This window comes from Lates calcarifer, linkage group LG10 (genome assembly GCF_001640805.2).
Source record: "Lates calcarifer isolate ASB-BC8 linkage group LG10, TLL_Latcal_v3, whole genome shotgun sequence".
In the NCBI taxonomy this organism is placed as follows: domain Eukaryota; kingdom Metazoa; phylum Chordata; class Actinopteri; family Centropomidae; genus Lates; species Lates calcarifer.
Window position 1 is genome coordinate 3036600 of NC_066842.1, and position 128712 is coordinate 3165311.

General features: G+C 44.2%; 5 protein-coding genes and 1 long non-coding RNA gene across 11 annotated transcripts in view; 1 reads left to right on the top strand and 5 right to left on the bottom strand.

Annotated features, from left to right (window-relative positions):
• The window catches only part of LOC108893935 (suppressor of tumorigenicity 7 protein homolog), a 48035-nt gene extending 32504 nt beyond the window's left edge, over positions 1–15531 (bottom strand). For 4 of the 6 annotated variants that reach the window (XM_018692433.2, XM_018692416.2, XM_051073160.1 and 1 more), the window contains exons 1-2: positions 15360–15528; positions 4111–4146 (exon numbers count right to left, since the gene is read on the bottom strand). In XM_018692433.2, the coding sequence (XP_018547949.1) occupies positions 4111–4132 (22 nt within the window). In that variant the 5' untranslated portion in view covers positions 4133–4146; positions 15360–15528. Of the gene's footprint in view, positions 1–4110; positions 4147–15359 lie in introns of all 6 variants that reach the window. The other 2 variants (XM_051073163.1, XM_051073161.1) reach the window with 2 other exon arrangements.
• A 957-nt stretch (positions 15532–16488) lies between these two features.
• LOC108893974 (capping actin protein of muscle Z-line subunit alpha 2) lies at positions 16489–36642 on the bottom strand. Its single transcript, XM_018692490.2, has 10 exons — positions 36489–36642; positions 25545–25608; positions 23786–23837; positions 22798–22861; positions 21660–21866; positions 20275–20354; positions 18910–18988; positions 18562–18633; positions 18329–18391; positions 16489–17698 (listed from the first exon to the last, which is right to left on the bottom strand). Exons 1-10 carry the CDS (start codon positions 36570–36572, stop codon positions 17558–17560), a joined length of 906 nt encoding a protein of 301 aa, XP_018548006.1. The 5' UTR covers positions 36573–36642; the 3' UTR covers positions 16489–17557.
• Positions 36643–47156: 10514 nt separating this feature from the next.
• Positions 47157–102478, bottom strand: met (MET proto-oncogene, receptor tyrosine kinase). The gene is made up of 21 exons (XM_018692503.2): positions 102192–102478; positions 99485–100685; positions 81022–81225; positions 76077–76205; positions 75540–75713; positions 74314–74471; positions 73642–73756; positions 73419–73555; positions 72919–73083; positions 72494–72593; positions 64677–64886; positions 61732–61881; positions 58445–58598; positions 57831–57965; positions 56511–56777; positions 54055–54135; positions 52605–52786; positions 52415–52524; positions 52055–52220; positions 51829–51965; positions 47157–49960 (listed from the first exon to the last, which is right to left on the bottom strand). The coding sequence occupies exons 2-21, from the start codon at positions 100682–100684 to the stop codon at positions 49660–49662; spliced, it is 4275 nt and encodes a 1424-aa protein (XP_018548019.1). The 5' UTR covers position 100685; positions 102192–102478; the 3' UTR covers positions 47157–49659.
• An 8022-nt stretch (positions 102479–110500) lies between these two features.
• cav1 (caveolin 1) lies at positions 110501–120515 on the bottom strand. Its single transcript, XM_018692515.2, has 3 exons — positions 120105–120515; positions 119038–119205; positions 110501–112631 (listed from the first exon to the last, which is right to left on the bottom strand). Exons 1-3 carry the CDS (start codon positions 120138–120140, stop codon positions 112290–112292), a joined length of 546 nt encoding a protein of 181 aa, XP_018548031.1. The 5' UTR covers positions 120141–120515; the 3' UTR covers positions 110501–112289.
• Positions 120516–122858: 2343 nt separating this feature from the next.
• On the bottom strand, positions 122859–126960 carry cav2 (caveolin 2). The gene is made up of 3 exons (XM_018692529.2): positions 126811–126960; positions 126333–126520; positions 122859–124790 (listed from the first exon to the last, which is right to left on the bottom strand). The coding sequence occupies exons 1-3, from the start codon at positions 126958–126960 to the stop codon at positions 124640–124642; spliced, it is 489 nt and encodes a 162-aa protein (XP_018548045.1). The 3' UTR covers positions 122859–124639.
• Positions 126516–127269, top strand: LOC108894005 (uncharacterized). Its single transcript, XR_001962744.2, has 2 exons — positions 126516–126657; positions 126955–127269. It is a non-coding gene; the product is annotated as an uncharacterized LOC108894005 (long non-coding RNA).
• The last annotated feature ends 1443 nt before the right edge of the window (positions 127270–128712 follow it).

Here is a 128712-nt window from a genome sequence, read left to right on the forward strand (position 1 = left end):
TTTGTTGTGGACTAATGATAAAGTTTAAATGACTTTAAAAGAAAAAAAAAAAAATCAATACTCGCTTCAGGCAAAATAAAATCTCGTACTACAGAGGAAACGGGAAGTACTGACCTCCATTTTGATGAAGTGTAGACCTATTGTGCGGCTACTGAATCATCAGTTTCTGCCTCAGAACATCCTACAACACAAAGGCCAAAAGCAGGGAGAGAGGAAGAGCCATTTACCCCAAACCTGTGCTGGACTGATGGGCTGAAATGAGAGCTGGGGATTGGAGGGTGACAGCTGACAACCTGTCTTCCCTGTGTATGTCTGTGTGTGTGAAGGTAACTGTGTGAAGTGGATGATGTTTCTGTTCATGCTGGGGTCAGTAAGGTGTGTTTAAAGTGCTGCTGCCTGTTGAAAACAGAGGAAAAAGAGCTAACGAAGGGTTGCTCTTTAAAGTGTAGCACTCAATAAAACTGAGGAAAGACGTCACCGCCGAAAGGCCTCATGAAAAATAAAAGCTTGATTCACCTCTTTATACAGTCAGACGCCTCTAAAGCACAAAAGTTACAGTCTGTGCTACTCTGGCATCTATCGGTAAGATGAAACGTACCACATCTACTGTTTTAAAGCAACAAAATGTAACTTCTGCTGAGCAACAGCGCCCTCTGCAGCCCTGACACACCCCAAACTCCACTGAAAATTCTTGACATTTTCAAAGTTTCCTGGCTGGATATCAGAGATGAACGCTGGTTTTTAATGACATTAAAGTGTCTTGAATTGATCTACAGTTCGGCATTTCTCTCGATCGAACCTGCTCAAGTCAGTGTACCATCAAAATTATTCCGAAACGGTAACTGTAAGGTAAAATTACCTGCAAAATGTCGCTTTAAATCACCAATACATTTTGAAATAACAAGCATGGACATGTAGAGTCCTTCCAAATGTGTTGGAAGTGATTTTCCTGGCTTTTCACTCCCTCCACCATCTGCCATTATGAGAAAAAGGGGGGAACAGAGTCCTCCCTGTTTGATGCCAGAAAGCAATTCGGCACATTTCCCACCAAACCTGAACACTGACCCACAATGTCAAATGCAGCACAGAGGTTGATAGAGGCTGCCTATTTTTTCCAGTGACAGCCTGGCAACAGACTGCTCACAGTAATTATGCTACTGTCTCAAATCTAATGTAGTTATGGCTTATTTTAAGACACTATGATATAAGCAAGTATGAGAAATTTTAAGCTGCTGAGACAATTCACTTATCTCTCGGAGCTGAGGGGCAGAGGGGTTGGGAACTCCAGCCTCGTATGTGAGCACTTGATAGGTTTTTGTTCCTCTTGATCTGGATCTACCTGAGACCAGATTTGGCCTCATTAAATACACCAAGCCGCCACCCCTGAGGTACAGGTTCAGTGTCTTCCTCAGTGGCACAGCCTGCCAGAACTGTAACGCCAAGGCTCGGCCATAAAAGGATAAGATATATAAGAAAGACTGCAGCAGCTCACACATCATCTTTAACATGGACTCCTCCTCCAGTGACAATTTCACAAAAACTTTCTAAATGTGCCCAAGTTCATTTCCCGTCGCAGTGTCTGCTGATGCAGTGTTTGCTGCTCGGAAATAAACATGGACCCAAGCTGTTTCCTAGCAAAGCAATTCCAATGAAACAGCTCATAAAAGAGGCTCCACTTACCTCTGAGTGTTTCAACAAATGCTGGTGGGTTTATTACCTAAACTGACAGAGTTGAATGGACATTATGTTTTTTGCCTCATTCTGTCTGCTGTGTCTGTTGCCAGAAAGCTATGAATGAATTTGCAAGGAGAAGCACGGACGGATGAAACTGCTTATTTGCCACAATCCTGTGCTGAACTCTGTGACTTGAACTTTATATAAGAGGCATATAAAAAGGCACTATGAGCACCGCATTTGTGCACACTTCCTTCCTAGAAATCTAACTACATGTCACGACAACACAGACTTTAACAGCTGGGATTGGTCCGTCTGGTCGGCTCGTATACGTCGTATTAAACGGCCGGACAAACAGAAACTCACCCTCTTATCTGCCTGGATTAGCTCAACAAACATACACACTCCGTCCTCCGATAGCGTCTCTCTAACTATTGTTCAACATCTTTTAGCTCCAGCTCCACTCTCATTTTAAGTCGCCACAGTTCAAAGTATGCAAATAAACTCAACACATCGGCACAGAAACCCCCTGCCGCCAGCTAGCGTTTTGGCGATGTAAATTGCTCACAACAGTACAGGCTCCACGTCAAGCCTACGCAGAAGTATAAACCAAGTTTGAGTTATATCCTGTGAAGTGTTACTCACTGGCCCGCACTCATTAATCTTCTCTGCGGTCTGAGGCCCCGGTGCAGCACCGGTACCCTCTGGTTTTCTATTAAAATACTGCACAGTTATGCTTTTCTGGCATATCTGTATCAAAGTGCACACATGCACAAAATTGGAGAAACTTTACAGCCCCATGTCAGCACAGGACAGCAGGTTCACGGCAGCAGGTTGGGGTATCGGCTGCAGACTGCCAGATAATCAGAAAGGTCACAGGCTTCGTCTCTGCTACAGCTGATACGTCTGTAAACAACTGTACATCCATCGAATATAAAAACATCACATCACTCACAAAATGCAAACAAGTGCAAATTACTACCTGAGCTGTATTTAAAACACTTCTAATCTCTATATTCTATATTATATTCCATTCAAAGGCTTTAAAATATAAGCAGAGCTCACCCACACACACATTAATTCATCATTAATTACTACAGAAAGAAAACTAGTAAAGATCTCTATAAAATCTCATCAAAAATAAGGATCTTTCCAAATATTTTCATTAATATTTTATGTAGCGCTTGATAAATATTCCCCAAACCTTTCAAAAGCTAAAAGCAGACCCAGCAGGTCAAAGCACCGAGGACAAGCTGCTGTCAAACTGAGTTAGTGAAAGCATCAAGTTTGACCCTCAAACGACCTCAGATTTTTTGGCAAGAATTCAGAATCTTCAAACCACAAGGACACACGACCTCAGCCAGGGTTTTGGTGAAATGCAGGATGTGATCTGGCATCGTTGGCGGGGAAGGGGGGGGGGGGCGTCACTTCCAGAATACTCCGCGGTGTCAGTCCGCTCAGCTGCACAGTTTCGTTTTAACGAAACTGTGCAGCAGAGTGGTGCGTGACAGCTCTCCCACACTGTAACAGCCAGGATGCTAACACACCACAGACGGTGTTTGTGCTGCTGCTGCCGGTGCGCATGCTAGCTCTGATCTGACGTCAAAAAAATAAGTTAGTTTTGGCTGCAACTGTGCAGCCGTGACAGAATCATTAGGATCAGCTCAGACTTCCTTGAAGCATCGAGCAGGTGGTGGAGTGAGGCATCATGTTATTGATCAAAGTGAATGGTTTTCCTGCGAGGAGGGAAGGGGGGGGCTCACCTACAGATCAACACTACATCTCTTCTGAGGGGAGGTTAGGGAGCTGCAGAGCACACGTGCATGCATACGTACACAACACCAGCGTGCTATGTTAGCATCGGCAGCATCTGTGGGAATACTACACTGAGACCTTACAGCAACGTGACTGAGCCGAGAGAGAAGAAGACAGGGGGAGGCTGATGCTTCTGGAAACGATGCAACTCCGGCGAAAGCATCCATCTTCTGACACGCTCGCTCACACACACAAACATGCACCAAAGACACACTTTAAACAGCACTCAGCCGGCACACCATTACACTCAGAGAGGACTGAAAATACATACAGACAGGAGATGGTCGCGTATATAAACACAGACACACAGTCGAGGCTGAGAGTGAGAGAATGCGAGGCAGGCGGTAAGCTCAGGCGTGACCAGCTAGCTTGTAGTGCCGACCCTCCGTGCTAAAATGGTAGATCCCAGATTTCTCCCCATGCAATCTGCCACCAGCAACCATGGAGGCAAAACAGGAAGAAGAGAAGAGAGGAGAGAGAAAGAGAGGGATGCAGGGACAGAGGAAACCTGAGCCATTTCCTTTTCCTCCCCTTCCTCAGATAAAGCACACACATAAACATAAAAACATACATAAACAAAGACAAACACAGAGGAGGCGGGAGGATGGTGGTGGTACTTACATGAGGACTCTGTGCCGAACATGGCTGGGCCGGGAGCTGTGATGGAGAGAGAGAGGAGGAGGAGGAGAAGGAGGAAAGAGAGGAGAGAGAAAGGGGAGGGTGAGAGAGAGAGAGAGAGAGAGGGGAGGGGGGGGAGGTTGATGAGCAGGCAGCTACACAGCGGGGGTCATCAAAGCAACACAATGCAGCCAGCCGGCCGTCGCTGCCTCCCAGACGGCCAGATGCCCCAGCTCCGCTATCCGTCGCTGCTTTAAAAGCCCTCCTCCAAACACACACACAGTTAGTCCGCTCGCAAAGAAGAAAAAAAAAAAAAACAAGAGGCCTTGTGGAGGATTAAATCAATGAGCAAATATAAAATAAAATCAGGCAGAAATCCTTCACAGCCGAGGCAAAGTGTGGTCAAATCCAGACACGGAGATGTGGCTGTGGCCAGTTATCGCCTCTCTCCTCTTTCTGCAGTCTATATCCTCCTCCTCATCCTCTCCTCTCCGTCACTCTCTCGCTTCTCATTCCACTGTAGGATTTGCTAATGAAGAGAGAGACTGACTGAGAGAGAGAGAGAGAGGCTTTCCCAGGGAGAGGAGGGAGAACGGGGGAGTGAAGAACTAAAAAATCTGGTGAGGAGCTGCTGCCGCTGCTGCTGCTGCAGCCGCTATAAGACAATAGCTATGCAAACAGAGAGTGACGTCAGGATGGGGGGGGGGGCTGTAAAAAGACTGACTGCTGCTAGACAGAGAGAGAGAGTGGGGGGAGAGGGAGGGAGGTGAGGAGGGAGAAGGAGAACAAGGAGGGTGCGAGAAAGGAGAGGGAGAAGCAAAAAGGTGATGGAGAGAGGAGGATGAACCGGGGGGGGACGAGGAAGAGGGAGGGCAAGATGGAGAAGGGGGAGGAGGGGGGGGCAGATAAAGAGATACAGAGGGGGAGGAGGGAGGCAGCTGGAGCTGAGGGGGCACAGGAGAAAAAGAGTGGGAAGCAGGCCAATCAAAATGGTTTGTCTACTTTGGAGCTTAAAAAAAAGATGTACAACAACATACACTGGAAGAAATAGAGGCGGGGGGGGGCACAAGAGGCAGGACGGGGGGGGGCGGGGGGGCTGCAGTCTGACAGTTGGACAAATTGAAACGAGCATGAAGCAAAGCACAGGAGACTGCTGTGTGTTTACCTGCTGTTAACAAAACACACACACACCTGGCCATCAGGGAGCCAGGAAACCAATTTTCACCTCATCAATAAAACCTGCATTTAATGTAAAAATGAAAACACTCTTATCAATAATATGAAATCACTGTTACAGCTGACATTTATAGATTAAACAGCAAGTGGAAAAAATAGAAAAAAATCAAGAGCGCGTGAGCTGTCATAGCTTTAAAATGACTAAACCTTCAAATCCTTTTATACCTCATGCATAAGAAAAACACATCAAATGCACTACGTATATATATATATATATATATATGTATATATATCTCCAGCCATGCAGTGCACAGGATGAAAGACTTATGAGACCATTTCTTCAGCTGTTTCTGTATTTGCAGGTATCTAAGGCTTGTTTGTGTGATTTAATTGGACCCACAGTGAAATGCAGACCAGATTAACGGCAAAACAACAATAATTAAACCATGTCTGAAGAAACAGAAGCAAAAAAAGGCACCAACATGTAAAATTACAACTCAACATAAAGGTTTAACTGAAACTGGATGTGAAAATGATGTAAGAAAGGAATGTAAACCACTACATATATCACAGTATTTTGGCTTATTGTTTTGCTAGCTGTTAGCAGATACTCACTCAGTTAATAAGAAATCACATAACCTGTGTTACAAAGCCAAAAACATGTGAATCCTTTTCAGAGCTCTAAGTCTGAATGATTCAAGTTTCTCTGCCTCTTTGAGGACACACAGATACACTGATGTGCTCGTACTGAACCTGCTGCAAGTGATAAGTCTCATTATTGATGCATATTGTAAAACTTTAATGAGGACCGGAATATGGAGCCTTCAAATGTAGTAAAGTGCACACATATCCTAGTAACTGTGGTGCACGGAGGGGCTGCTCTGAGCCCGGTGAATGGGTACAGTCAGTGGTGAGTCTGCACGACAGCCTGGTAACCTAAATAGACGGGAGGTCAGCCGGACGTCCTCGTGGGGCCCTGCTGTGAATGGGGTGAAGCTAGCTAGCATGTGGATTAGCTCAGCCGCTGAATAGGGGAGCGTGTACTGATGGAGGCCTCTGTTCTTTTGTGTCTCATACCCAGTCACCCTCCTCCACCTCCACCACCTCCTCCACCTCCTCCTCCTCGTCGTCTTTGTGCTTCAGGCACAAGCAAAGGACCCCTCCTCTACTCCTGCTACACTGCAAAAAATATCTCATGGAGCACCAAGTCAAACTTTGCTGTTGAGTTGCGTTAATTAAACGGCACACTTTCTCCACTCAAACTCCTGGACATATGATTCAGAAACGAGGAAACAGACATGAAGTCCAGTTAGCATTTACAAGCGTTTAGGATACTTAATCTGCTATCTGTATGAATGAGATTCAAGATCTCAAGACTGCAGCAGACCTGCAAACACGAATGGTCTTTGAAAAGCGCCGCCAGTCCCTGAAGCTCTACTAAAGACATCTCCTGGGGTCATGTTAATTACACCAGGGGACTCTCTCTGGAAAGCTCCGCTGAGAGGAGAGGAGGAAGTGAGCTGGGATCTGTGCGACTCGCTGCCATCTGTTATCACATTCGCCCCTTTCCCTACTTCTGCCCGTTGATCTGCACTGGTATGATCTGAATGGGGATCGACAGCTCAGACAGGGCGCTGTGGTGTCGCTGTGATAATCAGAGGGGCTGAGCGAGGCAGGAGTAAACTCGGCATGTTAACGTCCCCGACAACCTCTGTAGGCTCATTTAGACACTCGTTAGCAACCGCCTTTTTTAAGACACGTAAAAGCTTCAAACATCAGGAGTGGGGGATTTACTGACCCATTTTATGTCCGAGAAGAAAACCTGAAAATGTCTTGAGCTTGTGTTGAAAACCACAGACCTTATTTCAGACATTTAACCAGAAACACACTGACTTTGGGACGAGGGAACAGGAAGTGCTAACATGCTAACTTACTTCCTGGTTTTAGGACTCATTCCTGCACTACTCTGTAGAAATATAAAAACAATGGTTGATTGAGGTTTAGATATCAAACAGATGAATCACAAACTTCAAATCACATCGGAGGAATAGAGACATGCATTGAGCAATAAAACTATTTTATCATCATAAATGTTTTTCTTCGTCAGGTCTGTGATCTGTTTGTTATGTTCTGACCATAAAGACAAGATTAAAACCACAACTGACCGTTTCAGTTTCTGAACGAAGAAAAAAATCAGCTTTTAAACTTGATTAAAGAAATAATGATTCGAACACTCTGTGTGCTACACTACCTGCCCATGCAGCTTCTGCCAAAACATCACATGCTCCACTGAGGAAACACATGTAGAACCAAATCACTTAATTCAATTCATAAACTTGAGGCCAGGACAAGCACTAAACTTCAACTGAGGTTTGCATCTGATTTACAACTAATTTAGTAACTGAATAAACTAATTGGACATCTGGCAGTACAGATTGTGTCCCCACTCTAGAGCACTTGGACCAGTGTTTCCCTTTTTTTCTGCATCTCTGTCACCACAAATTCTCTGTAAGTTTACTGTATCTGTTGCATAATAATGTGACTGTGAGATCTTCAGTTAAAGTGTGGTTGAGTCACACACACACAGCCTGGCTCTGGGCACTGCTCTCTCTCTCTCTCTCTGATAATTAGGATGCAAAGCCATCGCCATAACAGCGGTGAAGCCCAGGTGAACGAGGGGTGCTAATTGAGTCAGACACTGAGTAATGGAACAACAGCGCTGTTGCTCAATGAGCTCCTTTGCGCTCTTCCTCGCCGCCGCCGCCTCTCTTCGGCCTGAAGCTGCATTCACGAGCCGTTTATTCCTGAACGATGCACACCTCACCCCGCCCCCGCTCCCATCGCAAAGTACCACCCTGAAAAAAGCATCTCCTCCTGGTTGCTAGGTAACTGAAAGTAAGCGTGAGAGGAGTGTGGCCATCCTTCGGCGCGAGAGGAAAAAAAAAAAAAAAACGAGGAGAGGGATAAAAGAGGAGGAGGAGGAGGGAGGACAGTCGTATTAGAAGAAGGGCCAAAAGTGTGTTGATGATAAGGAGGAGGAGGCGCGAGGCATGACGGCAGAAAAATCACAAAATGTTCAGTATTTAAAATCTACTATCTGGCTCGAGCGCCGTAAGCGACATGTCATCCCATCCTTGACTTGTGCTACAAAGACTGAGCGATACTCCACCGAGAAGATAACAACTGGGTACATGCACCAATGAGGAAAAACTGGAGCAGAAAAGCACTTTTGCCCCCAGGCTACAGTGTCTAGCACCTCCTAAAACTCACAAAATCATAGTGATGCTTCCAAACCGGGGGGGGTGTATTTGCTGGTGGTCAGATTTAGCATATAACTGGTGGTCATTTCCTGACCTGATGAGAATGAATTTACAGCACTCAAAAGCCAGCTGGTGTGAAAAATGGATTGTGCCCACCACCACCACGCAAACAACAGCAGGGATTGGCAGTCTTTTGATAACCAGACAATCATCACCCCCACCTCCTTTTCCCCCTTTCAGAGGAACCAGACTGAACGACAAAAGGAAGGTCGGCGACGCTTTGATTACCTCCGCTGGGTCACAATTCAAACGCAGCGGCATCATTCAACTAACTGGGTCAGGAACGCTGTGACTGTCGCTGCTGACACCAGCTGGTCAAAACAGGGAACTATGCTTCCTCCTCTGCCTTCCAGAGCTGCTTTTACTGGACCCCTGACGCACAGGCGACCAGTGAAATCAACCGAATTACAGTCCAGCGGTCTGATGGCGAGACATTTAAAGTATGAATGTCAAAACAATAAATCAAAAGCTGGATTAAACCTATTCTATTACAGCTAAAAGTGCAGAGTAAATTTCCTTACACTGGCGCTCCACAGCGTTCCCCTGCACCATTAATAAATAACCTCAAAGACAGAAACCCAATGAAGTGAATGCAAAAAGGAAAAAAAGGCTTGATAAGAGGCAAGGGGGAGTCGTCACTTCCTCTGTCACTTCTTCTACAGCAGCTCCTTTGAGGACTAATCTGAATGGGTCCAGACAAGCTAAGCTCAGGGTGGATGATGCAGTAAGCATGAATTTATTTCAGAGGAAAATCTGTCTCTGGGATACATTTGTTGAGTACATCTTCTCTTCTTCTGCTTCATTCTCACACAGTTAAAGGAGGACTCTGGGCCTTATCTTCTGTTAAAGGACTGATAAAGACACAAATGTTTTCAAGGGTAAGATCCGCTAAACAGCCGCTGCAATGTAATCAAATGGTGCAAGTGTCCACTGAAGTGACAGGCAGATTGTTCTTATAGGTGTCTGACATCAGACACAGAGCTTTTTATTAAAGAGTAAGATCATTTTTATTTAAGAAGAAACATCACTAAATATCACTACCAGACTCCATTGACAAAAACGGTAATTTTACCGAGCAGAACACTGGAGCTGCTGGGATACTGGTGCTTCAAACTCTTATTTAATTTGTGTTATTCAGCAGTGGAGGAAGTATTTAGATCCCTTACATAAGTAAAAGTACCACACAATAACACAAACAAACAGACTGATGGAGGCAGCGGTGTTCCAGCAACTCCCGTGTTCTGCTTGGTAAAATTACCGTTTTTGCCAATGGAGTCTGGAATGGAATTTTACCTCTTGTTTAGTTAGTTTGTGTTATTGTGTGACTTTCAGTGGTGGAAGAGGGCTGTGGCTCAGGAGGCAGAGCAGGAGGTGAGGGGTTCGATCCCCAGCTCCTCCTGTCCTGGAGTTATCCTCTAAGGTGGTAGCATGCTTAAAAAGTCAAACGGACTCTTAATCATACATTCATGTGTTTAGTTTGAGGAAGCAAAACCCTTGAATGACTTGCCCATGTCGCCTGTTCTGCAGTTATGTTGTATTTTCAGCCTTTAAAGAGCTGAATTTCCCTTTTTCCCTTCCCATTTTACCTCTGTATATCTCTCTGTCTGGCCCTCAATGAACAACATAACAACTCGTACTACAGGTCTAATTTCCAGGCAGGATTGAAACAACAGAGCACCAACAGCACAAAAACTACAGCTACAACTATGTAAAAGAACATACCTGATGAGTGCACGAGACAGTCTGAAGTTACGTAGATTCTTGCTAAATTTAATCATGTAGTTTGCATGGATTCAAATTTGTGCAGGCAGTCAAATCTGGAGTATCCTAACTGCATGTAAATACAGGCCGATGGACATGTCATTCATCAAACTGTCTCTGCATGCAAAGCAGGAAGCCGGGGTGAGGAACCAGAGGGAGGGGAATTCACCACCTGCTTCATGTTAGCAACCTGCTGCGCCGTTAGCCTTGTCTGATGAACTCATCTCTTTGGCTTGTAATCAGGCATAATACAGTTTGTTTCCTGTTTAGTAACGAAGGCCAGCACCTGAGGTCAGCGCTCTGCTGTGGTGGAACTGCTCAGGTTCTGCAGAATGCATCCCTCATTAGGTTCAGTAAGTAACTTTTAAATTGTGAAAGAAAACTGCCACAACCACAAACGTTTCCACACTGTGTGAGGACGTACACCGGTGGCCAAGTACGTCTGCATCTTCTGGAAGTCTCATCTGCTCTCCGGCGAGCACTGAAGTGGTTTTATCATGCCACTGTGTCCAGTAAACAAGGAGGCCAGTTTTCTTGCACTGCTGCTGAGACCAAAATCTACTGCACACGCAAACATTTGCTGACTGCAACGTGGCCGTGAGTGGCTGATGAGTTGGCATTCAGTTTCAATCAAAACAAAATCTACTGGGCTGGTCTGTTTCCATGCAACTAAGAAACAACAACACATTCAGATTGTACAAAATATTAAAAATCTTCCTCCTACTGAGCTTCAGCCCCCAAGCCTTATCTCTCAGTTCCTCCACCACCTCTCAGTGGCTGTTACCTGGCTTCACCTCATCCTTTAGCTTCAGGAGCAGAGTGTCTCTGACATTTTGTACAGTCAGGGTGCCTACGCAGCAGCCGTGACCTTTCCCTCACTTGGCCGGAGCCCTCGCTGGCATGGTGGGCCAAATATAACAGAGCCAGATGTGAGGGGCTTTGGGAGTGTTTTGCCTTGAATTACCAACTCTGGGAACTTCAAGGTGCAAAAGTCTAAAGGGGCAATCCAGGGTGTCAACGGGTGCAGCTCGGTGGATGCACGGAGACAAAAAACAGACTTCTGATTGTGGAGTTTTTTTCCCCAGCGAGGGCAGGACACGCCTGTCAGAGGTAGGGCAAACATTTCTGGCTGGGATCGTGTTACCAAAAGCAGCGTACAGGTTCTAAATAAAGGTTCCTGACCAGTCTGATCTGGCTTTGTGGTGAATGTGTGCCGTGTCTGTGTGTGCCACATCATTCAGCCATCTCAGAGGGTTTCTATCGGTGCTCCGATTCTTTTAAAAAACCCAAACGTTTGTCCTGCAGGTCAGTGTGCTGTATGGAAATGTTTACCGTCTTCACAGTGGTGTAACACGTCAAATAAATCTGGCTACACTTTTCCAGGCTCATTTGTTTATTTTCAAAGACCAGACCTTGTTCTCCACATAGAGGCTTCACTGTCCCAATCCTGGGCCGACAATGCTGGAATCTTTTTGCAATAAGCGGAGGAAAAAAAAAAGAGTCAGCAGGAAAAAAATCTCACATCTTCAAAGAGATTTCATTTCTATTTCTGATGCATAAATTAATACTCTGGGGGATATGAAGCCTGGGAAAAATGCCCTGCAGAATGTGTCTGAACCCAGATAGTTATCAAGTTATCAGCACGCCAAGATTCACCAGAAAACCACGAGGACACATCACATTTCTTCAACTGCAGCGCTGCTCAGAAACGGTCACAGAGGGCCACTAGCAGTTGATATGTTCCAACAAAACGGTCCATAACTCCTCCGTTACTCTCTGACCTTTAGAGTCAAATTTATGATTCCTCCAGAGCCCAGCTCCAGTCGGCCCCCAATTTGTCAATTCAACACGACTGAAAGGAGACGTAAATGCCGGTCTGAGAATTTGTTAGTGCACAACACAAACTCTGCACTGTAAGCACACAGGATGTTCAAGTTTAGTTGGAGCCGATTCCTCGATTAATACCTCGACTGGCGGGTCAGGAGGTCGATGATAGTGGATGATGGTGCAGTTTCTAACTTTAAGGATGTGTCTCATTTTCACACATTTATCAAAAGTTTTTTTTTCTTTTTCTGGTTTCCTTTTGCACTGTTCATCAGTTAGTCATGAGACTTGTATCTCACCAAAGATGCGAGGCGTGTTGTATCTATAAACCACATCAATGGCTTTTAATGAAGGGAGCAACACCATCAAACACCACCCTGATAAAGGCAAGATGGACAAAAATGTGTAATGAATAAAGAGATAGGCACTGTGCACTGTGTTCAAAGATGCTTTGCTAAGATAAATGATGTGCTGTATATCAAAAAATATAAGAGAATATACATTTAACGTCGTATTTTATGAGTAACAGGCGATGAACAACACATTAAACCTCACATATTGTTAGGATTGTTACCAGCCAGTTTTGTAATGGTATAATTCATCTGAAGTGGCAAAATTGAGAATCACTCTGAGGTAAAGTCAGGTTTCAGTTTTAGTTTATCGGAATCAACCAGAGCCGACACGCCGGAAGAAACCCATCATAAAATCTGCACAGATATCAGTTTAGCCACTAAGAGCAGAGTGAATACACCACTGAGCATAGACAGTGATCGTCATCCCTCTCGGTCTGACTGCGTTACTTCCATTTTCATGCTCTTTAACTGATCGCTGCGACATTTAAACTGGAAATTTAACACGACAGAGAAAGCAAAGTCCTGTACTTTTATATGCTTCCTTTGTTCCTCTGGATACCTGGCTGAATCAAACTCAGGCTGGGTCAGCAGATCCAGCTCCGATAATGCCTGTTGACCCGTTCAGACCGACAACAAACACAGGTTTATCTCAGGCCAAAACTTCAGTCTGAACGGGTGACGTCTGTGAAACTGTTCGTCTTTTAACTCAGCTGCTGATGGCAAACCAAAACAAGTCACAAACTCATAAATGGATCATTTACACACGAGTTTATATTTAGTTTTGTTCATCTAAAAACTACAATTTCCTGTGTTCCAGCTGGCTACACCTGACTCTGCCTTTTTAGCAGTGAGTTTGACTGAGATCCCAAGTGAAGCATCAGTGAAATATGTCAAGGTTTGTTGTCTTTCAGAGCTTTAAATGCTCCAAACAGGTGTTCAGCAACCACACATGAAGGTATTAGTTCAAAGAGGATGCCAGAAAATAGTGGATATTTAATAAGAAGCAACACAACATGTCGTTTATTAAAGCTTCTGCTTTTGCTAAAGGGGGATTCGGCAGCACCAGGGAAGTTCTCTGGGGGGGATGCAAGAAACCACCAACTGAATTAAAATTAGAGGAAGCAAGCTGAGAGAAAGTGGTTGATAGTTTTGAGGTGGATTCCCGCAGCTCAAATATCAACATTTTCACAGTAAAAGCAGGGAAAGGGGAACTAAGAAGAGTCATCAGTTGTGTTCAGTATACTGTAATGCTAATGAGGAAGGGGAAGCGAAAGTGCGTTAACAATTTAAGTCATATTCTCAGTTTGTCTGTAACATTAGGTTAGTCCATCATGTTCATACTACTGCCTTAAAAACTTTCTAGTGCATGCAGGTTACACAAGCACATTAAATGTAAATAACTAGTGATAATTATATGTTTATATATATTTATATTTATCGTTACAATACCAAATCTTCTTCTATGCTTTTCCAGGCGTATACAGGATATCTGGGGTTTGTCAGGTCGGCTGCATGCACACTGTACATTAACACCTCTCTGTGCAAGAAGTGACAAGGTGAGAGTCCACAGCTGCCGCAGCGATGCCACGTTAAACCTGTTTCTGAGTGTTATATAAAGGCAGCTGGATTTGCTTGAGGCTTTGGGAGATGAGGAGAACTAAAAGAAGCCTCTCAGACCTAGACCTGGACCTGGAGGACTGAGTGTCTGCAGAGAAACCTCAAAGCAACACGAATGAATTCTAATTTGGCCCAGTGATTCCCCCTGATCCACGGCTCCTGGAGCTACACCAAACTCCATTTAAAATTCTTGATATTTTCAGTGTTTCCTGGCTGAATATCGGAGATGAACGCTGGTTTTTAAAGACCTCTACGTCTTTTTAATTTATCTACAGATGGGCATTACTCTTGAGCTGTGCTGGGCCTGATTCTGTCAGTTTAAGCCACTGACTATCTCTCAGTTAACTTGCGTTACATCGTGCAACCAGGAGTTCAGAGCCTTGTTCTCCTTGATCATGATTTTAAAGCTGATTTTTCAAGATAAAAGTTGCATAAACCTGACGGATAAACCTCCAACACCCTGTGCTTTTTGGTCACGACTGCTCAGCTCCAGCCACATGCACATGCAAACACACTCAAACCAGCCTATGTGAGCATAAAGGCTCTCCTTCCATCTCTAGTTCCAGCCAGCTGGCTTGCTGAAAGAGCACATTCTTCCATATGCTGCTCAGCACACAGTCACAGGAGACTCATCACTGGCTGCTGGTGAGACCAAGGAGACACATAATGCCAACTAATGCCCAGCAGAGGTAAACACTTGAGGTCCACAAGGCTAACAAGCAGCTGGAAAACTTTGGGATCAAAGTTAGGCAACAGGGCATCCCTAACAGAGGTGTTTTCCCTCAGCTGGGGAAAAAAGAAAACTTGGCAAAGAGGCAGCATGAGGTAATAACAGCGAGACGTTGTAAACTATGCAGCACCAGATAAGAGATATTGCATTGACTCATCATGGACGTGGGGAGAATTCAAAACAATACAACGCTCTGCTCTCTTGAGTTGACTCGAGGAAAAGTAACTAAAGGGTAGCTGGGAATATCCCCCTGATGCTATAATAAGCAGTTAACCTAACGTTTCCACGCACGAGGATTTCCATTTAAACTTGGGGAGGGCTACAAGCGTTAGCAGCTCCTCCTGCTAGCTAAGCGCTAACAGGAGCAGGCTAACGTTCGAAAAGCGTTAGAAGTTAATGTAAAGAAATAACAATAAAAGTGGATTGACGGTGAATGGCGGCGTTAAAAGCGACACGTCTGAGAGAGCTTACCTCAATTTGTGAATGTGTGAAAGCCAGTTAAAGCCTCACTCGTCGCTAGCATTTCTTCCCCGCACCAGCCAGTTCAACATGTGTTTAGTATCCAGCAGCGGCGGCGGCGGCGGACTGGCTCGGTCTGACTCTGCCTGTGTGTGCGTGGACGTGTCGGCTAACGTTAGCTTACAGTTACCAGTTAGCCACCGGCTCGCTAACCTGGACAGTTAGCTCCGTCCACCGCTAGATGTCACTGTCGCTGATTTACCTGTCATCTCAAGGCAGGTTCAAACGCTCAAAATGGATCTTTTAACACAATATATATATTTTTAACGATGTAAAACATGAAATAAATACATAAATAACAACTCCTTGTCAAATATCAATTATTATTGTTATTATTATGGCTTCTTTTTTCCATCCACCATTAGGTCACAGCTTTAGCTTTATTTATAATTTTATTATAAATATAAAAGCTATTTTCTAGGTTTTAGATAGATAGTAGACTGTACAATGATAATAATACTGTATTATAAATAAATAAAATTAATAAATAAAATTCTCCTCACATATCAATAAAATGTGATCTATTGGTGATCTGTCTGTTTTTATTCTATTTTATAATTTATCTGTTTTTCTTTTTTCATTGGTATAATGACAGTGATAACAAGATGACAACATGTATTACCTGTTCTTCAAATAAAAATCTTCTCACTGACTTTAACCTCACACTATTTTAGCAATTTATTACTACTAGTGAGTGGGAGTACTGTCTGTACTGTACTGTAATTTCATTAATACTTATGTGCATAAGACAATCAGTTAGATTCACTTGTTTTAGAAGCAATGCCAATATACCTGACAAACCAGTGATTTGTGCAGCTGTGTTAAATTACAATAATAAAGTCAAAATATAAAATATGATCATCCCAATTAGTTGTCAAAGTCTTATTTATGACCTTTCAGTCTAAACTGTCATATTTTCATTTCATCATTGATGTTTAATGTGCCGAGGCTCATCTTGTAGTGTAGTGCAGGTGTGAGACTTTAAAAGTTAAAGTTTATATCACAACTTGAGTTTGATTCATGTTTTTTAATTTCTGTATCAACAATAACGAGTATCAGAAATTATGAGTGAGTCAGTAAATAGAAAATTTGTCATTTAATCCAACATAATTGTGACTGAATTACAATTACTCTCATGGAAATAAATCACCAAACCAACAGACAGGATGTTTCATACAGGTATATATTACAATGTGCCTTGTTATATAATACAGTCAGGTTCTGTTTTTTTTTTAATAAAAATAAGCACTGAAGGAGAAAGTGATACTTTTTTGATTTTATTGTAAATTGGACATTATGCACATTACTTAGCGATCGATGACTTTGTTAATTAAGCTTGTTAAGTGGTCACAGAACTCCCTGCGCTGGGTGAGAGTTCAGAGGGTGTCAAGTCAAGAAGGCAATTTTAGCCAGGAGCACTGCGAGTTTGAGATCTCACATACAGGACGAACGGTGAGGGAAGTACCAAAATGAAGGAACAAGAACATTGAGTGGCTGACAGCGGTGACTTGCTTGTGCCAAAGATACCAGTCAATGAACACAAAGAGCTTCGTTTTTGTTTTGTTTTTTTGTCTTTTTTCTTCTCTATCGTTGACCGTATGGGACATTAACCGTGAAGTGAAGAGAGTCGTTCATTTTCAGCCATGAAATCTGAGCTGTTTAGTAAATGCAGACAAAATTCTCCCAAAGATTTTAGTTTTACCATCATCGCAAATTTAAACCGTTTTTTCTTTTTTAAACGCAGGTCAAATAAAAGGCATGGTCTCACTGACACAATAAATATTGCACACGTGATATTGTATTTTATAAGGGTGTTTTTGCATACAGGTGTTTGCCCCCCCATTTCCTATGTCTTGTAATATTTCCTCAAGTTATATTTTCCCCAAATACGATTATCATCATAGATTCAATATACAGTGGAGTTAACAGTGTCTGTATAAAAACAAAAGAACATCCATAAAAGTAGACATCCAATGTGTAAGGTGACATCTGACTATGAGACCAAACCTTTCTTTGTCCCCGTTTCTCTAATTTTTGTACAAAGACAATACAACTATCCAGTCATGCAACGTTGTTTAGGAGGGGGTGGATGGGGTGGGTGGGGGGGGGGGAGTTGTCTGTTATCTTCTCCGTTGACTTATTTTTTTTTTTTAAGCATTCTGCATCTCCTTGCCGATCTTGTAGCTCAGGATCTTGTTCCAGTCGATCTTGGTGCGTGTCACAGGAAGCTGGCGGCGTAAGGCTTTGAAGGTAGTGTCCGACATGGTCTGGTAATTCTCGTTGATGGCCGTCTGGAGCGAGTAACAGAGAGATGAGAGGGAGGGAGGGAGGGGGAGATAAGAGTAATATTAAAAATTCATTCAAATAAATTAAAGTTTTTTCCAGCTTTTTAAAAAAGTCTGTGTGTCGTGTGATAAGTGTGTTTTTGCTCCCGGAGGCTGAATGTGTGGGATGACGGACTAAAAAAGAAACTTTTTTTCGTTTGTTTCAAGAATGTTTACCTGACTTGTTTTTATAATTATCCAAGATTTTATTTTATTTTTAAAAAAAGAGAGATTACGATTCATAAATGACAACGTTTTCTGCAAGATTTGGAAAGTCAAATCAGGTCTTTAGTGTCTTTTAATGAATGGGCAGCTGTGGAAGAGCAGACTCGATTAAAATGCATCAAAATTCATCAGGATGACTCAGCTTTCTCTCCGTCACAGCCTTAAGGAAAATCCTCTGCTGTAGGTTTGCAGCATGAAAATGAAGGATTTCATGATTTATTTCCAGCAGGAGTAAAATATGATGTCTCATCTTAGCCAGCTACCTAAAAAATTCAATTAATGAATCAGTAACAGAAAGTGTGGGTATCCTCTTTCCATACACACCAGTAAAAACCACAACTGAACACAGAATATCCCTCTCAGATCACACACCTGATAGTCGTTCTCTGCAGCCTCCATGATCTTAACAAACTCCTTTGCAGTTGAAGCCTCGTTCTGAAAGGTGACAGAACTAATTTTAGATTTTAAATGTGGAGGAGGAGAAAAGAAACTGGGTGAAGGTGCACTTGGAACTAACACCTCCACACCGCAAATAATCAGACAACACATCGAGCTGTAATCACTTATATAGGAGATGACTGAGTGCACGTAAACGTTATACTCACAGAAATTGACATGGACTCCTGGACCTCTTTGTGGCTCACCAGCTGGACATTTCCATCCTCATAGTAATGAACCTGGAAAGATGAAAGTTTAGCTTCAGATCATTTTGGAACCTAAATTTATTCTCTATCTCCACCTGTAGAAATTGTAGCAGTGACATAAATATAACAGACACAGAGGTCTGAAGGAAATAATCACAACCAGACTAAAGGAACCAGAAAACAAAGAGAGTGGCAGAAAAATTTACCAGAAAATCTATCTAATTGTGTAAAAGTCTGCACACAAACAAGCACAAACAGTGCACATGCTCACACACCACAACAAACTTGCTCATTATTTTAACTACATACCTGGATTTTCATGATTCCTGCCACTTGAGTGGTGGAGGGGGAGATGGTAAATTTCCATTCTGACCTCCAGCGTCCATTCCTGCGCAAAGAGAAAGAGGAAAAGCAGACGTTTAGATCACTTACATCTCTTAATGCCATGCTTCGTGACTATATCGCACAAAAATGAAGGCAGTTGGCAGTAAACTGCAGTAATGCTCTCTGCTTTCCAGGACTGTCCAAAGTGAATCTGCAGCTGTGCTGTGTGCCTTGCTAAAAAGCCCCATGTCTGCCTCAGGAAACAGAGATATGTGCCACACTTTGTCAGATCTAGAAGCTAAATGTTATCTTCAGTTCTGTAAAATATCTCGAGAGATAAGAAGCACTGCAGGCTGCAGTTATGGTACTGATGAAAATAAATAAACTGGCACAAGATAAGATTTTTACACAGATCTATTCTAACACACTCTGTTGTCATTGAATGGGTTAATAAGCTACATCTTAGCATCATGGGGGATTCTGAACCACGTCTATAATCAAACCACAGTATGATATGCTGTTTCATCCCTCCAGTGGAGTTCAGAGGAAACCTCTGCCCAACACCTTCGTCACTCATCTGTATTCATCATTACATAACACTAAAGTAGTGTTGCTATGAATTCTGACTCTAACACTGCCAACTGCACCGATAGCAAAGGTTTTTGTCCCTATTGATCATTTACACCCAAAAACGTGGGAAAATAAAGTTTAAAAATCCTTTAAGATAGTCTAAGAAATCTCCAGCCAGATACATTAGCATCCAGACTATTAAATGGCTGCTTGCAGCTGGCATTGTCTGATAAAAACCTTTTCATTAGTCCAATTTCCAAAAACACCTGAGCTCTTTTAAAGCAATAAGATGTTCAGGTTGTTTCAGGAAAAGCAGTTTTCCAAATCTAATCACATAAAATCAATGAATCCAAGTACCACACGATGTGCGCATGGTAGTAAATATATTTCTTTGTCTCATCCCAAATCTGCTCTGCAGGTTCTTCGTTACTGGAACATGGCAGACAATGGTGGCAGTCGCATACAGAAGTTGAGGGATCATTACACACAACAACCCATAAGCCCAGTAAAACCCAGCAGCAAAGAGGATTGGTGCTGTTCTTATCCAATTAGATTAACCTGATCAGAAACAGCTCAGCGACGCTTATGAGGGCCGACAGTCGAGTGCTGCGGAGCTGAGTGCCAATTAAAGTAATGCCTTTGAAGCGTCTTGTACGTATCAAACAACATTTGAGGTTTTTTGGAGCTTTCATCGTTACAATTTTTTTGGGGGGGGGGTGAAGTTTGATTTAAAAAAACAGAGCAAAATGGAAGAAGTTTTATTAAGTGACTGAAACATACCAGAAGTTTTTTGGTTGAAACTGATGGCACTCGATGCACACGATGATGGTTTGATGTCCATCGATGGTTTTCCCGTAAATCTAAAGAGGGAAAAGCAACGAGACGGTCAGACAGGACTTCACATGCAAAGAGTTTCTCACATTTCCCTGCTGCTTGATGGCCCCTAGTTCACTTCTGTGCATGTGCATGAGTTGAGTGACACTGTGGTTCCTCTGTGGTTAACAGCTACAAAATTAATGTCATATTTACCTGCAACTTAGAGACTGTAATATATGCAGCATGATGATGGGAACTTTGTCAAACCACACAACAAGTTCACAGTAAAACTTTCCTGTGTGCCCACCATGACTTCCTGCACTGTATCGACTGGGTTATTCTTGTTGTCTTAGCTCAGTCTTTACAAGCACATTAGATAAATACACGGAGATAATAAAGACAGAAATGTTGAGGGAAAGAAACTAAATGTCAAACAGACGCAGATCGCTAAATTCTCTTTTCCCTAACGGAACAAAAGACGTCAGGATGAGCTACAGAACAACATGCAGGAGCAGCGAGGACTCATCTCCTGCTTGACTCTGCACAGACACTGGTGGCTGCTCGACTTCAGTCCCATTCAGACCACACAAATTCAGCCTGACTGTGTCAGGATGTCGTCACAGCCGACACACTTCCAGTGTCACGCCTGATTAAAAACACTGGGAATGATGAACCGGCCTTGAAGTGTGACGTAATCGAAGAACAAAAAGTGAGGCATGTCAGAGTTTAAAAAAAAAAATCTCCTATAACGTGTATACCCTATATACACGCCCCCTTCTGTGTTACCTAATGAAGTGGCCAGGGACTGTATATTGTTATATCACCGCCTGCTGCTCTTGACAGAGCTTCACAAGGTGTTTACTGTTTCTTAACCCTCCTCCCCAGTCACACACAAGGACCTGAACGACGCCTGTTCAGGGTCAAACCTGCAGCGTTGCCAGTTTCCCACTGCAGCATCTTATGGCAGTATAAGTGTCTAATCTGACATGGTGTCCATCGTGAGAGACAAAGAAAGTGGATAATCTGATCCTGGCTTTGGTAAACAAGGGTCTGTTAAATGTTTTCAAGACATCTTGTGACTTGATCCTGTTAGAAACCAGTGTTGAACGTGTGGGGTGTCATTTATAAAAAATGTATTTTCTGGCCGGTAACTCAGAAAAGCTGAGACCTTTGCAATAAACCACAAACCAGCAAAGTGCTACAGAACTACACCTGCTGTGGTTTTATATTTGATATATGTGAAAGCACAGTGCAGTTCATAAAAGTTTTGACTTCATTTTTTGAGGTGAACAGTTTCTGTTAGTGTCCTAAAGTACAGCAAAGTGCTTATGAAGCAGGCAGGGACGTACGGTGCAGACTCCGCTGGGATAGTGCTCCTTGACGTAGGCCCTGACGGCCGAGTCCACGGCGCTCCTCCACCCCTCCAGGGAGCCGTCGACGTCATGGGGCCGCGGGTCGCTGGCCTCCTTCCTCAGGTGGTCGAACTTGAAGGAGATCTTGTTCTTGGGGTCCAGGACCCGGCCGTTCCCAAGGTCACCATGCTCTGTGATTAAGACCTGGAAAGGAGCAAAGAGAGGAGAGAGAAGAATTAGAGGGAGGATAAGACGTGGAAAAAGCAATAAGGCAAGAAAAGTAGGAAACAGTGGAGCGGGGATTTTCTGAAAATGGAGAAAATAACAACGATGTAAATCAAAATGATGCAATGAGTGAAAGAAAAAACAAAAAAAGGACAAAGACAAACAGATCTAAGATGGCAAAGAAAGACAGGAACACAGACACCAGCCTCAACTTTCCATCTAGTGTCTTCCACCTCAACACTTAGCTCAGCCTGCTGGGTATAAGACGGGGGAATTTCAACCCGTGATGTGGAAACAGAGGGACATGATGACATCTTTACATAAGACGCTGCAATCATTACTGAGACTAACACACAGTCACATTCATTCACTGCCATGTTCAACCGTCACAGAAACTCACAGGCGCAATGACATTAAAATAAAGACGTGTTTGTGATCTTGTTTCCAGGCGAAGCAAAGAAGAATCAGCACTGGGACTGGGTTGATCCTCTCATCCACTCCCCCCTTTTTCTGCTTTAATCCCCATAAGACCATGATATTAGTGCAATAATAATAAAAACTGAATAAGCTTGTTGTCTCCTGCCTGTCGTGTCTCTTTATATTGATGGTTATCACGCTTCTGTTGCTGTCTCTTCTTCCTAGAATAAACCTCTGTTGCTGTCTATAAAACTGGTTTTTCACTGCTGGCATGTGCAGCAACATGTGACCCTTCTAGTATGCTGAAAATTCTTACAATATAAAATACAGCAGCAACATATTCTCATGTGAAATTAACAACATATACGAGACACAAGTGCTGAACAAGCGTGGAGCGTGAAGAGTGAAAGGAAAGATGGCTGAGATGAACCCACTTATTTAGCATCTTAGCTGCTGCCATCATCTTTAATCCAACACTGGAGCGTGAACTCACCTGTTCTTCATAGCCCTCGATTTTCACCGGGGTAAACTGGTCCAAGTTGTACTGTGCAAATGCACTGCAAAGACAAGCAATAAAAAAAGTTAGTGCCGTTTAAACTCAGTACGTTGTATTTAAAGATTTTTGTCTATATGATATATTGCTGACAGTGTTTGGCCAATATAGATGTAAACTGAAGTCCTAGTAAGTTTACAGTTTCATTTCCATTAAATGATAAGTCTGGGATTTTTTGAACCTGGGCCAGAAACATCGCTGTATATCACTACCAGACTCCACTGACAAAATCTGTAATTTTACCGAGCAGAACACAGGAGCTGCTAATCTATTGCTGCCTCTATCTGTTAGTTTGTTTATGTTATTGTGTGACTTTCAGTAGCAGATGATGAATTCAGATCCACACAATAACACAAACTACCTGACTGTTTGAGGCAGCAGCAGATTAGCAGTCCCCGTGTCCTGCTCGGTAAAATTCCTGTTTTTGTCAATGGAGTCTGGTAGTGATATATATATAGTGATGTTTCCGGTTAAACAAAACTGTTGTGACTCCTTAATAAAGAGCTCTGTCTCTGTAGGAATCCTATCCATAATGCTGTCAGACACTTATAACAACAATCTGAGCCTGTTGGTTAAAAACAAGCACTTTAGTGGCTGTACTGTGACATGGAAAACTGCACCGTTTGACTGCACTGCAGCAGCTGTTCAGTGGTTCCAGATACACTGTTCTTGCTCAGTACTGGACTGACTGCAAAGATTTTTGTTCCTATCAATCATTTACACCCAAAAACTGTGGGAAAACAAGGCCCAGGCTGAAAAATCCAAGTTATCCTTTAACTGCAGGATCATATTTAAGAAAGTAAACAAAGCTGGCACAAACATTACATCCAGCTGTGTTTAGAGATACAATAGCTCTGTTTGTTGAACTTCAAGTGTAAATACATTTTTCAAGGCCTGGAAATAGGGCACTAACAGGGTGAAGACTTACTGCGCTGCACCTTCCCTGAGAAGATTGTCATTGTTGAGCAGCAATCGCACATCTGAGGAGAAAAATGTCGAGATTATGAGAGAGGAAGAGAAGAAGAGGAAGAAGAAGAGGAGAAGGCAAGTAGAGCGGATTAGCACCATGACACACACACGCACACAAAAGACAAAGCTGCCTGCAGTCAGTCATTGCAGCATTTATGTCAGGGGAGTGAAGCAGACATGGTAAATTAGCTCAGTGGAAACGGCTGTAAAATCACACAGAGATGAAAGGGGGGCAAAGTGGCAGTAGGGGCCTGTGTTTTAGTGTGTGTGTGGCTGTCAGGCTGTGATAAGAAGCAGACAGACAGCCCCCCGGCGCTTCTCTGAGGTGACGACATTTATCGAGGCAGGACGAAGCTTTAACAACGCCAAAACACACACACACACTTGCTCTCTCTCAAGGGATGCTACTTTGTCAGTGTGGCGTCAACTTTCGTTGCTGCTGCAGGGTGAGCTACGATTCAGCCGAAACATCACAGTCACGCTTTGCTCTCCGAGTCGGCTGCGGCGGTATGATATCTAACACATGAGCTGGAAGTTTCAGTTTCAGCTCCGGTTTAGCGACCGCACACTTTGACAGACGTCTCTGTGAAAACTGCTCGGTTTATAAACTCATTCCAGACCAATACTTGTTCCTCAAAGCCACTCTGAACATCTTTGACTTTGGCTCCATCCATTGGCAGAATCAAATATAGAGATGCATGCTGTAATACTGCAGCATGATGTTTAATTTCATTACTTTTCAACGCCTTCCTGACATTTTAATTATAATAATTCTTCCTTGCTCATTTTATTTCATCTCAGAAGAAAGAGATGAAGCTTTTGTTTCCATGCTGAATCACCCGCCAACATCTTCATCTCAAACGCCTACAGTGACAAAAATAAACTTATTGTTCAACAGCCAGGAGTCACTGAACTTGAAAAGGCAATTTTCTTGACACAAAAAAAAACCTTCCCAGTTCACCTGATGCTTCATGAGGATTTAGTTTGTAAATTATTATTCGGTACAAGTATGAACTGTAGCTGAAGCTGAATGCTGCTTTTATCAATGTCATCAGCTACATCTGCGTTTGACAAGAGAGCCGTCTATTCCTCTGATTATCTGTGCTGCACTGCTGTCAGACTGTTAAGTATTCTCTATGAATTATCTCTGAAAACACTGAACCTCTAAACAGGTCTGACAGAAGGGAAATTCAGTATTCAGTACTTCAGCTGATACTAGATTATCACAAATGTACTGGTATTGGCGTTTATCTTTGTAGAGAGAAATCAGAAAAACTAATTTAAACCAACGTATCTTTGTCCAAAATGTTCACATTATCCAGAATGAGTCTGGGTATAACTTTAACTCCTGCACATTATAGATACTGCTCTTCACACTTCACAGTATCTTCTAGGGATTTGAAAACTGCGTATGTGAACATGACCACAACGTGTCATGTTCACATACATGCAAATAATCCTGCAACCCTCTCGGAAGAAATGAAACAGTCACCTAAGGGCCATTAATGAAAATCTGCTGCAGACAAAGGGCTTTGAGGATTGCAGTCACACGACTGCAACAGGAGCCACATATGAGCCAAGTAGGACAGGCGATGAAAACGCATCACCTTGAAGATTTGAAAATGTTTTACTATTAGTCCAAGCAAGCAACCTGCTAGGAATTCTTAATATGTTTAAAATGCACATTAAGTAGAGGCAAAAAGAAAGAGAGCACTCACCATTGAAAACTTCGTTGAACTCTCCTGGTGGGGCGTGGATGACGAAGTTAGCTGCTATGCGTACCTGCAAACACACACACAAAGTACAGGTTAAGACTGGAAGTCGCCCAGGACACGATGAAATCTACTCCAGCTCCAAAGACTCCAACGTTTCATCGTCACTGGGATTAATTTTTAATATTGATAGATTAACATTACATTGGGATGAGGTTACAGGTTTGTTGAGTCACACAGAAAACTAATGAGTGATATGTGAAATCCTCTCCCCCACATCACTCTCTCCAAACTGGATTAAAAAGTACATTCAACAATATCTCTGAAACTTCACTCAGACCATATTAAAAAAAACATAAAACGGCTCAATATCACGTTTAAAATGCTGACATTTATTTTACTTTTTTCTTGAATATTTGCCAGACAAGTCCAGCTACTTCTCTTTGTACTTGAGTATTTCCATTTCCTACTTTATACTTGTAGTGTACAACATTTCAGAGGGAGCTATCTCACTTTTTATTGCACTATATATCTAACTGCTCAAGCTGCTATGTAGATTAACATTTTGCATAGTGCAAGCACAGTTACTGAGTCTTAAAAGTCTTATTTTCTTATGACAAGTGGTTTATAATTAATGGTTTTATGAATTTTCTACAATAAGGTGACATTTTTCTTTATTGCAAATCAGAAATCCTTGTGTTGTGGCTTCTCTGAAGATTCTCTGTTGATTTCTGACAGAAACTAGTGACTTATTTTAATTGAGAAAACATAATATGTTATGTATACATACGTGTTAATGACTAGGTGACAACTGAGCATTTTAAAACACTCAGAAAAGGTGAGAGATTTTCATTTTAATACTTTAATCATATTTAGCTGATGCTACTTCTTCTTGAGTTAAACTTAAATGCAGAGCTTCTACTTGTAACTGAGTATTTTTAATTTTACTTCCTCCACCACTCCTCTTTAACTGTGCTGAAGTTTTGTGCTGCGCTCATTGTAAATGCACCAAGTTAGTGCCTAATCTTCACAATGTAAACAGTGAACATGTATGTACTGTGGCCAACAGGGGGTGTAATGTTACTGTGTCACTGGTTCGGAGGGTGGAGACAGGCGGTTCAGTGTCTCTCTCTCTCTCTCGGTCTGAGCAGTCACTTTTCCTCTTCCTCACTTCTCCTCTGCACCACAACACTTCCTGTTTCCAGGTCACATGTCAAACTGACAGCGAGAGACGACGCCACCTCCCTCCCCCCGCGTGGTTTACAACCATATAAGGACATAAAAATGTGCTGAGGACTCTAATACACACTCTCCCGCTCGCCCTACCTCTGTATCTCGCTATCACTCGTAGGGTAATGTGGCTCAAGCTGGTCTATCTGGGGGGTGTTCATATGCATGTGTGTGAGTGTGTGTGAGTGTGTGTGTGTTTGTTTGTGTGTGTGTCTGTCCCCCGGGCCCCTATTAGCAGTGTGTGTATACAAGAGCTCTGGCACTCACGCAGAGCTGCAGATTGATTCTTGCTAATGAGCGATGCTGAGAGAAAGGAAGGCACTCGGGGAGGAACGAGTGTGTGTGTGTGTGTGTGTGTGTGCAGTGTTGAGATCAAAGTTTATCTGCATTACTCTAATCTTTTGTCATGAGATCGTCCATGACCCAGTTATGCTGAACGTGTGTGTTTGTGCCTTGAAATCCCAGTGGGAAGAGTCATTTGCGTTGGGTGTCCCTCATTACACACACCTTCCACATGCAAGACAGTATCTCCCAGAGGCAGGTCTACATCGAAGTGAACCCAAGTCATCCAGATCAGTTGATAAAGTAAAACCCAAACTCTGTGCTCCGTTGGCTGCAGCTCTGAGGCTGTAACTCAGAAACACTGTCTGTCTGTAGCTCATGTGAAGTTATGGAAATATTTTTTAAGCCCCGAGGAGCAGTGAGCCCTTGTCATTTTTAATCCAGAAAATACATTTCAAAACCATCATCTGGCTGTGTTTTCAACGCTGGAACTTCCTCATGATCTGAGGTAAATACGTCTCAATAGCAATAAACCTGTCTGTGTATGTATATAGTCCATCTTGGGGCCATGTAAACTCTGCAGATACTGTATATTTAAAGGATAACTTGGGGATTTTTTTGGCTACAAATGATAGGAACAAAAATATTTGGAATTGGTGCAGTATTGAGCAAGACTGGTGTATCACTAAAAGTACACTCAGATTGTTATTATAAATGTCTGAAGACAATATGGATATAATTCCTACAGAGATAGACCTTTTTATTCAAGCGTAAGATCCTTTTTGTTTAACCAGATTTATTGCCATAAATCACTACCAAAGTCCATTGACAAAATCAGTCATTTTACCGAGGAGCTGCTGGGATACCGCTGTTAGCTTGTTTGTGTTATTTTGTGGCACTTCTACTTGTATAAAGGTTTTTAATACTTCCTCTATCACTGAAAGTCACATGATAACACAAACTAACTAACAGATAGAGGCAGCGGTATTCCTGCAGCTGCTGTGCTCCTGCAAGGTAAAATTACTGTTTTTGTGAATGGAGTCTGGTAGTGATATACACCAATGTTTCTGGTTAAACAAAAAGGATCTTTTTTTGTTTAATTGTTAGTTTGATCTTGCCACATGTAGAAATGACAAGATAAACTTACCTCACTCAACCTCACTAAACTCACTACAAATAGTTCAACCATCCAACACCAAACTGAACTCTCTCTATGCCCGGATCTGGTTTCAATAAAGTCTATTAATAGAGTTTAAGTTCAGCAGAACCACTATAATTACTGTTGGGACAGTGGATGCACAGTCTCATAATCAGCAATAACAACATTACACTATGCTCTTCAATGTTTTTTTTCTGTGTCTTGTCTTGCTGGTTCATTGTAATGTAATAGTGTAATTATATCCATAAATCCATTTTCTGAAGCTCTTATCCTATTCAGGGTCATAGGGGTGGGGGGTGGGGGGTGTTGGAGCTTTACCCAGAATGCCTTTGGCCAGTGCCAGTCTATTACAGGGCTAACACACACAGAAAGACCACCCTGACAGGAATAAAAGTCTAGATAAAACCCTGAATGACCACAAATAGTTGGTGCATTTAGCGTGAAAGCAGATTTCAAGACGCTGAACACCACTTAAAACACTGGCTTAAATAATGCTGACGACAAATCCTTTCTAATTCCTCTGTGTACCGCTGTGTGCACTTGCAAAAATGAATTGTGTAACGCCTACAGCTAGGGAGGGAGAGGCCGGTAAGGGCTGCAAAGGAACGGACAGGGACGGGTTTTTACAATCACATCTGGCAGAAGTGTTTTCAAGGTGCACGGAGAATAGAGGAGAAGAAGCCGAGGGAGAGTGGTGTGGGTTAAAACAAATCACTGACAGAGAGGAGAGGAGAGATACTCCATTAGGAGATTATAAGTGAAGCATTGACTATTAAAAGCTAGTTAAAATACTTCCTCTTCCCCTACGTGCGGGAAACCAGTTCTACTAATGCAGTGAGACGAGAGCCTACATCCTGCTTTGACAATACAGGAATAAAACACTGCATTTAAATATTCTCTTTTGGTTATTTCCATGTTAAAAATTCTCCCTCTATGTTTTGGTTTTGGTCTGTTTGTCTATACCGTTATGAAGCAAGGATGCTGTTGGGCAGAGAGATGGCAAAGCAACTGGCGAGATTGCAAACCTACTGTGCAGACAGGAGGAAGTCGTCTGCTCCACGCACTATTTTTACCAACTTTCTACCATTAGGGAATCTAAGTAGATCCTTCAGAGACACAGTCTGAAAAAAATCCAACTAAAAACAAACTTTAAACCATAGAGAACTTAAAAATATCTAATAAGGCTGCATGATTGATGATGACCAAAATGTTAATCAATGTTAATCAATGCATTCCTGCAAAGATGTTCACAGTGCATCTCCTCGAGGCAAAATATAAATAAAATTGCACCAAAAGTTTTTTCAGGTGGTGGATTTGTTCTTGCCTAACATCACTCACCCTCAATCCAAATTACTTCCAGACAACGAATGACTCTCTCTTCACCTCCTGCTCCAGATATTTGATTTTCGTTTTGACTGTCTGCTCTCTTGCTGTTAACCATCTTCTCTGAACTGCTGCTGCAGGGTTCATTACAGCTCGCTAAAAGTGAAGCCAAAAAGTCTTATTCGAGTTTAGCGTTTTGATTGAATGTCACTGTCACAGCCGATTGTGTTCAGTTGATTGTGGGAAGCTGAAATCCTGATCACGACTAATATTTGATAACTGTGCGGCCCTGATGTCTTGTTAACTTGCAGACAAACCATAACCTCCTTAGCAGAGGTAATTACTGCAGAGCAGCACTTTGAATGTTGAGCTCCAAGGTTAAGTGTTCCTTCTAATGGCAGTCTGTTACACTGGGACACAGGCTGCTGGGACACTTTGGAGCTCAGAGACCCAGTTTTAGCCTCGAGTACCGACTGCCATCATGCAACGTGAAGGGCCGAGCTCGAGTAAAAGAGTCTCTGCAGGGCGTTGTAGTAACTAACTCACAGACTGTGGGGATTGAACCCTGCCAGACAAACGGAGTTAATGCTGATATCACTGTGATCTTGGACAAAGTCTTTCTTCAGTGTGAAATACAGGCTTTTTATCACCAACAGCAAGTTCCCTTCTGGAGTCCAACCAAGGAGCTGGAATGATAATACTGGAGCAAACACACACAGACACACATATACACAAAGACCGTGGGACATAAGCACCCCCTGTGGTGTGGGCTCCTCGTGTCTTTGTGCTCTCTTTGGCCTGGACACCAGCTGGTCTCTTTTCTTTCAACTTGCTCACTGTACATTCATCCTCATATTACCCAACAACCCCTCCTTCCCTTGCAACAGACACTCCCCACTGCACTATCCCAACGACACCCTTTCTTAATCCCAAACGACACCCACTGACACTGAAAACACACTTTATGCTAATCCCAGCATCAGAAATCGCCTTATCATGCCAATCCAGATCCATGGAAATAAAGATAATAGCACAAAAAAACCCAGCAGGAATAAACTGAGGCAATATTTTGGCCCGCGGGCATTTTGAGCTGCATCATCTCCCTGACTTTGATCCCCTTCTCTGGCACGCCGCCATTTCAATATCCTAGATAGAGAGGGAAAAGGCAGCCCGGCTTCGAAATGCTACAGCGGAGACAGGGCCGAGTTTAGTGGGAGACCGGCCTGACGTGGGTGAGTACTGGGGGGTTGGGTGATGGGGCTGGGACGTGGGTGCAATAACTTATGGATAATAAGTCCACAGCGGGATGTCAGGCAGCTGTAGGGCAACTAAAAATCATCCTCCACTGATGAAAATGAGGAGGTGGCTGGTGGTCGACTCAAGATTAAACTGGAGAGACTTTCAATAGAAGCAGAAACCTGACGCTTTATTTAGGAGGGTTTCCCTGACAGTTAAAATCATGACTTTTTAAAATATACCTTCCACAGATAAATGACTTTCTGGGGCGCTGTGCTTCGCGATTCACTCGAGTTGACACAATGCCACCTGCCTTCGCTGGAGAATCACATCTCACACAAGTGACTGTACAAGTTTCAGCCCATTAAAAACAAATCACAATCATAGAGGGCATTTCCCTCCGTCTCTTGAGGAGGCCTCACACTTGCTTCAGAGTTGCTTGGTAATTCTTCACCTTCGTTTTCCTGTCAAACGTATGCGACACTTTTCAGATAATGCAGCTTTTTCTGCCTGTGCTTTCATTCATCAGCCTTAAATGGTTCATACCACAATCGATTGTTCAGCACAAAATGAAACACACATGCTTCTCTATAAATATATATACTTTGTGACCTTGCAGTTGCTGGACAGACTCTCACTCTGCCGCATTAATCCTCAACCTGAATAATGCTGCTTGTCTGCTTCCAATGTGCTCATTTATCACCTTCAGCCAGACTTATCCTTAAACTGTGACGGTAAAAGTAGTGTCACTTTACCCCCAAGCAGCCAGCTATGCGATATATGGAATATTACTGGCTTGCATTACAGCCTCCAGTATGCAGACACACCACGGTGTAAAGCCACTGGTCTTTACTAATCAACATTTATCATCTTAAAGGAAACTCCTGGGTCAAATACACTGTGTTTTAAGTTTAAAGCAACATTTCTAAAACTTGCCCGCTGGTCTGAACTGAAAGTTTCTCACACTCCTGATAAAACCCACCGAGAGGTAAGGCAAATAAGGTAAGGGGTAAATTCTCTGCCCTGAGATCAATTACACAGGCTCCAGGTTGTTCTAACCCTTTAAACAGGGTGCCAATTTGGGCCCAGCAAGGCATGTTACTGAAGGGCTGAGACAAATAAGCACACATAGTTCCTTTCTCATCTCCAGATCTCTAACAGTGCTGCAGGCACGTACAGACAGCGCTCCTCTGTCTTTGCATTCTTTGGTTAAAGGAAGATGCCACTAAGTTTCAGCATTAACCCACTGCGCTCTTGCTATGGTCTAAGACAAGCTGAGCTCAGGGACAGAGTTTCCACTGGCTCACCAGTAAAACGTAGGCTGGTTTCATTTCAGTCTTATTTAATTTGGTGGCCATTGTTAAAGGGGATTATACTGTAACTGAGGTTTCTTTATGTCCCCTTTTAGCCAGACGGTGATTAAACAGCTTTCAAACTGGAAATTTTGAGAAATAAAACCTTAATCAAATGAGGTGCTGTGGTCTCAAATATAAGAGACCATATATGCTCTCATTTCCAATCACAGCAAGAATGCATTTTATCTGCACTAAAGGTATTATGTGACTAAGGTTTTTTGCCATCCTGATCTTATCATATAGATTGTGTCAGATGCACAGGCTAAATATCTGTACAGGCTTTATTCTATAGACGGGATTTAGTGGATTGTTTCATCTATAATGCTTTAATGTGGTGTGTTTACTTGTACTGTTTACATTGGTGCCCCCAGTAGGAATCAAGCCATTATCCCTGGTATTGTCAGCAGCACTGTGCTCTGTGTTCAGTCGCTTTATCTTCTCTGACAGTTACATAAGTAAGTTAACTGCCTTGTTACAGTGAAAAAAGAACCAACTCTGCTCTTACATTTACATCGAAAAGATTCAAATACTTTGCCGATCGCTCTTTAGAAACTGCCTTGTCACAGGTATTGTGACATCGCTGTCAACGCAACAACCTCCACTGTTGTTTTTCCTGTACACTGAATACCACATGTAATCAACAGCCTGCATCACAGAAACATGATGCACACAAAGAGAAGGAGCTAGCTCTGGTAAACAAGTGAGAAAGGTGTGACGACAATGAACCTTCTATTCAATCAATCGTCAAACACATTTTTAGAAAGGGTGTATTTCTGGTCCTAGTTGTATATTTTAATTTACAAACAGGCTAAAAATGGATCCAAATGACGTGCACACTCTACAACTTGTATCTCAAATAAACAGAGGTTTCGACTGTACGTCACATCTACGCACACATCTCACTTATCTCAGCGCTGATCACATTCATCACAAAACTTAAAAGGAGCGCTGGCTTAAAGAGGAACTGTAACATTTGTTTAGCTCGCTCATTTACTGTATTTCTGCTTACCTCTGCATGTGGCTTAAGTATCTCATGTGTACTAGATTCTTCTGACAGCTGATACACTATGTGCTGCCAGTGCTAAATCATTATGTGCAGTGCATTTGGTCTTAACATACTTGTGAAAGCAGGGTGCACTTTTTAAAAAAACTCCCAACAAACACCCTCTGACTGCGTCGAGCTGTTTCTTGCCAACAAACCACAGGTTCAACTGATTGGTAAAATTAAAAAACGCTGATGCCACTATTGTGAAATTACAGCTAACTAGCTGATCTGCCATGATAACATCAGCTTGAATGTGAATGTATATCATTCATAGCACCTAAGTATCACACTAATAAAAGCTGTAGAGAACTAAGACTAAAAATACATCATCTTACTTCCTGTCTCAAATATAAACTTCTTCACGAGATTATGTGTTCTCACCAAACCATGTTTTGCTGACTGAAAGATATGCCGCTCTCTGAAACAGGAACCACAGCACACACATCCTGCTCCCTTACACACTTTTTTTTGGCTACCAGATCATTATTTTCACTTCTTTTCTTTTAAAAAAACAAACAAGTTGACAGGTAAAATGGCCAAAGAGCTTTGAAAAGACCTTTGCTTCTTGTACCTGCCCAGGCACTTAAGTACAGAGGAAAAACCTGAAAGCAAACACACTGAGCAACGAGAGTTTCCTGTAATGCTTGTGTGGTTTCTGTGCTGTAATCAGGAAGCTGGCAGGCCAGTGCCCAAATGACTCAAGAAGACTGTAAGCAGTACTTGGTATCTGTGGCTGAGATGAGACTCGTCTCGCTGTTTAATCATTTACAAATGGAGGAGACTTCACCGATTCCCGATCGGGGAGCTTTTCGGCCCTTTTTTTAGAGACGCAAAGTGGCGCTGACAGCAGCAACAACAGCAACAGGACAGAAATTCCCCTCCGTCTCTTGGGACACATTTAGGAAGCATTTCACAGAGACAAACCCAAAACTATTCATTGTATTTTAAACAGATGCAGTGCTTCCTATCAAAAAAACAGAAATGGCCTGGGTTAACTATCAAAGTGTCTCCCAGCTACTTCCTCCAAAATAGCTTAAACAATCATCACAGTAATGTCAGATCATAGCCAGCGAGGATTCCCATGAAAAGCACATTTGCAGATTTGTAGCTCAGTGTGGGAAAGTAGCAGCAGTCGTGTGCTTGGTTTGTGTACTCTACCTGTCTTTGGCAGGTCACCAAACATCATTTGGAGTTCTCTTTGTTATTCTACAAATCAGTGAAAGAGTTATTCAAACCAACTAGTTAATTTAGGAAACTATTACCCCACTGTCACTTTGTTTAGGCAGATGACGACGCTCATTTCCTTCCTTTGCAGTTTTTCTCTGAGCTGCACAAAACAAGCTGAGGGGCTGGAGCAGATGGCTGATTGCTCTGAGCAAACGCACCGGGGAGACGGCCTTCAAAGTACAAACTGCAACTGCAGTGTTTGCATACAAGTGCTGTGCTTTTAAACAGCACAACATACAGTACAGCGGATGGATGCATAATGCAACCACTTAATCCCACACCGATCATACTCAAGAGAAGGGAACGAAAAGCTTCCACCGGCTAAATACTGCGTAATACTGTCAGTCTGCCTGGCAGGTTGCCAGCAAGCATTTTTTCAGCACTACGAAATCAAACTGTCTGGTCAAACAGTGAAAGTGGCTTGACAATTGTGGAAACCAGTGTGGTTAAAAGATGAGAAGAGTTCCCATCCTCTTCACAGCAGCAACAACTAAAGTTGTTAACCGTTTAACCACAGCTTCAGGTCGTGAGCGCACACCTGAAAACATTATTGATGGTAAAGTTAGTAATACATTACAAAATCACACGTCACCCACACCTCCTCCACCCTGTAATGAAATACTTAGCTAACAGCTGATGCCTGTGTGTTGATGAGCATGATGCAGTCACACCCACAGGTCAATGAGCTGCCTACTCTCTCAAAAAAAAAAAAAAAACTTGTGACTCAAGCTGATGTGGAGGTGAACAAAATAAAGCCAGGCGTTGTTCTGACCCTGAATGGTGTATTATATAACCAAACGGAAGAGTTCACTTAGCATTTAGGCAGAAGAATAATGGTTTAGTGTGATTTTACTTGATAGGAATTTTGACTAGACAAAACACAGGGTATCAGGTACACATGTATACACATACCTCCACGCACGTACTGTATGGAAGGGCAGTAAGGCTGCAACTTTGGCTTGTTTTTGCCATTTATTCATCAACCAAACTGTCAATTTATTGATAAATAGTTCCAACTGTAGCACATGATATGCCTCTCTCAAAAGCTCAGTTTCTAATTTGCCTGACCAAAGGGCAAACAAAGCTTAACAGAGACTAAAATGTGCAATAAATCTGAAGTTGGCAAATGAAAACATTTAAACAGAACGTTAAGGGCGAGTAGGATTCCTGCAGACAGCTCTGACACATGCAGGTGAAAGCTCATGTGGTCTCGGGGCACTGGCTGTTTTTATGCTCTTTTAAGGAAATGTAAGAGGAAAGTGAGCAGTGCTACTACCGCTAGCAGGGGTGTAATAGGGTGTGAACCCTGCTGATAGAATGAGCCTGACAACAGTTTCCTGTTACACCATAATTAACAGATTAAATATTGGTGCAAGATCTTTACGTCTGCAGATATCGACTTTTAAATACACCTGAGTTCATTTTCTAAACTATAATTGTTTGGTGTTATGTTGCATTTTAGGTCATTTAAGTTCACATATTTTTACTGACTGTGAAACGTTACTTATTACAGGTACAGCAGTTAGTTAGCAAGCTAGCTTGTAGAATACGTGTGGTTGCGGTCATACGGTTAATTAAAAAATAATAATAATAATCACCACTAACAATATTTATATGTGTAATGATAGAAAAACGGTGTGTAAGAGCGAAAAAGGGCGTGTTAGCAAATCTGGCTATGTGATAGCAGGCTGCGGCTATGCTAAACAAACTAGCTACCGATCTTTGGTGTATGAAAACTTCCATAACACAAGCGACCGGGGACACGGGGGTAAACCGACATGTCCACAGGACGAAAAGGGCGTGGGGGGCAAGCCTAGGTGAGTTTATGATATGTACACGGTTCCTATTTTGAGTCAGGACCGTACAAGGAGCCTCCGTTTGAGATTCGCAAATGAGCGGAAGTTGAGCTAAAAATAATAAGAGCAGCAGCAGCAGCGGTTGTGCCGAGGCCTGGGGGTTTTCTACAAATTTCATAACGGCGCCGGGATGCACGGAGAGACGGACTCGAATGCGACCCAGAATTCGAGCGCTAACGTGTCCCGTCGGGTGAGCGGGCATCGGGGGTTAAACCTGCGATTAAATCGGCATCTTACCTTTTCCTCGTCGGATAGCTGCTCCTCATGATCCGCCATCTTTTCTTCCGGCACCACCAGCTTGTCAGAGCCCCGTGACGTCATCGCATGGGTGGATTCCCAGTTTGGTTCAGATCAGTTTGCGTTAGTTTTGACTGATGCTCTGTCTCTTTTATTGACTGAAGGAGGGACACACCAGTAAACAAACAAACAAACAAACAAATAAAAATGTTGAATTTATACATACAAATACATACATTTGAGCAGCTGATACAGAATTCTTGTTATTTATGCAAAACATAATAAGTTTGATGAAAGAAACACAAGTAGTTTAAGAGGCAGTGACACTACAAATATGCATACATATATCCATACATAAAAACACTGAAATACAATTACAACACCAAGACTTTAGACAGAACGCAGAGTATAGATACTGTATAAGTTCATTTGTAGGCGTCAGGTGGATGTGGGTGGGAAAAAAGAAAAAAACAAAACTGTATGGTTTGGTTTTGACTAATAAATCAACAAATTTTCTCTCAAACAATTGATCAATTAATTTGGCCACAACTGTCACATGGCCACATGAGGCTTGGGTATTTGCATAATTCAATAAAATGTATAGCCCCACCTGGTAAGTTCAAAACTAAGGAACCCCTCTTGAGAAGCTATATATGCATGGCTGTAACCTTACAAAGCTTCTTCCTTAATACTTTCACTTAATAAACAGTGAAACTAAACATATTCCTTTCTTTAGGATAAGCCACCTTATGTGCATTCTCCTCCATTTCCATTATTGACACCTGTAAGATGTGCCTGTTATCACATGTCTGCACAAGTACACCGAGTATAGTATTAAATATATCCATTAGGAGCTTCTATTATATAACCTGAATGAGCATGCATGACTCTTTCATGGCAAAATATCTTTTTATGTTAAAGTTATCTCTCACATTTACACTTGAGCTGAAGTACCTTCCTCAGAATGTAATATTTTAAGTGTATGTCTTCTTTATCATCACAGAAGATCTGGGGAAAGCCCTGTGATCACAGAGATGCTATCACATTGTGTATGCCATGTTTTTCACCACTAGATGGCGAGCTAAGACTGTTTTCTAAGACCAACAGGGTCGTCAAAGTCTGCACCTTAAGAAGAATGAGATCAGTTTCACTGTCTGTCTGACTTATTCCTTTTGACAGTACCAGCAAAAAATTTAACATGCAACTTAATACTTGATGCTAAAACCCCACAACCACACAGAGACTGAAGAGGAGTGAGACACAGAGAAACAGAGAGGTTTGTTAAATATTATCACAGATGGTGGAATAATTGTTGGGTTTAGGTTCAAAGGATTCAGTCTGAGCACTGAGTTAGAGGGAAGTTTAGTTAATTATATTCCCTTAGTCACAGAGGTGTTGCTCAATGCATCATATGACACACAAAAACCTATCTATACCTACCTACAATGTCATTTACATTTATAACTTTAAATATATCTGTCAATAATAACAGAATTTGACATTAACATGTAGTTTTTGTTGCGAAGAACGTATTACTTTTGCATTTTAATGCTGTAGCTGGTGAAGGTTGAGCTAATTAAGATTATTTTTCATACCTGAGTAGTTTAATCACATTATGCATTGTATTTAATACACTGATAGTAGGTTTGTAAGTTAAATATTCATCTGTAAGTTACTAACTCACGGTCAAAACAAATACTGGAGACTGACCTCTGAAATGTAGGCTGGTAAATTTGACTACAAAGTAGCATAAAGTTTAAATATTCAGGTGAAGTACAAGTGTGTAATTGTACATGCTGTACTTTACTTAATTTCTCTAGTTAACTGGTTCACTAACTGGATTAGTTAGTTAGTGTTTAACTTACAATTCAGCTAAAGAATAACAACTTTTACCAGGTATCTCCTTTTTCTTCTAGCAAGCTTCCTATTCACAGGTAGAATTGTGAGGTAACTGTTAAATGAGCTACATAATGAACACCTGGCTGCTATGTTCTTCCCCGTTGCCTTGCCCTTTCCCTCTCCCTCCAACACTATAATTTCTCCCTCCTTTGAAAAGACTCAGTTTTCATGCGATGCCAGCACTGTAGCTTTGTGTTTGTTTTGGTGGGGTCACTTCAGTGCTCGTGTTGCCACTGTATTATAATGCACCTCTACTGCAGGGTAAAGGCAGTGAGAGTAGCGATGCTAGTAATCCATGTCTTATGATCAAAGGCTGCATAAAAATACGTTGCTGAGAGCGCTCGGTGCAGCTCGGAGCAGCAGCCTGAACACACTGAGGGAGCATAGTTCAACAGCAGGTTGGCTGTATTGGAGATGATCAACCGTTATTGATCAGGAGTCTTTGTGTGTGACACAGTTTATATGTATACAGGTTCACAGCTTAGAGAAGTCTGTTCATGTTAACGGGTTATTGGTTTACTCAGGTCACCATGAAAGGGGCAAAAAGGCAACCTGACAGGTTATTTTAATGTAAACTTGTCCCAGTGACAACATCGCTCTAAATAAGTAACACATCATAGAGATGATGTGGTAGAGACAGAACACAAGCAGTGCTCAGACTGCAGAGATCCTACCAGCACATCCAGAGGAAGAAGGACGAAGACCAGTCCAGGACAGATGAGAAGAAGGCAGGGCAGGTGGATGAAACTGGTTCGGTGGCCACTGGCGAAAGGAAATGCCATTTTGCACCAGTCCTTTGTTGAATCCTGAGCAGACGATCTGACAAAGGACTGGTGTAAAATGGCCTTTTCCTTCCCCAACAGCCACCAAACCAGTTTCATCTCCAAAAGAAGTTGGAGACAGGGGCCGAGGGGGAATGAGGAAGAAGATGGTGACAGTCGAGGTTCACTTGGCCCAGCAGACCTCTGACACAGCAGGAGTCATGTGCTCTGGGTCATTACTCATTTTAAATTAAACCATCATTAAAATCTTTTTGTGTCTCAGCAGCACTGTGTCATGTCATCCTCCAGTAGACAAAGGTCAGAGACATCACTGCTGGAGGACAAAAAGCATGCACTGATGTGCCACTGGTTCAAAGTCATGTTCACACAAGTTTCCCAGTCTGCCCTGAGAGAGATTCATAATCTACATAATCTTGTTGTAAAAACTTTTATGAGAAAAAAAACTTTAACATACAGTCTATGCTTACAACAAGCCTGACCCTGTCCATCGTTCACCTTCTCTTTCATCCATGACTCTGGACGAACAATAGTCCTCTAATATATCATTACTGTGTCTGTCAGTATAGTTATAGTATTTTCACTTCATTTCAGACAAGCTTTTTTAATGTTTGGTTGCGCTTGAATACTTATCATTAAGTCTTTAATCTTCCTCCTTAGTGAGACTCCATCAGCACAAGTGGCTGAATAATTGTGCAGCTTCAGATTTGGGATGATGAAGCATGCTGGAGGATCAAACCAGGGGATTATAAAGGCCCTGTAATCTGCCCTAGAACTTGAATGGCCTGCAGTGCCGCCATTGTGCCGACACTGGAGCTACTCATCACCTCTGGGGACCAAAGGGAGCATTGAGAGCTCTGCATGTGAAAAGGAGGCCACTCTGTGACTCACCCCCAGCCACTGGTTAGTCACCTCGGATACTCATTACACTGTTCCCACTCAGACAATAATCACCCAGAGGACTCAAAAGGCACTAAAACGTTGAGGTATTAAAGATGCAGAATGATGAAGTGTTAAGATATAAAAGTAGCACAACTTTTGTATGCCAGTATCATCTTGGTTATACCACGCCGAACGATTGTGTTCCTCTCTGTTCTCTGGCCATCTGAGTATCAGTGTGAGAAATGTCTTCTTGGCAGCGCATGAAAGTCTAAGGAGGCAGCGCCATGGGGACGATTGAGACTGTATTTCCACACCTCCTGACAGTATCTGTTGTAGTCTGCTTTGTGCCAGTTCAATAGCTGCTGTGTTGAAATGTGGGCAGCAGCGTTGCAGAGGGATGAGGGTTTGTATTGTTGGGCTGAAGCAGGGAACTAAACATGCAGGTAGAGAACTCTGGGTGAGGGTGGGATGTGGTTTTTGGCAACAGATGTGAGATGATACAGGCAAGCTGTTTTTGTAGCCACACTAGAGGTGTGGCTTTAAGGGGAAGGCAATTGTCAGAAAATTATGTACAGACATTCTCAGTGAATCGCCCCGACTTTGGTAATCCCCTGACTTTTCCTCTGGCACCACCATAAGGTTGGATGCTTTGCTATGACATTTAGCTCAGACATTCAAGTACATTTTCCAGTCCGTCCGGATGAATCGTGATAACTTCCCCTAACTTTTTCTGCAAAGACATCATCAGATCAAAATATAAATGTGTCCAGTGCTTTGGTTTAAGTATGAAATACCTGCAAAACTAACTACATTCCTATTAGCCTGAGCTGCACTCTGTTTAGTACTAATTAGCATGTGTTAGCATTTTAAACCTTATGCTAAAGTGCTAAACATCAGCATGTTAGCACTGCAGTATATCATTCTGTGTTAATGTTAGCAGGGTTAAAAGTTGTATAAATGAGCATGGGATTTGAGTAATAGTAGTTTTTTCTCTTTCATGGTTTCCTTTTGAGGATGCTGTTGTCACCTGTCGTGTGGATACAAAGGGACTTCAAGTTCTTTCTGGCTGAAAAATTTGAGACCTACAGGTTTACAAAAAATAAAAACCCTCCCTATGGTCCTCTGGGACTTTGGTGCCCCACTAAACCACAGATACGGGCTTTCAACGCCAGCCTGGCTGTGATCACACTCCCCTGGAATTCCTTGGCACACCAGCACTCCCAGTCCTGATTATCAGTCCTTTCACAGTGATTATATTTTTGCATGACTGATGGTGGAGTTATTCTGGTGAGGAAGCTTCAAACCAGACTGATTAGTCAATAAAAAATCTGGAGAATTTAAGTTTACATTTCTAGATTAATTTTCCAGAAACTTGAAAGTCGGGATGGAACGACTGTTTGATGCTGAATTCCATCTGTGGCAAATACTTTATGTATTAGGTTTCCCATCAAAATTAAATGGAATTTTAAAGTAGCTACACCCTCTTTCACAAACCTTGCAGTTGCGGTCACATCAGACAGAAAAGCAAACTTTTCTCAACTCATCTTCAGGGTTGTTCAGTCAGACATGCTGACCTTGGGAAGACTGGATGCTGGAATGAACATCCTCAGCCAACAAGCCTGTAGGTCTGAATTTAAGACGTGCTCACCCTAAAGTACCTTGGACCACATGTTGAATTATGAATTTAGGGCCCCACTCACACACATGTTGCAGCTGAAGGTGAAAAATGTGATATGTAGCCCACATTTTGAGTTGTTGAAGACAGGTCTTGATAAATAGCGTCTAAGGAAAGAAGGAACGTGTGCCAAAGTGAGATGTTCATCAAGTGGAAACACACTTTGGGATAATTCATTGTGAGGGAAATCATGACACGTTGTAAAAGAATGGTCCGCTCTGTGGTTGTAGCACTTAAATCAGCTTGATCCTGAAATATTGACATAAATATAATTTATGTAAATATGTGCTACCAAGAGGCTCTATTTGCATCACCTGATGGAACTGTCACTGGCCACTATCATGGACCAGGGATTTGCAAAAATAAAGGTATATTCCACTTTATCATAAACAAGCAAAAAAAAAAGAAGTTGGACATATACATTCATAATTTCACCTTAATGTACAGACAGAAGGCTTTTAAGCTGTGGAAAGAGATTGCACCACTGCTGAGGACTTAATTCAAAGTTTACTTACCCAACTATAATTTAAGATGGTGGCTAGTGGCTGTATTCATTAATACAATTCATTTACCTTGTCAATAGTATAACATCTTAGTGATGTCCTCGGGCTCTGTGTTCTCGGCTGACTGATGGAGATCCAGGCCTCTGCCCGTCTGTGGGTCTTTGCTGATCGTCTCTGGACTTCATCCTCTCCTGTCCTCTCCTCCAGCACTAGAGTACCCTAGAGAGAACAACATAACCGTAATAAAACACTTGTAGAAATACAATTGTGTTGCACCCATGAATCACACAGGACTCAAGATGAACATTAATAAAGGAACAGATACTTTGGCAGTGGCTTTGCTGATACTGGATGCACCAACTCTGGCTTAGAATAAGGTACAATACACATGGTAACAATAACTAGTAGAGTAGTCTATTATATCAAGACCACAGTCCCAAAGATAATAAAATGATTCCAGATAATTCCGCCTAAAATAACTAAACTTTCAGAATTCAAAAAAACTTAAAAGCAGCTCATATAATGAAATGATCAGTAATCTATAATCTGTAGGCTTACTAACAATGTAAACAAACCAACTATTAAGGAGAACCACTGCTGCAGGTGAGTGGAGAAAGTTGCACCCTGCAAAACACTTCATCAGTTACTAACACAGCATCAGTTATCGTTGCTGTGTTTTTTGTCCACTTACAGGGGTGCAGACTCCAACACTGCAAAGAAACAATCAGAACTTTAACGGTACGATGTGGCCTGAGCAAACTGTTAGCTACAGCTAAGTTACCTTTAACAAGGCAGGAGACCTATCCAACTGCGCTCATCCCCGCCGATGACGGTTGACGGTGTTTTCCGGTCAACAACTTTTGGTACTCGATAAAAGCGTATCGCGATTTCGCGGTTGGATCGTCAGGGTAACCGTAAGCGACTTTGCACTTCTGATTGCACTTCCCGTGTAAACGGTTACTTCCTTTTCTCTAGCCGCGTTCCGCTGACGTCATACGTAAACATACTGCTGAGTGGGACTGTGTCCAATCACAAACAAGAATCTAAAATGTTTCTGCGCTTTAAGAAATATTAATAAATAATATTATTTTGACTTTTAGGATGTTCAGATCAGTTGTTTGGCATCCTGTATGAGGAGGTATTATTTTATTATGAAGCGTTATTAGGGAAGAGTTTAATCCATCTCATGATCTGGCTGTTCACATCATCACTGACAACAGACATTAAACATTTTGGGCTGCAGGGAACTGTTGCCTTCATCCCAGTGTAAACCTGTCATGTGAAGTAGTACGAGGGATGAATCACCAAACTGTAATAATTTTCTCAGTCGCTCAAGGCTCCAGTCTTGGTGCACTTTACACCAGGTTATGTGTCTCTGTGTGATAGAAGTGGTTTCCAAATGGCAGCCCTGTCATTAATTCAAGCTCACAATGTACAGTTTTTATGAAGCTGTTACGTTACATTTAGAAATGATTCTGTTGGGTGTCACGTCCTTGTCAGAGAAGCTTTGATTTTCTTCTTCTCGCTTTTTTTTGCAGTTGACCTGCCGATGCTGTCCCGGTTTAGAGACTGCTGCCTTTGTTATATTTAATGATTTTAGCAGTTTATGTAACAGATGGACCTGGAGATTGACACATTTAAGACGTGTTTCTGCATATCTATCAAAGTGCTGAGGGACAGGTGCATCACAAAAGCCTGTGTGACCAGGATTTGCTGCAACAGCAATTCATGTTCTGACTGTGGCCTATTTAAAACACAACGGAGGATGTGTAGCTTGAAAGGCAGAGAAAAATAACAAAGCAGGTGCTCCTGACTGCCTTGAATTTTGAGGGATGTTTGTTCCTCCTTCCTTCAATAATTTAGCCTCTTTGGATCTCTGTAAGTTGCCTCATGCTGTTTCATGAACTCATTTATCAAGTTAATTGTAATCTTTTATACCTGATAAGTGCTGCTAGTTGGCAGCCCTTCTATGACTCACTGCTGCAGCTGGGTTTGTAGCAATACTTCAAAGTTAAAGTGCTTCTCTTTCATGTGGTGTTTCCATCATTTTGTCCATATGCTTAATGAAGTGTCTCCGTACATGCAGACCCAGTGCAGAATCAACAGGGGGCGCCAACAACCCAAGAACAAGCTCCTCAACTATTGTGTTAAAGTTTCATCCTGGTTAAGATTCAGCAGGAAAGTGTGATATCTGATGAGAGTCATTAATGAAGGCAGCAGAGGTATTTGTGGTGTGTGTATGTGTGTGTGTGTGTGTGTGTGCTGGAAGTGTGTGTGGGGGGGTAGATGGAGGTAATCACTCCACCTGGTGCCATCTACCTCCCTGGTTTCACTCAGGCCAAAACTCATTAAGAGTTTAATGAGTGTGAGTTGACTCAGCAGGTCAGAGTGGTACTGACTGGTTTTGGTTGCTCTATAAACTGATTGTGTGTGTGTGTGTGTGTGTGTGTGTGTGTGTGTGTGTCCTGTAGGCTTGAAAGGTGTCCAGTAAGTTTGAAAACAAATCTGAGCGTGCTAACTCATTCTACAGTGATGTAGTTTCCTACTGTTCATGTTTTCCTCTGTAATGCAGTGTAGTCGAAGCATAAAGTGGCATATCATTGTTTTATTAAATCATATTGTTGCTTTATCAAGATCTTATGATTATTTCTATGCAAACAGATGGTTGTTTTTTTTTGGACATTTTGACCCACAGGAATCCACTGTACCTGTCTGACCACAGTCAGTGTTTGACATTCCATTTTTAGGTGGACTGTCCCTTTGACATACATGTGTACATACATGCTTAGACATAGTGTGTGTGAGCTTACATACACACATGTATGGGGTCTGTGTGAGGTGTGTGTTTTGAGTTCAGCGGTCCCTCTGACGTGCATGCCGATCTGGCTGACTCACCTGATGACTCCCCTCAAAAACCTGCATCCAGTTTAACTTTTTTACCGTGAGACCATCGACAGTCGCACCTGTTCGCTCTTTGAACACGCGTGTGGCCGTGTTTTTAGTGTGTGTCACTTACAACAGGAGACAGGCAAACACACACACGCACACGCACACATACCCAAACTGACACAGGTAGAGAACAAGGTGAGGGGAGGGCGATTAAAGCCTGCTAGTGTTGACTTTAGAGGGAATTAGGAACAGGGAGTGGAGAGGTTGATTTGCAGTGTTAATGTCTTATTAGTCACGCTTTAAAAAGGGAATATTGTCTCTTAAATTTGTCATGTTCTATCACTTGTTTTAGAGCAATTTCAATAGAAAATGTGAAGGTTAAAAACAGTTAAAGGGTCAGTTTTGCATTGTTTTTAAGTTGTAGCACAGTTTTAATGACTAAAGTTCAAACTTGTGATGATATTAAATAATGTAAACTTTCTTCTGTGCACATTTCAGAGCTGTTACAAGCATAAATTAGGCTTCAGTGTGTCAAAACACGGCCTTAAACTCATGATCAGAGGAGAGCAGTAGCACTGGAGGCGGCTGAGAGAGGGACTGAGAGTGAAGAGGGATGAAAGACAAGACAAGCCTGGTGTGGCAGGAGAGAGACGGATGCTTAGAGTGAGATGCAAAGACAGACATGTCTCATGCTCGTGTTCGCTGGGGCTTAACATGGATTTTACTGGGATAATTTAAGCCTCAGGACAAAGACGGTGCAGCGCAGTGGTTGAGATACCTACATGGAGTCCATGTTCTCCTGATACGCTGGAAAATTCCACCACATCTGTCTTCTCTCCTGCAGGTTTGAAAGAGACGCATTTTAATATTTTGAAGAGGTTTTAAAGCTTCCTGGATGTGAATTAAATAAAGCATCAAAATAAAGAGTTGCCATGACACCATCCTGTTCTATACCGAGTTAACAAATGATCTGAAACTATAAATGGAAAGAAAAATAACACCAAGAAACAACTTTAGATGATAGTCTACTTTGTTTTTCTTCTCATACAGGGCTTGGTAATAAATAAGAATTGTCCAGTTGTGTTTAGTAAAGTTGCTGCATGATTTAAAGCCTCCTAATGACAGCATATAATAAGAGACTCCAACATTAGGATCTTAATTTAAATGCTATGGAACAGGATGATTTCTTGATTGACCTTATACCTTCTCTAAGGACACAGTTGAGACCAGGCCCAGGCAGTAAGAACCACAGAGCTTTCATGTTTCACAATTTAGATTGAAGAAAAGAATCCAAATCCTCCAACTCAAACCCACAGTTCTGGTGTCATCTTTAAGTTAAGCGTGGCCTACCTGCAGAATCAGCTCTTTCAAGAGTAAAAATGTATTAAAATAAAGTGTAAAAACCAGATTGTTCTCATCCTAGATGTGACTCTTGTAAGTGAGACCATTTATGGTTTGACTTCACTGAACTCCAGAGTCGCCAAGCAACTGTGAAAGGACAACCTGTCCTGAAAGCCACGGTCACGGCTCAGTTAGACAGAGGGAAGGGTGGAAAGTCTAGACTGCAGTACTTAAAGGGGTCGAGAGAAGGGGAGGGAGGGAGGGAGCTAGAGGTGAAGGGTCAGAGGTCACAACCATCCAATGGGAACAGAAAAAGGGGGAGAATGTCTGTGAACAAAGGCAGACACAAAGCAGCAACTGTGTACTCAAAATGTTGTGCAAGTATAAAGTGTGTTGACCCAGTGTGAGGCCAAATCATCATCCATCTCTGTCTGAACGACAAACCTCTGTTAAGTCTCCCAAAACCTACACACTTTGATGTGTCATCACACCTTTATTTTCACTGCTGCATTACTGCACAATGGAAAGTATGATGCAGGAGTAAAGCAGCTAGTCATTTAAACAGTGAGTACTGTGTTATTACAGTTCTATACAGTCTTTCTTCATGTTTTCCTCGAGGACATGTCTGTCCAGTGAACCACATTAACACGTCTGTTACAGCTGTTTGCCGTGTTAAAGAAAGGATGTGTGGAAACAGAGGTTAACTCTGATAGTATATAGCTTTATTACACTGACAAAGTTCATCTGACATTACACAGGAACATGTACCTTCAGGGTTTATTTTAACACACACACACACACACAGAGAACAGACAGTGTTGAGCACAGACAAAGTGGTGGAGAATCACATGATCAAAGTGACAGCAGTCTTTGAGTGATGTGTCGGGTGTGAGGTTGCTCAAGTTTGTTCAGCTCTTTACTGTTTCGCTATAATCTAGCAGTAATGATGAGAAGCTAAATGAGCATACACCCACAGGTTTATCAGTCAGATGTGTGGCTCTGCATGCTGCAGACAGACACGCACAAGATCCCCCACAATCCCCCTCTCTTTATGTACAAATGGCAGTGATTTGTCTTGAAAACCAAAGGATCGGTTGAGCGGCTTTGTTCATTGTTCCTGGCGCTTTTCACAGACCACCAGTCTTTAACCAGATTTTAAAGAAGAGGCTCATCATCGATACAAAAATATAGTACAGCAATTTTCTTGTCATAGCAAACATTCATACCTGTCCGTCGATGGCCCAGTCGCATCAGCAGCCATTCAGATAAAAACTAAACAAAACATAATCTGCTACACGAAGCAAAGGAAAAAAGAGGCTTTGACCACACCAGGATTCAGCACTTTTAGCCCAATTACCACAAATTATGTCACAACACTGGATGTGTTTTTCCTCTCGTTCAGGCAGCCATTAGTTTCCATTCATTTCTGAAACTCTTTTAGCAGATGCACACATAGAGAATAAGCTGGAGGAGGTAGAGTATAACTCACAATTTACTAAACTCATATTTAGTAAGTTATCGGTGGATCACTGCAGCACACTGATGAAGATTTTCTTGAAGACATTTTGTCCCATCTCCCCCGAAAATAAGCAGCAGTTGGCGACTGTCTCAGCAATAATCAATAACCCACATGATCAGTTTATCACTGATCTGTGTTACATCATGTTACAGCAAACCCTGCGCTTTAACTGAAACACAACTCGGAGAAAGTTTCAGGAATCTGCAGAACATTTTTTATATCGTACTGAAATGACTGGAAGTCAGCGGCTGCCTGAAAGTTAAGATCTGCAAACACTGTGGTGAGGTCTTTGAACGTTGAAATATTTCTTCATAATGATTCAGTGATACACAGCTGTCACTAATAACACACTCCTGGTTTGAAGCTGCAAAAGTTTGACTTGAAATCTTTTGGAACAACAAGTTTTTTGTTGAAATTTGGACCACGTTATGTAATTGATTAAGCGTTTAAGAGTTTTTAAGTCTCTGGTTCCATGAACCAAACGTGGGTTAAAAACCTCCAGGCTGCAAGCCCTCATTTCCTTTGTTTAGGTGTATCATTTTGTCAGGCAGAGCACGTTCTCTGTCATTAAAATCAAAGTTATACAAAAGAGACACAGATCTGACAAACAGTCTTTCTTCTCTCCAAGAAAACCTCAAAGCGTTCAGGCGTGTTCCTGCTGTCAGAGCTGTAGCGTTATGACACGACGGGACGTTTCAGGTTTAAAAACAAAAAAATAAAAAGGAGAAATAAAAGCGCTTCCAACTCTTTTCACTCAGAAACATCTGGGGATTCCACACAGGTGAGTCACGATGAGACATCCAGACCTTTTTCTTTTTCTTTTTTTTTTTTTTTTACCGAGCACAATAAAAGCTAATCGTCCAAAGACAATTATACAACTAAAGCATCCAGTGAACTGCACACAGGCAGCAGTTTTTTTTTTTTTTTTTTTTTTTTTTTACACACCCCACCTTACACCTACACTGCCATTCCCCTGTTATCTGCCATTATTGACTTCCAGCGTGCTTTGGTTTACTCACCTAAGGCAGCAAAATCAATCACAGCAGGCTTCATTGTCTCTCAGACGTATGAGGGTGGCATTTAGTCGAGTTCATAGCGTGTGGAGGTGTGATATTTTTTTTTATACGACACAATACATGGCCATTTGTCGAACATTCACATTACAGACGGCGAAAAGGTCCAAAGCCACATCCGCGTATCGAAGCACATACCACCCAGACGAGAGCAGAATCATGAAATTCATCCTCTCCGTGCGTGGGTACAGCAGTCAGTGGGATTTTTTGTTTTGACGGATTGCGTTGTGCTTCTGTGACCGTGGCTTTGTCCGCTGGAACTCTTCGAGGAGGCGTTCCCGTGCCTTGTAATTGTCTTGTAGAAGACGCAGGAAGTGCTGACCTCCTGCTCCTCGGGGGTCAATGAAAGGTCAGAAAGGTTGGTGGAGTCGATAAGGTCAGCCCTACAGTTCGTGGAGGCTCCTGTCGTTCGGCGATGCTTGGGAAGGTCAAAGGTCGAGGATCTATGTACATTGAGTGAACAGTCAAAGCTCCAAAACCTGTGTGTTTTTCCTCAGCATACAGTGTCCAGTGTACAAGTACATACAGTAGTTCTTCATCACCTCACTGCTTTCTTCCTCCCTCTTCTTCTCCATCTCTGAGTCTCTCTTCCCTCCCAACGTTCTCCTCTTTCAGGTGCAGCAGTCGAGCTCCACGTGGCAAAAGAACGGGGACTGGGATGGCAGGGAGGTGGAGGGGTCGGACGAGGAAGACGAGGAGGAGGAGGAGGAGGAGGAAGCAGCAGTGGTGGAGGTGGAGGCGAGGAGGGAGGGGTAAGGGCTCATCTTGTCGATGTTGACGTAGGTGGTGTTGAGCAGGACGTAGTGCTCCCCGCTGAAGCTGGAGAAGATGGCGGAGATGCGGGACACCAGCTCGGAGAAAGAAGGCCGGCGCTCCGGCTTTGGATGCCAGCACTCGATCATCACCGTGTAGCTGGAGGAGAGGAGAGAGGAGGAGACGGGCGCTTCAGTGTTTCACATATTTCAGTCCTAAAATAATAGCAAGTATTCAAAATACTACATTACATTAAAGTCAGTTTGTTTATATAGCACCGTTCAGACACAAATACATTCAAATACAACATTAAGAAAACATTAAAAGCAACTTCCAGTAAAACTGGAAGTAGAAGAGCTACATGTCAAAAAATTAACTGAACTAAATCCTCAAATAAACAATCACAACTTGCACAAACTTGGTTCATACGGTGTTAGAATAATGAGAGAAACTGCTCCCATCTGGGAAAATTCACGTGAACTCCCCCCGAGTCAGAACAGCTTCAGAACTCGTGTTAACATCTATTAAACTAAACAAAAAAAGATTCTGATTCTGTAAAGTTCTTTGTTTGTATTTTCCTCCATGTTAACGTTCTCTGTCTCCTAGTTTCTGCGATTCCCAGTCATTTCTCAGTGCTGCTGTCAAATTTCTGTTTGTTTAACATGTTGTTTTTCATTTCTTTTTTTAGGTCTCTGCTTCGCCTCTCCTCTTTTAGAGATTTTCCATATGATAATATATCATCTATTTGAGCCTGGAAACTTACTACAGATATTAATCAGTTAATTTCATCACTCAGTAGCCTGGAAGTTATTCCTCCCTCACAGGTTTTGTGAAATGAAAAGGTCTGTTAATTATTTTAACGTGGCTCAGAGATAAGTTTGTCTCCCACATCAGAGTGGGCCTCGTTTTTATCATTTTGCAACCAAACTCTCTGCCCTGTCAGGAGCTGACATGTCTGATATTACCTTTTTTTTTGGCAGAGCGACTCTATCATTGTTAAAAATTAAGAGGAACAGCCCCATTACCACACTTCCAAAGTATCTGCCAGCGACTGCTATCACCACAACGCCCCTGTGAACAATCAGCGGTGAAGAATTGCGGGAATGTTTGCAGACGTGCATCACCTCCTGATGTCTCTGTTTAATTTACAGCTCAGGAACTTTGGGGCCTCAGCCTCCCTCACCTGAACACTCCCACTCCCCTCTAATTTCCACACACACACACACACAATATGCATGCAGTGTACCTCATGACGTTATCTGCACTGTGTGAGATCACACTTGGCGTTCATTCCACAGGACCAGTGGGTCAGAGTTTAATGGATAAGGACAAATTCAGAGACTGTAGCGTTAAGTGAGTCGATGTGTTAACGACACTGAAATACTTTCCTGTGATTTAACGCAGCATGGTCACAAAATACATGTTTCTGTCACTTAATTTAAGCCATGTCAAGTAGTCACCATAGTTTATCAGCAGGGAAGATAAACTCTACTGTATCTGTCTGGTTTTAACACAGCGTGTCGGCAAACTCTGGTGTGAACGGGTCCAAAGAAAACTTCACACACAGAAAATTTCCAACACGGCTCTGACTGACAGCTGATCTTAACTACCACAGCAACAAGTGCTTAGCAACAAAAAAGAGACAAACATCGAAGAAATATGATCCTGGAATTTAATTTCCATTTAAAACTTTCTTTGTATTTTGTGTTTAAGCGAGAAAAGTGACTTTTATTTGACCCACAGCTGCGATGAGACGTGACGCTCGGCCGAGTTTCAGACTCTCGCTGACGATGACGGACGGCCTAAACTTGAGTGGTTTTTATTTACGAGTTCCAGCGCTCACACAGCTCGTTCACCTTCCCGCTGCTCTCTCCTGATCAGACTCTCTCTCTCTCTCTCTCGATGATGTGTTGAAGAGCAGCTCCACAGTAGATCACTCACACTAACTGAGCCGTGGCGCTTTGCTCGCAGAGGTGAATGACAGGTGAAAAGTATGTTCATATGTGTGTGTGTGTGTGTGCACTCACAGGGCGTCGGGGCAGAACTCGGGCTGCAGCAGCCTCCTCCCCTGCAGCAGGAACACGGTGATGTCGAAGGAGTTCACGTCAGAGTATGGCGGCGCTCCACGGGTCATCAGCTCCCACAGCAACACGCCAAACGACCACTACGGGAAAACCAATCGAGTCAACACACTTTTTAAAAATAAGCCGACAGAAGTGACACAATATCAACGAGTGGAGTCCGAGTCCTCACCACGTCTGACTTGGTGGTGAACTTGTGCGTCTGCAGACTCTCCAACGCCATCCACTTGACCGGCAGCTTGACTCCGCTCTTGTTGTGGACGCTGTAATATTCTTTATCATAAACGTCTCTGGCCAAGCCGAAGTCTGCCACCTTCACCGTGTAGCTCTCATCCAACCTGTCAGGGTTAAAACTATTATTTTCTACTGCATTGTCCATGCTACGTTTCCTGTTGTCTTCTGTTCTATTCTGATCTCTTCCCTCCTCCTCTCTTCCCAGCTGCACGTCATTCTATTTTAGCCTAATGTATTGATGGATGTTCTAATTATAACACACGCTCATGTGATGTTGAATGAATGAATGTGAACTCACATGCAGTTTCTGGCGGCGAGGTCTCTGTGGACAAACTTCTTGCTGGCCAGATACTCCATCCCTCTGGCCACCTGCAGCCCGAAGCCCATCAGGTCTTTGACTGTCGGGTTCTGGAGAAAAACACACAACTATCAGAGGACTGGCGGACAAAATCATGCATCTATCACGTCACGTATTTGTCCGTCCTTACGTGTGCCTCGTCGCGGATGAAGTTGCGCAGGTCGCCGTGCTTCATGTAGGGCAGAACCACCAGCGGTGAACCCTCAGGTGGCAGGCAGATGCCCAGCAGAGAGAGGACGTTGGGGTGGCTGAAGTCCTTCATGATTATCCCCTCCTTCAGGAACTGGGACACCTCTTCAAGATCTGTGATGCCTTGGGGAAAAGAAATAAAAAGTTTAATCTAATCTACCTTTTGGCTTCATGAATTCATCACCTAAAATCCAACGACTGCTCAGGAGGAGCAAGTCTGCTGTCCTGACGTCTCTGAGAAGGTCATCCCTCAGATACCTTTGGGGAATAAGAATGATGATGGAAACGGAGCTGAGGAAACCCTTCCTGAACCACCACCAATTCCCATTTGCCAATTGCATCCGTGCCTCTAATGTCCTGAACTTTCGCCCTGCTGACTCTGCTGTAATCTGGTTAGAGGTGGAAGCTCCTTAAGCCTGGAGGAACCAGCTGACTGGCCTTTAACCGAGGACAGACGGAGATGACATTTGGTTTCCACAGCCTTGATTTGAAAGTTAGAGAGGGTGGATATTCCTCTCTCTTATCATACATGGTCTTTGGTCATAAAAGCATCATCTCAAGGTCGAAAATATCACAAAAGAAAACCAAAAAACAATGACATGCTGACGCAGGAAATCACTAAACCTAATACAAGGTTCAAATCCCAGAGGACTAAACCCCAGCGGGCAGAGCTCATCCCATCCCACTGTGGAGGCGGCTCCCAGTGAGCGCGTGGGTCTGTCCTCCACATCGTTCCTGCATCAATCTCCCTGTACTTCAACTGACAGGTTACATGATTAGACGGGACCCTAACGCCGTCCTCACCATCAGACGCTCATCCATCACCATCATCTCCAGCTGAAAAGGATTCGGGGGCTCTGATGAGATGAGATCCTTAATGCTATTGGAGCGTTGTGATATCATACAATAAGTATGCAATGTAAGCAGATGTAGGATGAAATAATCATAGCTGGAGATGAATATGTTTGAATATATTTGTGGGGACATAAATGCTGGATGTGAAAACACACTTTCTTCATCTGAGTTTTACAGTCAGAACATAGATTGAGCAATGTTAAAAATGTGTTATTGAACGTTTCTCATGCTCTTGAGCCAAACAAAAAACACTTGAGAAAACACTTCAGGGATCCGTGGAATCTGAAATTACACATTTTCTAACTGTGAATGAAAACCTCAACACTCAGCATCACTCAATCCCTTTGGGAATGCAACACAAACTCAGACTGACCCATTCAAAATACTAAATTTGGTATTGTAATGTGAAGCTGCTGCACATGAATGTGTGAAAAAATGTTTCTATATGATTGAGGGGACAGCTGAAGATCAGCATATTAAGAGTCACAGTGAAGGCTTTGCCTGTGTTGCATACATTGAAGTTTATTGTAACTTACGGTTCAGGGACTTGACGGCGCAGTGCTGCTTCTGCCCGTCTGGCTCGAGCAGAGTTCCATGGAAAACGCAGCCAAAGTGACCTGCAGGTTATAACATGATGTACAGAATTAGTCAGAATGCATCAGTATCGGTGAGCTCAAAAGCTCGTGTTCAAACCTGTAAAGCTTTTCCAAAAAAACGAAAAAAAAGAAGTCCGTTTTAGACACTGACACATGAGATGAACCAGTTCCAATGACAATGAAGTCCAGCTGCAGGTGAACAAGGGCAGCCAGGCTCACGTCAGCTGGCAAGAACCAGCAGGAATTTCAGGAGTTTAACCTGAAGAAAGGCGGTAACATGTCTGACGTGTCACCTCAGATGAAGCATCACTGGGAGTTGAATCTTTTCCCCTGCGTCTCTGTGATTTACCTGCGAACCTGACTGGAAAGTGTTTACACTTGTTCAGTGTGGTAATACTCTAACAACAGCTTCTGGAAACCTCGAGGCCCAAACTGCCATAAAATTTCACGCTTTGGTGGCGACACCGCAGCTCCACCACCTGGCAAAGAAACATCAGCATCAGCATGCACATTTATTTTGGCACCGCGAGACTCAACCAGATTCCAATTCCTTGTATGTGTGAACATACTTGGCCGATAAACCCTGAACCTGATTCTGATCATATCTTCTGTTTGTTGCTTGTTGTACTCATAGATCCCGTGAGTAAACCACAGTTTCTAAATCCTGCCCATACATGGAAACAACTGTATGGCACCATCTAAATTACCCACTTAGCTTGCAGGGAGACACTGTGGGCCATTTTTGGATTTCATGCAATCAGCATACTTCATTTATATCTTGGCTTATTGAAGCCTTCTTTCTCGACAGAGCCACTATGATTAAGAGCATGTGTCCTGCCAGTTGGCTCCGTGATCACAGCAGTTCCAGAAATCAGATGAAAATATTTCTGTCCACTGTTTGCACATAAAAATTAAAATCTGGAGCAGAAGCATCGAGATGATTTCATGCAGCTTTTTTCCTTCACGCTGGTTCGTGCAGAACAACTGGCTGGTCTGAAAACAAGCACATCCGAGCCCTCGGAGTGTGTTTTCACACCTTTAACAGCTAATTCTGATTCTCTAACTCACCATCATCCTCACTAAATCCCCTCCTCAAGTAACCCAGTATGAAGCTTTATTTATTAATACCCCACACAAGCTAAAAGCCAGTGCCAAACCCCATTGAGTTATTGTGCATTTTATTGAATTATATCTCTTCTTTAAGACGTGAGGTCTTGCCCCAGACTGGGAGGGGTGCAGGAATAAAATGAGCGCGGCGTTCTCCTATCACGTCCACGCAGATGGCCGACGGTGTTGGGTTACGACTCCCAACAATGGACCCTGGGAATACTAGCTGTGAACAAATCATCCTACGCCACTTTTAAAGATCCAGGCCTCTTTTCTTCGGGGGATAATTCAGCTGCGGGGGCAGAGGGCTGTTTTCCGGGACGTTTTTGGGGTCTTTCTCCTCTTGATGTTGAATTTGATCTGTGGGGTCTGAGCCACCTACTTAAACGCCACAATATGAGGTGATTTTGTGTCGAGCCTGCGGTTTGATAAAGCAGGCAATTACGCTCTTTGTGGGCGACTTCAGCTTTACATAACTCCTAAATTAAAGCTAAGCTCGCTGAACAGTAATATCACTCCACATCAGTCACAATCCCACCAGGAACTGTTTGTAAAGAAACAAGATTTTGCATATTTCTCTATTTAACATGTGGTTTCATTTCTAGACATTGTTTCCTCTCAAAATACAGACAATAGTGTGATATTGCAGAAATATGAACGTCTACAGAGGGGAAGTGTGTGGGAGAGAATTTTCTAACTTTTGCAATATTATATTTATAAAAAACATGAGCGTGTTGTGCAGCATTCAAGTAATAAGAGTCTGTGGTAGAAGAGAAGCACGACAAACACATGGAGGAGCATGACTGACTGTGGCTGTTTATATAATAGGTAGTTTGAGTTTGAGTCAGACGATCCTTCATGTCTAACTGAATTATTAAACCCTTGTTTTTAATTGTTATGTATGATTTCGCTCATCCTCTGGTAGCTGTGGTAAAATGGCTTTAATTTGCTTTATGATGCTTTTAATCGCACATAACTGAGCGTCATGAACATCTTCTGATATCGTCCCTGCACTGCCATTTGGATTAATGACTGCTTCTGTGTGTGTCGCTTTAAAAGTCTCGACACTCCAACTCAATAAATGTCAGCTTTGCTACTTTATTTTGTATATTTGCAGCTAGTCGCTCCTTCCCGGCAAAAAACCAACTCTGGAACACAGGAAATGATGCATGTAACACTGAAAAAGAACTGAGTGCAGCACCACGACTGAAAAACGACTTCATCAATAAGAAAACAGAGGAAGAACAAAGCTGAGACACTAAGGTAACGTCTGATCAGCGGATACCGACCTCTGCCGATGACTTGGTTGAGGTGAAGCAGCAGCTGCTCCCTGGCGATCACCACGTGCTGCACCTCGGTCAGCAGGTCCGGGTGGAGACAGGATGGGTCTATGTGGACCGGGGCCATCAGCAGGGGTGACACCAGCTCACCCTCCATCCCAAGACCCATCCCCATTCCAGCACCCAGTACCCCCAGTCTGGGGGACAGCAGCTCCCCGTTGCCTCCGTAGATGGGGGGAGCCCCCCGGCACGTCTCGGGCCGGTCGGTGCCCTGATCTGAACGGTCAAGGGAGACGGAGGGGGTCAGAGGTCAGTGACTGAATCAGCGAGGCCACCACAGGTCAAGGTCTGTTACATGATCACAGAGGGATGGCTACAAAGGCGGAGGGCAACGTGACACTAAGATGGAGGCTGGCAGAGCTGGAAAAACAACGTTTCTGATTTCACTGATGCTGTTAGTGGCAGGAGAATAAACGCAAAGAAACTTTCATCGAAAAATGTTTATCTAAGAAGCCAGAACAGAGGACAGGCAGGTTCATTAGTAACCTTCTCAGATTTTTAGCCTTTCAAGTCACTTTTAAGCAGCAGGAAAATTGCTCCGCCGTCACTCTCAGGATCATAATACAAGGAAGCCCCCCCCCCCCGACGCCCTCAGGATCCAAGAGAACCAAAACCACAGGTGACTCAGATTACAGCACTTTCAGACTATTTGCCTAATGGACTAATGGTCAACTTAGCTGTGACTTTCTGTAGGAGCAGAAGTGACAGAGGAGATCTTCAGCTAAAAATCACATTATGCAAAACACAGAAGGTTTTTACTATTTAGTATCTTTATACTAATAAACCAAGTCAGAGATGAGAAGGAATCACTGCTGCAGCTCTGTGGAGCTTTTTTTAGTCTATTGTTTTGGTTTCACCGTCCAACTGGCTCCATAAAAAGAGAAAATGTATAAACAGGATGATTAATAGGCAAGATCTGAACTGATGAGGAACGTCTACAGTGAATGCAAACTAACAGATGTTTACCTGTTCTGAGCACGAAAGAAGAAACATGTTTTTAAAATTTGATTGAGCGGAAACGTGAGCACTGAAACAAACTGTGTTTCTGTTTTAAAACCTTCATTAATTTCCTGTCAGGGATTATCGATCATCCAAAGAACAAAAAATGACTGAAGCTCTTTTAAAACATACTGTTTCTGTTAGTTGAGAACGTGTAAGGCATGCACTGCTAGCATAGTGTTCAGCCCCGCAGGGAGGGAAGCAGGTAGATGTGAGGAGGGAGGTGGGATGGGGGAGAAGATGGAGGAGGGGCTTATCTGGTTGACGTACCCTCCAGCAGGGTTGTTCTATAGTCGACTGACTCGTGGGAGACCATTTCATTAGTGGGGCTGACGCTCCTCGCGTTAGCCAGCCTGTCCAGATGCTGGATGTGACCCCGGCCATCATACCACACCTCAGACAGATCTAGAGACAGAGAGGGTGGGAGGGGGCACAGAGGAGAAAGGATGGAGGGAGAGAGGTGAAGGAGGTGAAGAGCGAAAGTTGGAGGATGAGATAAAAGATGAAACGGGAGGAAAGGGGGAGAGAGGAGAGAATTACTGAGAAAGGCGAAGTGTTTCACCAGCGCGTCCCGTTCACAGACGGACTGTAAACCCACCAGGCAAAACAAAACCCAGCAGATACACGTGCACACGGGTTAGAAAAGACACACTGAACTCAAGTCGCAAATATATACAACACACACACACAGACACACACACACACACACACCACGGCTGGAGACAATTCACTGAAAACATGTAACGCACTAACTGACGACTCCAGAGCAGACAACATTAGAAAAGACAGTGAAATCAATGCCTGAGTCTCTGTGTGTGCGGCAGCAGTAGAAATGAACTGACCTTTGACCCTTTGCTCCCCCACCTCCTCCACCCGACTCTTACCATCGATGTGTTTGTTCCTCCTCCACATCAGCAGCGTTCCCAGCAGCAGCAGCAGCAAGCTGACGCACACGCAGCCCACGATCAGGCCCGTGTAGTCCTGCTCCTGCGCCAGCGTCACCTTGCCCAGATGCCTGATGGAGTCCGCCTGCCGCCACTGAAAGAAGACGACAGGGAAGAGGGACAGAAGTCAAGCTTGGCAACCTGACCACATCAACAGGTCAGGACTTGGCAGGGAGTTTTGGCCCCATGATGAACTGCTGGAAGCTTGAGCTGCAGCACTGGTCAGAGCCACTCTGAGAGCAATCAGCACACAGAAGCTAAAATTAGAGTCTTATTGCAGAGTGGAGGTTGGAAGGGGCTGATTTATGTGAACAGAATGTCAAGCATGAGTAAAATAGGACAATGCAAGTCGTCTGTCTTTGTTCTAACTCTGTGCTCCACAGTGATATAAAGACAATGAGCTTCTTTCCAGCTTCAAACGATCACAGTCCTCATGTGGAGCAGGACTGGCTCATGTTTCTAAGTCTCGTTGAAGACCAGATGAAGGAGGACATGGAGGATGGAGGGATGCTTCACCGACTCTACAGGATATTAAACGTGACCACCTGTCACCTGTCTACATTTTTTGTAGCAGCTAAACAGGAAAGAGCAAAAAACAAAATGTCTCATTGTCCTAACACAAGATACTCCACAGCACACGTGACACAGACTGTGTGTCATGCATGGCAAACGTGCTGTACACACACACACAAGCATTTAAAAAGCCATGAAGCTGGCATTCAGACGTATGGTATGCAATAACCATGCACACACTCACACAAACACACATGCATCAGTCTGTTGCCACAGTCTGGAGGCAGATTACATCAGTGATATTGCCTCTGCCATTATTAGGTTTAGTGGAAATGAGGTTTCTCCTGCTGCTGCAGATGGGACAGTGTGTGTGTGTGTGTGTGTGTGTATAAATGAGACAATGTGGGCATGTCTGGGAGTAGGGGATATATGAGTATGTGTGTGTAGGTTTGTGCAGCTAAGGGATATTAGCTGACCCTCCCCAGAGATAAAGGCTTTTCTTCTGAAGGCCAGTTCACAAGTCAACAGCGATGAGGCCGATAACGTCTGGTCTGGAGCACGTTGGTGGCGTCCTCTGGATACATGAGGACGCCTGAAGCTCGGCATCTAATATGGGCTCGTATCAGAAAAGTTCGATATGATTCATCAACACTCTCGTTACCTAAGAGGATGTTTGGGCGGTTGTTGGCTGCAGAGACGCTAAGTTTCATGAGAAAGTCAATATGTGATGGTTTTAAAGAAGCAAAAATCTGACATGTGTGAGATTTAACAGTGGTGTTTAATCATGTGTTCCCCTTCACACGCCTCCAGTGTTTCCACTTTATCTCGATTTCATACGTTTCCAAGAATGTTTCTTGACGTCCCCTTGAAACAGGACAGCACTGTAACACCAGGGACTGAATATATAATGACACTCTGCCCATAAATAGTCTCATAGTCACATTCTAGTGTACTTTGGGTTCAGAAATGGGGCTTTCCACCTCTTCCATGATGGATTCCTCTCTGTGAAACTCTCCAGTATCTGTCCAAAATCTTCCTCTTGTGCCTTTCTGACAACAACAACCTGATATTCTCTGTTGACGTCCTCGATCACCGAGATATTTCCTGCTGTCAAATGTAATTTAGCTGCTGGAAATACAGTATGTTGACATGCGGTGGAGGTGTGAACATTTTGGCCGGTGATTGTAAGGAAAGAATTAAAATAAAAACACTACAACAGAGGCAGAGACGTGTGCAGAAAGCTTTCCTTTTCAGACAAAGAACAATAAGATACTTACATCAGCACAACAGTGACTGATGTGCTGCACCTGTACCCACCTTAGTAATGACACAGTCTGTTAAATGACTGATCCTCTCTCCACAGTGAAACCTGACAGATTCATTTCTATTTAACCGGCTCTGTCGTTAATACGAGCACTTCCACACCGTCCGTCCCCTTCTCACGACTCAGACGACGCTCGACTCGTATTCAAGTGACGAGACAGCTGGATGTTGAGCCCCCTTCACTCAGCACTCTGTGAAATAAATTCTCCCTGAGCTGGTGTTTTATAAGAGCCTGCATTAGGACAGGAGAGTTACTGAAGTTTCCTGTAAATGATCTGGAACGCTGGAGGAATGTGGTGTTTTCCGTGAAACATCCCGGAGCGCAGACGGAGGAGTTCAATATGTCCGGTGGCAGAGTGACGCTGTCGCTGCCTCCTGAGGACTCACACACTAAAGCCTGTGCTTCATTTATCATTAATCACCAACCTGTGGATCAGTTAATCAATGACAGAAAACAAACTGAACCAAATTTTAAGAAACAAGCAAAGTTCAGTCGAATTAAAAACAAACAGGTTTCTGGACATACTTTGTCCATCCATCATCACTGTGTGTCCACAGAAGCAGGTGCTGGATACGATATGATACCTTCTATTGCTCAAATTCCTCCTGTCAGCCTTAATAATATAAACAGAGGGGAGTTTTCATACACAGGCATTAGAGGTGGCCGTATGGATCTCTGCTGTATCTGTTCTCCCGTCTCAGAGCAGATGTTTGACACAGAATGAAACCTCTCTTTCATTCAGGAGCTTTCTTGGCTTGTAGGAGTATTTGTGCTCACAGAAAAAAGTTCTAGGTGTTAATCTACCTCCATCACTACAAAAACAATGAGCATAGAGAAAGAGAGAGGGGTGAGGCAGATCTGTGCACTGGGTTAAATCAAATTAACGCCGTTGAGTAAATATTTTAAAGTTAATTAAGTTGCTTTTTTGGTGTCACCTCAAAAGGACAAAGAGCTAATTCACTAACATGCAAATGAAATTAATCTGCAGCATCAGTAAACAGTTCAAACACACACACACACACACACACACCCTGTGCTGTCATCACTGCTGCTTCAAACACAAACTGAAGCTTCTCTCTCCTGTCAACAAGCAGAGAGGCCAGAACAAGACATCTATTGAGCAGAGGAGGGTGTGTGTGAGTGTGTGTGAGTGTGTGTGAGTTGGGTGTGGATGTGTAATTATGGCGAGCTCTGTGTCTTAATCAAAGAAAGTGTTTTTGTTGACCAACTGCTGCACAGGTGACGGAGAGGCGGCGCCTGTGTGCGTGCGTGCAAGTACAGGTTTAAGTAGCGAACCGCACACCTGTTTGTGTCTGTGTCTAATGTGTCTACATCTTTATTTGTGTGTTTGAGTCTAAATGCAGAATAACAAGCACCCGGTGTGTCTCACCTCCACCTGCAGCTCCTTGGCGGTGGTGGCCTGCAGCTCGGTGGGAACGGTGCACTCCAGAGTGTTTCCCACCACAGTCAGACTCTCGCAGCTGTGATTGGAGACGGTCAGAACCTGACACTTCATCGCCTCCCTGTCCATCCGATCACCCTGCAGCGGGGGGGAGGAGAGAGAGAGAGAGAGGGTGAGATGGAGAGAAAAAGGGGGAGGAAAACGACAAGTAGCAGATTGTGAGATCAAAGTAGTTCTGGATCATCAGCACCTGCGCTCAAACAGTACAAGGAAGAGTCACCACTGAAGAGTCTGTGGTGACTCGGATCAGGCTGAGGAGGGAGTCAGGTCCCCGTTAAAGTCAAAAGTTCCTCAAAGTCCGAGTCATCAGTGCTCAAGTCGAGTCACGATCCTGAAACTCAGGACTCGACACGTCACTGAGACTCTTCAGATCGTCGTCAGAAAGCTGAAACAAACTCATCTTTGGCCCGAGAGCTTCATCTCTCTCTTCTGCTTATTTGTGATACTTGCAATTACATGCAGTTTTTGGAATATACACAATAAGCAGTCTGTGGCCTTAACAGGGACTCTTTGTTATTTTCCAGTCTATCAAATTACCAAAAGCTAACTGGCACAGGAAAATCCTGAGGGCAAATATATTTCGTCATGGTGCAGCTGGTAATAACATTTTGGGCCCTGAAGCAAAGTCTAATATGAAATCATTAAAAAACATGACAACCAAGTGGCAGAAAGTTCAGGGTGGACAATGCTGACCACTGTGGGGACGGCAGGAGGTGGGGGAGGCCGGGTATATGTTGCCCTGTGGGAGTCCAGCCTGACCCTGACCTTTGATGATCACGGGCGACATGAGTTGACTGTATTTACAGACCTCATGTTACAGGAGCAAAACATTCACAGTCCTCAAAGTTTCCTTGTTCAGTTTTGAATCTATTTAAGGAACATCATGGCTTATTTAGGACAAGATGGATTCTGAAAACAGGAGGCTTCGAATCCAGCGGAGAAAACATGGCGGGTGCGGTGAGGTAACACTGAAGTAAACTAGACGCCTCAGGTTGAGGAGGGAGCTCTCACTTCTTGGCAGAGTTCGTCATGATTCATGGTCATCGAGGGCAGTGGGTATGAATTCAACTGTGATGTGAGTAAGACACATGCAGCTTATTCTGGTCTTGTGACCCTCAGCAGGATGAACTACAAACACCCCCCTCTGAGATCTGACTGGAAACACACACACACACACACACACAGCTATTGTCTGTGTGAGAGTGTGTGTGGTTTGATGGGAATCTGCGTAAGAACCACGGACTGATTTTGCTGCGTTTGGTTTCTGCTCTCATTCACTTTAGTTTCTCTGATTCCCTCTCGCTCGCCCGCTCTTACTCTCTCTCTCTCTCTCTCTCACACACACATAAACACACTTGTTTGAGTGCAGCAGAAGGCAATAAAGAGAATGATCACATTCCTTGCGTGACAGCTTGGGATTTTCCAATTTGACACAGAGTGGAGGCTCGCACCTGTTCCTGCACTCTCTCTCTCTCTCTCTCTCTCTCTCACACACACACACACACACACACACACACACACTCTACACTTTGGCAGTCTACAAACACAACAAGATCAAGATCTTACTCACAATTAGGCCGCACACAAAGACAACACTTTGTACGTGACAAGTTCATCCGCTATAATCCTTGCTCAGTGTGTTGCCAGGCTATAGGTGTGACAGTGGTGTATACACTGCGGAGGAGAGTTATATAAGTTATTTAAAAAGCAGCCACAGTAATAACCTGACAATTAGAGGTGAGATGCTTCTCACTCTCCCGTGAAGCGACCGGCAGCGATAAGAGCTTGGCCACGAGCCACAGCCGACAGCTTGGTTCCTTCATGTGCCGCCATACTGCTCTGGATCTGTCAGTCAGAGCTAAGTATTTGTATTTGTCTGTTATTGGCAGCCATTTTGGGGCTGTGGTTATCAGATGGCACTAAATGAGCCCAGCACTCGCCCTTTACTGGAGGCCACTGCAGGGCAGGGTTATCAGATGGCGTTAAATGTGGCCTGTTTCGGTTCGATGCCTGGTACCAACCCCCCTCCCCCCCCCGCCTGGGTAAAAACTGGGGGTTTGTCTGGGCTGAAGGGAGGGATGAAGGGGGGATAGAGGCTGGGTTGGTGGTGGATTTAGCATCAGGGCCAAGGTCATGTCTGGGAAAAGAGAGAAAGAAGGAGAAGGAGGGAAAAAACGCAGGCAGGATCCCCTGCGAGAGGTTCAGCACAGCTGCCACGAACCGTCGAGCAGCAGTCAACAAAAAACTGAAAGAAAGAAAAGGAGGAGAAATATGTATTTCATTGTGTTCTTAAAACAGGCTCTGGGGACTGTGGTGGCTTGTTTGAAAAGCAGCATTAATATGTCAAGAGCTTTGACCTCGGCAGCCAGAACAATGCTAGTCAGCGGAGAGAATACATCGAGAGGTGTAGCAGTGGAGGAGGGGTGGGGAGGTCGGGGTGGGGGTGTAAACGATGGGAAACAGACTCCACTTCCTGTTTTTCTTTCAGTATTGTTTCCTTCCCAACTTGACCTGGACCACGGACGGCTGGACGTGTGAATGAAGAAGGCAAACTTCAACCTGGTCCTGAACTGTGAATTCATCTCACTCTGCATTAACATGAAGAGCCGAGCTGTTTACAGACGGAAAATAACAAATCTGACGTCTCTTGGTTTTGTTGACTAAACGCCACAAACACAGCTCTGCAGACCTGCGGGGGTTTTACAGCAAAAATAGATTTTCTTTCTCTTGAACTGGATGATTTGAGTTTCTGCAGGTGTCTGCCCTGCTGCAGTTCCCTTGAGCAAGACTTTAAATCTGTACTTCTGTAGCTGACCCACACATCTGATGTCTGACCTGTCCTGACACCTTGGACAGCTGAGGACGTCTCTCACCTTGAGCTCCACAACGCTCTTGTTGTCCTTGGAGGTGAGTTTGGGGTCCTGGAAAAGGGGGTCTTCCACGTAGATCAGGTCCCACTGACCCGTGGAGTAGCCGTCCAGGACGAACGCCACCTTGGTGACCAGCGGCGGCTGCAGGGCCAGCTTAGCCAGAGAGGGCGTGGTGCACTGGATGGACGTCCTGTTCTCTCCGTACACACAGCTCTGGAGGAGAGAGGTGGAAACATTAACCTGTCAGCTCACACATCAAGACGCTTTTACCAGATTTGTTTTGATTTGTCTTTCCTTATTAAAACACAGGTGTTGATTAGTCTCATTAAGAAGCAATGTTGGCTGGAGTGAAATTCTTCTTCTGAATGTGTATCATCCAGACATTTAGACCTACGACACCTCCACCTCTCTGCTTCGTGGAAACAGCTCCCTCCAGGTTTTCCCTCACACTGAGGAGCAGCCAAACAATAATCCTCCGACTGGCAGCGTCTTTCATGCTCAACACACATTACACGAGACGCCGCCTGTTTTCAGCCACTGCTGTGTTTACATGCGTGGCCTGAGGGCACAACAGAGCTCTATCCCGTGTTGGGATTCAGCCCAGGTGGGCCTCTCAGCTTCTGTGCTCATTAAGACCCCTGAGTGCGAGGCAGAAAGGGGCAGAGTTTCATCTCGTTTCCAGCGAACATGAGGATGAATACGTTGAGGCTGACGTCCATGTTTACATGGTGAAACCTTATATGAATGCATTTAAGTCTAAGTAAGAACAAGGCCTCATGTTTGTGTTTGCTCAGTTGTGTAATCTTTTTTTTGCCATGTGCAGTTATTAGGGGAATTACACTGCGCTGTGTTTAGGTGGCACCGAGCCAGAGACTCACATAAGGGAAATCCACTGTGAACTGTGCAGAGGAAAGTAAAGCAGAGGTCACATACACATACGATATCAGCTGGAAACCAATCAGCTGACTTTGGGACAACTATATTTCATCAACTGCCTCCTCACCAAAATATCTTTTTAATTACCAAAGTCGAACATTTGTGGCGTTCTCCCTGATTGAACTATAAACAGTCGACCTAAACCGGAGGGTGGAGCGAGCATGTGGACAGCTGGGCACAGACAGTCAGTGCTAAATCAAGATTAGAGCTTCAAGTACGCAGCAATTACCGTATGAAATCTGCCAAAATGTAAAATGTGGTTCATCTCGCCATGCTCTCCCCAAAAACACATGGTTTTGATGAAGAGCCTGAAACGCAACAACAGCAAAGTGTTGTAAAACTCACACTCTTACACAACGTAGTAAACAGTCACTGAGCCGTCAACAGTTTTACAAACAGAGTGGGAGGAAATTTGTTGAGGTAGTCGTCATGTAAGGGAACAGCATCCAAATGGGATCCTGATCTGAGGCAACATTCCCAGAAACAAGAAATCAATTGACAAAGACTAAAAGGGACGTGGAAAATGTTGCAGTTGACAACAGTAACAGGAGCAGTTAAGAGGCCAGTTGTGATTAGAGAACGATCTATTATCTCCTCTCCTGCCTGTCAACATGCTGCTTTATTCTTAGACACTCCACAGCTTAGCTTCAGCATTTCTGAGGCCGCAGTAAAAAGGACAGTGTGTTTTATGGTTGTGGAGATTGTGGTTTATTTATTATACAAAGCAAATATTACAAAAAGGTGATAAGATCATATTCTCTGCTCCACACAGGTGCACTCAGAACAAACCAGACTCGTTTGGTTGCGTGCTGAGAGATCAATGTTGATATTTGCGCTGTGGTAACAGCCATGATAGGCTGTGTTTATCTTCTGGGCTACAAAGGTAGATGTGTCCTTGAGTCCCAGAAGACGGAAATGTGCTCAGACCAACCTCTGAACACAACAAACGCCACGTCCAAACTGCTGTTCAGTGAGAGGACACTTGTGTTGTTGTTGTGATTCATTTACAAAGAGTGACTGATGCTAAGGGAGCAGGGAGGGGGGAGGTTGAGAATCCTCCACTTTATTTCCTCCTGTCACTCAAAATACAACTTTCTTTTTCCACTAAAGACAAACGAGGTCTGAACCCTCGGCGTGCAGTACGTTGTACACACTGGCCTGGTTTGAAACTTGGCTTGAACACGACTTTCTCTCTCTGTCCCTGTTATTAGCCGTCTCAATGACATGTTACGATGTTAAAAAATAGTGTTTTAGAAGGCTATTTTCTCAACTATGATCAGCTCCTACATTTGCACACAATTTTCTGCTTGAGTTGGAATAATTTGAGGTGAATTCTCAGGAGTTATTTCTGTATTTGTGTTTGTTTTAAAGCGGCTTTATGAGTCTGATTGTTGTTCATTTAGTCATTTAACATTAAGGAGAAATAACATTAACAGTTGCACATGACTAAGTCTTGTGCAGAGAGAGTAAAGTTTGCAACAACCCAAAATAAAAAAGTTGCAGTGACTGATATCTGACTCCCTGAGGTGCAGCAGCAGCAGCAGCTCTGGTGAAGTGTTGTTGAAACTTCCTCATACACTTCCCAGTCTGACTCCCCAGTGAGCAGATGTACACACACACACGTGAACACACACTCAAAGCTACATACATCTGCCTGACGCATAAAGACATAAACACACACACACACACACACGGGCGTGTGCAGATATAATGTGTGTGTGAGGGCAGCACTGGGTCGCCTAACAAAAGCAATCCAATTAACCTCCCTCCTCTACACACCAATAAGGAGTGAGTGGAAATGGACTGCAGGGTAAACCCCCCCCCCTCTCTGCCCCAGGTCCCTGGGGTGCGGCGAAAAGAAAAATATCCTGTGAATTAGTGGAAACCTCAGTCAGTTTCATTGTTCAGCCGATGTCTCCTCTTATTTAGGGGAGAGGAGGTGAAGGGCTGTAGGTTGGGAGCAGCTGTAAATACAATCGCTCGGAGAGCCGGGCAGCGAGCTGGCCGAGAGGTTTACTGTGGGGTGATGAGAGAACCAGCGATCCCAAAAACCTCTGCCGTCCCTGAAGGATCATTAGTGTAACAGCCTGCGAAAAAGCCAAGTCATAACGGAGCTCCCACGTACAAAAATGCCTGTCAAATCTAGGGTGATTTATACCAGTGGAGTTTTCTGCTGTTTCCTGCCAGGCCAGGCTGCGTTGTGTTATCATTTACTCTGGACGTAAGGCCTCAAGTTCATCCGTGCGCTTTGCTTTGCAGATTAAACTTCATTCTCTCTGCTTTTGCATCAGATCTCTCTGTAACACTGCTTCATTTCCCAGGTACGAGGAGGAGCTCAGTGGACGCCATTTTGACATTAAGGCTGCTGACATGCAGTTTCCAATCACCCCAAACAGAAAAAACACTTTATTAACTATTAACTCCAAACTCTGTGCAGAAGAGTTGAACTGCATGTGCAGGTAAGGAGAGCTGTTTAACTCCTCTCCTGCTACCTCAGGACAAAGATGATAAAAAATAAAACACAGTCAGTGCAGGACAGAATGTCTCTGGCTTCTCTGATCAAGCAGCTAAAGTTTGCATGTGATATAACGGTGTTAATATCATCAGCCAAAAGAATGAATACTGCAGTATCAGACAAGAAGAGGCCCTAGGATAGATCCCTGAGGGACTCCACAACATCCTGAAAGACTTTTACGATCTGCTGCATCGAAGGCCTCAGATGAATCTGAGAATATACCATGTTTATCAAAAACATATCAATCATTCTCATCATGGACACACACACTCACTGTCCCACACGAGAACACAAGGACTTTTTGTGGTTGCAACCACACAAACATCTGCTACAGAGATTCACAACAACACAGCTCAGCCACAGTCCTGACTAACCAGCCAATAAGCTGCTCCACTGGAAGCAGTTGGAGCTTTGAAGCACCTTGAGTGTTGACAGAGGGGAAAACATTACTCATTCACTTTCATTCACTTCCCTCTCTCAGATACCCACCCCCACCCCCCGCCCTCTCTCCAGCTGTGGGGGGGCATGGGAAAGGAAAGAGGCTTCGTGAGGCATTCAGGTGTCAGCTGGAGGGATTTAGCCCGCTGGGGTGAGATAGGAAGAGGAGCCTGACACTAAACAAGCCAATCTGTGAATGCAGGCGACAGGTGTCTGGCTGCAGTGAAGATGCAAGTTAAACCAAACTGTATGTGATGGTGCAGCCCGGCGAAGCAGCTCTGGTGTGAAGAACTGTGTGAAAACTCACAGATCGCTTTTTTTTTTTGGATGTTTTTTGTATCTGTGCAGCCCCCGTTTGGCTTTGTGACCGTGCCAACTTTTCACGACGGATCATTAAAAAAAACTCTCTTTCATGTTTGTGGGAAAGCTGAGATTGGCTGAGACCAGGCTTTACTGGAGATCTGAGAGGCAGATATCAAGTCAACACTGGCTGTTTTTTCTTTTTTTTCATGCCCTGGCTCCAGCTGAGACCGCTGAACCTCTGCCGCTGGCTTTTTGCAGGTCTTGGTTTCCTCTTCTCTCCAATCTGCTTCGGTGTGAAGATCTCAGTGGGACGGATTTTGCGAACGTCATCCGGCTGCTGTGGCTTCTCGTCAGAGACTAAACCGACTGCACGGCCGTCGTTTAGGTTGATGAACGCAGCTCCGGAGGCGTGACAGACTCACATTACCCAGAGTGCCCTTCTGCTGGCGAAGAAAACCTCTGGGACGTCCGTTTGTGAAAGATCTTTGCCTCTATTTTGAAGGGTTAAGACAATAAGACACTTATATTGTCCCTTCCCAGGCTGAGTCTTAACTCATCCCGTTTACTGGAAAGAATTTAACAGGCGACAGCTGGGGCCCTATGGGGCATGATCCCATCCTAAATCATTAGTAATGATAGCCTTATTTTATTCAGGCTGCCCGCTTCATGCACTCTCTCTCCTTCTCTCCAGGAAGCTAGAAATTTGTTTTTTGCCATCCCTCTCTGCTCTGTTATTCCAGTTTAAAATGAACAATAAACCATCAGAGCCGAGGTTCGCTTCAACACACAACCGTTCATCCTTCAGATCCAGAGTGAAAAACTGCCACTTTTCACGCACAGCGTGTGTTATCGACTTGAAAGTGATCTGAACCCTGACTGCCCCGGTGTAAACTTCCAACGCTGGGGCGACCAGCTGATGCATAAAGAAAATTTCAACACGTGAACGACCCCCAACTCATCGAAGATTACAGGTGAAGTCACACCTGGTAAACCAAAAACTGAAGAACAGTATTTTTGGTCATTTTTGATTTGACCTATTAAAAAACAAATGTTTGCACAGTCCCCTGCTGTTAACCTGTGATCTAAATCATTGAGCAAAGTATATTAAACTGCAGGTAACCATAGCAGCAGCACATCTTTGTCCTGTATTAGCCACAGGTGCAGCCATGGGTTAAACTGAAGACCAACAAACGTCACAGCAGCTTCTTTTTTTAAGCAGCCATGCTGGAGAGACATACATTAGACACTTGCTGTATTTTTGGTATAACAGGACACTTTTTTGTGCACGTAAAAAGCCTTAAAGTCTACAGTTTGCTCAGCCTTTTACCCCTTTCTTCATCCACAGAGACCAAACCTCACACAGACTCACACATGGAAACTTCCAGGTGAAGCAACAAGTGCCTACTGTCGTCCCTCTGAGCAGCTCCACTGGAGCAGTTGAGAGTTAAGTGCTCAAAGATGTCTTGATAGCAACTGCTCAGGGAGGGGGGGGGAGGGGGGCAGGGGGCAGATACAAGTCCAGATACTGGCCGGGTGAAACAGGGATTCAAACCGGCGATTTCTGGATCACAAGTCTGATTTCAGAGCCCTCGTGCTGCGTCTGTTCACACTGAAGCCTGAGCTCCCCGGAGACCAATCAGCCGCTGACCTGAACACAGGTCAATGACCAGGGAGAGGGAAACTGAAAGACGAGACACTGCAGAGTGTGTGTGTGTGTGTGTGTGTGTGTGTGTGTGTGTGTGTGAGACAGGGAGGGAGACAAGCAAGGAAGAAAAACAGATTTGAGATAAAGAGATATTCTGTCACTAAGATTTGAGATGGAAGTCTTATTCCATGAGTGTGTGTTCTATATCACTCTGTGTGTGTGTGTGTGTGTTTACCATTATTATCTCCTGACTGAACCTGCAGCAGCGTGTGCCTCAGGATGAAAGATAACATCATTACAAAGCTCTGCTTGTCCTCAAACCGCCTCCCTAAGGCAAACATCACACACACACCTTCACTGTGTGTGAGGGGCTGTTTGTCCATGACTCACTAGAAACATGTCACCTTCACTCTGAAGAGTACGAACTCATACGAAGATACTTGTATCATCTAATGAGAAGCACGCTGTAAAAAAAATCATCACAAACAACACGAGTCAGCATCGTGAAAATTGTAGAAAGATTTTAGAGATTTCACTTTGTTCAGAGAGAAAAAGTTTCAGGAACTCGGCCTGTCGGTTCGTATGTTTTCAGTTACAGTTCCAGAGATTAAATTACTTCTTACATGGAGAATTTTGTGCCGATTCAAAGGATCATTTCAGCAGCAACTGCAACTGCACTGAAATCCAAGAGTGGATCAGAGGGTCAGTAAGTTCAGGGAAGTAAAGGAAAACCACGACTCTTTAAAACTGACTCAGACTGAGCTGGTTTTCTGGGAAATTCAAAAGATATTCTGATGCGTTAACAATATTTCAACCTGGTGTGAACTTTTTAAAACATGAAAGAATAACAGAGGTCCAAACTAAATTAAACTTGAAATATTTTGTCATTTTGCAGTGAAAACTGGACTCACTGCACTGGCAGATATAGAAGTTAAATGTATTATTTGTCCATGTCTTAATGCCTGGGATCAGTCAGTAAAACTGATGAAACCTTGAAATGTCTTCACAACCACGTCCTCTTGCCTTATGACCTGGATGATATTTTATATACATTTAACACCTTTTTATAATTGAGCTCCATCAATTTCAGACATTTTAAAAGCCTGCAGACAGCGTGGTGAAAGCCTGGTGCGCGTCGGGGTCGGATAATTTAAAGGCCAGCCAGTCTGAGGGAGCGATGATGTGCTCCAGGCATGCATGTGTGCGGATCGTTTTCCTACAATAAGTAGAATAAAGTCTGACGGAGGTGAGGAGAGCCAGAGCATCCTAAAGGCTTCGCTCTGCTACCGTGTGTGAGTCAGAGGTGACAGCTGGATCCTAAAGATCAGACTGTGGATTTTCCATTTCCTTCCCTCTCATGTTTGTCTGACACTTCTGCTCCTTTCCATTGTCAAGAACTGTTTTTTTTTCTTCTTCTTCTAAATGGTTTCTGGGGGCGTTAGTATGTATAATGACAATACCATGCCCCTGACAGCGAGGAACTTGAAAAGTTTATTTTCCCATTTCGCCTGCTGTGCATCTTTTTCTTTTGAAAGCACACAGACCCAGGATATAAAGGCGAGTCGCACGAGTAAAACTCAGGAACTAAAATTTGATGTTTATATTTCCACTGCATCTAAAGATAAAAACTATGGTTTTATTCATCATGTCAGTAATGAATGAATGTTTGCAGAGATGCAAAAGAGAGACTGACACACCTGAAAGGAGAGACGCCATCTCCTTTCCACATGAACACATGATACTTGATAAGTTTGTGCCGTGATGAGGCTTGCATCAGGCGTGCATGGCACTGCCAGTTCTGCCCTGTTGCCTCAGGAGCAGGGACTGTTTGGGAGGTAGGAGCTAAAACCTGCACAAGGATCTAACAATATTCCCGACTTCCAGGAAAAGTTCCTCCCTGCTCAGAGAGGAAGTTTCTAGACTTACTTTGGATTATTCAAATATCACAAACATCACATTTTGGGATGTAAAATGTATACGCACCACATGGAAGACCTCGGCGTCCTGACCGGTGGTGAGGACCATCTGGGGCTGGAGGCCGGACTGGAGGAAGAAGCCGTGAGCCGACACGGTGCAGCCTCCGCTACAATGAGGGGGACGAGAGCGGATATTAGCATTACTGGGAGACAGAGACACAGAAGATTCCCACCGGGAGGGACCTGCTGTTAGCGTTAGCAGTTTAGCCACTCATCACCTCCCACTCGTTTCCTCCCGCTGTAAAACTAAAAGCATTAATCTGTCTCGGCTCATCCACAGATATTCTAACTCAAATTCCCTCCTCCTAGGTGAGGAAACATGCAGATTTGGAGGAGATAAGTTGAGCTGACAGTGACACAGAGTGATGTCTAAACCATTCCTGCACATCCAAAAAACAAACAAACCCTGTTGTGGATGAGCAGAAGTCTAACCTGACAAAGGAGCGTGACGGCTGGATGCTGTTGATGATGGGGTCTTGGTTGTAGGTGAACAGGACGGGAGCGACGACCACCACTGAATCCACCGTCAGCTTCACGGGTTGCTCGGAGGGAACGGCATTAGGAGGCGTCTTGCAGGTCAGCATGGTCGACGACAAGCTGATGGTGGGAGGTTAGAGCGAGGGTCGGGCGCGAGGGGAGTGAGCAAACACACAGGATATATTGTTGCGTTAGTGTGTACAGTGGGAGCCATTGTCCAAGCCCCTATTCATGCATTTCTCCTGCAAACAAGTCCTGCTTGGTGACAGAATAAGGACAAGAGAGAGAAAAATTAGAGGAAATGAATGCATGAAAGCAAGAAAAATCTTTGACCTTTTACCCAGTCATCGAATTCATAGCACAAACTCAGTAAAAAGGCTCTTTAATGCAGGGTGAGGCAACGAGGACAAGAAAAGGAAACATGAACAAAGATTAAGAGAGTGGTGTGAACTGACCTCTGGATTTTACAGGCTGCCTTCCCAACAGTCACCTCTTGCTTGTTTCCAGTATCTAAGAAGGCTCCTCTGATGGTCAGCATGGTGTCTCCAGACTTTGGCCCAAATGTCGGGAAGATTTCGTGGATCACCGGTTCCTGGACGCAGAGACCAGGAGACACTTTGACTGACTCAGTCTAATGTTTAGATACCGGTGTTTTGCTTGGACTTTCACATTTCTTACCACAAAGGTGAAGCCCTCCATCCTGGCCACCTTGTTGCCAGTGGTGACCTTCACTGTGTGTCCTGATGGGGTGAAGTTCCCACTAAACCCTGGCGTACACTGAATCTCAGTCCACCTAAACATGAACCCCCCCAAAAAAACAACACACAGACCAGGCATTATACCCCGCCACAGCCATCCAGCATTTATCCTAATTCAATGATCGTCCGCTGCCCCTGCAGGAATGCACAAAGAGCTGATCTTCATGTGGGACTGAGTAGGCGGTGTTTTTATTTTTTTTCCCTAACTTGTAATAGGGTTGTTTGTAGCAAAAGGGGCTTTTGAATGGGACATGGCCTCCATGGATTTGGGAGAGTGGAAAGTCTGGATGCAGCGATTTTTCCCAGCAATTTTTCAGTTAGGGGAGTCATGTGTTGAATGTGGCATGCTGCTGGAGAAAGAGGGGAGGGCTTCTTAACATTCTTCCTTCAACACAATAACCCCTATTAAACCTGCTCTGCCCCTATAGGACGCCAATGTACGGCTCCCTTTATCTCGTAAACACCCAGCACTTAACGCAAACTCTGTCTCTCTCAGATACTGTGCAGGAACAGAGTTGTTTTCAAAATGCAATACAAAAACATCTGTCCAGAAAACACACAGCGGTATAGTCCCTGAAACATGCACACGTACCTGTTTGCTTGGTCTTGTCTGGGCAGTTTGCAGGGAGCTCCCGCCACCTCCACCGTCACCAGCGAGGCCTTGAACCGCTCCGACTTGTCGAAGCCAAAGTTGTGTCCGCAGATCGTCAACGTTGTGGAGCCTCGTACTGGCCCGGAGGTCGGGAAAACCTAACGCACACATGAGAAACATTCACAACTCATAAATCTACTCATCGATTTGAGATCACGATCGTAAAGTGAAGCGTCTGCGATCACCTGGTTGTAAACGTTTTGGACATAAACGTGCAGCACAGCTGTCAGAGACTGGCAGTGTTGTTTCAAAGAGGATGTTGCTGCTCATCCTCTTTCCCTGGTGTTGTTCCAGGTGTATTTACCTTCTCCTTTTTCCTGACAGGATTAACATGTTGGTTGTTTTTCCCTCTCAGCCTTTCACCTCTTCCATCGCAAGGATCTCTGAGCTTGTCTGATCTGAAACTACACTGCTCTCTGCCTGTTTTCTGCTATAAATCAATGTCACATTGTGCTGTAAAGCAACACCTTTTCTGCTAATTGCAACCCTGCAACAAGCAATATGATACAGAATACAGGAAAGATAAAAAGTAGAAGAAAAATAGAAGATGTCAGGAAAATACACTGTGATACAGTCTGCCTGTTAAAGCAGTCCCAGAGGAAGAGGTGTTTTACAGGGGATTGTTGCATTCACAGCAGCAGAGGTGGCATTTTGTTGGGTTCTCTTAAACGCAGACAGCGTAGCAGCATGTGGTGCTGCATTAAACGTCCGGAGGAATGAACACCACCCACACTGAGCTCAGTAAAGTCTCACAGTGTCGGGGTGGTGTAGAATAGAGCAGAGCTGCTGTAAAAGGTAAAGCTGCTTTCTCATGACCTTCACAAACGCCAGAGACAAACACAGCGCACACACAGATCACAGGGGCAACACACAGATTATCTGGGCTGTTTCTGGAGGAGAGGAGTGAGAAGGAGTCTGGGCAAAGTTTGAACCTGACATGATGGGATCACATGATAGGTGGCCCAGAAACCTGAGTCAGCAGGAAGCTGCAAACTTCCTAGAGTTTGCTTTTAGATTCAGGCTGTTTGAACAGTGTTGAAACTGAAGAGTGAGGGGTTGATAAGTTTTAAACACACAAGAAGAAATAGGTTCCCACACTGGATGGTGGCGAATGACAGGCCTTCCTGTCCTGATCATCACCATGGGCGACTTGTCATCACGATTACCTTAGTAATGACAGGTGTGCAGTGCTGTTGTGTCCAGGTGGAGGAGGGACACTGGCTGGCTCTGGTGCAGCGTCCGTCACACCAGCCGCAATCGGTCACCCTTGACGACAGCAAGCAGGAAGTACAGGTGGTCAGCTGACCACAGCCGGGGCCAATCAGAGGGACCTTGGTGATCTAGGAGGAGGTCATTTGTGTTTACAGTGTTTATGAGAAAAATCTTACAAACAGAAACAATAGGTTCTTTATACACTTGCAACAGTGAGTGGATGACAAAATACAGCTACTCAAGCTTAAACTTCTCATAGGAAATGACTGTCCTCTGTGTGTTTCCCCTCAGACAGACCAGGATGACAAGAGGAAACCAAAACATCTGGATGCAGAGCCCTGACGATAAGCCTTCAGGAACAATATTCTCTTTCATCATTTGGCTCTGCTCCATCTTCACTGTTTTCTATTTGCTTCTCAGTCAGAGGTTTTTTGTCGCGTTGGTGCAAAGTATTTAGTGATGACCGCAGCGTCTGAACTGAAAGAACCAACCTTGTTTCCTGTGGCCATCAGCAAAGCTCCTCCTGAGCCGTTGGCGTCCAGCAGCGCCACGCTCGACGTGACGGGTCTCGAGTCCAGGCGGATGTTGGCGTGAGGGGAGGCAAAGCGGGAGAACAGCACCTGAAGGACAAAAGACACATCATTGCAATCGTCCTTGAGTTGCCAATCCTCTCATGGATGAAAAATGAGGCTACATAATTAAATCAAATCAAAGACAGGTACACCACAATGTCCCTGCCAACATATTTGGTCTTTTTCGCCCATTTTTTTTAAAGCACTCAGCACACAGGTCAGACGAGGACACCTGGTTAGAAAGGACGGGCTTTGTTCCATGTTTATTTGGAATACTTCTGATAGGGAAACACAAACCAACCCTGGAGGGTGAAAAAGTTTTTTGGCGCTGCAGTGGCAAAAGTTGATTGGGAGCTGGTGAAGGAATAAGATCCTGATTGTCTCATCCCTCCTTGGGTAGCGCCCTCACTGGAGTTTGGCTCGTTTCAATGGATCCATTGTGTAAAGTAGATTAATGCCGAGGTGAGTTCATGGCAGCGTGGTGTCTCGTCCACTGTCACTGCGCTAACAAGCCCCTCTCACTGCTCAGTATAAAAGTACAGGTGTAACTAACACCACTAATGATGTGTCTGTTGTTATCAGTGCGGCATGCCAGTGGGCCTGCACATACAGGGTTCTTGTGCTGGCACACTAAATTGGAATAATTGATGTTATTAAATGAACCTGTCTTTGTCAAGTCAAAATGTCCGTCCTGCCAAAAATCCGGAGCTGGCAGAGAAGCAACTCTGATTATGCGTCATTTAACAGGAGGTTTTAGTCGGATTTTCTAGCAGCTAGAAAAATTAAACTTGACCACATTTAAACATTTTAGATTTCTTTACTAACTTTCCATCATTTGCAGTTGGATGCCACCAATTGCAGTTGCCAACAACTGCCAAGTAAACATCTTTAGATTTCACATTCTTTACAAAAACAAGGGTGCGTTCAAACAGCTCCACAGCTGTCTTACCAACATGGTTTGTGTACATTTCAAATGTACAGAAACAGAAGGAGAGAACATTGTGATTTAACAAGAAGTTAGCGAACACATTTCTTGACCAACACCAGCTGGACTTGGTAACGTCACACAAAACCCAGCTGACTCTTTGATATATTGGTGATTAGCTTGCTAGCTAACGAGATGCAGCACATGATGCTAGGAGGCGTATATTTAGCTTTTTGTTGGAGGTTGGCTGCTTTAGTCTTTTACCTCTACTTCTTCATAAGACAGCTAATAAGGACACAAACACTCAGGCAATTAGCAGCTACAAAATGAGTCTGGTGATCCAGCATTTAACGTCTCTAATGACTGCATTTTATTTGAAATACACCACTGCCTCTATCCTCACAGAAACACTGTGTACTCTGACATGTTGTGGTGTGTTTCAGACACACACACACACACACACATGCAATACACACTCTCCATCACAGGCATATTCACTTCTTCACTCACTCTCACACATGCAGGACTTCCACAAACACACTGAGCACACATGCACTCTGTCATAAAAACACAGAATTTCCCACTTTTTCTTCACACACACACACACACACACACACACACACACACCCACACACACACCTGGAACAGCATTTATCATTTGTGGTTACGCTGTAATTACAGGCCTGGGAGCAAACAGAACGGAACAGGGTCTCTAATGGGGTGTGTGGTTGCTCCAGTTACATGAAGCCCTTTAAATTATAATGTCCCCCCTATCATAGACACACACACACCCCCCACACACACACATGCACTCACACAAATAGACACTGACACACACAAATGGGTACAGTCCACAGACAGACACAGTCTTTTTTGCCGTGCCAAAACGGAGCAGCAATACCTGCAAAAAACACAAAAACAAAGCAAAACAAAAAATCGCTGCAGTATGTCGTCGTCAGCAAAACAAATGACACACACGCACACAACATACAACACAACACCTGGCAGCCTGCTATGCCCTGATGAGGCACTGCAGGGATGGGAGTTATGGTATGTGTGTGTGATTTATTGTCCTTGACAAACACCATACAATGCACATAAAGATTTTTTCATCCGCTTATTGTAAGTCACCGTGCGTCAGAGCGTCCAGTAAACACCCAGTCACTGTAACGGCCGATACGCCACTCGCCGTTCGCCCCTCGCCTCACCCCCAGAAATGCCTTGTTTTCCAGCATCATGTCTCTCGCTGTTTGAGCCTCACGATCAACGTTAGCTTTGTAACAGCGAGTATAATGGGTGGCTTTCCTCCGGGGACGAGGCCATACAACAGGCATCTCTCTGGAGGTAATAGCGGTGTAAATTACAGCTTATTGTATTAAGCAGGCGGGGGGAAGTTTGGCCCATAAACACGGCCACTGTGTTATTCCCACAGTGGCTCGAGTCAAGCCGAGGGAAACACTTCCTGAGCCAGAATGGAGTCCATCGAGGGGGAACAGCGCTCTTTTTCTTTCACTGCCTCTACCCCGTGTTCCCCTCTCGCCTCGTCCGCTGGGAGCCACCAGGAAACTCAAATACATGAAAAGTTGACAGGCTCTTTTTATCATACTAACAATGAAATGAGCCGCCGAAGCAAAGACGAACATCTCTCACACATTCTTGTCGCTGCTCAGCTTTGGACTGAGAAAGCAGGTGGCCGGAGGGTCGTCAGTTCAAGTGTCCGGCGAGAAAAAACCAGGGCAGGGAAAGTGAACAAGACATTGGAGACACACCCGGATACCTTTTATTTTCATTTTCTTTAGCCATTATTCCTGTGTGTGATAACATTGTGCTGCAACCTGGGAACAATACGACATATTTATCTGGAGGTACAAGCCGAGTAAACACGTTCAGCCAATTAGTAAAACCAAAAGTGAGAGCACTTCACATGTGAGAGGAGTTTTTAAAGTAGAGCTGGTGAGAGTACGATAAAATCGAACTCTTTGCTTTCATTTTCTCCTCCAAATACGTTCGGCTCGGTTTAAAACCTGGACTCATCGTCAGAGAAGACAAGGCTCCAACAGTCAGACCAAAGACCTGTTCTACCTCTTCACCAGTTCTTCCATCGTTCACTTTTCTATCTTTTCAATCCTCTCTCTTTTCTCTGTAAATTCTTTACCTTCCTCTTGTAAAGCAGTTTTTTAAAACAATATTTCGTCTTTTGTCTGATTCCCTCCTTACGTTTGATGTCTCCCTCTCTGTCTGTCTGTCTGCCGGTGCAGTAATGCAGAAAGATGATTTAAACTCAAGCACTCTTTTCAAGTCAACAAAGGCCGATGTCAGATTTGTTTTGAGACAGAATCACTTGATAAAATGGGGAGTTTTGCAGGGCAGGACAGCTGGTCTCCTCTTCAGACCTTCTAAAACCCTTCAGCTAAAAAAATGAACTTCAGCCAATTCAGCTCAACCACAAAAAACACAAAAAAAGAATGGAGGGAGGGCCAGGCAGGGGGGCAGGGGGGCAGGGAGGCAGGGAGGCAGGGGGGGGGTTGATGGTAAAGAAACACACAGCAACAGCTGCACGGGACGCTCAGCGAGTCGAAAATGCCGTGCGAGGGAACGTGTCAGCGAAGCCCGCCGTTCACCATTAACGTGCCGTTCGGCTTGTAAGCCCCCCCCCACACTGTCTCCACCCTCACCCCTCCCTTTCCGTGCAGCTGTCGGCCCCTTTTTCCACGTCTCACTCGCTGTTTTTTTTTCCACGCATGTCTTTTCATTCTTGTGTTTCAATAACACGTGAGGTAATTCAGCTTTTACTTCGTGTGTTTCATTCCAGTCGCCGTAGCGTTTTTTTCCCCTTCAGCAGCTGAACTGATGAGCACCAATGCAACTTTACTCTGCGGCTGCAGCCACTGCATGCAGGCGCAGTGGATGAGTGGACGGACAAAACACCACATGAAAAGAGAGGGAAAGTGACGACAGTGAGTCATAGTCTGAGATGAGGCTGCTCGTATGGACTTAATTAAGTCAAAATGTTATATTCCACTCTGATTATCAGCGCTCGTGTGACTCTTCAAAACAACATAATGCAACTAATGGACCAACAACATGCCAGATCCTCATTTGAACTGCAGGTGCACTGGCACTAAAAGCTACAACATAATTTCACGTGCCAGGAAAAGATCATATCGACTGAGCTAACTTCAGCTGATCAGAAGTTACTTACAAGCATCGTTTCAAAAGTCATTAAATGGCTATGTTTGAAAGACAGTTGTATACTTCTTCTTTAAAAAGCATAGGCATCAACGATCTTCAACTCAGGAAATCTGTGCTTATTTTGGAGCCAAAAACCTGCTGTGCTGTTCAAGTTTGACCAAGATAAATACCTTCACATTCATTTTAGTTGAGGAGCTTCAGATTATAGCTAAGTCTTGTGAATTTTAATCTTAAATCTGACTCTTGAGGACACATGAATAAAACAAAAAGTCACTCTCCCACATTAATTCTTGTTGACTTAGTGACAGGTCGTGTACAAAAGCTGCTAACAAACGAACAGGAAGGTGGACTCTGCTCTTGGTTTGTACATTGATAGGCAAAATGGAGTGTGTTTGCTCAGATGGCAGACTGGAACGTGGGCTTGCTGGCAGCTCACTGAGCGCAGGTCAAAGGAAAGCAAACTGTGCAAACAGAAAGGTCCTGGTGCTTGGTCATAGTTTCCCCCCTCAACACTTGCTTCAAGCGCAGGCACCTGCAGCTGACTCTGTGTTGTGTCTCCAGCAGCGCGCTTTCACTCCTCACGTACAAACATCCTGCCACATTTACATGAACAATGACGAGAGGGAAACCACTGTAGCCTCAGGGTCTCTGTTCATGCCTAACTGCTAGTATTTTACATGCAAATTAAGGTTCCCTCCAGTCTTTTAAAGGCGTTCACTGGAAAAATGACTGAGGCGACTTGTTTACCTGAATGTGGCGTCCGTCGGCGGTGCCCAGGTACGCCACCGCGCGGCCGTGCACCGGTACCACGGTGATAGAGGTGACCAAGGTGTTGGTGAGCTCTTTGTGCCAGTACTCCAACCTCTGGACAAACTGGTTCACCTGCAGGCGGTACTTCCCCTCCTTCCCTTCGTGGATTCCCTCGTGTGGGTCGCAGTCGTCGGATGAACTCTGCAAAGAAACCACAGGCACAGGGGGAGAGAGAATTAGAACAACAAAACTGAGTAACAGGCAAGAGAGTGCTGTTTGTTGTGGTTATGGGCACGATAAGTAATATGGCGTAAGAAGCAGCCAAGAAATGTCAGGAACATCAGCGTGGTCGTGTTCGACAGTGGAAAAACATCCAGTAGGAAAAGTGTAAAGAATAAAATCATTGTACACTGTTCTCTCTGGGACTCATCAGCAAGATTGGATCATTTTGTCCAAACAGATTACTCCCCTAAAAAGTACTTGATATACAATATCATGTTGAACTATCTTCTTTCATATCTGGCCCAATGGGGGAGGGTTAAGAGCCAAACCTCCTAAGCCCCCCTTAGCTCCTCTTTCATCAGGCCGTGCTCGTAATGGAGGTCTCGGCGTGATAGTACCTCTAGGGCAAGTACACGCTTTGTTGAATAGGAGTTTGTGGACGGCAGGATTTCATGGGAAACAGCGAGGAGACTTTCATGCTGTTTTTCATTCCATGCACTCATTTTTCTCTCTCCAACTGGGCAACCCCGACTTTTTTTTCTTCCTCCTTTTATCCACCCTCCTCTTTCTCTACTTCCACCTCCTCTCTTGAGCTCAAAAACCCAGAGTCTGTCGCTCCAGCTCCACCTCTTTGGTTTTTCAAACGTCGCCGGGTTGTAGGGATTGTTGTGTCTGGAGCCTTTGGAGCATACAGCGAAAGCACAGACTGTAGCCAGAGCTGGATTCAGCGTCTTTTCTCTATCAATAACCCCCCCTCGCCTCTCGCTCCCCTTACTGCCCAGCCCTGCCCTCTCGCCACTCTGGCTCTCTTTGTGTTTAGTCATGGCCTCCTGTCCCAGCCTCAGGTTTCATTAATTATTAATGACCCAGAGGGTGGCGGGCCTCTTGTGGCTCTCAAGGTCCTTGACCTGGCTGCTTGACCGGACCTGAGCTTTCTGTTGTTTTCTCAGCTTCAGTGGTTGATGACCTCTTCAGTGGAGTCTGACGACCGGTGGACGCTTCACTGTGCCACTACTGTGTTCAGGAAACTGCTAACTCTGAATGTCTCGTTCGTGATCTCAGTTATGACCTTTTGTTGTGACGTAGAGAGTAAAAAGTGCATCAAACAAAGTTGGTTTTAATCACTTACAGACTCATGATCTCTCTCTGCCTCTACCCTAAAGAACTGCCTGGGTCATAAGGCCATTATTTGTGGTTTGTGTGAAACATGCTGCATCATTTGTTTAGTGTAGATCTCAGAGGCAAAGCTTTGAAGATGCAGAGAACAATGGTGGGCTAATAAATCAGGAAAGTTTTTTTCTTGGTGACGTCACGTAGCTGAGACGAACAGGCCCCCCGCACGAAGAGGAAAGCTGAGGGAGGCGGAGAAACCTGGCTGACTGACAACAAACCTTGGTTAAATTAAATGTCCTCAAGGCCAGTGGCTGCAGTTAGAGAGACAATGGTAAAAGTCAAACGCAGGGAAAATGTGGAGGAAATTGAAAGCTGGCAGAAAGGTTGGATGTTTTAAGGCCAAACACGCAGCTGGGAGGGGGCGCAGCCAGCTGATCTGCACTGAATTACTCAATGTTAAAGAGAGGAGAAATGGTTCGAACCGGATGAGGAGCGACAGTTTGCGACTGAAACTGATTTGGGATTGGATGAAGATAAGGACACGTAGGACGGGATGAGGTTTTGGGTCTGAGGTCCTTCTTCACAGGTTGCCTCTGATGTGTGAACGTGTAAATAAACCTCCACAAAGTCAAACTTTACCCCTAAAATTCACTCCTGTTGGCACATTCAGAACAGGACGGAGATCAAACCGTGGGAATCTGCTAAAAGTCTTCTTACTTTTTAAAAGTGCAGATAGAGACATCGTCACTGCAGAGATTATGCCACGCGGCTCAGAAAACAGTCCTCGGGCTGATTATTTTCAGAGCAAACAAACAGGACTTTGGGGTGTTTGTTGAAGCCGAGCAGGACGATGGGAGGGAGAACTGAAAAAGGTCTCGGGGGCATTCCTCTGCCTGCGCTGAGGTATTCGCCGGGATCAAGGCAATGAAATTGGACAGTGGAAAGGCTGTTTTGACGAGCTTCGTTTGAAGCTCCGCTGCTGTTATCCTTGGCTGTTTCTTGGCATGGAGACGGAGAGTTTTAGAGGACGTCACACTGACACTGTCATGGAGGCTAACAGGTTACTGAAGAAGTCTGACACAAACTTCAATAAAGACCTTAAATATTTCTCATCTAAGAGGGATCGACTGACACGACAGCTTAGTTTTGGTCATTAACAGACGACCACAAAGTTTTCTGGCGGAGAGCAAAGTAACTTTATGTAATTTAATGACCATAAAATCTCATGACGGTGATTGTGGAACACTGGCAGGAGTTTCTCAAACAGAGTATGAGCTAATAAGAGTTTAAAAGGTCAAAATGCTCGGAGGCAAGGTTAGGTATTACTAATCTGAGCTGTAGGTGGAAGCAAACAAGCCATTTTTTAACCAGTTTGGTCTCTTTGAAAAGAGACAAAAGAGAGAGAAGGTCATCGAAAAGCTCACGGTCATAGACCTGTCAACTCTTCAGTGAAATATAGTCCAGTTCTGATGTTTGTCACAACATCTTTTCACCTGCAGTTTTTGTACAGATACCAAAATTAGCAAGCATTAAATAAAAGTATTATTGATCAATAACCCCGTAAAGATCTATCGCTACTGATTCCATCTGAAGTTTAAGTTCAACTTAAAGGAACTGTTTCACGTTTCTCATACATAAATCTTTAAGATTTACGCTGTTGGCAAGTGCTCCTGATGTTCTACATCTTTCAAGCCATTTTGTGAACGTGTCTCTCAGCCGTAGAACAGGCACCGTGGGGCAGATACGGGAGATACTGTACACCTTTTGCCCCATACTTAACCAACAGTCATTGTCCCCAAAACAACAGCATGGCGATTGGGTTTCGGAGTCGTGGAGCTCCCAGCCCCTGCAGCACCGCTCAGGAGAGTCAAGAGGGGCGGTGAAAGGTGATCTGTGTGGCTTAATGTCGTTTTCATACTCTCACTGTGGCCCCTGGGTCTTGTGTGAATAGACACACTAATGCCTGAATTATAAACCGTGGACTGGGTTACCGGCAGAGGAGGATTTGGATACAAACACTGTCAGTGCCGCGCAAAAATAGAGAGTAAAGGCGCTCTCGCTAATGTACAAAAATTCACACATCGTGTTGCAGAGGCTTAGCTTGAGTTAGCAGACTTGCACACATGCACAAACCAGTGGAGTCTGTCTTGTTGCTGGCCGCTCAGCTGGTTCTCTCACTGGAATAACAGACCTTTGACCTCAGCATCGCTTGTGCAATTGTGAGTCCAGACAGCGGAGGGCTTTGGTTGTCGTCAGGGTGTGTGGAAATGCATTTTCTAGAGAAAGTGAAACGCGAAGGAATGTGGAGAGCACACGCTTGTGTGTGCCTATTGTTGCAGTAGTGTTACGACACACTCAGCAGCACTCCACCTGGGCTCAGGGTGCACGCTACTCTGCAACCTGACTCTCAGTGGCTGTAATAACCGTGACGTGTGTGCATGTATCCAAACACACAGGTGGCTGGTCGCACCGAGCACATGCAGTCATGTGTTACGTGTGTGTTTGCACGCGTGTGTGTGAGCGTGTGTCGCTGTGAGGGACTGTCAGGGTGTTAGGGACAGTTAAGGGAGTGAGAGAAGCTGACAATAAGGCGAAGACAGACCCCGGCGCTCACGGCCCGCCAGACGCCAGGCAGGACTACAGCTTTGTTTATAAAGGGGCCCTGAGGTGGGCACGGCCACGGGCAGAAAATGGCCTCACACATAAACAAGTCCCACAGAGGACAGGGAGAGTAACACGTGGGGTCAAATTAGAAATCCTGCTTTTGTGAGACATGTAGATTCATTCATTTCAGAATGATATTCAGTCAACTCCCCGTTTCCTGTGCGGCCAGAACAACAGGACGTCGGATTCATTTAGTCATTTAGCGCGTGTGAACGTTTTCCAAAATAGACGCCGTTCTGGAAATGACAGTCATCGTGGTGTCACTATTCTGCGGCCGTCTCGGTGCAGCGATGCAGCGCACCGGAGGTTTCGAAAATCACTGGTTTCCCAAAAGGCACCCTTCACGCATACATCATCAAATTCCACAACTGTCATCTGCCAGAATCTGAGGCTGCGAGTAGCGACGACTGAAAGGTCTTTGCTCTGCGCACGAACGCTGAGATAAACACGTCTGCAGTTGAACGAGAGGAGAGGAGAGTCTGTGCACTGAATTTTGGAAGCTCCCCAAAACTTACGCAACATTTCATCCTACACACTCTCAGGCAAACATCCATGTTTCCTCATATACTCTGATTTTGTCCTGCACTTGTACCCAAGTGTCTCCACCTTCACTGATCCTACACGTCTCATGGGAAGTGGATTATTAACCATATACAGCTATAAACGCTCTCCGAACCAAAGATATTCAAGTTGCTCATCCTCAACCATCAGCTGACCTTTTGACACGGAGAAAAATGCTGGTGTCCATAATGAGATATTGTGAAGGAAAGTGGTTTTTTACATTATTCATACTCACAACATGTAATTTGCATTTCAGAGTTCATGCTTATTTCATGAAAATGTTTGAGCCTGTGTTGGGGAAAGTGTTTCCCGTGGAAGAGGAGGGACAGAGCATCTTTCAACTGCTTCAACCATCAGCTGTCAGAATCATGGCGCAGCTCGTTTCCTTATTTTCCTGATACACATCACCTCCTTGGCAAAATCTCTCTCTGATCTGTTCTTCTCACGCAGCAGTGGCAGGAGGATTTTCTCCTCTTCAGCTCAGATACTGAAACTTATTGTTTCATGAAAATGTTAAAGAGTATCTCAAAGCTTCTCTGTCTCTCCCCCTTTCCTCCTTAAATTTTGCCAGCTATTATTCTCCTTCGATTCTTCTCTCAACTAACCACCTTCCTCTCTATTTTTTTTCTATTTCCTTGCAAACACACACTCACACACACACATGCTGAGTCCATTCTAGCTGTTAAATAATCTGTTTGTGTGTGTTCTCCAAGCCACAAAGGGACAATGCTTCTTCCAGCCACTAAATCACCTTAACTGTATGAAACCTGGCTGGAGTGAATGATGATCCTGCGTGCTCCGTCTCCTCGACTAAAGACTAAATATCATCTCTGAGAACACAGAGATGATTTTTCTTCACTGCTCGACACGGTGGTTTCTTTTTCTGCGTGTATCAACATATTTTTCTCTTCTTTTTCTCAGAGATCGGGGATTTATGTGATTCAAAACAAGCGGGGGAATGATGGACCGCTGAGTTTGGCAATCAGGGGCCAAAAGACACAACACCAGCACATTCTTCAGACGAGCTTTCCAGAATTGCCCCAAGAATCCACCTTTTGGGTCAAACTGACACAGCAGCTTAAGTTACCGCCTGTAGATCAAAGGGAATCAGATCAGGTCAAACTCCTTAACACATTCTTACATCCACAGATGGAGGTGAGAGACTGAGGAGAATCATTTTGTTTTTACATCAAATTATTCCACAAGGCCAATTTCTGTGCTATTTACATAACAGATCATTTTTCCATCGGTGTTTGATATCAGGTTACATCCACGCAGCTCTACCCTAGGTGTTTCATAAAAGCTCCTGACATATGAGATACATTGCACCACATAAACCCAGGCTTGTCATGCTTGGCTTGCACTTTTCAGTATGAAACCTACAGTAAAACTCTCCTGCTGTTTAAACACTGAGGTGATATTTGTGACATCTGCTGTGAGGATGGTAGTTTAGTGGCTGCTTGGAGTGTAAGTGAGCCAGGACTGTAACTGTTTTGGTATCAACACTTTTTGTGGGCCGCTCCTGGGAGGTGAGGGGGTATCATTACTGAAATAAAGGTAAGGCTGCAATTTTGTAAGTCAAACATTTGGATGCTGTAACACACACACACACAACAGTTTGATCGCTCCAAGTTCAAGGTAATTACTGCACAAACAGCCTATAAAGTTACAGAATTGTTATTCATCTTTTTTTGCTGAGAAGATGAGATTCAAACTTTAAACGACGACTTAGTTTAAGTGCTGGCTCTCACTTTTAAAAGGTCAGCACACCCAGAGAAGCTCATACTTTCTTATGATAGTGGTATCTGACCATGCAGATGGTTTAACGTGTCCAAGATGGAGGCAGCTGTGATGCTCACGGCTTCTGAAACCATAAACGTGTCCTTGTTATCCAAGAGAGGTTGAATCCAGGACAACTGGACTTGGAGTTTGTAGACGTGTCCTTGTTCCTCTGAATGATCACGGTCCTCGCTGTGAGCTGATTTCAGAAAGGAAAATTTCCTGGTAGAAAGTCGTTCCAAACACATGCTGCTGTTGATGTTTTTCCAGAAAACGTCCATTTTTCAGAAGTGTGAGCACCTCAGGTTGAAGCTCCCTTCGTCTCCGTTATACTTGGGTGGAGGCAGAAATCTCAGAGGTGGATGTTTCAAGACAAATAATATGAAAACTATCTACATGGCTACAAACCACTGTAGGTACGTGAGGAAGTGAGTTTATCGTAATTTGAGTTTATATTCACATCAGATGATTGGTGTAGACACTGCAGTGCTTTTTATTTATAGTCCCTGAGGGTAAAAAAGGCTCCAAGAGTAATGAGAATGAATCTGGATGTGAACAACCCCAAACAGCCTCTCCTAATACGTTCTGACTGCACTGCAGCTAAATGAGTAATGACACTGGGTAATTTTCGGGGTGCAAACGAGCACCACATCGAGCTTTGCTTTTTCAGCCTGCGTATTCCTCACTCAGGACAATATTTTAGGGCATTAATGTCTTTCTGAGGTCTGATCAATCACCAACACTGACAGCTGAGCGCAGCCATCGGTCGTATTTACTGTAGCGGCTGCCATTCCTACATGTGCTCTTAATTATAGAAACACATGAGCGTAAAGGGGGAGTGATTTAGTGCTGAGGTTGCTTCAGAGAGTTAGCACCAATCATCTACATGCATGACTTTATTAGCATTAGCGCTGCCCTCTTTCAGTGATTACTACAGCCAGAGGGGGGGGGTTTAAAGTACAGCTGTTATGCCATGCACAGCTACAACAGCTTCACTGAGTATGTCAAAATAATTGGCCCTGTTACTCTGAGACGGACTCAGTTTGAAGCGGTTGTATGCACACAACTTCTAAAAAGATATAAGCTGACATTTCTCAAAGTTATTCGGCCAAATCTCTCTTTCTTTTTTTTTCCTCTAGAATTCCTGCTTCCTAGCAGTCTGGAATAATCAAATCCATCCACCGGTGCAGACTCTTGGCAGAATCTCCGCAGTGAAGATTTCACTGTGAGCAGAAATTGCCAAAAACAGCTCCACAGGCCTTCTCACTACCATTTAAAGCGTAGAACATTCACGGCTGTAAGTGGCTCTTTCTGCTCCTTATGGGTTTTTTTTTCAAACCTGAGAGGTAATTTTCTATCCTGGAGACAGACTGAACTGCGGGGGCTTCGCTCATACATGAGGTAAGGCAGGGAAACAGCAGCTGGAGAGCTGCAGCCCAGCAGCAGCCGTTGAGGAGCAGCCAGATAACCTCAGGTTGTAAACAGCACTGGCCTGTGCTTCGGCGGCGAGGCGGCTTATCAACCGAGGGTCAACATAAGGTCTGACGACGCGGGCCTCCTCATCTCAGCGCTGTCCTGGATGAGATGAGCTCACTGGCAGGCGTTGCTCTGGCAGAAACACCGCGCTCGTACTCACAGTGGAGCTGAGATCAGAGCCAGATGAAGAAAAACAAATACGACTGCAGAGCGCCGGCGACAGCGCAAGAGGAATCTGAAATGTGCCGGCGTGGAAGAGGATTTTCTTCACGGGGCATGTACTTTTTATTGCTCAGCTGCGCGTCCTTTCATTTGTGTCCCTTCTCACTAAGTGACACAGAAAAGCAAATGTAATATTCCAGCAGCTTTTCATAGAAACTGACGGAGCTAAAAATACTGGTGAAATCCCAGAGAAACACAAACAGCTAAAACATCATGAAAACATCAGAGAACAGACGTGGTTTTTTTATAGAGGGAGATCTTTATGAAGTCACTATAAAATATTTCACTGCATGTCGTGACAGCTCGCAGGTGGCAGCCACTTGTGAGCCTCAGTCTCTGCTCCGCATGACGAAGCAAACTCCAAACAAATAAGCGTTGCCTGTGTCCTCAGAGAGCTCGCCATGAGTGCAACAATGCATCATTGTGTTACATTTTCACACTTGTAAAACTCCTGGAAGTTGGCATCTGGCGTTGCAGTGTTGCTCAACCTCCCTCTTGCACATGTATCAATGATCTTCAAGGATCGGGCTCTGAATAATTCCGCTGCATCTGCTGGCGCTCACTTACCGAGCCGCCGGGCCTGAAGCCAGACTTTTTAATGCTCAGCACTGGAGGATCTCAGCGTTCTGACTTAATGCTGAGGGCTCGGTTCCATGTTTGCAGGATGGAAGGTGTGTGATGCAATAAAAACGGTCTCTTGACTTGAAAACAAACTGGTAATCACATTTTCCCCCCAAAACAACACAAACAGCAGTTTAGTCGCTTGTGCAAACTTAACAAAAACAAATCCTTTATTCCCAGAAAACTGAACAGAGCTGAGGGTCTGTTTTTCAGATATATTTAAGACCTCCAGACCTGCTTTTAACCGTAAAACACAAGACTCAGTTCCGAGAAAAGCTCCTCAGCCCTCTCAGGTGTGAGCCTGCCTTCCTCCTGCTCTATGATTCAAGCGAGGATCACTGATGAGGAGGATAAGATCAAAGCCTGCATGTAATATCTGTGGCGTCCCAGGGATGGAGCAGATACCTCCTCTGTTTGTGGTGCATTGTTTGGGAGCACAGCAGGGTGATAAAAGCCGAAGTGAGCAGACAGAGAGATGGGGAGGAGGGTTTCCTCTGTATTCACCTCAATGACTTGAGTACACATTCAAGCACAATCCTTTGCTTGCATTGTGTGGGGATTATTGGCTGAATGGAATCTGGGGGATTAGTCCTCATCTGAGATGAGACCTTCCACTGGAATGACATGGTGTCCACTTCCACTTGGTTCAAAATGTGGGACACTTCATTGTCTGAGTCATCAGGAAGCCTGTTCAGTCGACAGAGTAGTAGAGGTTTGCAAACTCTTTTTCTGTTTCCTGCCATCCTCTCTGTCCAACCTGTAGGATGTGACACACTCACTGCTGTGGGAACCAACTCTTCTGGTTCCAAACTGATTTATTTCTGGTGGAAATCTACTGAGAATAACAAGGACTCTGTTTCTGGAAAGATGTGTCTTCATTCCATTTCCATTCACCTCTGTTCTATTAGTCTGAACTGACCCTGGTCTGTTTTCTGTACGACTGCAGAGCTGGTAGTTTGATTCCCTGAGAGAGAAATGTATTTCTGGAGAGAGGAACTGCTCCTGATGGTCGGGCCACCTTGGATCAGCTGAGGATGATCTGGTCTGATGTTTCTGTCCTTGTATCAAACACATCAACAACCAGAATATGCAAATAAACAAAGCTAGAGGTGCTAAATCTTGAGAAATATGAAGCCGAGGTAAGAATTCATTTCTTCCTTCCTGGCGTCTGTGGCCACAGGCCTGCTGGGATCATTTGCTGCTCTGGTGAACTTTGTGATTATGAGCGTTTCAAGGGGCCAGACTCAGACCCTATGACAAAGCTTGACGGATCCTGAGCCAAGGAAATGAGAGTGATCCGGGGTCGAGGTGAGGCCGCTCCTCAGGACGACAGCAGGAGAAAAGGAGATTGCTTTTGGTCTTTCATTTAGAGCGTGGGGGCTGACAGATAAGCATCCACACGCCTCATTTCAGTAGAGAGCAGGATATCACCATGTGGTGAAATAGAAGAGTAGGAGGCACGCTGCTGATTAGGAAATAGCCTCAGGGCCTTGACTCATAAGCTCAGTGGAGCAAAGCTCCTCCATATTTGACACTAAACATGTGTATCATAAATGGCTTCTGGCACTGCTGGCAAGTGCCTCTGTGCTGGTAAGGAAAGCATTTAAGAAATCCAATCAGAGACGAGTCTGTCAGCAGGATGGTATTTAAGGAAAGTATCTCATTTGCAAGGCAGCGTCAAAACAGAAAGATGACATGACTCGGCCACAATGATCACCAAGGCACTCTGTGTAATTGGCTGGAAACAAAGTATTTTATCCATCAGCCAACAACAGCAAGAGATGGATTTCAGAAATCACCCGAAAGTTTTCAGAAGAGTTGCAACAGTTGCTTTGTTTTGATAAATCATTAACCTATTAGTCTATAAACTGTCAGGAAATCATGAAAAAGGGGAAATCACTCGCTGGAGGTTTGTCTGTCGTTGTGAAAATACTTGTTTTGTTCCACTCACGCTGCAAAACCCAAAGATGTTCAATTTCCAGCGATAAAAATAAAGATAGAAGCAGCAAAATTTCACGTCCAGGAAGCTGAACAAGTGGCAAACAAGAAAAGGAGAGAAGAGAAAAAACAACTAATGATGGCTGTCTGTCTGTCACAGCATTAGCTCGCACTAAAAACCTTATCAGCCGTGGCCTAAATTTAACAGTATTTGGCTGATGTCGGCTGTTGGTAATTTCCCACCCTGTTTATTGGAAGACAGCTTGCAGGCACTGACGGTTTGCATATTTACTACTCTACTCTTTATCTAGGGAACACAGATAAGATGTGCATACAAAAGCCTGCATGCAAAGGGATTTTACACACACGTCCATCTTTCCAACAAAACAAGAAACCAGACTCCTGGCTGATGATTAACTCTGCAGATTCAAAACTAAACACTGACATTCAGTGAATGTAAAATAATGCAGGAAACAGCCAGGACATACCTGCAGACACGAGCAGGCTCACACTGACCTGATACTGCTGAGGTGGACGGGTGATGTTGAAATAATATTTGCGTGACAGTTTTATCTTCCACTGTCAAAGAGTTATGAAATCTGTAGCTGATGCTAACGACCCACTGCAGCACAAATCAATCTGTGGCCACATGTCGGGTGAGGCTGATTAAAGGGAAGGATTTATGATACAATAACATGATGTTTTTGTGCTTTTTCTTTGGCATGGAGCTGGATGTGGGCGCTGACCAACTCCCTCCTCACGCAGAGGGACCTGCCTGGACACGGCTGCCAGGTGACGCACCTGAGGGTGAGAGGGTGGAGGACACACACCGAAAACACATCGCCATGTGGGCAGTCAGAGGGTGCTGCACCGGGGCACATAGACTCTTTTCCATCATGTTATAATATGTGAACAGCAGCCTGAACATATTTGTTGTGAGAAAAATCTCAGCACTGAATCTCTCCGGGGAGATCCATCACTTTGCTGCGGTGTTTGGATTGTCTGAGCTCCATAAAACTACTCCTGTGTATTTACCTGTGTGAGATAGACGCAGGTCAGTGAAACGCAGCAGATCTCATCTCACTCTCTTAACACACACACTCACACAGTTTTATCAAAACCCGAGGCTTATGAAGGGTAAAATCGGTCGGACAGGACGGGACAAGAACGCACTACTTTCTTTCTTTTGTTCACTCCCGCTCGCTCGCTCACCGGGAGCATCGCCGGGTTCAGCTTAGCAATGGCACGAACAGGCTCGGGCATGCGCTGCACAATCTGTGACATCTGTGGTAAGAGAACCCCTGTGAAGGGCAGTGCTGCCACTATGTTAATTTAAATAACTTTTATGTTGATGTTCATCCTACCTGAGCGGGGATTAGCTTGCTTCTTGTGTGGCACGACACAGATATGAAATCTGACGGATCATTTCCTTTTACCACATGTCATGAGATATTAGGAAAAGCCAGGAACTCTCACTACACCGCTCAAAAACAGTCAAGAATCAGGTTTTTTAAGTATTTGAAATGTTTTTGAAAGATAACATGTGACAACTTTTGTAAAACTCTTGGGGTTTTCTCTCTGATCAACCAACTTTACTGCAAATACTTGTACTTTTTTGTTGTGTTATGTGTTTTAATTACTTCTACTACTTCTATCTGCTCGGTAGGTGCAGCAACTCTTCGTTTGTCTGTCCTGAGAGTGAAATGGAAAATATTTTGAGAGCTAAATCCTCCACAGCTTGTTAAGAAAACAGTACATTACCACTGAATGATAATGCGTGCACTGGCTGCCAAAAGTTACAAATGTTTACATACTGTATTTTCCAGTCGCAGCTAATATAAAGATTTATGATGCAGCTTTCCAGGATGAGATAAGACGTCACAGGAACAAAACATCATGCAAAAAGCTACACGGTGAAAACATCTCTTTTAGTCGTCTCCGAGCTGTTACACGTGTTTCGCAGCATCTTGGAAAAGAGGTAACTGTGGAAAATTCTAGCAGATTCTGTTCCGTACATCTGGCTCACGCAGAGGGAGAGTTCAAGCGAACAAATACCAGCTAAGTGATGGCATGAGCAGGCTCGGGCATGTGGGGCTCAAAACCATGACATCCACAGCAGAACCCACTGAATCAGCAGCGCTGCTAAGAGACGGAGATTATTAAGTCCATCTATTGTCAGGGGTCTAATCGTCGGAGACTCTCACAGCGTGGAAAACTACAGCAAATGCACAAGATATCAGGGAGCGCTTAAACTGATGACTGATTTATCAGTAATTGCTGTTATTACAGAGCGTCTATTATCACAAGAGGAGATGTGGATTTTAAATCTTTGGCGCGTGCAGTTTACAGCGCTTCAGTCGCTGCGAGGCAACTGATGCACAGAAAGTAAATAATACATCTCACGACAGTTTCATATTAAAGCTCAGAGAGAAAACACAGATCAGAAGCAGATGGACTGAGACTGAAGACAAGACAGTTTGTTCCTGTTCAGTGTTTCTGTCTCTTCTTCTTTTTCCTCCCTCTGTGAAACTGAAACCGTTTCAAAGTCACAGCGTAAACAACTTTCACTCATTTACTTCCAGGCTTTTTTTTTGGGATTGGTCCAAGTTTCTTATCAAGTTTCTTAAGGAGCTGAGTCAAGTTACAAGTCGAGAGGCGAGCCGCGCAGGCATCTAGTTAAAAGGACATCTATGTTAAGAGACAAGTCTCACAGAAATCAGGTCTCATGTCCTAACTGTTGTGACCGAGGATGGACAGACAGATACAGATATAATCTGGACATGATTAAATCCATGCTGCACCGCTACACTGTGGCTGTTCCAACCCAGAGACTAACATGCTGTCTAACAGCTGTATTTGCATGATGCACATGATGCAGCATAATGCTTTGATTAACCTACAAAAATACAAACCTACAAATTTCTTACATGCAAATAAAATGTGGTGTTATCTTGGAAGTCATATAACTGGATCGATTCTATCTCATCATCAGAAATTATTAGGAATTCCTGAACAGAGCAACATTAACTCAGTGGTCCTCTGCTGCTGCTGCTTGTTTTATTCAAGCCAGCGTTTAAAGCTTGTTCATTAGAACAGGCGGGCTAATTAAAATGACTGTCGGTCAAAAGCGTCTCCTGGCTGGAATTATATTACACACACTATAATCAATCAGGCCGAAGATTCAATTTAAAAGCAATCAGCATTTGGTGGGTTTTCTCGAATCAATGGTAATCCGATGATAATTTTGACCTCGAATGTGGCTGTTCTTTATTTTTAGTCTGAAATGTTCCTGCTCCCTCTACAGACTTATGGGAATAGATGCCAGGCGTGTTGGGGATGCGCCAAATCCCTGCCATGGATTTTGCACACTACATTACCCAGGAAAACATTCTGGGATCGGATCAATAGTTTAAAGAGTGTTTTTGACAACTGTGTGTTTCTATGAGCGGCGGAGAGCGACGCCATATTATTCACATTCAGTCTTTTCTCAGCTCAGGTTTTTAGAGCATTTGCTTACGAATAATGAGAATAAAAGTATGAGCCTGGCTGAGCGCACTAAGATAAGTGGATTAATCATTTCCGTGTGGCTCTGGAAAAGAAATGAATGGTCTGATTATCAGTTTGGCTGTTTGATATCAGTTCAAATGAACTACTGAGTCAGCTGAGGACTTTTTGAGACAATACAACAGGATCTCATGGCTTGAAATGCCTCTGCTTCTATAAATACAGACTCACACAAAATTATAATTATTAGAAAAATGTTTTGAGCTGCAGCCAGAAAAGTAGCACAATGGCAAAGAAATCTAGTAAACCACAGTAAGCAGTAGTTATACCCAACGTCTCATCATGAAGAACAGTAATTATTTCTTTAGCTTCATCTCCTCGTGTAACTGAGAGCAGCCTGGAGACAGAAACGGCCCCGCGGAGTCAACAAGAACAACAGATTTGCGCCATCATGCAGACAGCCGAAAAGAGAGCCACTCATCATTACCACATTTATCATATCTTGTTGCCTAAACTGGAGTTAAGAGGCACGTCTGAGCCAACAACCACCTCTTAAAAGCTTCAAACATGCTCTTATACTGAGCTTTCAACCTCGTCCAGATCCCTATCCACCAGAAATACACGGTTTGGTGGAACAAAAATAACCTCTGTGTGCGTAAGTATGCCTCCTCCAAACATTTACAACTTTTATGAATTTATGGCCGAGCTTATCTCTCTCAAACCTCATGATAGCAGAGAATCTACCTGCCATATGCCACTGAATACAAGTCATAAATCTATTAAGAAGTGCCATGATTGGATGATTCAACTCCTACAGCTCGAGCTTCAGATGGGCAGATCTTCAGGTCTGTTGTCGTTACAACTTGTTTTGTTTTTTTAAACTGAGGACAAGAGGATAGAAGTAAGACAATCGGCAATAAAAGAGAAATTGGAAAATGGCTTCCCAGTTGCACTGAGATAAAAGCTCTTTTGGCTGCAGTGATTCAGCACTTGACCTGCTGCGTCTGCGTGTTTTGGCGACGGAGGGATGGAAAGGGAAATATTTTGAAACAGCAGATTTTTGTGCAATTTGTCTCTGCTGACTTCTGCAGAGAAAAAAAAAAAATCAATGTTCAAGTTTTGAGTGTGGACGTGCTAAAAAGTGAAGTCAGCATACTTTTAAAATCTACTTTTAAATCACAGTTTGCAGATACATCAGGAGTATGCAGTTAGAAACAGAAAAGATTCCTGTGATAATTATACGGCGCAGAGATGCTCCTGTACCTCCAGCAAGACTGACGTCATATTCACATCGAACCAGTAATCAAGTGAGTCAAGAGGAAAGAATGTAATAACGGAATAGTAGACTCTCCTTCAGACGGATCAAAACAAAAGTTTATTGACAAGATGGAGGCAAAGGAAAGCTTTACCCGGTGCACATCACAACTCATCCCACTCTCGCTCTCTCCCTGGAGAAGCATGAGGTGCTAGTTGTTTGAGTTTTTGCTTTGATCCTGAGCACAGCAGCTCAGTTTACAGAAGAGGACGGCTTCTGACTTCTACACATTCTGAAATACCACAAAATTTGTTCACTGTTGAGCATTATATCAGAGAAAACACTTCACATCTGTTCATCTAAGACGCTGGAAGCCAGACGGTCTGTGGTTTGGTCTGTGGTTTTCAAACGCTCAACTGTTTTCTCTTTTTTCTGCCTCACACTTTTTGCACATTTCTGCGTAGGGATCGACTCAAGATCTGACGCCTCAGAAAGTCGATAAAGGCTCATATCAAATTATCGCCCAACATCAACCCACTGAAAAGCGTCTTTGGTGTTACTGATGTGACCTCCGCTTTCCCACAGGTGCTGGTAACAGGTGGGGGTTGAGGGTAGAGGGGAGGAGGCCTCGCCAGCGTGGCTGGCTGCCACCAGTGGGTCGGGGCAGCGGCGGGGGGGGGATCATCTTCCGCCCAGCTGCTGATGCCCTGTTATCCCCGAGCCATTCATCACGGCTCGCTGAGAGTCAGATATGCGCTGCCCCCCGAACCCCTCCAGCTCCCAGCATTCCTCACTTTCCCCTGTGGATCTCCAGTGTTGATCTCTGTCAGGGCTGATGTACCCACACACCCCCGCCCACCACGTATTTACATGTATTTGTAAAAGCTGGTTTGAGTGTGTTTTCAGAGCTTAGCCACACGTCACTCTTCATGTCTGTCTGTATGATCTCTCCACAGCAGACTGCGCCTTTAAAATCACTACACACTGGACTTACAGCTCTTTAACTACAAACATGTATACTTTACACTTTTCCAAACCAATGAGGAATGCATGCCACACAGTTTAAGGTTTTTATCGTCTGTTTGACAGGAGTTAAAGGTCCTCTGTGGAGTTTCTGACCTGCAGCGCTATGGAAAAATGCTTTGTTGGGCAGATTCCTGTTTATTTTGTATCTGGTGCTCTAGTAGCATGTACTCAAAGATGCACAAGTGCAGAGGACTGATGCTATAACACTTACAGACACTTAGTGGAGGTAACTGGCCAGGAGATGAAGCTATGCACCAGGAAGAGGCAGAGAGGAAGAAAACGAGCCCATATAAATATGGATTCACACGATATAGGTTTCAAAATATTCCAAATCGTGTTTGTTTGGTCTAAAGGATACAAACTGAATGTAAAAATACCTGTTTTAGTTTACAGAAAAACACAGCAGGAACACTTTTAACGCAAACTCAAAGGTCATGGATTATTTTCTAAATTTCTAAAATACAGCAGCCTAGTTTGTAAACCGTACACAGATAGTATAAATCATGCAAAACCACCAGCACAACCAATCTGAGACGTTTTCCACCCACAGTGTTATGGTGCATGATTGTGGTTTGCAGCCATGATAATGACAACAATAATGTTCCTACTGTGGAGCCACTCGCAGCGATGTTTAAACTAGTTCATAATTCAGAAAAACTGGCTGCATAGTAACACACACACACAATGTTTTGACAGAAATCTTTTTCAGGAGTGTGCTGGGTGTTTGTACACGACTCTTGAGTTACTCCTGTATGTGCTTGCCCTTTGACAAGCGATTCTGTGCATAATACATCCAGCAGACTTCTGTAATCCACTGCCTGACTGGGGATATACAGTAGTGACTGATGTTGGGGTTAAGTAAAGATGAAGTCACAGAGAGAGAAGCACTAGTACACATATTGACAGGCCCTTTGGCAGGGTGGCCGGCAGTTAACTTCATGTCACTATTGATCAGGTGATTCCGCCCATCGATCGGGTCAATGCTGATGGATTGGGAGGGGAGTGAGTGCTGGAAAGGTAACAACTGGCTCACAGCTGCATGGGGAAGGGAGCAATCACTACAAGGTTTAAGTGCTGACTTTCTGCTATAATGAGAAGGTGTTTACATCCACATCAGTAAAAAATAATCATATTTAATCTTGTTTCCTTGGAGTCAGGTTCTTGCTTGCCTTCTGGTTGCCTGACATTTTGTCCAAAAAATTCACTAAGTATAAAAAAGGCTATGAGTTCTACACTATTCACCAAAAATGGACAAAAACAAACCTCAAATGAAAGCTGAGAGTCTGGACTTTAACCTCATAGTCACTGTTTCATTTAAACTTCCATTTGGGGAGTATGAAGCCAAAGCATGTGCCACTAGAATATGTAGCCAGTAATCAATCAATCATCACAGAAGGGAATCGAGAGCGGACATTTAAGGATTTCTGGAGCGATCCAATCATTATAGGAACCTCACCTGTTCCTAAGAGGCAGACATGCATGTACAATACTAACTAGAGGGGTCAGAGGTCAGGGAGCAGGTCATCCTTCAGTGTCTTGCTCAAGGACACACTGGCTGCCTGAAGGAGAGACCACCCAGTTACTGTCTCTCTCTAGCCAACAACAAACCAACCTGTCTGCAGCAGATAAACAGTCAAGACCCATAACTCTGACGGACAGAAACCAAGCCAGGCATATACAACAGATGACTGATGGAGGCTAATTTCACATGTCTAAAAGACCTTTTAAAAACCTGCATCACGAAGATGTTATGTTGCCTTGACGCCAAATCAGACCATTAAGTTTGTGCAGGCTGTGGACTTATAACCTCCTAAAAAAGAAATAAATCTCTTTGTGGAGGCATAAAAATGTCATAAAGTACATTCAGATACAGCAGCAGTCATTGCAGAGGTTTCCATGAAACTCAGAAAAGAAGACAACTGCAGGACAAACGTCTTCTTTCCATCTTCTAGCTTTTTTGACAGTTGAGCAAAGAGCAACATTTGCATTTCCCTCCAAAAAAACAAAAAACAAATGCAAAGTGGAAGTTCTACAATGGCTAACCCTGCACAGTCTCCCCAGCCCCCGCCCGGCTCTTACCACATTGTAGCAGGACCTCTTGTCTGATCCAGTGAAGTGATACGGGTCTACGGTGTTGCACCTCTGCATGTACATCTTGAACATGTTGTTGATGTGCTTCAGTGACATGATGCAGACGGCCGAGTTAGGAGTCGGCTCCGGAGAATTCGGCTTTCCTCGTGCGAAGGCAGCGAACAGTACATCGTCACCCTCCTCCACATTCAGCAGCTTCTGCAGTTCGACGTCGTTGCCCACCTTGGTGACGTGGGCTGCCTGCAGGATGTTGAATTTCTTCACATCTTCCGTTGATCGTCGCCGCCTCTTATCTGTGCTGATGCATTCGAGGGGCATCTCCACGTAGCGGCGGATCACCAGGTCTGAGGAGCACATGCGAACGATGCGGGTGTGGTAGGCCTGAGAGTCCCTGCTCATCTGCTGCACGGTGAGGAAATAGGTGAAAGGCCCACTGTGGAAAGAGTGAACGTAGCGCAGGTAGTAGTTTCCACGGAGAGATGGGATCAGGTCCATGTACGAGTGGCTGGAGAAGAAAGTGAAGCCATCTTGGCTCGTCTTCATCTTCCGCAGAGAGATGGTGTGAGGGTGTGTTCTGCTGCCTGATGTGTTTCCTAACCCGGGGATCTCAGAGTTTCCAACAAAAAACTTGATGACGTTGCTCTCCACATTGAGCACCTGAGAGCCTGAAGGGCTGACCACAACGTCCGAGTCGCTGGGTTGACCCTTGCCTGGCTTCACCCTGTCAGCGAAGCAGTAGACCTGCTCGTCTACAGTTTTCGGGCTGATGTCATCGTCCAGGACGTGACGTCTGCAAACGCCATTGTCTGCCGAGCCGCAGCTGTACAACCCCTTGTCGTAAATGTTCTCCACCACCAGGGCAATGTTGTGGTTGTCCACCCTGCCGCTGTCGCCTGTGCTGGTCAGTTTCCGGCCGCATGTCTCGTTGGCAAGCAGCGGACCCGTGTGGTACTCTGAGAGCTTCGTGAGGTTCGGAGCCAGGGCGTAGATTCGGTTCACGGCCCCGACGTAGATGATCCCATCCAGCGTCACCATGTTCTGGATGGGGAATTCTGCGGTGAACGTTGGGAGCTCGTAGGTGACAGAGAGGTTGAGTTTGTTGGTCTCCGATGATTTATCACACTGGCCCCGCGTACTGCGGCACAGGGCCCACAGCAGCATGACGGCGTGAAGCGAACCAAGATTCATCCTGTTCCAGAAATAAGAGACATGAGAAATGAGTTGGTAGAACACAAAGACCTCAAAACATTCATCATAGATATCTCTGAATAGGTGGCCTCAATTGTTTTGCGTGGAAAAAAGGCGCGATCTATGCTGAATAGGGACAACTGAAAAGAAACAAGAGAGGCATCAAAATCCCTTTTTAGACTCATAAATGGAACTGTGTCAGGGTGTGAAACCAGGGTTTACTCATTTCACCACAAGCAGTGAACCCCGCCACACTGAAGTGACTGGAGGCTTTATGGTGACACAAAGCTTTGATATCAGCCTCCTAATCATCAACGCTTCTACTTCTGATTCCTCTGACCTTAGGAAAACCAGTAGCAAGACTTGGGTGAGCATTTCTGCGGTGCTCAGCTCTGTTCCCAAGTGACCACAGCGCAAGGCAAAGCAGTGAATCACCCGGCGAGCAGGGCGACGCAACCACGGGCCTAAGTTTAGACAGCAGAAGCCCAAGGGAGCAGAGATAAACTCGATTAAAACAAAAGAGGCGGGAGGGAGAAGGCGAAGGGGAGACAGTCCCACAAAATGATAAATAACCCCAGCAACTAAATGGTAATCTGCTGGGAGATGCTTTTAGTGCAGAAAGAGGGGGGGGGACACCAAAGCATCTGCAAAATGTGTATTTGCACGCTCCCTATTTGGATGTGGTTTTAACACAATCCCCTGATAAAAAATTACAAACCAGAACGAGGCAATAACATCCAGAACAGTGGACCCGGTTTTTATATTCATGCTCAGAGTGATGCATAAACTCCCTGGGTGAATATTCTGACTGATTTATGACTGAAGTCTCACTGTTTAACAGCTCATTTGTTTAACTGCGAGGGGTCTGAGGGAGAAAGCTGCATTTGTCAAACTATCACAGCATTTCAGGAGGAAGATTTAAGACAGAACTAACAGGTGCGTGTAGACAAACTCCTCTTAAAAGTTTCCATCACACAATATCGCTAATAAGTGGAAAAGATATAAGAGTTTGAGGCAGCACTGCCAGAGGATAGTAACAGTCAGTCAAGATAAAAAAGCACACTTTAAGAGAGTGTAACACTGCATTAGGTGCAGTTTTCTTTTAATAAAGGGGGCGGTGAGATGAGTATCGACTTGTTTTGGGCTTGAATTATGAGTAATAGGGGGCACATTATTGCGCACCTGCACCAAACACATATTTACAGCACGTCTGTTTTTTCAAAAGACAAAAGGAGGTGGGAAACAGTGAAAATGTTTTCAGTTTGAGAGGAAAGTGACTCACGGTCTCAGAAAACACAAATGGGAAGCTGATAAAACGGCGTTTGGAGCCTGTGAAAACATTTGAAAAGACGCTGTGATATTGTGACCAGAGGAGGAAGGAGAGAGGGAGTGAGGAGTCCGAGAGTCTGAGAACATCTCCGCGATTTTTACGCGTGGAAATAACAGTTCGAGGGAAAAGAGAGGAAAGTCGAGAAACTGTGAGAATAATCTGAGATGATAAACTCACCTGTTAGCGAGCAACAGAGTTCCTTTAGTTCAAATCATATTCCACTGGACTCTACGAAAGCGGGAGTTTTTAACTTTCACATCAACTTTTAACATCCGAACTCCTCGCTGGGGATTTCTCGCTTCTTAATTCTGAAAAAAAAAACCTCCCACACGAAAGAAAAAAAAACTGATATTTTTTCCTCAATGACCAAACTCTGTCTGTTTCTCAGCGGTTAAACTCCAGTTCGTTGCACTCGGTTTGAAGCGTGCACAGCTCTGACTCACTGCCTGCATCCAGCAGAAACACGCTTCGGCTGCTGCCGCCGCCGCGCTCACATCTCAGACCCTCTCGTGGCGCGTAAAGCTCCGCCCCCCTTCAACCCAAACTCCGTGACGCGTCCAGGTGCTGCTCCTCAGGTCCGCAGAGCTCAGGTGAGACAGGAAAACAGCAGGAGTTGTACTGGCTCTAAACCACTAATTACAGCTAATCCAGATTAATTATGAGACGAGCTGCTGAAAGCTGCTTTTATATGTTTATTTGTATTTATTTGATGCTTTAGCTGATATGACTTCCTGCATAAATTACCTTTTTTAAAAGCCTCTAATCTGAGCTAAATGAAGATTAAATTCTTTATTAACTAACACAGAAACTGGGCTAACTTAGTGTGGAGGAATTTATCCAGTGATCCATGGTTTTACACAAATACACACCCTCTTTACAGCTCACTTTATTCAACTAATGTAACCCTGGCTGAGCTTCAAAGTGAAACAAAAACAAATCCAAGGTCAAACAGACGACATGTAGAAGAAAGTTCTCTCCAGCTTCCACCTGACTCTGCTGCAGCAGCCCGGTGAGTCAGGCCACTGGTTGTCATGTTAAAACGGCTCACTCAGCCATAAATAATCATCTAAAGTTATAAAGGGTAAACCAACTCTGTGTGTGTGTGTGTGTGTGTGTGTGTGTGTGTGTGTGCCTCAGTCATGAATCACAGCGGGCAGCACAAAAATTTCCTTTGTCCCACTTCCTGAAAGGAGGGCAGTCGGAATGAAGACTGGAAACCCTGATAACAGAGTGTGGATGTAGAATTAAAAGGTGCAGAGCTGTTGAGAAGACACACACACACACACACACACACACACATACACATGAGGGTTTATTGAGTGTGTTCAAGTGTGTAGACGAATGACCTGATGAGATGTGTGACATCTATCTCTCTGTACCTGAACCTCACTGGCTTTTAACCGTCTGCCACATTCACTCTCAGATTAAAACTGACCGTCACTTCACACAGAGACGTTTTCTGGACAAACGCCTCAGATGAATCTGCCTCTCTTAGCTCCCTGATTTCCCAAAGGAAAACACTGTTACCTCTGACTTCACACCGGAGAGCCCTTAACCTGTCACTGTGTGCAACAAAAAACAAGTAGAAATAAATACAGAGGAAACACTCAGGACAGAGAGAAATGCTGGGTTTGATTTTTGTAAAGCAAATCAGAGCTAAATCAGAACTCACAGAAGATTATTAAAGGAATATTTTGCTGTATAAAGAGCTAGTCTGGCAAACTGAAATCTGCTTACCTTGCTCCTCTAAAGTTCACTAATCAACACATCATATGTATGACAATCTGAGTACAATCAATATCTGAAGTTCACATGTCAGAATCTGTCATCTGTTCATGAACTGTTTGAGATCATCAGCAGCTTCTTGTTAAGTTATAGAAGCTCATTGTGTCAAACTCTGACACCGATGAGCCACAAGTTTCACAACACACTCAGTGTAGTCACTGTTTGTCAGGAGAGCTGTGTTTTGCCGTACCTCAGGGCATTTCTGTCACAGTTGCCAAGGGGTGTGTCTGACGCAGGGTGTGTGTGTCTGTATGTGTCTCACTGTATACCCGGGGTGTGTCTGTGTGTGGCTCCTGTGGTGGTGAACTCTGCTTTGGCTCGGGTCCTTGTCTTGGCAGAGAGCAGCAGCAGAAGAAGAAGAAAGAAGGAGAAGGAGAAGGTCGGAGCGGTGGTAAACATCACACTGCTGGCACGCAGAATGTGGAAACCTCAGTGTGTGACACAAGCTGGAGGAATGATCTGCATCCTGCAACCACAACACCTGCAACACAACAACAACAACAACAACAACAACACACGTTCTGTTTTCTGTTCCTGGCTGCACAGTAGCTGAAATAAAAGCACGATTTCTGAGTGCTTTCTGTAGAATTTGGTTGAAGTGGCTCTTTAAAAGCTCATTATGGCGCCATCTGCTGGTGAACAGGCATGAAGGGAGCCTCAGGTCAGGTGAATTCCCAAGCTACTGAGCAGAGAGCAGAGAGAGTAACCTCACAGACAAAGGTAAGAGATTATCAGGGAGGAGCAGGGCTGCACTCAGTCTTGATTTTACAGTTTCTGTCGACCACTGCCGTGCACCTAAACCTGGTCCAGAGGAGGTTATTTATCACCTCCAGGGTCAATACAAACCCTGGTTAACTGCTGACCAGGACAGTAAACTCTGATTGATGCTCCTGAGCCATCAGATGCTTTCATTCTGCAGATGGACTCTCCACCTCTTACGGTTCCTTCAGCTCACGGACAGAGTGGTGATTAAGTGTGTGCCGCCTCCCTCACAGCGAGCTGTGTATCTTCATGGACAGGCTTCTTCAGCAGGATCATTACAGTTCATGACAGATAATGACAGAGTGGCTCATAAAGGGTGACATGAAAACAGGAGGTCGAGGGAGGAGTTTTCAGCCGGTGCTCTGGTTTATACTGTGTTAACTCTTAACGAGGGAGCAGGTCAGTGTCTGCTGACAAACACTGCTCACTAATATTAAGTATAAACAGTCTGGGCTCTCCAGTGTGTGTACGATTGGAAAAACACTGCAGTTAGATTTTTCCAGGCGAGGAAAAGTTCATCCAAACCTCACCCGTCTCAGATGAATTAACTCCCTTCATAAGAACAGATCTCAAATGACTCTGGAGCAACTTCATCAGCTGTAAATATCTGTAGCTCCTACAACACATGTATTTAATTCTCAGAGAGCTGAAAAAACAAAAAACAAACACTCATTTTAAACAAGTTTAAAGTGTATTTTTCATGACAGAATAAAATATCTGGGCTCTTCTGATTGTTCAGGACAGCTTCCTTTGCTTCAGAAAACTTAATTAATTCATGGTGAGATTCTTTTAGAAATGCATGTCTTGCTCACTGGCAGACATATTGTTTCCTACCTAGACTGAACCCTCATCACCTCCTGGTTGCAGCCGCGCCACAAGGCTGAGGCAGAGATCAGTGCGCCCATCTTCCATTACCTGTGTGTTAGATAAAGACACTCCTAATGAAAGAGGAAACCACAAGATTACCATCTCATATGTCACAGGAAATGGTTACAGGCAGACTAGAAAACTGTCAATAAGACTCTGCTGCGTCTGTATCTGCTGATCTGGACTGAGTCACCACAGCAGCTCATATGAAGTCCCAGTGAAGGCCATCAGTGTGTGTTATAAACCTCATTCAGGAGAAACAGGTTGAGATTTTCAACATATTTCTCATTTTGTGCAAAGCAGATCATTTTGATTCACTGCAATAAGACGGTGGTTTTTGCTCATTCCCTGCTGAAGTAGTCGAAATGACTCAGCTACAGATTTATAGACCAAATGTCTTTGTTCTTTGACTCTAGTAACTGTAAACCCCCCCACCCACCCTTTTCCCTTTTGACCTGCTGGCTCTGTAATGTAATTAATACTAAATCAAAAAGTCTGCGTTCAGTTTGCAAGCTCGCTCCGTTTCCATTTCCCTCTGTTGTGTCACTCTCATCTTGTTAAACAGTTTATGTGAAGCCTTCAAGAGCTCTTAAACTCTCCAGTGCTGGTTGTTTATCTGTGGATGCTTTGACTAAAATAAACCACAGTCAAGCACCAGTGAAATCACAGCACAACATCTGTACGTTTGTCTGTTAGCGTAGTGTAGTGTTCCTGTTACCTTCAGTCTGAGATCCATCACACTTTCATTTTATAAAAGCTGATCTATAACTGTGCAGAACTTGGAGAGGATAGAGGAAGTCCTCCTGTTGATTCGCTGGGCGCCTTTAATTCCCCTCACTTCCTGCTTGTCTTTGTTCTTGAGTCTTTGTTTTTAAAGGAGATACACAAGTCAACTTTAAACAAACACATTTTGTTGTCAGGTATCGAGACCAAACACAGATGCTAAAAACATTTTCACTTATCACCCGTGTTATCGAGCGCATAAAATCACGCATTATGTCTCCAGGTTGTTTTGAAACGCTCAGATGAAGGAAAAAGCCGAGCAGAAACATCTCAACAAATGAAGATGTCACCGATTCGCCCTTTAAGATTTATTGTGTTGTGTGTGTTTTCTTACGCTCTAAACACAGATGTGGTAAAAGTGACGTATCATTTCAAAGAGTGTACTGAGTGACGGAGAACCAGGTGTGCCGGGGAGGGAGGGGGGTGAACATCTGTAAAGGGCTGGTGTGGTGAACACTGAGCCGGGGGGGATGGATGTGCGCCAGCCTTCCTCTAACTTGGTGTCATAGCACACTTCATCATTTGCAGTATGCACTGCTGCAACAGCTGAGAGAGCGAGAGGCCAAAAATGATTCAGATTGTTCCTCTGAAAATGTTGGATGTTGGATTCTTTCCTTTGTGTGTGTGTGTGTGTGTGTGTGTGTGAAGTCTTGTTTTCACTACGAGCCTGGTTACAAAGGAGCTTCTGTAAATTTATCAATGGCTAAAGCACATTTAAGAGACGGGAGGGAAAAGAAATCCTATACAGGACAATGACGGCGTTCAACACAGCGAAGCATTACAAATGTGGAACAAGGAAACTCTGTTCAACAGGAGGTCGCAGAAATCATCAGAGGTGCCACAGACAAGCTCACGCAGATATTTACTGATTAACATCCATCAGCATCCTGAGATTTATCAAGTGAGGGATCATTTTTCTCAGCTTGTGTGTTGTGTAATTTCCCCTCAAGGAGCTCCAGAGAAATGAATTTAGCTTAAACAAGGTAGAGGAAACCTGATGTAAAGATACAGCAGATTTCACACACACTGCTCTGCAGGGAAACAGCCAGGAGAACTCGTTGCGTGTGGGGTCGAGGGTAAACCAGGACAGCAGCAGCTTCACCGAGGAGAACACAGAGGGCAGTGTGTGAGATTTCACTCAGAACTGAGTGTTAACAACAGATGTCTGTTAGCAGGTCGCTCCTCTGGACAGCAGACTAATGTGCAGTCAGTCAGCGCCCACTCATGGTCGGGAGTCATCAGCTGCAGGCCGTCATAAAGATGTCAAGCAAAAAAGACTTTCAGTTTCCTTCACACGTGATGACTTACTGTATTTATCTTGAATAAAAGAATAAAAGAAGACATATGGTTGCAGAAAAATAGAAAGAAGGGAACTGCTGCACAGATATAAAACATCTTTTCCTTATGTGGAAAATTACCAATGAATCTAAATTAGATTAAAAACATCTCTCCATTAACTAACCTGCCCAGGAAAGTAGTATGAATGGCAAACACCACAACACCACACAAGTAAACACCTTTAAACCTTTAAAAGGTAGCAGACGTTTTCTGCTCAGGGGTCAGGGCTTAAAAGATTTCACCTAAACAAAGCCGACAGAGCCGAGGTGACGTGAACGTGAAAGTATCCTCTCAAGCGCTGTTTCCAGGGAAGGTGAATGTCTCTACTCGATGTATTTTGACAGCAACAAATCACCCAGAATCACAGAGGACTCTGTGTGTGATCCATCTGCCTGCGAGAGACAACAGCTGCTGATGCCGCTGCCCTCCAGGTGCTGTTTATGTCACCTGGTCTCTGTCTTTCCACCGATGAACACTGCTGACGACGGCTGAGTCATCCTGACCCGAGGAGGAGAGGAGAGACCGGACGTCATGTTACATCTGTTGCTATCTCACTTTTTAACCACAGGGTGCTTGTGCAGCTAACAAGGAGCAATTTAGCAGTTCTCACTTTGGAGGTGCCCGGCTTGTAGTGATTCATCTGACGTGGGCAGATAGATCAGTCAGCACTCATGGTAATATCAGCGCTGATTTATTTGTGTCAGAAATAACTCCTCTGCAGGAGTCTGGTTTAATCTGTAGACAGAAAACAATTCAGACTTCCTGTCCTGTCCACTGAGAATGAAATGATAGGTGACACACCACCACTGGTCTGATGCTATGAGCTGGAGTCTCAGTTAAAGGAAATTAGTTTCAGACAATAGTGTGTTTCCAACATTCTGGCAACAGTCAGGGAAAAACCCTTTCCTGTTTCACCCCAGGTCGATAAAGAAAAGCTTTTCCTGTTTTGGTTTAGAAGAACTTGACCGACCTGCACAGAGTCCTGACCTCAACACCATCCAGCTGAGAACCAGGTCTTATCACCCAGCATCAGTGTTGGACCTCCGGCTGAAAGGGAACAAATCTCTGGAACACCTGAGCGCAGAGGAGAGGGGTAGAAACGTATTCATGCACCTGGTTTTGGAATGAGGTGTTTACCGTCCACATGAGTATTTCTGACTTTATTCCACTAGAGGGAGCTGTCGTATTGTAAGAGCTTCACTGGACAGGACAGGTTTCCACCAGCCTCAGTCTCAGACGTGCAGAGATCTTGCAAAATCCCTGCTTACAAATATCAAACCCTGGACTTTATCTTCAGGAGAAGACAGTTTTTCTCAGATAGTTTGGTTTAAAGAAAAGACCCGGAGTCCTGGGTGATATCTGACAGATCAGACAAACTCACCAGCTCCACACGGAGCAGCACTGAGCAGCAGCAGCTGCTGGTTGCTCCTCACCCTGGTTGTATCAGGTCACAAGTGCCACAGTCCAGTGGTGTGGTCTGTGTGGAGGTAACAGAGGCGTCTCTGTGTTCTCTCATCCTCCTGTTATGTCTGCTTCAGTCACTGGAAATTTCCCCTCTGCAGAGAGAATGGAGTTTTTGCTGCGTCCTGCTCAGTGCGTCTCTGTTGTGGTCGGATCTGGCTGAAGGATAATGATGCTTGAGTGTCTGAGTGGTCAGACTGTCGACCGACTCTCAGTCTGTGTAAAACCCTCTTTAAGTTTTAGTTCTTCTGGGTGTTCAGTGGATTCCACAAGCTGCTCTTCTCTTCTATTTTCAACCAGATTTCCTTTCTCCTGCTTTCTTCCTCTTTTCTCCAGCATCTTATTTGTGATTTAAATTCACCTTGTTGAACTTTATTTACATTATTTAGTATACATAAGCTCAAGGCTCCCATTTGTTGTCTTTACATTTGTCATTTACAATAATTTTGAATGTATTTCCATAGTGGTCGAGGACCTTTGTCCACCTGTATCAGATGTTCTCTGTCTCCTGCATGATCAAGTCATAGTTCCTGACTCGTGGCTTTATTATTAAGTGTAAATAATCTCTTCCATGTGCTGCACTCGGACTCTGATGATTCTGGAAATGTGAGCACTTCCTTAACTTACCTAATCAAGGCCACTCAGCTCAAATGAAAGGAAATGTTTTATACAGTGATATTCTAGACTTTAGTGTGCTTCAAAGTTTGTGACGACACTTTCCTGATTCGACATAACAACACCCTCGTCCACAAAACCTGATCCATAAAAAAATGTTCCAGTTAACTGAGGAAGAACTGGGATCAAATCCCTGTAGCCAGATTCCAAAAACCTGTGGAGAGCCTTTGCCTTTGGTTTTAAGACGACCTGCTCAGTCTCACATGGATGTGAACTGACCACAGCACAGGTTGACACAAACCTCGGAGGAAGCTTTAAACCGCTCGTCTTGTGCCTCTTTCTCATTGTTTCCGCTGTGTCCTTGAACACAACCTTCGAGTGATTAAAACAATGACCCATTGTTTAACCAAACAGACTCATTCTCAGTGTGTTGCTGCAGAACGACACAGTTTATAGTCAGGCTGTGTAATTATGTGCCTGCTCTTAGTGTAAATTAATTTGAATACAGTCGAGAGACTTCACTCCAGCCTCATGAGCATTGCCCAACAGTTTTATTTGTTTATGTAACCATGGAAACGCTGTGCCAGCTTTGGAAAAAAAAAACAAGCCTATGAGCAACACTGCAGGCATTAGGCCTTCCTGACACACACTCTGATACAGATGCTGCAGAGGTTTTTGGAGGGCAGCTGGAAATTAGACGCGTTCTTCTTTGTTCTTATGTATTTTTTTCCACGGGTGAACGAAACCAAGTATCTACGGTGATTCATTACACAGTTAGATTTGCTATGACTCATTATCACAAGTGAAGAAAACGAACAAAAAATCCACTGTCTGACTTTCATGGAGAGGCACACAAAACATAAACAAATGAACACTGGATTATATTAAATTTTAATGTGCACAGCGTTATATTATACAGTAAAAGCAAAGGAAGGGAAAAATCATTTTTATAAAAATATCACCTTTTGAGCTTAAAATTCTCATTTCAAGAAACAGGTGCTGTGATATTACCATCCCTGTGAGAAGACAGCAGGTAGACTGAAGGTGACGGAGTCAAAGCGAGCTTAGTGTCTCTATAAAACATAACCCCCCCACCCCACCTCAACCCCGACCATCCCTGGGGTGGGAGGTATCAGTTTGATGCTCTTTAGCATCGTGTCCACAGTCAGGAAGCAGGGCAGCAGAACAAACTCAGGGGAAACCAAAACAAAAATTAAGAAGACAAAAAAAAGGGGGAGGGGGAATCACACGTCCCACCTCACATTGTCTTTATTCCAATGCATTAACCTGCGTAAGTACCACAGTGCGCAAGAAAAATCTCCACACACACGCTTGGAACTGCACATCCTAAGTGCAAAGTGTGCAAAAGTAACCGTTAGTACTCTTCTACCTTTGCTAATGAGTCATATAGAGAGGAGATTTTCACTAGTGCTACTCACTTACAATACTTTCCCATAGATTAGTGCACTGGAATGAGGCCATAGCTTGTAAAGTCTTATTTTCTCCATACAGTACAAACAGGATATCAAAACAATGGCACTGAAATGACCCCCTCAAAGTTCTTCATTTTCATAGTGTAGGGAAAAAAGCATTCACTACAGAACTATGATCATGTGCATTTAAAAGCATTGAGCTTCACTGAAAAAGAAAAGGTCTAACTTGGATTAAAAAAAAAACAAAAGAAAATCTTGTCAAATTCAAAAGCTAACATTCTCTGTCACACAGTCGTGTCATTATGAGGATGATGGTGATGAAACCTGCACTGAAACGTTTTCTCGTTTTGAGGCGGAGGTGAAGTAAGAAGAGAAGCTGATGCAGAGAGCGAGCGAGCACGTCAGAGATGCAAATCATTCCTGCATCGTCCGGTGCTCGTGGCAGGCGTGGCGGTGGTGGACGGCGAGTTGCTGGCAAGGTGACGCAGGTGCATGCAGGAACGAGGGCAGGTTCAGTGTGTCAGACTGCTGGAAAGCCGGGCGAACAGGAGGGCGGCGGGGGGGTTGTTTTTTTTTTTTTTGGTTTTTTTTGGTGGGTGGGAGGTCGTGTGGGGCCGAGGGAAGAGAGGGGGGTGTTGCTGTGCTGCTCGGCTCATGGGGTTGTTTTGTTTTTGCTGAGTCAGACAGAATTTGGCAGCGGTCTGTCTTTCTCTCTGCTTTGACCATCCCACCATCCTGCCCTGCCCACAGGCTCCGAAACAAACACAAGAGAAGGCAGTGATACACTCTGACATCCCCTCCTCACATGAATGAATCAGTCAGAACTGATAAGCTCTCCACAGACACAGTAAAAGGAAAGACTTAACTAACAGAGAACAGATATGGAGCTCGGTTGCCTGCTTGACAAAGTGAGGAATAAAAAAAAACTATGGAACAAAACAACAACAAAAACCCAGGAGAATGACCCTTTGATTTCCTGTGCCCACCCGTTTGGTTACATCCAACACTGGAGAGAAAAAACAGATGGAGGAAAAGGGCGTGGCCAGGTGCCATGTGACCACGCCCCTTCACCTCCAAACACCCCCCCCAGATCTGGAAACATCCCGCGATCTATTCTTTCGTCTTCTTTTCTGCTCTGACTTTTCCCTCCGTTGGTGTTGCTTCAGCCCTCCCATCCTCCCTCCCCTCTTTCCGTTAATCCTCCTCCTCCTCCTCCTCCTCTTTTTGGACGCTACACCTCCTTGGTCATGCGGACTCGGACGCTGCTGAGGCACTTGCCCATAGCCTCGAACAGCGGGTCGCAGAAGGTGTGCACGCAGATGGAGTAGACGCGACTGACGCAGTGGATCTCGATCAGGTAGCTCTTGACACAAGGCACCACGGCCCAGATGTGCAGGAAGGACAGGATGGCGAAGAAGATTCCCCAGATCAGTGCCAAGGGGATGCCGACCAGCGCCGTCAGCAGTCGGTAGCACCAGTACTTGGTGACGGTGAAGGTGGTGAAGCTGGCTTTCCACACACCGTCGAAGCTGTAGGTCCCTGCAGGTTCGGCAATCACGTCCTCAAAGTCCACCTGAGGAGGAGGGAAGAAGAAGGAACGGTCAGAAAACGCTGGCAAACACACTTCTTCAGCTTTAGATCAACGGTTCTATCGAGTCAAGGCTCTAGGAACCTGTTTTCTCAGGATTCTGGATCTACATAAAGATTTCTCACTAGCTGAGGAGGGAGAGTCTTGGTGGAAAATGTGATGTTTTAATTTGACCTCCCAGGCAGAATTTAACGATCTGAATCTGCCAGTGTCAACCGCGGCGGCGTCGCCTGGCCTGGACACTCAGAGCTGTAGAACCACAGATTCGTTCTTTAGCCTCAAATAAGTCTTTGAGCTGTTCATCAGTATTGATTACTCAATGATTGGAGACCAATTAGAGAGGGTTCACAGGAAAATACGTGGATCGTACTTTGTGCATCCTCCTGGCTAGCAACACCAAATTAGCCTGGTCTCATGGAAGATAGCCAAAAAGTTTGATGTTTTCTGGTTGTCCTATGAACAGTGATAACACCTGAAAAATCCAACAGCGTCAGCTGCTTTAAGTCTTGCTAATACTTGAAAGGAAAAAGGTCTGAGGCAGAGTAAAAAAAAACTGTTTCAGATCATGTGAAAATGCACTGAAAAGGTCAAGACTGAGCTTGGCTATTAAACCGAAGGTCAAATGACTTCTGAATCATTTGCCACATGGGTTAGTTAGTTAGGAAGTTACAGTAATCACATGACTGGGTGGGATGGCTTTTTATCTGTCCATGTATGTAGTTTAAAAGCACCAGAAAAAACAGAGGAAACAGAGCAGATGGTCCCCTGTGACAAAAAGTATGAAGGTCACGGAGGACAGATCAGCCTTTCATTTACCAGACAGAAGCAAAATCCACTGACAGATGATAGTGAAATTATAAAAAAGAATTGTAATTTGGGCGAACAAAACCGTTGTGCAAACCCAGGACCTCCACATTCATAGCAGACTCATCCATCCACTGCCAAGAGCGTTTCACAACAGTGCTGCTGCAAATGAAACCATCACACTGACTTTACCATCCTTCAAATCTGAACTCATTATTTCCACATTAATCAGCCGCTCCGCTCGCAGCTCGCTGAGATGGAGGGTGGGATTCCTGGCAAGATTTACACCTCCTGTCGCAGTGACTGGTACACAGTCTAACCACCAGCATCTGCCCCGCCCAAAATACTGATTACTACACACACTATCTGTGTTTGCTTTCTGCAAATCATCAGAGCGTCTCGAGAACATCCAGATAGATGGATAAATAGATAAATAAACAGGCGTTCCTCTGAACCAAAATGGACAAACTAAACAGTCCAGTTTTCAGCTGTTTTTAGGTGAAACAGTGGCCACAGTTCAAGCAGATGTAGCTAAGAGAACACCATGTCACTGTTATCGATAGATCTAAATAATTTCCAGGCTGAACCCAGCTCCTAGAGGCTTTTACGTCTGCTGCTCTAAACACTCGGTGTGTGGTACGTCGTCGCCGGGAAAAATCCTGCGGTTCACGGGAAATGATGTGTTTCACATTTCTGGTTCGTGCGGAGTAAACAGGAGGAAAACAGCACGGCTAGCGTGATCAGCAGTACCGCCCACAGTGTTTGACTGACAGGTGATCTGTGAGACCCCCTCCTCAACCTCCCAGGACATTTTGCTTCTCCAAACACATCTCTCAGGCCTTTAATGGGACGGTCCCTGCAAGTGTCTGTGACCCTACCACTGCTGCTGTTGAAGGAATGGAGGTAAAAGTGGCAACTCACACACTGTAAACACAATGCAGACTCACTCTCACCCTCTCCACCGGCTTCTGAGCAGCAGAGTCAATATTTATTTTACAGTTACTTGGAGACATGTGTCCTGTCTAACAGGGCAGCGGGGCTACTGACGGCTAATGGCTGTGATACCAGTAACTCACAGAGATATTATCCATCGGCACAATGATGGTGAAATGGAAGAGTGAAGAGCTCCACTCACACTATCTCACACACACTGACAGCTGACATGGAGGAGAGGCACGTTACGTTTCACTTTTACCAGATTAGATCTTTGGAAATGAACTTGACCTGTTCATCGACTGATGAAATGAAGATTATTCTCATCGTTTAAATAGAACAAGACTGTAAAACTCTCCATCTTAGTTAGATTGATGCCTCTCTGTTAAACATTAGCCAGCAGCTGGTTAGCTTAGCTTAGACTGGCACAATGGCTGGAAGTGAAAGGAAGCTGATTCTGTTCAAAGGTCAAAGATTCAGCACCTCTGAAGCTCAGTAATCAACATGTTATATCCTGTTTGTTTAATCTGTGCTTTTTACACTGTCTTAACTAGAAGACTATTTCCAGTCTTTATGCTAAGCTAAGCTAAGCTAACGCTACATTAACTGCTAAACAAATAAATTGCATTTCTGATATTGACAGCTCTATTTAATACTCTAAGTATGCACAATATTATTTGTTATAAACTGTAATCAATGTATTTTCTATATCGTTTTCTTAAGTTCATAATTTAAAAGCTGTAACATTTGGTGAATGCAGATCTTAGGGTTTAACTGCATGCCATTATTCATTATGTACGGATAAATACCATGTTTTTCCAAATCCTAAAATCCTGGATGTCTTACTTTGGAACAGAGCTCTTCAAACATCCCAGCAGAGTTACTTTTTTTTTTTTTTTTTTGCCTTGAAACAGCAGCGTGTAAGTCCAATTCTTTTCCTCCAAGCTGCAGCATAAAGCCTCTCTCACAGCACCGACTGGCGGAGCTCACTACAGCCTTATAATATAAATCTGACTGCAGCCACAAAACCAGCGTGGCGTCCATTTAATTTTTCCACAGCTACAAATTTTAAAGTGGACCCACTCTGCGCCAGTTTCCAGAACTTTGATTGAGACTAAATGAGAGCCTTCTGCAGAGCGGCACAAACACAACCACAGCAGGATGGCGGAGAGTTTTTAACTTCATGAGGTGAAGTTGTTTGTTGCTATTTTCTTTCCAGCTTTTTTTTTGGTTTGTTTTCTAAATACTGCTGTGTGTGCAACATTTTTGAGGAAAATCATCAGCATTATCTCAGGTTTGGTACTTCATATCCAGTCCTGTAAAACAAGCAGCATCTTCAGCTTCAGCAGCGTCAGATGAACTGACTGGAAAAAAATCAATCTCTCAAACTGCACATGATACCTTTGTCCAACAGAAACTGATCCAGACAGTCCTCAAGAACTGGTGATTACTGAATGAACAACTTGAGGAGCGACGACCAAATCAAAGCATGTCCTGTATGAAAAGCATCAGAACATACTTTGTGCTCTTTTACTGCAGCAGCTGAGCCACAGAGAGAAGCTCTGTCAGAGATTTGATATGAAACAATGGAGTCTCAGGGTCGACATGTGACCAGTCGGCAAGGCAACTGTACTATTGAGTAAATAAGGCGATGTGCTATTTCCAGAGCTCTATCTTCAGGCTGTCAACTATGCTTGAATAGACAAAGTGGGTCTCCGGAGGAGAAGGTCAGAGTGTGCTGCATTAATGGACTCTTTTGTTGGCTTGAGGGCTTTGGTAGTCGGGGGAAATGTTTGGTTTGGTTCAGGAGAGAGATTAGGATGATTGGCAGCAGAGACGTACGTGATCACCGCCTGTTTCACAGATTCAAACAGGAGAAGTTTTCCACCCGACATAATTTAATTCAAGTGTTTGTTTGGTTCAGAAATCATCTTCACAAAGTAATGAAGTGAGCTCGAGTTTCTATCATATCACCTCTGAAAGCAAAGAGGTGAAAAAACGTCAGATTTATTCAACTCATCACCTACTTTAATGAATATGTGAAAAAAAACTTTCTTGGATCCTTTTGTAAAGATAGAGCGAGAGGTTTTTCTAGTTTGCACCAGATGTCTCAGCCCACAGAGGAATGTCTGATAGTTTAGTTGCGATAAAAGGCACAGGAATCGTTAACACTGGAGGAACAACATTAATAAATCTATGATCAACAGTCAACCAATCACAAGCTCTGCAGTCTCAGAGGGCGTGTCTCATTCCTTCCAGTTTCACCTTCAGGACTTTGGATCTGCTGCCGGAGCTCAAACTTCTCACAACTCCCTCTGAAAATGTTTCTCCAGTTGGAGGCGTTTTCACTCCAGCTCCTCCTCTCTACTACATCAAGACCCACAGCTTCTCCAGAGGAAAGAAAATCTCTCTCTAACTCCACATGCATGTCAGTGATGGAACTCGTTTGATGTGGCCAGGTGATTGAGGCCAGCTGCAGCAGCTACAGGAGAACAGCTTGTGTTCCTTTGATTGCAAGAATGCAGTGTGTGTGTGCAGCATACAGTATGTCTGAGTACACACACTGCACATATTTACGTGTGTGTGGTCAGGGTGGATTGCAGAATGAGGGTTGCTGGAAGGGATTCCCTGCCTGTGCTTTTCACTGGGGCACACCAAACACACGCTTCCACTTGGCAGAGCTGCTGCATTGACCTCAAAGCACCTCAGAGCCACTGTATACAGCACACTGTAAAAACTATGGGCTCAGAGGGAGGCGACGAGCACCTTTGGCTTCTTCACGACAAAAAACAAAGTGTGTCAGAAGTTCTTAAAAAATACTGCTGGGGCTTGTTGAGGGGATATGCTGTGGTTAGTATTCAGATGGAACAGTATTCAACTTCTCTGTAAAGAATCTAAAAGCCACACTTAAAGTATGACATGAAATGATCATATTTAGTTCATGTAAGTGGTATTTTAATGTGTAACTGGTGGAGCTGCAGCTTTTCATACTGAGTGTTCTGTATTATAATTCTTACCATAGATACCTGAAGTCTTTCTCTGTTAGTAACTGTTATGTAAATATAAATCTTTGATTAAGCAAAAGTGCATCAATCTCCTCTCCACCTCTCCACCTCTGCCTCTTAACGTTTCCTTGCAGCAGTTTTTTGATTTTTTGCAGTGTACTCGCATGTGATTTCAGATAATTTCAGCAGCGGTCTGCTGAGTTGATTAGACTGAGAGGGGTGGGCCAATCATAAAGCTGCATTCTATTCTGAGACTGGAAGGAGAGTCTGACTCACTGTCACAATGGAGGAGGACTGGGAGGGAGAGAAAGCAGAGAGCGGTGGAAGAAGTGGAGACAGCAGAGAAGTAGAGACTGAAGTTCACTTTCTTAAAATAAAAGAAATAAGAAATAAAAATGACATGAAAATCTCAGTCTTTGTTCCACTTCAAAGAGAAGATGTTATTCAGACTCTCTGTCAAACTGTCCATGTGGCAGAGCTGGAGGAATGATGCAGAACTGCTTAACACTCACAAGCAGCAAATGTTAATCCATCACATTTCACATGTTTCTCACATGTGAAGCAGCAGGCTGCAGAAATCGGAGCATGTGGTTTTCAGCCACTGCACAACTGATGAAGATATTTACATCACTCAATCACTCTATCTACTCTGCTGATGCGTCTCTCTCCAATCAACAGGGTCAGTACTGTCAGACTGTCACCTCTCATTTGGAAGCAGCCAATGAAAAGCAACACATGGGTATTTGCTACTGACGCAGCTGCAGGAATGTAGGGAGAAAGGGAGGGAAGGAGGGAGGAGAGATGGGGAGTGGTGAGGGATATCCCCTCTTCTACTTGGGTGTTTCCCTGTTTTAATAAGGCAGAGTTCAGGCATTTCAAAGAGCTAAACCCCTCCTGCCCCACGCAGGGAGCTGTGTGACCCCGCTCTGATGTAAAAACCCTGCCCCAGCTGGAGAAGGGGGCGGCCGGGCTCAGGCAGCTGCTGCTCCGCGCTGCCATGTAGACGCGTCAGGTGGCTTCCAGCGCACCACTCCTCTCCTCTGCCGCTGCGAACTCTCTCCCTGTGCGAACTCCTTTAAACTAAATAAACACTCGGTATTTATGCGGTCAAGCTGCTCTCTAATGGAAAGAATTCTTCTCCCGCAGCAGCAAGGCGTGTGCATCAGGGGCTGTGGGAAACGTGTGTTCCAACAACAGGAAATTCGTAATGTTTCCTCTGTCGGAGCGAGGATGTTCACGTTTTCAAGCCCGCTGCTCAGGCAGACGCACGGGCATCTGTGTGCTGTTGTATCGCCTGAATGAGGGTTAATACCTCTGCAGAACCTCTTCCTAATACGGGAAAGTCCGTGAGGAGAACCACAACTGGAAGCAGAGCGCGCGGCTGTGCGCAGAGGATCTGAGTGCGCCTCTGACGCGCACAGCCGCACAGAACAGCAGCCTGACAGCTCAGGCTTCGGCGCAGTTTATTTCACTTTACTGTGATTGTCAAACGGCTCCACGCCGCAGAAATAAAGAGCAAACTCTACAACAGGTGTCCTAATGACGTTATGGTTTCAGGTGAAGCAAAACAGAGAGAGAGCTCACAGCAGCTGCGCGTTCCCCCCAAACTTAAAGCTCAAAAAGTGAACAACCCTCCAGGTTTCACTCACCTTGACAACGTCGTCGTTTATGTGTTTGGGGTCCCGGTTGACCAGGTCGATCTCTTTGGTGTGGACGTCCTCCAGCGTCTTCTCGTTCAGACTGTCGTTGTCCATGTCTTTATTGTTGGGTTTGTATATGTTCCCTTGTTTTCGGATGAACGGCGAATGCGGATACTCCTGCGAGGATCCGGAGGAGGCAGAAAAAGAAGAGAGTGAAGAGGAGGAGGGATAGTGTGCAGTGCGCTGAGAGGGAGAGAGACTGGAGCTGCGCGTTACCAGCCTGCCCCACAAACAGGGATGGGTTTAAATGAACCGAGAGTGAAGCACCACACCCCTCGAACCAGCCGCAAGGGGTCCTCACCACCCATACAGAAATCTAATATCCTGACATACCGTTGATTCAACATGTACCTGCGAGCATGGCGACAATTTGAAGAAATGCGTAAAAGCGCATTTTCCAAATAAGAACGAATTCTCCCTTTGAGGCGCGATTTCTGAATCTGTTTCTGACACTTCTGAATAAATTCTGGTTATTCACTGTGTTTGTAAACTGACTTGTGAATATGTGGTGAGATTTGATGGTAAAACATGCTGGGTTTCCGCGTCCATCGCTTTAAAAAGTGTGTGCGTAAAGACTCCTTCGGTCCCCTCAGTCTCACTTTGAGTCTTTCAAGCGCACCCTCGTTTTTACTCAGCATCAGTCAGCGTTAAAACACGTGCGTGATTTCTAACTGAGTCTCACATTAGAGGGAATTTGCGGGTTTACCCTCCTTTGCGCTTTTACGCACGAACTGTAAACTTAGATTTGATGCGTAAAACAGTAAACGCTCGGTCTGTTAAAACCTCGCACTCTCGTGTTAATGCATTCTGAATGGGTCTTCACATTCCCTCACTTGGCGCAGGAGAAGTGTTCATGACTAGGTGCCAGAAAAAAAGAGATAACGTCAGGAACACATCATAATTCCCTTCATCAGTGCAAATATGAGCGAAAATAATCAGCTACTGGGAGAAACTCCGTGTCAGCTAAAACATTTCACTAAAAATGCCAGTGGCAGTAAAGGAGAGCCATACTCTACCTCCTCTGTCTCGCCGTCCTTCAGTCCTCCTGTCATGCTGCCCTCAGGTTTGAAGAGATTAGCGCGGTGAAACAGACAAGAAGACAATATAGGAAGCCGAGTGGGAGGCGTGGAGGCAAAGTGAGAGGACCGGGGCTCTTCTCAGGGACCCGTGATGATCTAATTCCTGCCCTTTTCGCCGAACGTGCGCGGAATTTAATGCCAGAGCTGCGAGGGAAACCTCCGGTGTTTCCTCTGATCCCGCAGAGCGTCTCTCCGCAGCCCGGGAGTCACCTGAGAGCAGAGACAGGAGAGCCACCGTGTAACCTGCCCGGCCGGAGGAGAGACTGACTGATCTCAGACTAAAGAGCTGCTGTAACTAGCGTGGAATTACTTTATTTGGGAATCAAGGCAGAGTATAAAAAGCTTTTTGTTCGGGGAAGATGTGGGCGTTAATTGGGGATGGCAAGGTGTGGATGTCTGCCATGCTTCAGCCTGAGGGGGACCAGCTTATAACGAACAGACGTAAGCAAGGAAAGCACAGCAGAAATAAAAATGGCATCAGTAAATAAATAAAGTTCTGACTGATCCGTTTCTTGGTTCATTGTTACTTCAGCTGTTGTTTTCAGCCTCACAGTGCTGGGAAGCCACTCTGGTCACTCTGGTCTGTTTACATTCTTCTATCAACTCACCTTGGAATGACAGAGGCTGGCACACTCAGCTGTTCTCAGCCAGATAGGAGCAGTCTGTGGGCGTGTCTCCGATGGTGCAACTGAAAGAAATCAGCAGCTAAGTTATTAAAGTCAGAGTGTGAGATATTCATTTCACTCGCAGAGGGTTTGGGCTCATGTCCAAATCTGCTTTCTAATAAACCTGAAGCTGACTGCTGTGCCGAGCTCGATGTCCTGTGCAGGTTTCTAAAAGACTCTGGCATCATTTTCTGATAAGCACACCTTTATAAATACATCACAGGCTGTAACAATAACTTTAAACGTTTTAAATTATGAATGAGAACAATGTTTCTGTTGCCAGGTTGTGGAAAAATCCACTTTGTATTAATCAATACTGCAGAAATAAAGGTTATACAAACATTAGTGCAGCTTATTCCTGTAAGGACACTAACACATCTGCTCTGACGAGGCCCTGAAGAAACAAACACCCTCACTCTTCTTCACCTCAGTGGGTGTGGCTCTGAACACAGATCAAAATAACCGAGTGAGCACCTGTTTCAGATAAATATGTTATGTGACAGCAGCATTCTCTGACTGGAGGGCAAATATTAACATATCCTGAAACATTCTGTCTGTAAACACTGTCTATAGTGTGAGAAATATTGTTTTGGCACCGTGTGAACAGACTCTGGGAATCAGACACTTCAGAGGTCCTTATGTGACCATCATAAGCAGGTCAGGTGAATTATAGTCTCGCTGCAGAACAGGACAGGTGGGAACTTTGAATTTATGACCAAGAGCATTTAATGTGTCAGAGCAGTGACAGAACAGCTGATTCTGATTGTGCCTGTGGTGTTTTCAGTGCGGAGGACGACGCAGAGCTCAAACCTTAAATACACTCATGTTTAAAAGGATAACAATGAGTCAGACTGGATTCTTTATGAGAATAACGACGATGGTTAATCACAGGTTAAACAACACGACTCAAACAAAAGAGCAGAAACTAATTTGCATACAGCAGAAAGCATGTGACCTATCACAGAACATGTGGCTGATAGGAATCCCTGTCTGTCATGCAGGGAGTGTCTGTACTGACAGCAGTAATATAGAGATAACAGGCAGCAGTGAGGGAAGCAACAGTGCACTGCAACACTGGGACACAAAGTAATAGATTACTTTATACAAATGAATTAAGTAACTTTTTACTAACAGAGTTTGTGTTGTGGTGACTGTGACAGCAGCAGCAGCTGTCATTACCTTTACTTCTCTCCTGGGGAGGTTCTGTTTGCTCGCCAGTCCAGAGGAAGGTCCAGAGGTCAAAGGTCAGAGTCAACTGCTGAACACCTTAGCGACTATTGTTCTGTCTCAGGGTGGTGCTAGTTGTAGTCACATAGTGAATTTATTGCACTGTAACTACTCAGTCTGGATCTGTCTGTAGCTGGAGGTCAAAGGTCAGGCTCCTGTGTAAAATCCTGCAGGCAGATATTTGTAGCAGAATCCCACCAGGATACATCAGGATACATCATCATTCATCCCTGAAATTCACATTTATTTAACAAAAACAACAACGCACCACTTTGTTTCAGTGTGGGCTGTGACTGGGTGGTTGCAATGCTGCAGATATTTTTCAGTCACAAGCAGCAAAGCAAGTCAGAGCAACTGAGCTTCACAGGGCGAAGCTGCATACGCTCACAGGCAGCACGTCCTCCCAGCCGGAGTACGCCGATTTATTAGAGTTAAACCTGGGATTCAGCTCTGAGAACAGAAGTCCTCCTTCATCATTCAAGTTCATAAAAGATATTAAGTTCTGAAAGACACTGCAGTAACAGCTAATATCTACTAAACCTTGCTGGTGGAGCAGATATTCAGTGCAGGCAGGCTGGTGGAGAGTAACAGGTAGAAAAGCTGTGCAGGCCTGCAGGTCTAACAGCGAAGCCTCAGGTCATGTTCCATCGACCCACAGCTCATCTTTGTATAGGAAAGTGTCTTATGCAACCTCAGCAAAGTGATTTACGAGACCTTTCTGGCACTCAGCTGCACATCGCAACCACACTCATCTCCTGTGACAGAGAGAAGAGAGAGAACCACACACAGAAAAATGACCTGGAGGGAAAAAAGAAGAAGTCTTTATTTTGGTCATGAAGGACACATTTGGAGAGAATAAAATGCAAACAAATAAAGATGATTTTTTTAAATCAACAGATGCAGGTCACATTATGATTCTGTCTAAAATAGATATATGACATTTGAAGCTGAGCTGAGCTGAGGTTGTTTAGTGCTACACGTTATGTTGAAGAGAGAAAAAGCTTCAGCCACACACCTGTGTCTCCCACTATTGCACAACCCTACCTTGCATCCAAAAAAACTAAACACGAGCATGTCGGCTGGCAGCTTGTCAGCAGACGAGCATCAGTGGAAGGATTAAAAAGCTCTGACAGAGCTGCTGGAAACAAAACATAACGTCATGCAGCGTCGGTCTTCTGTCGTGTCAGACGTGTGTCTGAGGTTAGCCTGCAATGCAGTGTGTTTCTCTGCTTGTTGTTGGGTTCTCCTGCACTCAAATACATGGATGCAGCTTTAAAGGGGATGTCAAGAGCTTCAGCCACTACATTTACAATACAAGACGTCAGGCTAGGCTAGATGGTTAGCATGCTAATACAATGATTAAATGCTGGAAATAGAAGCAAAACACTGGTGTTATGGTGAGCAAAGGGATGAAGTTTCATGCTGAACATGCTACAGTTCCTCTAGGCTGTCAGCTAATGTTGGATCTGCAGCAACAGCAAAATGTACAACAGCTCCTATAAGTATCGTATGGCTGCACAGATGAAAATTAGACCTTGATTCCAATGATTAAAGACAGATACAGTACATGGTATTAGAACATACAGTATGTGTCTGTTTATGCACTGACACTGTGACACTGATCCTCTCTGTATCAGCGTCTAAATTTCAGATTGTACAGCTCGTAGTTAGCGGTGAACTGTGCAGGTTTGTACCTAAAACTCTACAACACGTCGCTGTCTGATTCCTTCAAAACCAAGCACCTCTGAATTAAATATGCATGTACCGGAGTCTCCGCTCAACGAGGCTTCAACCAAACACAGTACGAAATGTGGTGAATCTTCTTCACACTGCAGTTACTAAAGGGAACGACTTTCATGTTTTGTTTTTTTGTTGTTATTTTTAACATGTTATATCAGCTCTACTGCGTATAACTTAGTGTTGGTCCAACATTACTGCCAGTGCACTGTGAAATCAACACAGCACACAGAATAAGCCTGCAAATGTGCAACAAGCTGCATCTTAGCATTTAATATTCACATAAACTACACTCTACCTCTGGCTGAATTCTGTGCAATATATACAATATATATATATATATATATAAAAGCAGAAATATTACATCTCTCAGCAAGGCAGCAGTAATCATGCCTAAACAATGACGTTACACTCTGACTGACTCCACATCTCTCTCTCAGCCACTAAGTAATGGAATGACAAGAATTTCTTTTGGTCACAATCAGCAAAACAACTCCATTTTGGGTGGCGCACATGAGCTCCTTATAAAGTCTCAGACAGGCAAAATGTTTGTCACAACCTCTTGTGTTGCTATGGTGATAAATTAGGTCTATTAACCATAAACATCAACAAGCACTCAGGTCAAATAAAGGCACATTTTGCAGCATCTACATTTCAGATGACTGTTGTTGAAATGCTACTGAAACAGCAGCTATGTGTCACTGGACTTTTCTCTTTCGACTTTATAAGAACTCATGTGCGTTCTCCACTAGCATCATTCACTTGTTTTTTTGTGTTTTTTTTTCTAGGGGACTCAACTCTGCTCCACATTTCTCTCTCCTCAGGGTCAGAGAGGCGTCAGCATCAGTTCTCTGTGGTTTTAACTTGAATGAAGGACAGGCTCTTCCCCATGCTGTGGAAGAACGGCGTGATGAACATGTCCGTCAGACTCCTCCACACTACCTGGATGGACGGCAGGAGCATCATGCAGCTGTGGATCACAGGCATCACCAACCTGGAAGGACAAGGTCAAAAAAAGCTGGTTTAGGAACAGATCATTTCTCTGTATCTCAAACTACTGAAGTCCTCAGTAAAAATACCTGAATATGAGAACAGGTCTAGGCTCTGCAGTCTGTAAACTGCTCTCCATGTGACACTGTTTTCACTCCTGAGTTTGAACAATACACTCAACCTTTCCCCTCAATCCTGGCGTCAGAGCAAAATGATTTGGAAGCAGGTCTTTTCTTTCCTTCACTGTCGTTCCAGTGGTGTTAGTGCATTAGTGCAACATCTGTTTTTTGCGATTGCTGTGATTTCAGGCCGTGCTTGATCTGTTTGGCATCTGTGTTGATAAATATCTTAAAACACCTTCTCTTTAAAATAACTGAGATGTTAGAAAAAAGGTCGAGCTTTTGTTTCTCACATATTTTTGTTGTGAATCAGCAGCTGTTTCTGTCTTATCTGTAATGTGGTTTCTGTCTGTTTTGAGAAGAAGTGTGTTGTATTGTTATGTCCCTGCAGCTTGTTACTCTGTGTCCAGTGTATTACAGAAAATGTGAGGCTGTGAAAGCTGCAGCTCCTCTGTGTGATCTCCCTTCCTGACATTCCAGATGTATTGACCAGCTCAGTGTCGCCACTCAGTCCTCTATTGATGTTTACCTGAGGTGGCTTCCTCCTTCAGAGCACAGTGGCTCGAGCTGGTGAAAGGTCATGCGAAACTAACTCTGCAGTGCCCTATCTGCATCTGAAGAATGTCCCACTCTGCTCTGAAAATAGGCTTCAGTCGCTATTAGACTGGCAGTGATCTGGCAAAGGACGCGGGGCGTTTTTTTTTCCACTACACAACTAAACAGTCCTCCCAACTTTCCATAGAGTGCTCACTTCTGGGCAGAAAATGTTGTTTCACCAAGTGTTAATAAATGGACTCTTTGGGTTGTGGTTGGGAACGTATGTGCACGTAAAGCCTGGAAGCACCTGGTTCACCCGACTGCGACGCTTTTAGCCGACACAAGCATGACATAATTCTCCAAATAAATGTATAAGAAGAAAATATCTCGATGTTACGCTACATAACTGTGAAAACAACTTGTGTCAATGTTTGTCTAAAAGAGCCAGAATAAGTACGCTGGCAAGTAGCAGAGGACCCTGGGGGAAAGTCACATAATGTTCCTGTAATGTTCCCACAGGGGTTTAAATGAGGCTTTTGGTTCTCACAGCACTGTTTTATTTGATATTTTAAATAACTTCAGAGCAGTAAAATGAGCTACTTTGGAAGTTATAATGTGCACAGTCTAAGCTCCATGTGATCTTTTTATACTCTTCACACATTTTCCAGCACTTTATATCTTTAGATCACTGAAATACACCTGCTGTGTGATGTTCAGAACCTTTAGAAATGTTTAATGTCTCGATGGCATCACTCTGCTGCTCCTGCAGAAACCTAATGTGATAACTGACTAAACAGAATAATACCAGATACCAGGGTAACACCTGGCACCGTGCCAGATCAGCCAGGCTACAAACAGAGACCTGCAGGCTGAGAGGAACCTCTTCCTACCAGATGTGGATGCAGCTGAGCACCCCGAAGACCAGTCCGAGGATGAACGCCATGGGCACGGCCAGCAGCGTGGTCAGCAGGCGGTAAAAGATGAATTTGACCAGCTCAAACGCGGCGTGGCTTCCGATCCACACTTTGTCGAAGCTGTGCGTGGAGATGGGCTCCGCGATGACATCTTCGAAACCGACCTGTTAGATCACACACGAGATTGGAGGGGCAGATTATTTTAACGCTGAAAAAATGATTGAAACACACACGGAACACCGGCAGGAAGGTGCCTGCAGGTGATGGGTGGACGCGCAGGCAGGCGGGCAGCGACTTCCAGGTATTCACGCTGCAGATTATCAATCTTTAAGAGTTCATTACGCGAAAACAATAAGGTTACGGTGGTGGTAACCGTTGATAATTCATCTTGACAGCCGCTAACGCGTGTAGTTTCACTTTCAAAAAGCCATTCAGCACAATACTCAGCCTTTACCTTCAAGTGCGCGTTGATGTCGTTTGGATCTCGGTCCGGTGCCGCTGTATACACCTTCCCCTTCTTCGACAGAATGGGTTCTATCGATCTGTTGAACTCATCTTCGTCCATAATGATACTGGTGTCCGATTTCTCCTTCTCCAGACCCATGTTGACCGGTCGGACGGGCAGACGATGCGGGGAGAGCAGCTGGCGACGGTGCGCTCTGCGCTGTGCGCCGGATTGAGCGCCACCCCGCCCCGTATGGAAAGCAGCGCAGCGTGGGGTTAGAGGAGACACAACAAGCTCAAAGTCACTTCCCCAGACCCTTTCAAGAGCTCAGTGATGACTGATACTACTGTGCAATGTCGTGGCCTCCAGTCATGAGCCAAGGGTGTAATGCAGCCATGTGATTAAGTGTGATAAGTACAGCAGAAGCTGCCGGCCATCTCTCTATTTACAAATAAAAGACTAATCCTTCATGGTTATCTAAGCTCAGGCATTCTTCCTCTAAAATAAATAGTGATGTTTTGGAAAATGTAACCACCTGTACTTTTGAGTTATGGTGGAGAAAACATCAGTTAACAATTCCCCCCGGGGGCTCTGTGTTTTGGAAAGAAACAGCCACATGTTTATTTTCACAACACTTTGTAACTATAAAAGCCTGGTTATTAGTGTTGCTATAGCTGAACGCACTGTTCTACCTGTTGAGTTGATTTACCACAAATCTTCTTCTTGGTCTGTGTGGATTTATTGCTCTCTCCTGGCTGTTTCATGCTCTGAAGGCGCCAACATTGTTAGAATAGCTGCAGCTCTTCAGATGTCTAAACAGGAACCTCAGCAGGGAGACGTGTTCCCAGGTTCACATGACTCGTTTTCATGAGGACAGAGATTTGATCTGACCCCACAAACCCGCAGCTACATATGTGTTTATGATGTTTGTAAACAGTAAGTTATCTTTACTGTATCATAATTAAGACTATGAGGTTTCTTAAAATCTTCTGTGCAGGTGAGCTTGTACATGTCCTAAAAAGATGTGATAAACTCCATCTTATTGTGAGAGTGTATTCACTACATATGCACACGAATGCAGGCCTGAGTGAGCATACTGTGTGTGTGTATACGTCACATCAGATCACATGATTTACAGGTGAAGCAACAATTTAGATCCAGGAATGTCACTGTGACATTAAACTGGAACAAGGCTGTTTGTCAAGTACCTGTTCCTACAAGCTGTATGCACAGGAAGTGCATTAATTGGGAGGTTAATTAGAGCTATAAGAAAGTGTTGGGCCAGGAAGTTCTGTCTTTACCATGTGTGGACAGTGTTTCTTATGTCTGGAGTTTCTGGGATTCATCTCTTTGAGATTAAAGAAACAAATACAGAGTGCTACCAGACATAAAGTCATAAAGAATAGGTCGGTTACGCACACAAAGCAAATTAAGTGATATGGTTGCCCACAGTGACAAGCAAAGAGGTGCAGGTGAAAGGTTAAGAGAGCAGCAGCCACCGTGACAAGACAGAACTGGACTGCAGAGTCATCACTCTTCAAACAAACAGAACAAACTTTCTTACTGAAAGGCCAACCTGACTGCAGTCCTGCACTTTGCATCTCATTTGTTAATGCAGCAGGTCCAGCAACCAGCCTGTAAACAAGACCCGCTTTTGTTTAGACACCAGGGCTGGGAAATAACACACAGAGACAACACAAAAGTAGGCCAGAGCAGTGAGTGACAGCGAAGCACAAACACAGCAGGCAGAACAGAGGGATACTGGGCATTCAGAGCAATCAGAGTGATCCCAGGCCCCGAGCACGGCGACAATACAACACCACAATCCTCCTGGATTAACGCACACAGGGCGATTCTGACAGACAAGCATTCAGCGGGGGAGACCTGCCTGGCTGGCCTGAGGGTGAGGCA

Bases quoted from the DNA above. Each gene is read 5' to 3' on its own strand.
- LOC108893974 (XM_018692490.2), bottom strand. From the start codon at position 36,572: ATGACGTCACGGGGCTCTGACAAGCTGGTGGTGCCGGAAGAAAAGATG. The intron at 20,355-21,659 runs GTACGTCCCTGC...TTCCCTCTTTAG, and splicing joins ATCCCAGCGGAGTCTGCACC to ATTTACGGGAAAACCATCGA. The intron at 18,634-18,909 runs GTATGTAGTTAA...TCATCTTTCCAG, and splicing joins CAGGAATCATGAAAATCCAG to GTTCATTACTATGAGGATGG.
- met (XM_018692503.2), bottom strand. From the start codon at position 100,684: ATGAATCTTGGTTCGCTTCACGCCGTCATGCTGCTGTGGGCCCTGTGC. The intron at 57,966-58,444 runs GTAAGAGTCGGG...CTCTGTCTCTAG, and splicing joins GAGGAACAAACACATCGATG to ATCTGTCTGAGGTGTGGTAT. The intron at 52,787-54,054 runs GTAAGTTACAAT...CTTTTCCCCAAG, and splicing joins CGCCGTCAAGTCCCTGAACC to GCATCACAGATCTTGAAGAG.
- cav1 (XM_018692515.2), bottom strand. From the start codon at position 120,140: ATGACAGGAGGACTGAAGGACGGCGAGACAGAGGAG. The intron at 119,206-120,104 runs GTAGAGTATGGC...GGATCCTCGCAG, and splicing joins AGGACGGCGAGACAGAGGAG to GAGTATCCGCATTCGCCGTT. The intron at 112,632-119,037 runs GTGAGTGAAACC...CCTCCTCCTCAG, and splicing joins TAAACGACGACGTTGTCAAG to GTGGACTTTGAGGACGTGAT.
- cav2 (XM_018692529.2), bottom strand. From the start codon at position 126,960: ATGGGTCTGGAGAAGGAGAAATCGGACACCAGTATCATTATGGACGAA. The intron at 126,521-126,810 runs GTAAAGGCTGAG...GTGATCTAACAG, and splicing joins ACATCAACGCGCACTTGAAG to GTCGGTTTCGAAGATGTCAT. The intron at 124,791-126,332 runs GTAGGAAGAGGT...TTGTCCTTCCAG, and splicing joins CTCAGCTGCATCCACATCTG to GTTGGTGATGCCTGTGATCC.